This window comes from Oncorhynchus kisutch, linkage group LG21 (genome assembly GCF_002021735.2).
Source record: "Oncorhynchus kisutch isolate 150728-3 linkage group LG21, Okis_V2, whole genome shotgun sequence".
Classification (NCBI taxonomy): Eukaryota; Metazoa; Chordata; class Actinopteri; order Salmoniformes; family Salmonidae; genus Oncorhynchus; species Oncorhynchus kisutch.
The window spans coordinates 21,943,829-22,088,007 of record NC_034194.2 but is presented as its reverse complement, the minus strand read 5'-3'; the positions used below and the strand labels follow the sequence as shown (position 1 = coordinate 22,088,007).

General features: G+C 42.9%; 3 protein-coding genes and 1 long non-coding RNA gene across 10 annotated transcripts; all 4 read right to left on the bottom strand.

Moving 5' to 3' along the window:
• Positions 1–20,848: 20,848 nt before the first annotated feature.
• Positions 20,849–39,416, bottom strand: LOC109866714 (G patch domain-containing protein 2-like). Of its 2 annotated transcripts, none has more exons than XM_020455519.2 (10): positions 38,974–39,416; positions 37,545–37,788; positions 36,611–37,161; positions 36,285–36,349; positions 34,390–34,566; positions 34,024–34,147; positions 33,840–33,879; positions 33,623–33,687; positions 33,400–33,488; positions 20,849–23,303 (listed from the first exon to the last, which is right to left on the bottom strand). In XM_020455519.2, the coding sequence occupies exons 1-10, from the start codon at positions 39,021–39,023 to the stop codon at positions 23,134–23,136; spliced, it is 1,575 nt and encodes a 524-aa protein (XP_020311108.1). In that variant the 5' UTR covers positions 39,024–39,416; the 3' UTR covers positions 20,849–23,133. The 2 variants fall into 2 exon arrangements, with proteins under 2 accessions (XP_020311108.1, XP_020311109.1); XM_020455520.2 differs by having other exon boundaries at positions 36,614–37,161; positions 38,974–39,413.
• A 3,104-nt stretch (positions 39,417–42,520) lies between these two features.
• On the bottom strand, positions 42,521–70,620 carry LOC109866215 (centrosomal protein of 170 kDa protein B). 2 transcript variants are annotated; one of them, XM_031800691.1, is made up of 20 exons: positions 70,320–70,620; positions 68,649–68,786; positions 57,444–57,533; positions 56,124–56,202; positions 55,923–55,981; positions 55,664–55,775; positions 54,144–54,248; positions 53,446–53,973; positions 52,062–53,344; positions 51,532–51,720; positions 51,089–51,197; positions 49,250–50,998; positions 45,519–45,777; positions 45,201–45,372; positions 44,910–44,948; positions 44,183–44,320; positions 43,842–43,930; positions 43,625–43,718; positions 43,457–43,508; positions 42,521–43,258 (listed from the first exon to the last, which is right to left on the bottom strand). In XM_031800691.1, exons 2-20 carry the CDS (start codon positions 68,751–68,753, stop codon positions 43,002–43,004), a joined length of 5,508 nt encoding a protein of 1,835 aa, XP_031656551.1. In that variant the 5' UTR covers positions 68,754–68,786; positions 70,320–70,620; the 3' UTR covers positions 42,521–43,001. The 2 variants fall into 2 exon arrangements, with proteins under 2 accessions (XP_031656551.1, XP_020310357.1); XM_020454768.2 differs by lacking the exon at positions 44,910–44,948.
• Positions 70,621–72,701: 2,081 nt separating this feature from the next.
• Positions 72,702–134,925, bottom strand: LOC109866261 (RAC-alpha serine/threonine-protein kinase). Of its 5 annotated transcripts, XM_020454818.2 has the most exons (16): positions 134,718–134,923; positions 133,800–133,898; positions 133,144–133,293; positions 100,135–100,315; positions 78,515–78,643; positions 78,181–78,295; positions 77,757–77,883; positions 77,500–77,631; positions 77,339–77,404; positions 77,159–77,227; positions 76,732–76,857; positions 76,482–76,610; positions 76,104–76,318; positions 75,931–76,018; positions 75,725–75,827; positions 72,702–75,526 (listed from the first exon to the last, which is right to left on the bottom strand). In XM_020454818.2, exons 4-16 carry the CDS (start codon positions 100,178–100,180, stop codon positions 75,447–75,449), a joined length of 1,425 nt encoding a protein of 474 aa, XP_020310407.1. In that variant the 5' UTR covers positions 100,181–100,315; positions 133,144–133,293; positions 133,800–133,898; positions 134,718–134,923; the 3' UTR covers positions 72,702–75,446. The 5 variants fall into 5 exon arrangements, with proteins under 5 accessions (XP_020310407.1, XP_020310409.1, XP_020310410.1 ...); XM_020454820.2 differs by lacking the exon at positions 133,144–133,293; XM_020454821.2 differs by lacking the exon at positions 133,144–133,293 and having other exon boundaries at positions 133,805–133,898.
• Positions 134,926–140,737: 5,812 nt separating this feature from the next.
• LOC116356186 (uncharacterized) lies at positions 140,738–143,234 on the bottom strand. Its single transcript, XR_004204659.1, has 2 exons — positions 141,722–143,234; positions 140,738–141,613 (listed from the first exon to the last, which is right to left on the bottom strand). It is a non-coding gene; the product is annotated as an uncharacterized LOC116356186 (long non-coding RNA).
• Between the last annotated feature and the right edge of the window lie 945 nt (positions 143,235–144,179).

Sequence of the window (144,179 nt, the reverse complement as noted above, 5' to 3'; positions counted from 1 at the left end):
TTGCAACTGCACATGGGGACAAAGATCATACTTTTGGAGAAATGTAATCTGGTCTGATGAAACAAAGATGGAACTGATTGGCCATTATGACCATCGTTATGTTTGGAAGAAAAACGGAGATGCTTGCAAGCCGAAGAACACCATCCCAACCGTGAAGCATTGGGGTGGCAGCATCATGTTGTGGGGGTGCTTTGCTGAGGGACTGGTGCACTTCACAAAATAGATGGCATCATGAGGCAGGAAAAGGATGTGGGAATATTGAAGCAACATCAAGACATCAGTCAAGAAGCTTGCTCGCAAATGGGTCTTCCAAATGGACAATGACCCCAAGCATACTTCCAAAGTTGTGGCAAAATGGCTTAAGGACAACATAGTCAAGGTAGTGGAGTGGCCATCACAAAGCCCTGACCTCAATCCAATAGAACATTTGTGGGCAGAACTGAAAAAGAGTGTGTGAGCAAGGAGGCCTACAAACCTGACTCAGTTACACCAGCTCTGTTAGGAGGAATGGGCCAAAATTCACCCAACTTATTGTGGGAAGCTTGTGGAAGGCTACCCGAAACGTTTGACCCAAGTTAAACAATTTAAAGGTAATGCTACCAAATACTAATTGAGTGTATGTAAACTTCTGACCCACTGGGAATGTGAAGAAAGAAATAAAAGCTGAAATAAATCATTCTCTCTACTATTATTCTGATATTTCACATTCTTAAAATAAAGAGGTGATCCTAACTGGCTTAAGACAGGGAATTTTTACTTGGATTAAATGTCAGGAATTATTAAAAACTTCAAGTCTGTCTGTCTGTCTGTCTGTCTGTCTCTGTGTCTGTGTCTGTGTCTGTGTGTGTGTGTGTGTGTGTGTGTGTGTGTGTGTGTGTGTGTGTGTGTGTGTGTGTGTGTGTGTGTGTGTGTGTGTGTGGTAAGAGGGCAGTGGGTTCTGAAGGCTTTTGTCCTACTCTGATGATACATGATCCTAAAGGACATACATACCTCTAGGTTGTGTGTATATTTTGTGTGGCGTGTGTGTGCATGCATGTGTGTCACTAAGTGTCTGTGTCCTACTGTACAACAGGTGCCACAGCACTCCCCTAACCCCCCCAAATTATTATTACATAAACACGCATACACGCGCTCGTCAACTTCCTTAATTTAAAGCCCTGACTAACGGAAGTTTAGTAACTCAGTGATGCAAGCCTCTCTAGTTGTCTAACTCAAATATACCCTGGCAGTAAACCTGGATCTGATCATCTGTCAGTAACATATCCCTAATGTGACGCTCTGACCTCTCCCTGACTGACACACAAACACACACACACACACACACACACACACACACACACACACACACACACACACACACACACACACACACACACACACACACACACACACACACACACACACACACACACACACACACACACACACACACACACACACACACACAGTGTGACTCTGGGCAACTTGCCACTCCTGGCACACGAGCAGATAACACATTTATTTCAGAGTCACTTGTTTTCAACTGTATAGTTATGACTGAGGAATGTTTCTCAAAGAGGAGCAACAATACATAAAAGCTGAAAAGGGGGTGTTAGAATTGGAGCACATTAACTTGATATAAAATATAAGACCATCATCAACACATTTCTATGCCTACATGCTTACACCATACATCGAAGATACTCCACTAGTGTCTTTACAAGGCACGCAACTTCCTTTTCTTACTTTAGAACTCAGCACCATCCTCAGCCCGCAGCAACAGTTCCAGGCTGAGTCTTACATACAGTAATCTCTGAATACTGAATGGTGATCCACTTAACAGATTCTGCCTGCGATCAGTCGGTGGCTCACCCCACAAAGCAACTCAACTGGATTCATGTATCAGGCAAGCTCAGAGGTAAGAACTCACCCTACAAAGCCACTCAACTGGATTCATGTATTAGGCAAGCCAAGAGGTAAGAGTAAATAGAGGTATACAAAAACAAAAACACAAACAAACACATGCGCACAGATAGACACACAGCCAGAAACACAGAAAGAGAGAGAAGGTAATAGAGAAAGAAAGAAAGGAAAAGAAAGAGAAAAAGTAATAAAACATTAGCCACTAGTGATGTTCCCTCTTATTTTATCATACATGGTGATCAATGTGGGAGTAAAGGACCACTGAGGAGATGGTTTCATCCAATGCCTGTTTGCCTGAGGCTGATGATAGGTGCTTGTATGAGTGTACACATGCATATATACAAACTCACATTCAAAACGCACACATGTGCACACACGCGGACACACACATACATACACATATGTCCCCAGGCCTGGAGGGAAGCAAAAGTAATTACGCTACCCAAGAATAGTAAAGCCCCCTTTACTGGCTCAAATTTTGTTTGATACAATGCTATTTTACTGTAAACAAATTGACAAAAGACTTTCAGCAAGCTTGTAGGGGAGGACATTCAACAAGCACAGCACTTACATAAATGACTGATGATTGACAGAGAAATTGATGATAAAAAGATTTTGGGAGCTGTTTTGTTAGACTTCAATGCGGCTTTAGACATTATCGATCATAGTCTGCTGATGGAAAGACGTATGCATTATGGTTTTACACCCCCTGCTATATTGTGGATAAAGAGTTACCTGTCTAACAGAACACAGAGGGTGTTCTTTAACTTCACTAGGGTAGGGGGCAGCATTCGGAATTTTGGATGAAAAGAGTGCCCAAATGAAACTGCCTGCTACTCAGGCCCATAAGCTAGGATATCCATATAATTAGTAGATCTGGATAGACAACACACTAAAGTTTCCAAAACTGTTAAAATAATGTCTGTGAGTATAACAGAACTGATATGGCAGGCAAAAACCAGAGGAAAATCTAACCAGGAAGCATTATTATTTTAAAAGGCTGTTTTTCCATTGAAAGCCTATCCACCATACAAAGACTTAGGACCCAGTTCTATGGCTTCCTCAACATGTGACCAGTATTTAGGCATTGTTTCAGGATTCTACTCTGAAAAATGAGGGAGATACACCGCTTTCAATGAGAGGACAGTGGAAATTTCCATCCATGAACCAAGCACGTGATCGGGAGCACGCATTTCTTGTTTACCTTTTCCATTGACAAAGCTTTTGTCTGGTTGAAGTATTATTTATTATTTATGACAAAAACAACCTGAGGATTGATTTTACACATCATTTGACATGTTTCTATTAACTTTTATTGTACTTTTTTGACTTTTCGTCTTGGTTTTGAGAGCGCGCATTGTGCCTTTCTGAACTAAACGCACCAACAAATGGAGGTATTTGGACATAAAGATGAACTTTATCGAACAAAACGAACATTTGTTGTCTAACATGGAGACCTGCGAGTGGCACCAGATGAAGATCATCAAAGGTAAGTGATTAATTTTAATGCTATATATGACTTTTGTGACACTCTCCTTGGTTGGAAAATGGCTGTATGAGTTTCTGTGGCTAGGAGCTGACCTACCATAATCGCAAAGTGTGCTTTCGCTGTAAAGCCTTTTTGAAATCTGACACAGCGTTTGCATTAAGGAGAAGTTTATCTGTATTCGTATGTTTAACACTTGTACCTTTTATCAATGTTTATGAGTATTTCTGTTATTTGATGTGGCTCTCTGCACTTTCACCTGATGTTTGTTTGAGACAATGCAATTCTGAACATAAAACACCAATTTCAAATGAGGCTTTTGGACATAAAGATGAACTTTATCAAACAAAAAACACATGAAGTCCTGTGAGTGCCATCTGCTGAAGATCATCAAAGGTTAGTGATTCATTTAATTGTTATTTCTGACTTTGTGAGCCCTCTCCTTGGCTGGAAAATGGCTGTATGGTTTTCTGTGACTAGGTGCTGACCTAACATAATCGTTTGGTGTGCTTTCGCTGTAAAGTGGCTGGATTTACAAGAAGTTTATCTTTAAAATGGTGTAAAATGGTGTAAAATACTTGTATGTTTGAGGAATTTTAATTATGGGATTTCTGTTGTTTTGAATTTGGTGCCCTGCAATTTCACTGGCTGTTGTTGACACTATCATCCCACTTGTACCAGAGAGGTTAATGGACGCCTCTGCAACATAAACCCGGTAGAATTGGGAATTCCCCAGGGCAGCTGTCTAGGCCCCTTACTTTTTCAATCTTTACTAATGACATGCCACTGGCTAAAAAGTCAGTGTGGCTATGTATGCGGATGACTCAACACTACACAGAACAGCTACTACAGCGAGTGAAATCACTGCAAAACTTTACAAAGAGCTGCAGTTAGTTTCAGAATGGGTGGCAAGGAATAAATTAGTCCTAAATATTTCAAAAACTAAGAGCATTGTATTTGGGACAAATCATTCACTAAACCCTAAATCTCATCTGAATCTTATAATAAATCATGTGGAAATTGAGCAAGTTGAGGTGACTAAACTGCTTGGAGTAACCCTGGATTGAAACTGTCATGGTCAAAACATGTTGATGCAACAGTATTTCATAAAAGAATATATATTTCACCTTAATTTAACCAGGTAGGCTAGTTGAGAAGTTCTCATTTGCAACTCCGACCTGGCCAAGATAAAGCATAGCAATTTGACAAATACAACAACGCAGAGTTACACATGGAATAAACAAAACATAGTCAATAATACAGCAGAACAAAAGAAAACAAAAAGTGCAAATGAGGTAAGATAAGGGAGTTAAGGCAATAAATAGGCCATGGTGGCGAAGTAATTATAATATAGCAATTAAACACTGGAATGGTAGATGTGCAGAAGATTAATGTGCAAGTAGAGATACTGGGGTGCAAAGGAGCAAGATAAATAAATAAATACTGTATGGGGATGAGGTAGGTAGATAGATGGGCAATGTACAGGTGCAGTGATCTGTGAGCTGCTCTGACAGCTGGTGCTTAAAGCTAGTGAGGGAGATATGAGTCTCCAGCTTCAGAGATTTTTGCAGTTTGTTCCAGTCATTGGCAGCAGAGAACTGGAAGGAAAGATGACTAAAGGAGGAATTGGCTTTGGGGGTGACCAGTGAGATATACCTGCTGGAGCGCGTGCTACGAGTGGGTGCTGCTATGGTGACCAGTGAGCTGAGATAAGGTGGGGCTTTACCTAGCAGAGACTTGTAGATAACCTGTAGCCAGTGGGTTTGACGACAAGTATGAAGCGAGGGCGGCCAACCAACAAGAGCGTACAGGTCACAATGGTGGGTAGTGTATGGGGCTTTGGTGACAAAACGGATGGCACTGTGATAGACTGCATCCAGTTTGTTGAGTAGAGTGTTGGAGGCTATTTTATAGATGACATCACCGAATTCAAGGATCGATAGGATGGTCAGTTTTACGAGGGTATGTTTGGTAACATGAATGAAGGATGCTTTGTTGCGATAGAAGCCAGGAAGCCAATTCTAGATTTAATTTTGGATTGGAGATGCTTAATATGAGCCTGGAAGGAAAGTTTACAGTCTAACCAGACACCTAGGTATTTGTAGTTGTCCACATATTCAAAGTCAGAGTGGTCCAGAGTAGTGATGCTGGACGGGCGAGCAGTTGCGGGCAGTGATTGGTTGAACAGCATGCATTTAGTTTCCCCTGCGTTTAAGAGCAGTTGGAGGCCACGGAAGGAGAGTTGTATGGCATTCAAGCTCGTCTGGAGGTTAGTTAACACAGTGTCCAAAGAGGGGCCAGAAGTATACAGAATGGTGTCGTCTGCGTAGAGGTGTACCAGAGAATCACCAGCAGCAAGAGCAACATCATTGATGTATACAGAGAAGAGAGTCGGCCCGAGGATTGAACCCTGTTGCACCCCCATAGAGACAGCCAGAGGTCCGGACAACAGGCCCTCTGATTTGACACACTGAACTCTATCAGAGAAGTAGTTGGTAAACTAGGCGAGGCTGTCGGGTCTACCAATACAAAAGTGGTGATTGACAGAGTCGAAAGCCTTGGCCAGGTCGATGAATATGGCTGCACAGTAATGTCTCTTATCAATGGCGGTTATGATGTCGTTTAGGACCTTGAGCGTGGCTGAGGTGCACCCATGACCAACTCTGAAACCAGATTGTATAGTGGAGAAGGTACGGTGGGATTCGAAATGGTCGGTAATCTGTTTGTTAACTTTGCTTTCGAGGTCTGTAGCAGTTTGGGTCTAGAGTGTCACCCCCTTTGAAGAGGGGGATGATCGCGGCAGCTTTCCAATCTTTGGGAATCTCAGACGATATGAAAGAGAGGTTGAACAGGCTAGTAATAGGGGTTGCAACAATTTCGGCAGATGATTTTAGAAAGAGAGGGTCCAGATTGTCTAGCCCGGCTGATTTGTAGGGGTCCAGATTTAGCAGCTCTTTCAGGACATCAGCTATCTGGATTTGGGTACAGAACAAATGGTGGGGGCTTTGGCGGGTTGCTGTGGAGGGTGCCGGGCAGTTGACCGGGGTAGGGGTAGCCAGGTGGAAAGCATGGCCAGCCCATAGAGAAATGCTTATTGAAATTCTCAATTATAGTGGATTTATCGGTGGTGACATTGTTTTCTAGCCTCCTCCCAGATAGCTGGGAGGAGGTGCTCTTATTCTCCATGGACTTTACAGTGTCCCAGGATGCAAATTTCTGTTTAAAAAAGCTAGCCTTAGCTTTCCTAACTGCCTGTGTATATTTGTTCCTAACTTCCCTGAAAAGTTTCATATCACGGGGGCTATTCGATGCTAATGCAGAACGCCACAGGATGTTTTTGTGCTGGTCAAGGGCAGACAGGTCTGGAGTGAACCAAGGACTATATCTATTCCTGGTTCTACATTTTTTGAATGGGGCATGCTTATTTAAGCTAGTGAGGAAGGTACTTTTAAAGAATAGCAAGGCTATCATCTACTGATGGGATGAAGTCAATGTCATTCCAGGATACCCCGGCCAGCTCAATTGGAAAGGCCTGCTCGCAGAAGTGTTTTAGGGAGCGTTTGACAGTGATGAGGGGTGGTCGTTTGGTCGCAGACCCATTACGTATGCAGGCAATGAGGCAGTGATCGCTGAGATCTTGATTGAAAACAGCAGAGGTGTATTTGGAGGGTGAGTTAGTTAGGATGACATCTATGAGGGTGCCCGTGTTTACGGATTTGGAGTTGTACCTGGTAGGTTCATTGATAATTTGTGTGAGATTGAGGGCATCAAGCTTGGATTGTAGGATGGCCGGGGTGTTAAGCATGTCCCAGTTTAGGTAACCTAGTAGCACGAGCTCAGAAGATAGATGGGGGGGCAATCAATTCACATATGGTATCGAGGGCACAGCTGGGGGCAGAGGGAGGTCTATAGCAAGCGGCAACAGTGAGAGACTTGTTTCTGGAAAGGTGAATTTTTAGAAGTAGAAGCTTGAATTGTTTGGGTACAGACTTGAATAGTAATACAGAACTCTGCAGGCTATATTTGCAGTATATTGCAACACCACCCCCTTTGGCAGTTCTATCTTGACGGAAAATGTTATAGTTAGAGATGGAGATTTCACGGTTTTTGGTGGTTTTCCTAAGCTATGATTCAGACACGACTAAGACATCCGGGTTGGCAGAGTGTGCTAAAGCAGTGAGTAAAACAAACTTAGGGAGTAGGCTTCTAATGTTAACATGCATGAAACCAAGGCTTTTACGGTTACAGAAGTCAACAAATGAGAGCACCTGGGGAGTGGGAGTGGAGCTAGGCACTGCAGGACCTGGATTAACCTCTCCATCACCAGAAGAACAGAGGAGAAGTAGGATAAGGGTACGGCTAAATGCTATACGAACTGGCCGTCTAGCACGTTCGGAACAGAGAGTAAAAGTAGCAGGTTTCTGGGCACATTGGCATAGATTCAAGGCATAGTGTAAAGACAAAGGTAAGGTAGGATGTGAGTACATAGAAGTAAACCTAGGCATTGAGTAATGATGAGAGAGATATAGTCTCTAGAGACGTTTACACCAGGTGATGTTATCGCATATGTAGGAGTTGGAACGACATTAAGGCATATCGAGCAGGGCTAGAGGCTCTACAGTGAAATAAGACAATAATCACTAACCAGGACAGTAATGGACGAGGCAGATTGATATTAGAGAGAGGCATGCATAGTCAAGTGAACATATGGGTCCAGTGAGTGGTTGGGCTGACTGGGAACACGGCGATTCAGATAGTTAGCAGGCATATGCTAACAGTTAGTAGGCCGGGGCTAAACAAGCTAGCAGTTAGCAGACCGGGGCTGACAAGCTAGCAGTTAGCAGACCGAGTTAGCAAGCAAGTAGTTAGCAGGGGCTAGCAGTTAGCAGACCGGGGCAGGCAAGCTAGCAGTTAGTAGACCGGGGCTAGCAAGTTAGCCTTTGGGGGACGTCACGATGGGGGTAAGTCTGTTTTTGCCTCTTCGTGCGGTGACGTCGATAGACCAGTCATGTAGTTAGTAGGGTTCCAAGTAGCTCTAGGTAGCTATCAGGCCTAGCAGATTAGCAGAATGGGCCTTCAGCAGGTGTCGCGCCTGAGGGGCCTGTTGGAAACCTCGGGCAGATTATGTCAGTATTCCAGTCTTAGAGGATGTACCGGCAATAGAAGGGGTCCGGATATTGTAGCCCAGGAGTGAGCCGGGAGATGGTTCTAGCATTGGCTAGCCCCAGGCTAGTTGGTGCTAGCTCCGGGACGGAAACGTTAGCCAGGAGTAGTTAACCCTGGTTGCGGTTAGCTAGCTGTGATGATCCAGATGAAAAGGTTCAGAGTTTGTGGTAGGAATTCGGGGATATGGAGAGAAAAATAGGTCCGGTATGCTCTGGTTTGAAACGCGTTGTACGAACTGGCGAGAGCTTTCCGAGCTAAAGGTTAGCTGATGAACGCTAGCAGTGGTTAGCTGACTGATAGCTGGTTAGCTAGCTAAAAAAACAGTAGCTAAGCAGGGGAGAAGTCTGTCCACAATAAAGTGATGCTATGCCTTTTTAACAATACTATCAACAAGGCAGGTCCTACATGCTCTAGTTTTGTCGCTCCTGGACAGCCGTGTGGTCACTAGCCACAAAGAGGGACCTCAGAAAATTACAATTGGCTCAGAACAGGGCAGCATGACTGGCCCTTAATAAATGTTCCCGGAGAGCTAACATTAATAATATGCTTGTAAGTCTCTCATGGCTCAAAGTGGAGGAGAGATTGACTTCATCACTACTTGTTTTTGTAAGAAGTGTTGACATGCTGAATGCACCGAGGTGTCTGTTTAAACTACTAGCACACAGCTCGGACACCCATGTATACCCCACAAGACATGCCACAAGAGGTCTCTTCACAATCCCCAAGTCAAGAACAGACTATGGGAGACACACAGTACTACATAGAGCCATGGCTACATGGAACTCTATTCCACATCAGGTAACTGATGCAAGCACCATAATAAGACACGCAGTCTACACACACGTACACATGGATGTTGTATTGTAAATATGTGATATTGGAGTAGAGGCCTGAGGGAACACACTAAAGGTATTGGGTAAAGTGTTATGAAATGTAATGTCATGTAATATTTTAAACTGTATATAACTGTCTTAATTTTGCTGGACCCCAGGAAGAATATGGGGATCCATAATAAATACAAATTCAAATAGCAATGTAAATGGTCTCGGATGGTTGAGGGGCAGCTCACGGGGAACTGTGGGGGGGATCTTGGACGGTTGGTGGCCTGGCGGTTGGTAGCTTGGGCCGGTGGACGATAGGTTGCTGGTTCGGGTCCCCATTTTGACTTGGTGGGAGATCTGTCGACGTGTCCTTGGGCAGTGCGTTAATCCTGGTTGCGTCTGTGGGTCGCTCAAGATGGGAGTCTGTTAGATGACTGAATGTAATGTAAATGTTGAGTGGCTTCACCGCACGTAGATTGTATGTTTTAATATTCAATAATAAAAAATACTAAAATGGCTGGGTAGGTCCACATACTCCTTACGTTTTTGACGTCTAGATTAGAATAACTGTATCCAATTATATTTTCTATTTTCATTAGCTGGTCTTCTAATACAAAGGAAGGTGATGCAGGGGTGAACAACACAATATGTGTGTCTGTCTGTCTGTGGTTTTAGCTATCAAAGCGGTGGAAATGGACACTTCAGATTCAAATCTAAGTAGTCTGAGTCGTGTTCAGTGTCCTGAAGCAAACCCTCACCCCCTCTGACACTGTCTTTCATACGCACGACACACAGTATCATGTTTTGAAGCGACCCCTGCCAAACCAAACTGTAGCATGGACAAAATCGCTTTGCTAATCTGCTGTTTGATAAGCCCTAGACACAAGACTCCATGGAGTGGTTCTTATCACACGGGTAATGTGCCGCACGCGCATAACATTAAACACCTCACACACACATACAGTATGAGGAATAAAACACCTCACTCACACACACATATCGTATGAGGCCGAAAACACCTCACTCACACACACATATCGTATGAGGCATAAAACACCTCACGAACACACACACATATTTGCACATACTGTATATACGCACACACATACGCAAACAATATACAGTACATATGCACAGGCACACACACACGAAACAGGCCTCACCGGGCCACCACTATAACCATTAAAGGGCCCAGTCTTCCGCAGGAGAGATAAACAGCTATCGTAAAATAACAGAAAGGCAAAGGCTCTGCATTTGTATTCAGTGCTGCTATCCTATACAATCATAACCAAATCTCAACCTAATCACAAACGTAAATGTAACACATGAAAATAATCTTCACAGGGAAATTATCTTAAATAAACCATTTAGGAAGAATAATGTTTACATTGGAAGAAGTGTTTCTTGGCTATCGCCCCAACGGCTTAGCTGTAGCTGTTATTATCAATGAATTCTTTATACCCTGAGCCAAGTTATTGTGCTGTTTTGTTCGGTCGTAGACATTGGCTACTTCAAGTACAAAGCCATAAGCAATTGTAATAAGGAGGGGAGAGCTAAGATTAATTATTTTATCAGTTGAGTCATTGTTTGAGCTAGATTGACATTTTCCCTGGCACAAAGCAGTCGTCTTGGGATGGAATACAACAATAGTTAGACACACAAGAGCAGGGCCACACTGGCGTCTAGCTAGCCACTTAAGTTTAAGATCACAAGAAATGACTTTGTTCGCTTGCTCTAATGATAATAGCCTACCTACATAACTATACGTGACTGTTCCATTTTACTTAGTGATATCAAGTTACCCATGCATGTATTTTCATTTAATTTCTGAATAAAAACATATGAAACAAACCTGGCTACTGTTTTGTATTTGATGCCCTAAGTTTCATGTAGTTTTCATAGATCTTCACGAAAATGCATGTCAAGCATATTGAATACCTTGGCTTTTTCAAGGAAGATTAATTTAAAATAAAGATCAAATTTTCTCATGCTCGATAAGCTCTCTACTCTCTGCTATGTAGCCTACATTCCCAAAGCTTTGAACAATCTCAAGTGATACTGGATACTGAAATTCTACATCTTTTCACAAAGGACAGACCCGTAACACAACACAAAGCAGTCAGTGTTGACCATGGTATGGATTACTTCTGTTTTTCTCAAATGTGAGTGTGGGGGAAGCAAACCCCAGACCCCACCCCAGCAACCAAGCACCCCATACCCCTCCATAGGGACAGCTGTCAGACTGAGTTTCAAACCAAAAGCGTCACTCTCTGGTGTCCCCAACCCCCTACTGTCTCTCCTGACATCATCACTGCGAGACGCACTGAGCATAATCAACTCAGCTATTGTCTAACTCGGTGCAATCCATCAATTACAGAGACACATTGTGGGCAAACACTATTCTCACTGCACATATATTGTACAGACCATCTGACACAAGTTGTTTAAAGATGTTGAGATGAAGGGGGAGAACGAAGAGGTGTGGAGGAAGGGAGAAAGAGTAGGATAAAAGAGCTGGAGGGAGAAACTATATGGATGTGTCTTTGGATAGATAGACTGATAGATTGATAGATAGATGAATGTCTGGGTGAGCAGATTGCTCAAAATATTGACCAGTCATACATTGAATATTGATCAGGAAACAGGATGTATCAGCTATCAGAGCCTTGTTGCCGGTGGCTGATCCCTCCCTGTGTGGGAAACTGTAGTAGAACCTGACCATAGAACCTTCACTTAGTGTACTGGGTCAACCAACTACTCAATGGTTTTAAATGGTTTCCACTGCTCACATGACCATGTATGGTCTTGTTTGGAATACAGAAGGAAAATCACTATTGGGTGGCTACTGGAGTATAGCCAGCCCATTGCAGCTGTCCCTAAATATACTGAACAAAAATATTAACACAACATGTAAAGTGTTGGTCCAATGTTTCATGAGCTAAAGTAAAAGATCCCAGAATTGTTCTATACTCATAAAAAGCGTATTTCTCTCAAATGTTGTGCACAAATTTGTTTACATGTCTGTTAGTGAGCATTTCTCCTTTGCTAAGATAATCCATCCACCTGACAGGTGTGGCATATCTAGAAGCTGATTAAACAGCATGATCATTACACAAGTGCACCTTGTGCTGGGGACAATAAAGGCCTCTAAAATGTGAAGTTTTGTCACACAACACTATGCCACAGATGTCTCAAGTTTTGAGGGAGCATGCAATTGGCATGCTGACTGCAAGAATGTCCACCAGAGCTGTTGCCAGAAAATGTCATGTTAATTTCTCTACCATAAGCCGCCTCCAATGTCGTTTTAGAGAATTTGGCAGTACGTCCAACCCGCCTCACAACCGCAGACCACGTGTAACCACATCAGCCCAGGACCTCCACATCCGGCTTCTTCACCTGCGAGATCATCTGAGACCAGCCACCTGGACAGCTGAACAATTTCTGCACTAACTGTCAGAAACCGTCTCAGGGAAGCTCATCTACGTGCTCGTTGTCCTCACCAGGGTCTTGACCTGAATTCGGCGTTGCAACCAAATTCAGTGGGCGAATGGCCACTGGAGAAGTTGTGCTCTTCATGGATGAATCCCGGTTTCAACTGAACCAGCCAAATGGTATAGCGTCGTGTGGATGAGCAGTTTGTCCCATGGTGGCAGTGGGGTTATGGTATGGCCAGGCATAAGCTACGGACAACAAACACAATTGCATTTTATCGATGGAAGTTTGAATGCACATAGATACCACGATGAGATACTGAGGCCCATTGTCATACCATTCATCCACCACCATCACTTCATGATTCAGCATGATAATGCACGGCCCCATGTTGCAAGGATCTCCACTCAATTCCTGGAAGCTGAAAAGGTCCCAGTTCTTCCATGGCCTGCTTACTCACCAGACATGTCACTGATTGAGCATGTTTGGGATGCTCTGGATTGATGTGTAAAACAGCACGTTCCAGTTCCCACCAATATCCAGCAACTTTGCACAGCAATTGAAGAGGAGTGGGACAACATTCCACATGCCACAATCAACAGCCCGATCAACTCTATGCGAAGGAAATGTGTCACGCTGCATGAGGCAAATGGGGGTCACACCAGATACTGACTGGTTTTCTGATTTTTAATGGTACAGTGGGGGGGAAAGTATTTAGTCAAGCACCAATTATGCAAGTTCTCCCACTTAAAAAGATGAGAGAGGCCTGTAATTTTCATCATAGTACACTTCAACTATGACAGACAAAATGAGAAAAGAAATCCTGAAAATGACATTGTAGGATTTTTTATGAATTTATTTGCAAATGATGGTGGAAAATAAGTATTTGGTCAAAAAGTTTATCTCAATACTTTGTTTTATACCCTTTGTTGGCAATGACAGGTTTTCACACACTGTTGCTGGTATTTTGGCCCATTCCTCCATGCAGATCTCCTCTAGAGCAGTGATGTTTTGGGGCTGTTGCTGGGCAACATGGACTTTCAACTCCCTCCAAAGATGTTCTATGGGGTTGAGATCTGGAGACTGGCTAGGCCACTCCAGGACCTTGAAATGCTTCTTACGAAGCCACTCCTTCGTTGCCCAGGCGGTGTGTTTGGGATCATTGCCATGCTGAAAGACCCAGCCAGGTTTCATCTTCAATGCCCTTGCTGATGGAAGGAGGTTTTCACTCAAAATCTCACGATACATGGCCCCATTCATTCTTTCCTTTACACGGATCAGTCATACTGGTCCCTTTGCAGAAAAACAGCCCCAAAGCATGATGTTTCCACCCCCATGCTTCACAGTAGGTATGGTGTTCTTTGGATGCAACTCAGCATTCATTGTCCTCCAAACACGACGAGTTGAGTTTTTACCAAAAATTTATATTTTGGTTTCATCTGTCCATATGACATTCTCCCAATCTTCTTCTGGATCATCCAAATGCTCTCTAGCAAACTTCAGACGGGCCTGGATATGTACTGACTTAAGCAGGGGGACACGTCTGGCACTGCAGGATTTGAGTCCCTGGCGGCGTAGTGTGTTACTGATGGTAGACTTTGTTTCTTTGGTCCCAGCTCTCTGCAGGTCATTCACTAGGTCCCCCCGTGTGGTTCTGCGATTTTTGCTCACCGTTCTTGTGATTATTTTGACCCCACGGGGTGAGATCTTGTGTGGAGCCCCAGATTGAGGGAGATTATCAGTGGTATTGTATGTCTTCCATTTCCTAATAATTGCTCCCACAGTTGATTTCTTCAAACCAAGCTGCTTACCTATTGCAGATTCAGTCTTCCCAGCCTGGTGCAGGTCTACAATTTCGTTTCTGGTGTCCTTTGACAGCTCTTTGGTCTTGGCCATAGTGGAGTTTGGAGTGTGACTGTTTGAGGTTGTGGACAGGTGTCTTTTATACTGATAACAAGTTCAAACAGGTGCCTTTAATACAGGTAACGGGTGGAGGACAGAGGAGCCTCTTAAAGAAGAAGTTACAGGTCTGTGAGAGCCAGATATCTTGCTTGTTTGTAGGTGACCAAATACTTATTTTCCACCATAATTTGCAATAAATTCATTAAAAGTCCTACAGTGTGATTTTCTGGATTTTTTTTCTCATTTTGTCTGTCATAGTTGAAGTGTACCTATGATGAAAATTACAGGCCTCTCATCTTTTTAAGTGGGAGAACTTGCACAATTGGTGGCTGACTAATACTTTTTTTGTCCCACTGTATCTGTGATCAACAGGATGCATATCTGTATTCCTAGTCATGTGAAATCCATAGACTTGGGCTTAATTTACTGATTTCCTTATATGAACTGTAACTCAGTAAAATCTTTGAAATTGTTGCATGTTGTGTTGTTTATATTTTTGTTCAGTGTATTTTTTTGTCTTGATTGCCCCCTAGTGGAGTCCTAAAAAGCCATCTTAAAAACTTTGTTACTCTTTCCATTGGAGTAATCACTGATCTGAAGCTTTCACCTCTCCCTCTCTTCCTCCCTCTCCTTCTCTCTGTCAGTGTGTTTGTCAGGTAAGCCACCCACCTGTATGTTCAGGTGGTTATGTAACCAGACTTTACCCACTGGAGAAGATTACAGAAACAATGTCCTCTTAGCAAGGAGTTTAGGATTGACAAGTTCACTTCTCGCTCTTTATCTCTGTCTGCCTTTCTCTCATTTCTTTCTTTCTGTCTCTCTCCTTCCTGATTCTTCCCTTTCTCTCTTTTTCTTTGTATCTCTCTGTTTTGTTCTGTTCACCTCTCTACTCAAAAATAATAAACAGAGATATAGAGAAAAAAAGAGGGAGGGAGAAGATTCCCAAGGTTCCCCACACCTTATCTCGCTTTTCTTCCTTCTCTCATCCTCTTCTCTGGCATACACACTTGTGTCCCAAGCCGATCACAGGGCCCATCTCAGGTGTGAAGCTGCCAGGGTAGTGTTTACACAGGTGGAATACTTTTAGCCAGCACCTGACCCTCTCAGCATGATGTCTCTGATTCAGGCACCTGGTGACAACAGGAACCTTTCACACACACACACAGGAACCACAAACACAGGAACCACACACACACACACACTCTCTTAGGTTTTATTACATACAGTCGGGAGGAACTACTGCATATAAGAGCAACGTCAACTCAACATCATTACGACCAGGAAAACAACTTTCCCGAAGCGGATCCTTTGTTTTGCCCACCACCCAGGACAATGGATCGGATCCCAGCCAGCGAACCAAAACAACGACGCCGTAAAAGGGGCAGATGAAGCTGTCTTCTGGTCAGGCTCCGGAGACGGGCACATCACGCACTGCTCCTGAGCATACTACTTGCCAATGTCCAGTCTCTTGACAACAAGGTTGATGAAATCCGAGCAAGGGTAGCATTCCAGAGAGACATAACGGACTGTAACGTTCTTTGCTTCATGGAAACATGGCTCACTCGAGACACGCTATTGGAGTCGATACAGCCAGCTGTTTTTTTCACGCATCGCGCCGACAGAAACAAGCATCTTTCTGGTAAGAAGAGGGGCGGGGGGTATGCATTATGATTAACGAAACGTGGTGTGATCATAACAACATACAGGAACTCAAGTCCTTCTGTTCACCTGACTTAGAATTCCTCACAATCAAATGTCGACCGCATTATCTACCAAGATAATTATTTTCGATTATAATCACATCCGCATATATTCCCCCCAAGCAGACACATCGATGGCCCTGAACAAATTTTATTTGACTCTATGTAAACTGGAAACCACATATCCCGAGGCTGCATTCATTGTAGCTGGGGATTTTAACAAGGCCAATCTGAAAACAAGACTCCCTAAATTCTATCAGCATATCGATTTTGCTACCAGGGCTGGTAAAACCCTGCCCTCCATTTGGAAATGCTGAGCACGACTCCATTTTGTTGCTCCCTGCCTATAGACAAAGACTAAAACAGGAAGCTCCCGTGCTCAGGTCTGTTCAACGCTGGTCCGACCAATCTGATTCCACGCTTCAAGATTGCTTCGATCACGTGGATTGGGATATGTTCCGCATTGCATAAAAAAACAACATTGATGAATACGCTGATTCGGTGAGCGAGTTTATTAGCAAGTGCATCAGCAATGTCGTACCCACAGCAACTATTAAAACATTCCCAAACCAGAAACCATGGATTGATGGCAGCATTCGCGCGAACCACTGCTTTTAACCAGGGCACGGTGACTTTAAACATGACCGAATACAAACAGTGTAGCAATTCCCTCCGCAAGGCAATCAAACAAGCTAAGCGTCAGTATAGACAAAGTAGAGTCGCAATTCAACGGCTCAGACACAAGAGGTATGTGGCAGGGTCTACAGTCAATCACAGATTACAAAAAGAAAACCAGCCCCGTCGCGGACCAGGATGTCTTGCTCCCAGACAGACTAAACAACTTCTTTGCTCGATTTGAGGACAATACAGTGCCACTGACACGGCCCTCTACCAAAACCTGCGGACTCTCCTTCACTGCAGCTGACGTGAGTAAAACATTTAAACGTTTTAAACCTAGCAAGGCTGCAGGCCCAGACAGCATCCCCAGCCACGTCATAAGAGCATGCGCAGACCAGCTGGCTGGTGTGTTTACGGACATATTCAATCAATCCTTATCCCAGTCTGCTGTTCCCACATGCTTCAAGAGGGCCACCATTGTTCCTGTTCCCAAGAAAGCGAAGGTAACTGAGCTAAATTACTACTGCCCCGTAGCACTCACTTCCGTCATCATGAAGTGCTTTGAGAGACAAGTCAAGGACCATATCACCTCCACCCTACCTGACACCCTAGACCCACTCCAATTTTCTTTCCACCCCAATAGGTCCACAGACGACGCAATCGCAACCACACTGCACACTGCCCTAACCCATCTGGACAAGAGGAATACCTATGTGAGAATGCTGTTCATCGACCACAGCTCAGCATTTAACACCATAGTACCCTCCAAACTGATGTTGTAGGTAACAACATCTCCACCCAGCTGATCCTCAACACTGGGGCCCCACAAGGGTGCGTTCTGAGCCCTCTCCTGTACTCCCTGTTCACCCACGACTGCGTGGCCATGCACGCCTCCAACTCAATCAACAAGTTTGCAGACAACACTACAGTGGTAGGCTTGATTACCAACAACGACGAGACAGCCTACAGGGAGGAGGTGAGGGCCCTCAGAGTGTGGTGTCTGGAAAATAGCGCCAAGAAAACAAAGGAGATGATCGTGGACTTCAGGATACAGCAGAGGGAGCACCCACCTATCCACATCGACGGGACAGTAGTGGAGTGGGTAGTGGGTTTTAAGTTCCTCTGCGTACACATCAAACTGAATTGGTCCACCCACACAGACAGCGTGGTGAAGAAGGTGCAGCAGCGCCTCTTCAACCTCAGGAGGCTGAAGAAATTCGGCTTGTCACCAAAAGCACTGACAAACTTTTACAGATGCACAATCGAGAGCATCCTGTCGGGCTGTATCACCGCCTGGTATGGTAACTGCTCCACCCACAACCATAAGGCTCTCCAGAGGGTAGTGAGGTCTGTACAACGCATCACCGGGGGCAAACTACCTGCCCTCCAGGACACCTACACCACCCGAAGTCACAGGAAGGCCAAAAAGATCATCAAGGATAACAACCATCCGAGCCACTGCCTGTTCACCCCGCTATCATCCAGAAGGTGAGGTCAGTACAGGTGCATCAAAGCAGGGACTGAGAGACTGAAAAACAGATCTATCTCAAAACCATCAGACTGTTAAACAACCACCACTAACATTGAGTGGCTGCTGCCAACATACTGACTCAACTCCAGCCACTTTAATATTGGAAACATTTATGTAAAAAATGTATCACTAGCCACTTTAAACAATGCCACTTAATATAATATTTACATACCCTACATTACTCATCTCATATGTATATACTGTACTCGATACCATCTACTGCATCTTGCCTATGCCGTTCTGTACCATCACTCATTCATATATCTTTCTGTACATATTCTTCATCCCTTTACACTTGTGTGTGTATAAGGCAGTTGTTGTGAAATTGTTAGGTTAGATTACTCGTTGGGTATTACTGCATTGTCGGAACTAGAAGCACAAGCATTTCACTACACTTGCATTAACATCTGCTAACCATGTGTATGTGACAGATAAAATTTGATTTGATTTTGACACACACACAGTGATGTAGTGGTTCACAGAAAAGTTGGGTAAACTGTTGAGCCAAAAGTGGGTAAACTCTGTTTACTTGCGTTTACCCTCCACTACACCACTGCACGTGCACACACACACACACACACACACTAAAGGTCAGATTACCTGACCTATCACCCCACAGTTAAGGTCTCTCTCTACAGGTGATAAAGCTAACTGTCTGGCTGGTGTAATACTGGTGTATAGGAGCCAATTTCCTAATACTTCCTTCCACCTCGCTTCTGTTCCTCAGCTCTCTCGAGCCGCTACCCACTCTCCTTTTTCCACTTTCTTTCCCTCATTCTCTTTCTCTCTATCCCATGTTCTCCCTCTGCCTCCTCACTCTCCAATAACTCTCCATCTGTCTCTTTTATCTCCTCTCCCGTCCCTCCTCCGTCTCCTCCCTCTCACATACCTGTCCCTCTCCATCTCTATGACCTCTACCTCTCCCTCCCTCCCACCCCTCCTCCCGCTACCTCCCCCCCTCACTCCACTCCTCCCTCTACCTCCCCCCCTCACTCCCCTCCTCCCTCTACCTCCCCCTCCCTCCCCTCCGCCCTCTACCTCCATCCCCCTCCCTCTACCTCCCCCCCTCTCCCCCTCCCTCTACCTCTCCCCCTCTCTCTCTAACTCTCATATAAAGGTGGATAGATTGAGAAGAAGCCAGTTAGCCAGGCTAACACAGACCAGTGAGTCTCAGCTACGCCAGGAACACCAATCCAAATGTAATTTTCTGCAAGATTACACACGATAATGACTGGCTTTGGAGGACCGCCATAACTGATGGCTTCCAATTATAGATGTATAACTATCGATCTGTCAACACTAGAGGGAGGGAGGGAGGGAGGGAGGGAGGGAGGGAGGGAGGGAGGGAGGGAGGGAGGGAGGGAGGGAGGGAAGCTCTGTAAAGAAATGTTTACTTTGCGAGATGGGAAAAATAATAAAAATCTATTGGAAAAATTATATCACTGACAAACATGACCTTAGAATGCAGGCGGAAGATTGAGGAATGTTCTAATAGCTATTCTCAAAACAAAATGTGTAGCGACACACTGTTTTGAGAGAGGAGAGCAGAAAGCTGATAAAAAACAGTACGGTGGGTATACCGGAGTACAGGACAGATCTCTACCACCTGGACAAAGGTAACACACACACACACACACACACAAATCGAGCCCAAATGCCCTCTAGCCAATTGCCTTGGTCAAAATACATACATCCAAATACCCTCTAAATGCCCCCAGTCTAAATATCCCACAACAACCCCTCCATGTCCTAAAAACCCATCCAGCCCCTGCACCTGCTCAGTACTTACTCACTGGTTCCTCCAGAGTACTGCAGCCAGCTGCAGTCAGTCAGTCTCAAGGACAAATGCCTCAGCTCTACCCAGCTCTCTTCCTTCCTCTCCTCTCTGTGGCTCAGCGATGCAGCAGCAGCACAGACCTTTCTCTCCTCTACTCCGGACCAGGCAGCACAGAGTTCACTTACCCCACTCACAGGGGAGTCCTGAGTGTGTGTGATAGGGGGAGAGGATAGAGAGGAAGTAGAGGACACAGCTCTCCTGCATTCCCATAGACACGGGAATTGCTATAGCAGCCTTGCAGAGAGGGGGAGAGAGGGAGGGAAAGAGAGGCAATGGCATCACGTTTCAGTGAGGTTCTGTGTCAGCATGTGTTTGATGCAAGTGTAGATGTCAATAAAGATATGCAATTCATGAAGCTGTTTTTGGAAAACTGGTATTTTGATGTTTTCTGAGGGACGTTTTCTTTTTTTACTTGAGGTTTGTGTAAACCATATAAACAATAACAAACATGAATATTACTTCTAAACAGTGTTTATTGTTTCAGAGTTACACCACATTTACTTTGTTCCTTCCTGATTGAACTGACATGTAAAACAGTTTTGCACAGTTCTGCTAATAATTGTTAAAGACCAGACCATGGTAAGAGAAAATGATCTCACATCTACTCATAATACAAGGGGATTATTTCACACATTACATTGGCAACACTTTATTTTGCAATCCTATTTCAGTTGGTATTTACCAGGTAAATGGAAGAGACTAAAATAACTACAGGACTGTAAAGTAGCGCCCGTCGCTTTATAAAACGTCATTGCCTGTGTCCGAATACCTGTAATAGTTCAAAATAGTAGGCATTTTGGGTATGCACATTTTTAAAAGGTTTTATAGTGTGTGATTTTGTATTTCTTTAGTATGCTTTCAATGCCATGATGTCATACTCATTTAGTCTTTTCATCTAGTAGAATTTGCTGCACATGAGGAAGAGAATCGTCTTGCTTAGACAACAGCTCATAATCAGCTGAGGACGCGCTGTACTAAAATGACCAAACGGCGGGAATAAACGTAATTGCGCATTAGATGACACATTCTCAGTCGGATGAGACGAGTACAGCTGATATGTTGCTTACTGCATTCGTTTTTAATAAACAGTACGTTCTAAATACTATATAAAGTGGTATTCAAACTTTTTCAGCGGGGATACCATTATTTTCTCCAGCATTTCTGGCAAACCTCCTCCCACCCCAAATCTAATGAAACAACAAAATCTGTACATTTCGATTTTTACATCAACAAACAACCTTCAACTCTTTACATTTCCAGCTTTCTCATCAAAATGAATAGGAACCAATAAATACATTTACTCAAAAACTTTATACATTGTCCCATACAATCATTTCTTGTGCCCCTTCAACCCAAAGAAAATCTGGCGACTCCATTGCATTGGGGTCACGACCCCGACTTGGAATACCAGATGTAGTACAATTAGTACACAGTATGCAATTTAACTAAGTATTGGGCAAGCCAGATTTTGGACACAACCACTGTGAATCATTATTGGAAAGGAGGCATTTCCATGTGATGCAAGCAAGTACAGCGTGATTACTTTGGACTTTTGTTTGGCTTCTTTTTAATAAAATAGACACTATTCTGGAATCTTCAGGGATTGAACATTCTACTTTAGAACCATACCATGATTAATTTACCACACTCTTCCCTCAGGCATACCATCTACACATTCCAACATAACTGACCAATATTCCAAAGAAAGCCTATGATAGTTTAAATGTAATATATATTACATTTAAACTATTTTTTTTGTTTTTAAATTTGGTATAACACTAATGTAATGCAACTACAAGTAGTATACATTTAATTACCATGCACTACTTAGCTACCACTTCAGCCATCACCTTTTTGTACTAACCAGAGTAAGGACTAGCTACATAGGTTATACCACTATAGTTACCTTGGAATAATGCCAATGTAATGTGGCATTGCAAAAAATATTTAAAAGAAAATATAATTTCAACCACATGAACATCCATGAGTGATTTTGATGCTTACAATTATTTTAACCTGAAATATATTTTTTGTCATCCTGTGCAACATCACACAACCATTTGGCTCTGCCATACTTACAGAAAATGGAACGTTGATAGAAGAGAAATTGTATTCTTGTGAAACTGAACCATTTAGTGTGTAGTACACACAGTCCAACTATATAGCCTGGCTAGTTGCACATAATCAAACCCAACTACAATGCCTGGTTGTCTTCTCTTCATTCCTTCTATTTTCCCTGGTATGTTGGACTTCAAGTACAAATCAGAGTTTAAAAAAAATATTTTTATTTTATTTAACCTTAATTTAAATAGGCAAGTAGGTTAAGAACAAATTCTTATTTACAAGGACGGCCTACCCCGGTCAAACCCGGATGACGCTGGGTCAATTGTGCGCCGCCCTATGGGACTCCCACTCACGGCCGGATGTGATACAGCCTGGATTCGAACCAGGGACTGTAGTGACGCAGTGCCTTAGACCGCTGCGCCACTCAGGAGCCCTGATGGGAACCCTAACGCTCCATGCACTTCCTCTCTAACCAGGGTTGTGACTTTCCCCATCATAGGATGTTCGTCCTCTAAGTAAAACATTTGCATTTGTTCCTTCTTCCAGCTCTGATGCTCTAGCAGTCTTTCTTTCCCATGAAGTGTTGACCACCGTCCTCCCTGCTCTCAGTAGGGTCCATCTCCATCGAGGCCTGCTGGCCTGGCCTGTTCAGTTTGGGGCCTAAAGCGTGGGGCTCAGTTAAAACCCAGGCCCGCTCCCTTGGGTCTCTGTGTGGCCCGAACAGGCTCAGTGATGCCCCTGCCCTCCGGACCCAGGCCCATGCCAGGGCTCCAGCCCATACTCTGCAGCATCCGGTTCCCCATGTTGGTCTCTGGGATGGGCCCCGCACTCTCACCTACCACCCCTAGAGAAGGAGACATAAAAGAACAGGAACACAGAGTTACTACAGAGAAGAGGAGATGGAAACATAAAAGGAGAGAGCATGTTAGAGGTGGAGGGAGACATATGTGGAGAGTATTACACTTTACAGAGACTTTATGGACTTTATAGACCACATAGGGTGCCTTCAGAAAGTGTTCATACCCCTGGACTTATTCCACATTTTGTTACAGCCTGAATCCAAAATGGGTTAAATTCATTTTTTTTTTATCTCTCACCCATCTACACACAATACCACATAATAACAAAGTGAAAACATATTTTTATACATTATTGCAAATGTATTGAAAATTAAATACAGAAATATCTCAATACTTTGTAGAACCACCTTTGGCAGCAATTACCACTGTGAGTCTTTCTGGGTAAGTCTCTATGAGCTTTCCACACCTGGATTGTGCAACATTTGCCCATTATGCTTTTTAAAATAATTCAAGCACTGTCAACTTGGTTGTTGATCATTGCTACACAACCATTTTCAGGTTGTGTCATATATATTTTCAAGTAGATTTAAGTTAAAACTGTAACTCCACCAAGGGCATCTTGGTATCAACTCCAATGTAGATTTAGCCTGTTTCAGGTTATCCCTCTCCCTGTGTCTGGGGGAAAGCAGACTGAAGTAGGTTTTCCTCTAGGATTTTGCCTGTGCTTAGCTCCATTTTTATCCTGAAAAACTCCCCAGTCCTTAACGATTACAAGCATACCCATAACATGATGCAGCCTCCACTATGCTTGAAAATATGGAGAGTGGTACTCAGTAATGTGTTGTATTGGATTTGCCCCAAACATAACACTTTGTATTCAGGGAAATTACTTTAGTGCCTTGTTGCAAACAGGACGCATGTTTTGAAATATTTTATTCTGTACAGGCTTCCTTCTTTTTACTCAGTCATTTAGGTTAGCATTGTGGAACAACTACAATGTTGTTGATTAAACCATTAAACTATGTGACTGTTTCAAAGTCACTCTTGGCCTCATGTTGAAATCCCTGAGAGGCTTCCTTCCTCTTCGAAGGATGCCTGTATCTTTGTAGTGACTGGGTGTATTGATACACAATCCATAGTGTAATTAATAACTTCACCATTCTCAAAGAGATATTGAATGTCTGCTATTTCTTTCCATCTCTACCAATAGGTGCCCTTCTTAGTGAAGCATTGGAAAACCTCCCTGGTGGTTGAATCTGTGTTTGAAATTCACTGCTCGACTGAGGAACCATACAGATAATTGTATGTGTGGGGTACAGAGACGAGGTAGTCATTTAAAAATCATGTTAAACACTTGTTGCAGAGTGAGTCCATAACAAAGGGGTTGAATACTTATTCACTCTATATATTTCATCTTTTCATTTGTAATTAGTTTGTAAAACTTTAGGAAACAACAATTCCACATTATGGGGTATTTATTGTGTGTAAGCCAGTGACAACAAATCTCAATTGAATCCTTTTCCAATTTAGGCTGTAACACAACAAAACGAGGAAAAAGTCAAGGGCACTGTATATTGTTTGTAAAAAAAATTATAATAAATCAGGCAATGTTAAGGAACCCAATTCATACAGTCCCATTTTTACCACATTGTAGGAATAAGCCTTTTATACCGCCCGTGCACATGTTGGCAAGTTAAGGAGTGGGAGTAGGCATGGGTCGATGTGGGTGGAAGTCTATTTTAATAAATTAATTGCACATTCAGTGCAATCACAAACTATTCAGACCCCTTGACTTTTCCCACATTGCAGATTTATTCTAAAATGGATTAAATAATTTTTGCCCCTCACCAGTCCACCCACACAAAGCAAAAACAGGTTGTCATTTTTGGACATTTATAAAAAATGTGAAACTGAAAAATCAACTTTACATAAGTATTCAGTACTTTGTTGAAGCACCTTTGGCCACGATTACAGCCTCAAGTCTTTTTGGGTATGATGCTACAAGTGTGGCACAACTGTATTTGGGGAGTTTCTCACAGTCTTCTCTGCAGATCCTCTCGAGCTCTGTCAGGTTGGATGGGGAGAGTCGCTGCACAACTATTTTCAGGTCTCTCCAAAGATGTTAGATCGGGTTCAAGTCCGGGCTCTGGCTGGGCCACAAGGACATTCAGAGATTTCTCCTGAAGCCACTCTGTCTGGGCTGTGTGCTTAGGGTCGTTGTCCTGTTGGAAGGTGAACCTTCACCCCGGGCTCTGAGGTCCTGAGTACTATGGGGCAGGTTTTCATCCAGGATCTATCTGTACTTTGCTCTGCTCATATTCCCCCTCGATCCTGACTAGTCTCCCAGTCCCTGCCTTTCAAAAACATCCCCACATCCCCACATGATGCTGCTGTCACCACCATGATTCACCGTAGAGATGGTGCCAGGTTTCCTCCAGACGTGACACTCGGCATTCAGGCCAAAGAGCTCAATCTTGATTTCATCAGACCAGAGAATCTTGTTTCTCATGGTCAGAGTCCTTTAGGTGCCTTTTGGCAAACGCAGACTGTCATGACGCGGGCTGTCATGTGCCTTTTACTGGGCAGTGGCTTCTGTTTGGCTACTCTACCATAAAAGGCCTGATTGGTGGAGTGCTGCAGAGATTGTTGTCCTTCTGTAAGGTTCTTCCATCTCCGCAGAGGAACCCTGGAGCTCTGTCAGAGTGACCTTCGGCTCAGTTTGGCCGGGCGGCCAGCTCTAGGAAGAGTCTTGGTGGTTCCAGACATCTTCCATTTAAGAATGATGGAGGCCACGGTGTTCTTGGGGACCTTCAATGCTGTCAAAAAATGTTTTGCCACCCTTCCCCAGATACAGTGCCTTGCGAAAGTATTCGGCCCCCTTGAACTTTGCGACCTTTTGCCACATTTCAGGCTTCAAACAAAGATATAAAACTGTATTTTTTGTGAAGAATCAACAACAAGTGGGACACAATCATGAAGTGGAACGACATTTATTGGATATTTCAAACGTTTTTAACAAATCAAAAACTGAAAAATTGGGCGTGCAAAATTATTCAGCCCCTTTACTTTCAGTGCAGCAAACTCTCTCCAGAAGTTCAGTGAGGATCTCTGAATGATCCAATGTTGACCTAAATGACTAATGATGATAAATACAATCCACCTGTGTGTAATCAAGTCTCCGTATAAATGCACCTGCACTGTGATAGTCTCAGAGGTCCGTTAAAAGCGCAGAGAGCATCATGAAGAACAAGGAACACACCAGGCAGATCCGAGATACTGTTGTGAAGAAGTTTAAAGCCGGATTTGGATACAAAAAGATTTCCCAAGCTTTAAACATCCCAAGGAGCACTGTGCAAGCGATAATATTGAAATGGAAGGAGTATCAGACCACTGCAAATCTACCAAGACCTGGCCGTCCCTCTAAACTTTCAGCTCATACAAGGAGAAGACTCACCAGAGATGCAGCCAAGAGGCCCATGATCACTCTGGATGAACTGCAGAGATCTACAGCTGAGGTGGGAGACTCTGTCCATAGGACAACAATCAGTCGTATATTGCACAAATCTGGCCTTTATGGAAGAGTGGCAAGAAGAAAGCCATTTCTTAAAGATATCCATAAAAAGTGTCGTTTAAAGTTTGCCACAAGCCACCTGGGAGACACACCAAACATGTGGAAGAAGGTGCTCTGGTCAGATGAAACCAAAATTGAACTTTTTGGCAACAATGCAAAACGTTATGTTTGGCGTAAAAGCAACACAGCTCATCACCCTGAACACAACATCCCCACTGTCAAACATGGGGGTGGCAGCATCATCGTTTGGGCCTGCTTTTCTTCAGCAGGGACAGGGAAGATGGTTAAAATTGATGGGAAGATGGATGGAGCCAAATACAGGACCATTCTGGAAGAAAACCTGATGGAGTCTGTAAAAGACCTGAGACTGGGACGGAGATTTGTCTTCCAACAAGACAATGATCCAAAACATAAAGCAAAATCTACAATGGAACGGTTCAAAAATAAACATCCAGGTGTTAGAATGGCCAAGTCAAAGTCCAGACCTGAATCCAATCGAGAATCTGTGGAAAGAACTGAAAACTGCTGTTCACAAATGCTCTCCATCCAACCTCACTGAGCTCGAGCTGTTTTGCAAGGAGGAATGGGAAAAAATCTCAGTCTCTCGATGTGCAAAACTGATAGAGACATACCCCAAGCGACTTACAGCTGTAATCGCAGCAAAAGGTGGCGCAACAAAGTATTAACTTAAGGGGGCTGAATAATTTTGCACGCCCAATTTTTCAGTTTTTGATTTGTTAAAAAAGTTTGAAATATCCAACAAATGTCGTTCCATTTCATGATTGTGTCCCACTTGTTGTTGATTCTTCACAAAAAAAATACAGTTTTATATCTTTATGTTTGAAGCCTGAAATGTGGCAAAAGGTCACAAAGTTCAAGGGGGCCAAATACTTTCGCAAGGCACTGTATGTGCCTCGAGACAATCCTGTCTCAGAGCCCTACGGACAATTCCTTCAACCTCATGGCTTGGTTTTTGCTCTGACATGCACTGTCACCTGTGTGACCTCATATAGACAGGTGTGTGCCTTTCCAAATCATGTCCAATCAATTGAATTTACCATAGGTGGACTCCAATCAAGTTGTTGAAACATCTCAAGGATGATCAATGGAAACAGGATGCACCTGAGCTCAATTTAAAGTCTCATAGCAAAGGGTCTGAATACTTATGTAAATAAGGTATTTCTGTTTAATAAAATGTGCAAACATTTCTAAAAAGCAGATATTTTGAAACAGAGCCCAAGCCCATGTTTCATCTCTTTCCTACCCTCACTCCGCTTCGTTATGGAACAGGTGTAGGGTCTTACATTGAGAGTATATTCAACAGGATAACTATAGAAAATAATAGCATATTTATATTTTTAAAGAATGCAAGTCTTGTGTACATATTTCACAACCTCCACAGGCTTTTGGAGTTGCCTTTAGGCAATTAAGCCAAATAATAAGCCTACATTGGAATTAGGCTACAGTATTGCATGCTAAATGTTTCCTGATCAATATGATAGATGAGTAAACGAATAGACGAGCTGCCACCTCCACTTATTTGCCCAGCCAGTGAATAAACCAAATATACAGACGGAGATTCACTGAAACAAAATCACATTGATCGATTAAGACAAGTCACCGGCTTTTGGTCAGGAGTATATGGGATCCATATCATGCCAAATGTATTCACAAAGGTAAATCACCAATCCACAAATGTAAATCCCCAATCCACAAATGTAAATCACTGTAAGGTTCTGCATTTATTTTCTAAACCTTGGGTTCTTGAAAGTAGCCCTGTTTCTTTGTGTTCTTGAACGTAGCCCGGTCTTTCATTTTTGTTCATTGATTTCACCTGTGTTAGTTACTCACCTGGTCTCATCAGCTCCTTATTTAGTTCAGTTCATTCGGTTTGTGCCTTTGTGAGGTATTGTTCTTTTTGACTTTACTAAGCCTTTTTCTAGCTTGTTTGTGAGAACCAGTTATAGCCTTCAGTCCTAGTTTTTATTTACCTGCCTGTTTCTCAACCTGTGTATGACCATTGCCTACGACCACGATTCTTCCCTTCTGCGAAGGCGAAATAAACACCTGCCGCGCTCTGCGCGTGAATCTATACCTTTTTCTCCCTGAGTATTCACTACAATCCCCAATATATTGCATTATATTGGAAATGACCTGCATATCTGCAGTTATAAAAAGATTAATGCAATACATCGATTTACAAATACAAATCAAAAGGTGTTTGTTTGTGGATAGCGATTTACATTTGTGGAAAGTGATTTACATTTACATTTGTGGATTGGTGATTTATATTTGTGAATACATTCGGCATGACATGGATTCTATTAGAGTAGGCCTAGGCTACTGAACGATTGCGAGTGAAGAGCAAAATAATCTACTATAATCTACTACATAACATGCAGGCAAATTCTTCTGATTAGTGCTGATAAACGGTGCTGAAATAGTTGACCAAACGCAGTTAGGCTATTATAACAATAGGATGACTTTGGGAGTTTCACTAAGCAACAATTCTTTGCCTTCAAATACATTAGCCTACTTTATTCAATATTCCATCCAGTTGTGGTTAAGAAAACAGTGCTAAGGGCTATGTGAAGAGATGGGTGAAGTGACATGCCTCGCAATGTTTAGAACTGCTAGAAGGATGGTAACAGCCTAGTAGTAACTGGTGCTGCCTAGCAGCCATCAAGAGCTTAAGAGTGTAGTGCGTGCCAATGCCGCCTCAGCATTACGGCTACATTTCATACTAAGCCGCGGGCAGAACTTTACCGCAATCATGACTAGATCGGTTCGTGGAAATAAACATTTAGGCTTTGGATGGAAAAAAGTTGGCAGGATGCTAAAGTATGTTAGAGGGAGACATAAGAGGAGAGGGAAAGAGAGAACTTGAAGGAGACCGGAAGAGCGAGAGAAGAGTAGAGCAGATGATCTTGATGAAGGCTTATTGATTAGGCTCAATGGGCTGAAAAAGCTACAGTATTTAACCCCTGAACTCTACCTCTAACCCAATGAACCAGCTGAGGCCTGCTCTACAATGATTGTGTCACAAAATACATCTCGTCTCTTCTTTTTCCTTGACCTTTACGCACAGTGCCTTCAGAGAGTACTAAGTCCACATTTTGTTGTGTTATAGCCTGAATTCAAATTGGATTAAATAAATAAAATCTCACCATCTATACACAATACCCCATAATGACAAAGTGAGAACAATTTTTAAGCTAATTTATTGAAAATGAAATACAGAAATATCTCATTAACACAAATATTCACACCCCTTTGCTATGACACTCCAAATTGAGTTCAGGTGCATCCAATTTCCTTTGATAATCCTTGAGATGTCACTGCAACTTGACTGGAGTCCACCTGTGGCCAATTCAATTGTTTGGACATGATTTAGAAAGAAACACATCTGTCTATATAAGGTTCCACAGTTGACAGTGCATGTCAGAGGGAATTGTGGAGACGAAGATGGCAGAAGAAGTGGATGCTGAGTTGGAATTAAGCAGCGTGTCGAGTAAATCTGGTGAAGAGGAATGTTCTGAATGGACAACAGTAGTATTGAAAACTGGAACAAAAAGGAAATAGCCTGAAATTTAAGTAGAGGATACGCGTGTAAATGAATCGCTTCTTGTTGGGATGCGTTTGTGGAGTAAGGATGCGTTTGTGGAGTAAGGATGCGTTTGTGGAGTAAGGATGCGTTTGTGGAGTAAGGATGCGTTTGTGGAGTAAGGATGCGTTTGTGGAGTAAGGATGCGTTTGTGGAGTAAAGATGCGTTTGTGGAGTAAGGATGCGTTTGTGGAGTAAGGATGCGTTTGTGGAGTAAGGATGCGTTTGTGGAGTAAAGATGCGTTTGTGGAGTAAGGATGCATTTGTGGAGTAAAGATGCGTTTGTGGAGTAAAGATGCGTTTGTGGAGTAAGGATGCGTTTGTGGAGTAAGGATGCGTTTGTGGAGTAAGGATGCGTTTGTGGAGTAAGGATGCGTTTGTGGAGTAAGGATGCGTTTGTGGGAAACCCGATTGAGGTGTCAAATGGTGAGTCTGTCAGAGTGACCAGGAGGGCTCTTATTTTGATTAATAGTTTTTCTGAAGAGCAGAAGAAGATTCCAGTGGGCTTCAAAAGAATCCGGACAACAGAAATGTTGTGTTTTGAACTTCGGAGTAGAGCACCAGTCAAAGGAGTCATCTCAGCGGTGACGACAGGTGTTCAAGTTGAATAACTGAAGAGAATTCCTAGTGTGGTTGGTGCCCAGTGTCTGATCCGCTGGGTGAATGTCTGTAGGCCCTTCTTTTTGATAAAGAGCAAATACCTACGCATGTGAAGCTTGGTTATTGAAGCTATGGCGTAAGAGCTTTCGTCGCCAAACCACTGTAGTGTAAGAATTGTAAAGGATTTGGCCATGTTTCAAGTGTGTGCAGACGAACAGAGTATACTGAAGAAAGGTGTGTAAAAGGATAACAGTGTTGCAATTGTGGTGGGGATCATGATCTTGAGTTCCTGGAGTGCCCTGTAAGGATGAAGGAAATTGAGGTGGCTAAAGTTAGTCAATTAAATCTACAATGGAGGCGATAAAAATAATTGAGAAAACAAGTGGTGCTAGTGAAGAGATGGTAGTGGATACAACTCAGCCTGTAGTAAATGTTTACTGCCAGACATAATATACCCTGTGTGTTAAAGGTGGATTTTGTTGCATTCACTGCCAGTCAAACTGTACAGCACAAGCCTCAAAGAAGTCAAAGAAACTAGACATGATTGTGCCTATAGCAGAAATGTTTTTGGGACGCAAGGATTTTACATCGAAAGACTTGCAAGGGGTACTGGTGTTGGAAGACCCACCTCCCAGGTTCCCCTTGAGCCTGTGTTGGGATCAAATCTCTTATTTATTTTTAACAGAAAAGTTGTTTTATTTTTTGGGGGGGGTTGTTTTTTGGGAGGAATCCTGTTTCCATCCTGCATAGTAGGTAGCGGGATGCACATTAAATTGTGTGATCGCCAATATACCATAGAAGAAGTGCATGTCAGAGCAGAAACTATAACATGAAGTCCAAGGAACTGTCTGTAGATCTCCAAAATAGAATTGTGATGAGGCATATATCTGGGAAATGCTATACAATAATTTCTAGAGTGTTGAAAGTCTCTATCATTGGGAAATTTAAATAATATGGAACTACCCAGACTCTGGCTAGAGCTGGCCGTCTGACCAAACTGAGCAATCGGCAACAAGGACCTTGGTCAGGAAGGTGACCAAGAACCTAACGACCACCAAAACTGCAGAGTTCCTTGGCCGAGATGGGAGAACCTGCCAGAAGGACAACAGTCTCTACAGCACCTTCACCAAACTGGGCTTTATGGGACAGTGGCTAGACAGAAGTCACGCCTAAGAAAAAGGCACATGAAAGCACACCTGGAGTTTGCAAGAAGGCACATGAAAGACTGAGATCATAACGCAAAAGATTCTGTAGTCTGATGAGACAAATTAGATTCTGTGTCCTGAATGGAGAAAACCAGGCACAGCTCATCACCTGTCTAACGCCATCCCTACTGTGAAGCATGGTGGTGGCAGCATCATGCTATGGGATACTTTTCAGTGGTAGGGACTGGGAGACTGGTAAGGATAGAGGGAACAATGAATGCAGCCAAATACAGGCAAATCCTTGATGAGAATCTGATTCAGAACGCAAATGACCTTAGACTGGGGCGAAGATTTATGTTTCGACAGGACCATGACCCCAAGCATACAGCCAAAGCAACACTGGAATGGCTTCAGAACAAGAATGTGAAAGTCGTTGAGTGGCCCAGTCAAAGCCCAGAGTTGAATCCAATTGAAAATCTGTAGAAAGACTTACAAGATTGCTGTTCACCGCCGCTCCCCATCTAACTTAACAAAGCTTGAGAAAATCCCCAAATCCAGATGTCCGAAGCTGATACCGCCAAAGGTGTATCGACTCAGGGGTGTGAATACTTTATGTAAATGAGATTTCTGTATTTCATTTTCAATAAATTAGCAACATTTTCTAAAAACATGTTTTCACTTTGTCATTATGGGTTATTGTGTGTAGATTGGTGAGGGAAAAAAAATCTATAATCCATTTTGAATTCCGGCTGTGGAATAAGTCCAGGGGTATGAACACTTTCTGAAGGCCCTGTAACAATGAGAGGTGTGGGCAATAGAGCAGACTCCTGTTGCATGACTTCAAGTTGTAGCCATTGGTGTACACTCCTTTATATCCACTTCCTAGAACCAAGATGGGCACCTGACCAAGACGTATTAACCCTTTATATCCCCAGTCTCATTCCCTTTCCTGGTATTAACCTTTTCCACTCCCCCAAAACACACTAACAGAGGTGAAGGGGAGCAGGAACATTCTGTGATACACCACCGTGATTGGCTTAGGGTTCATCTTGTATCTCTCTGACTGCAGAGCCTGCCAGCTGACTGGTGTCCAGCCCAGGTTAGGGAGGAAGGGTGAAGGGGCCAAGAGCTAAAGCTGGTTAATGACCGGGGTTGGAGGGAGGGGGGGGGGGGGGGGTGTAAGTGAGTGAGTGCAGTAGTGTGTGTCAGAAAGAGTTTACCTGTGGGTGGAGGTAAGCCAAGGGGTGCTGCTTTGCGTCTCCTCTTGACTTCCCCCGTACACAGAGACCCCAGGTGACCACTCGTCTGTCTGTAGAACCACAACCAGAACATAGGAATCATTCATCCATGTGTTGGCAACATCCTGGAAACAATGTACCGTTGTGGATGGAACCACTGTATCATTTGTGAGATCATTTGTTGATTGGATTATTCCTAATGTACCTGCTGGCTGTTTTCACTGAGCAGCTCCTCCGATGCCCTCTGTCTGTCCGTGAGTCCCAGTGCATCTAGAGAGAGAGAGAGAGACAGAGAGAATATACTAACAGCTATTAGAAAATGTAAAATACGTCTATCTGGGCATTATCAGCCACAACTGTTTAACAGTCGGTACTGTTTTGAAAGTGCACCTAGGCGGTGAACTAACAGAGGCATTCCTTACTTGTCCGTGTTCTCGTCTAGACCCCGGACTAAACCACAGGCTGTGGACGACACATAGGTTTGTTTAGTTTATTTGCACACAGTCAAGTCAAATATAGAAAAAAACTGAATAAGGGAAAAAAAGAAACAAAGTGTAGACAAGTATTCTACAAGTCATGTGACTGAGGGTTGTAAGGTAGACTGACTCGTGTGAATGGGGGGGGTCCTGGTGGTGTCGTCCCAGCCGCTCGTTGAAGGCCTGTCCTGGGCTGCCCTGGGAATCGTGACCCTGGGGCCCACCATGCAGCCAGCTCAGCCTGGCCTGGAACCCTGCCACAGCAGAGACAGCACAGTGCACACATCATAGACTGGAATGGGAGAAACACTATGGCAGCTGTAGAGGCTACAAGACAAACCCTTTGCAGTAGCTGCCCCCTACTGGCCAAATGACTTTGGGTAACTCGTTCTACTATTGCGCAAAGAAAAACAGAGACAAGTGGGGGATCAGGAATCAAAATGGTACTGGGCTCAGAGATACAAACAAACAAACCGACAGGTCTGGGTCCAGCTACCTCTCTGTGCCCTGGGGCTCATGATGGGGAAGGATCCGGTGAGGATGCTGTTGAAGACCGGGTCAGCCAGGTCCAGTTCCTCCCCTGCCTCTCTCTCCCACCAGGGAATCACCCCCGCCACCCCACACGCTCCCCCCGGGTCCCCCTCATAGAACCAGTCACTCTGCTCATCATCAGCTGGGAGACGGGAAGAGGTTAGAAGTTAACGGTCAGGGTTTGGAAAATAGTTTTCATACAAAACATTTACTCAGATTTTGGAACAATCTTTTTCTAGACACACATTTTTATCCTTGTTGATAACAAATGCTATAAATGACATGGGACAGCAGGTGTTGAATATTTTGTTAAAGCCTAACTTAGATATGTTTCCGCTTATAATTTCGGACATTTGGAAGGCGATTTGTTAGTCAACTTGTAAATAATTAGGTACATGCAGCTTCTCTTATGGCATAACTTGGTCTAGAAAAATCAGTACTCACAAGAATAAATGTCATAAATGATAGAATTAATGCATTAATCATCTAGTTGACACATCCGATTCTCTCACAGACCAAGATGTTTAGGGATCAGGGAGAAAAGCTCTAACACAAGGTAATGATTCTTCCCACGCAAAATTTGCAAAGGACAGGTTGAAATTAAGGCTGTGAAAATTATCTGGATGTTTCAGATAAGATTTTAGTTAGTCTTGGATGCATAATTTTATGTGATTTAAATACTGTCTGCATTCATGAAAGTGTCAATCACAAAAGATTACACATTTGTACGCAGCCTCTACCCATCCCATTTGCATTCGCTCAACAGATGCTGAAAGAAAAAAAAATCATATTTCTCAATTCCTGTTCCTGAGACAAAATGTATGCTTGGTTTATCATTGCACTGCAAGAAATACTTCTTCACAAGTACATTTTATATTAGGCTACATGTGACAGGTTATAGGCATGAATTTAACCCATCTCAAGTTCAAAGGTGTGGTAAACCAGGTGGTGTCTTTAGATCCTCAAAGTTCTACAGCTACACCATTGAGAGCATCTTGACTGGCTGCATCACGTCTTATTATGGAAACCGCAAGGCACCCGACCGCAAGGTGCTACAGAGGGTGATGAGTATGGCCCCCTTTTCTATTTCTTTCTATCTTTAACTCTGCATAGGTAGAAAGGGACACGTAAATAAGCATTTCACTGTTAGTCTACACCTGTTATTAATAAGTGTTATTTGATCAAATGTTATTTGATCCAGTTCCTCTATACCAGGCGGTATCAGAGAACAAAGACTCCAGCCACCAAAGCCAAAGATCGTTCTCTCTGCTACCACACGGCAAGCGGTACCAGTGTACCAAGTCTGGAACCAACAGGACCCTGAACAGCTTCTACCCCTGATACATAAGACTGCTAAACAAGGCTGATAAATAGCTAATCAAATGGCTACCCAGACTACCTACATTGAACCTTGTTTGCACTAACTCTATGCACACACACTGGACACTACCCACACACACTAGACACTGACAACACACATGCATACTACATACTGAGGCCAAACTCACACACTTTCACACTCACCACATATACTGTTGCCATTGTCAATTATCTCTCCTGTTGTCTAGTCACTTTACCTCTACCTATATGTACATAGCTACCTCGTACCACTGCACATCGACTCGGTACTGCCGGTATATAGGCATGTTATTTTTTACTCATTATTGTTATTCACTGTGTAATTATTCCTTGTGTCACTATTTATATTTTTATCTTTAACTCTGCATTGTTGAAAAAGGACCCGTAAGCGTTTCACTTTTAGTCTACACCTGTTTTTTTACAAAGCATGTAACAATAAAAATGGTACTCCGACATTCCTGTAAATAACAAGATTTGGTGGCCAGCAAAATAGTTGGTTACCTTGCCTCCCCTCGTCATTGGTGTACAGTCCACCATCGCTACTGTTGCTGACACTGCTGGTCTCACTAACAGAGAGAGAAAGAGAGAGAGAAATGAGAAAATATGGGGTGTGAGGAGAGGTGATAGGAAAAGAAGAAGAGAACAATCTGAAATCAATTTCCATTGCCCATCATACAAGGAAAACTCTCAGGAAGATGAAGCTATGGGAAGAATAACCTAGCAAACAAGTCTCCTAAATACTGCTTTCCAACCAGGTGAGCATACCTGTGAATGTATAGGCCTATACCGAGGAGCAGGGAAACACAGCATACAAGAGAAACACTAACCACCTGTCACTCATGTCCTCGTCCGAGCCCTTCTGCTCCTCAAACTCCATCTTGTCCTTGGGCCCCGCCTGCCCCATAATGGCGTCCTCACTCTCCACCACCACCCCTTCATCAGTTGCCTCCAGCCCCAGCCTGTGGGCAGCCAGTTTCCTCTTCTTTACTCTGCTTTTCCCTCTTCCAACCCCACCACCACCACCAACGAGCTCCATCCCCGCCCTGCCCTCAGCCACGCTCACCCCAGGGATCCTGCACCCTGATTGGGGCTTGGGGACGGGTGGGGGTCCGAGCATGGGGGTGTTGCTACTGGAGGTCACCGGCTCCAGAGGGGGGTCCACGGCCATGCGTTTGACCTTGCGCCGTCGCCTCAAACTACGGGACCCCTCTGCACCCGGCACTCCTCCTAGGTCCTCCTGCCAGATGGGACGTTTGGCACGCCCTGTGTCGGGGTTCAGGGGTGTACGGCGCTTTGGCCCCAGCTGCTCATCAGAGTCGCTGTTATCACGGGCGTGGCTGTTGCTGCTGGCAATGCCGCCTGTGGTGGTGCGGTAGTCCTGAGAGGAAATTAGCGAGGAAGAGAAGGAGAGCAAGAGGAAAGACAAAAACGGTTAGCCAAAGAGACGTTCAGAAAGTCAAACATTTTACATACACTCTTATCCAGAACGACATTAGGGTTAAGTGCCTTGCTCAAGGGCACATCAGATTATTTTCACTTAGTTGGCTCGGGATTTGAACTAGCAACCTTTCATTTACTGGCCCAATACTCTTAACCACTAGGCTACCTAGCTTAGACAGTAAAATGGACAGTATCTGTTATCTTAAGGAATCTGCTTACTGTACTTTCCTGGGGGGAAAAAAGCAGTTACCAAAGGAACTATTCCTTTACAATAACAACAAGACCATTTCATTAAGGGCCTACCCGAGACCCCCTCCCCACCTTGTGTTCGTCCAGGCTGGACTCAGATCCCTCACTGAGGTGGCCAGTCTCCCAGGGTGGGTGAGGGTTGTCAGAGCGTCGCTTCCTCCCACGACGTTTCCGGGCCTGTCTCTTCAGCAGGCAGCCTACGGCCAGCGCGTGGTCCCCCCCATCCCCGAAGCCCCCCCGCGCCGCCTGCTCCGAGCTCTCCTCCAGCGCCGACACCAGGTCATGGACCAGCTCGTCCATCGCCCGGCTAAAGTGCCTGGTGAAGGAGAGAAAGGAGGTATGAGTGTGTCACAAACAGTGAAGAATTTAATTTGTGTGTGTGTTGTGAAGGCTCATGTCCTCATCCATAACCTCTTGCCACGCCTTTCCTCCCTGGCCACGCTCCACCACAACTGTCTCCACTCTGCTCATTAGCACCCATGTCTATTTAAGCAATAGTGTTCCCTCCAAACTTGCTTATTCCTGTTGGTGAATGTATGAGGTGGACATCCTATTTTTTTTCTTCCATGGTGTGTGTGGCTGTACTTTCCATTATTGGCACATTTGTAAATGTGTTAACATTAAGATCCTTGGAGTTTGTCAAAGTGTATATGCTGCTGCCATATTTTGTACAATTTCCTGCCAGTCCAGTATGTAAGATCCTCAGTTTGATACACTTCGGTTTATTCTGCTTTTTGCACTTGTCTGTCATGCTTGTATGTTAACGTGTTACCTCCCTCTTGTTTTTCCCTAGTAAACTATATTATCCTGCAACCCTTCCACATGTGCTCCTGCCTGTGTTCAATACAACCCTACTATCTGGATTCTTGCTTAATCTGCATTAAATTGTCAATGTGGCATTCTGAACTCTAAACCAGTCAACCTCTTTATACAATCCACTTTTTTGTGTACAGCCTAGTGTGTATCCTATTAAGTGTCAATGTGAAACTGTCCCACGAGACCAGGGCTGTATTCATTGTGCAGCAGAATCTTTCGTAACGAAAACCAGTTTCTATTGGGTAAATTTATGTTGTTGCCTCGTTCCGTTTGCTCTGATACTTAACTTTCGTTACAAGGCGTAATTAATACGCCCCTAGCATCTTATGATCTGTAATGGAAGCTGTTCCCATGTATGTGCCAGCTAGCTATTAGCTAAACTTGCATGCAAGACTTGTGCTAGACGGCCCAGGCACAATCCATGGAGATCTGGCCTCATTTTAAAAGCTAACGCGTTAGCTAGTATTGTTGGCTAAGTCGCAAAAGAAAAGCTAGTTAACTTTGATTAGCTAAATCTAGACCGAGAACGCAATTTGGGAAGTCAGACGTTAGTGCTCCATTTAGCTGACAATGTCAACATCTGATCTTTAGCTAGGTAACGTTAACCGATTAACGTTGGCACTGTCGTTTCATCAAAATACGTTAGGCAGGGGTGCTATGCTAGCCATGAATTAACATCACTTACCAGCTGGTTCCCGCTTTACCGATGGTCTTTAAATGAGCTTCACGGAACATTAAAGCCCCTCAAAGCCGGTTACTTTTAACCAAAAACAAAGGGAAGCCTTCTAAAGCTAGCTAATAAAGCTTGCTAGTACATATGCGAAAGCAGGCAACACAATTCATTCTGTGGTGTGGTTGGCTAACAAGTATCAACGTTAATTGCGCATTACTGCCACCTACTGTACTGGTGTCACTAACTTTGGTAGATTATATGATTCAGAAAATTAACCGCAGTGGGTCAATTTCCGCAACTAAACGCGTGGAAACTCAAGGCTCAACTTCTCTGCTGTTTTGGTGCCCTGGCTACCGTGACGAAAACCCACGCGATGATGCACAGATTTCGAAGTGTTGCACTTTGCTCCTCTCAATGGGTGCGTTTTGAGTGGAAATGCTGACGCAACCGACTGTGGACTCGTCTAAGGTGCATCTTCGGACACTAATAGGGTTTTCCAAAAGCTCAGATCAACATGGCAGTGTTGCCATTGTTTATAAATATCAAAATAATGTCTCCAACTCCCATATCACAGTCGAACTGAAATGATGTGTCTACATTGTACGATCAGTGAGAGCCTCAAACATCACGTTCATTTGTATATATCCGCTGTAGACATGAATCACGTCAAACTTGATTTCAGTGATGTCTTCAAACAGTAGCGTGAGAAGAAAAAAAGTGGTTGATTATAGAACCACGATGCAGGTGATGGCTGTAGGATGAAGTTGGTAAAGAGCAAGTGCAGAAACTTCATGACCATTAATCACAGTTTTTTGAAGTTCATGTAGGCACAAATTGGAAAATGTTCATCCCGTAATGCAACACACTTTGGAAGGTGGTGACCAACGACAGTCACCAACTTGAAAAAAGTGATCTGCTTGAACGCGCCCATTTTCGCCTGTGCTTGCTCCTGACAAGGAATTTCACTGTCTACTTTTAAGAGCACTTTTTTTCATCAATTGTACACAAGACACGATTGAAATTCGACTTCTGCTTTTACTCAACTCCTCTGAAAAACACATACATACACAGGTTGGAGCAGGGGGCTGCCATTGGGCACTAGTGGAGCAGTTGTTGTGGGAGGTTTAAGTGCCTTGCTCAAGGGCACAACGGCAGGCAGTGGCATCTAGGATTTGATACCAACAACCTTCCGGTTGCCAGTTTACTTACCACCTGATATTTTCCATCAAACCCAGGATTCGAACTGGCAACCCTCCGGCTGGAGGCTCGCCTTTAACTGTTAGGCTACCTATCGCCCCATGCTTTGTACACCTGAGGCAATATTAGACTATCAACTAATAACATTATTGACAAAATTGCTACATTTCTGTTTGGTTGGGAATCATTGGACAGCTATTGTCAAATACAGTAGCAGAGATTGAGACTTGTGGGACTGGCCCAAGACATCTGTAATCCACAGTGTGATGTGACGCCCATGACCCAAGAAGGGCAGGCATGGTTTAGTCTATTGGAACAGTTCTGTTGCAATGCTTCCCATCAGAACAAGAATAATCTAAGATTTGACCTTTTGTTCCCAAGTCCTTCCCAAAGTGTAGGCCTACCCACAATGCTAGTCTTGGAAAACCCAGACCAATAGCACTGTTGCATTCACTTTAAGCTGGAACATTAGACAAATTGCCTCCCAAAATGTACCGTCAACTAACAATGTGATGTAGTGTACTAGTGTAATTGTTCTGTATGTCATCAACTTTTTGTTGAATATAACATCTGGAATAAAATACATTTATGACTGAAATCAGTTTATTACAAATTATATGATGGTACAAATCAATGTTCATGATGATGAACAAACTGGTCCATGACATCTATAAATATATTCAGTACAACAAAAATAATTAAATAAATCTGGAAGAACATAACCGTTTAATTTAGAAACAACATTGTAGCCTTCAGTCTGACCATAACCTCAGTCATAGAAAAAAAAAACTTTTGACATATACCTGACAAATATTCACATAAAGTTTGGTTTGCACTTTGCAGTAATTTTTTAAAACAATTTTTAATACAGCTGATACTTGAGTTGCATGCATTGTAACAAAATGTATATTTAGAAGCAAGTAGCTCAATGCTGACATCACCCTTAGCAGCAGAAGTGACAATCAGCGCGATAGTCAGATGTCTGTTCTGGGTAGATGACAAATCCATACATTCTCAATGGCTTCAAGGTCAGTGAACACCATGGCACTAATGATTGTTAAAAAAAACTTTGCTTTTAGCATAGATATGGTCTGTTGTAGGCTTAAGTACTTGACAGAAATCAAACTGATAAGCACTACCCTAAAACAGCCTGCCCTTGAAAGTTAAAACATTGCGAAATCTACATTTCAGCCACAAGTCATTGTATTTACTGCTTAATTAAAGGTACTGCTTTATTTTCAGTTCCACCCATGTGTTATGAGGTGTATCTCAATGAAAAAGTGCACATTTGGTGAACTAGCCTGAACCCAACTAAACTACATAATTATGGTACACATGCACTTTCACAAAATATTTTTTTGTCAGTTCTTATTCTTTAACTTACATCTATACAGCATTCTTCGCACACATTCCCACCTATCCCAGCTGCCTTGGTAGACGGCGGGAATAAACTGTGACATTGGCTCAGCACACAACAGATACAGAACTTACAAGTGCTCTTAGTGCACACACACCAGGGGAGGACGGCTGATGATAACGGAACGGAGCAAATGGAATACCATTCCACTGATTCTGCTCCAGCCATTACCACTAGCCCGTCCTCCCCAATTAAGGTGCCACCAACCTCCTGTGACACACACACATACAGGGGACAATAAAGAACTGCTCCATTCTACCTTTTACAAAGCTAGCACACTACGATACAGTCAATTTGGGGCAATTTACTCATTTGAAGCATCTACGTTAATTAATCGCTTCACTCTTGAATCCTTAAGCGTTCTCTCCTTCAGACACACCAGAAGAAGCTACGTCAGTACCATACTATCGACTACCCTGACAGAAATATAGTGCCACTGCCAATAACATGAAATCACAACCATAAAGCTTCATCATTGATACAGCGTCATCCAAAGCTTGGTAGAGAATGACAAAATGGAGGACTTAAATAATACCTCATAGTTGTTTGACCTAAATTAACAAATTCATTCGTTCAAAATGACAGCATATGAAAATGTTTTGCCAAGTATGTTTTTCCCCTCCCTCTGATGCTGTTTATTGTATACTGTATTTGTTTGGAATCTCAAACATTCTGATACACTATCCTAACATTCTCTACACACAACATTCATATAGAACACATCTTCAGAATTTTCACGATCAGACAATCAAAAAAAAAAAAAGTAAGAGTGGTGGTCCGTTCATTCAGCAGTAGCTTTTTGCCAAGCAGTAAAATGTCCCAGTCGCTCAGGAACATTTCATGAATCATATTTTACAAGACAAGCACATAACTCTAATTCTGCCATAATATTGAAGCAGTCCAGCACATGTTCTCATGGACAACTAGTAGTGTTTTTTATTATGATTATCATCACTATGGTAACAAAGAATGGGCAAGGATGTAGCCTGTCTTATCTTGGTCATCTTGCCAAACCTAGCCTGGTTGCTGTCTGATCAGCTATAACATTCCACTCCTTGCCAGTCATATCATTTGCCAAATGACAGGAGTGGCTAAGAGCTGCATGTTAGCTGAAAAGACTGGTACCCAGACTAGGCCAAGCCTACAGTACTGGGCAACCACACATCGCACATAGTAGAGTAGAGTAGACAAGGCATATGGACATTATTTTGTCCACAATCCACTATTTAAAGCAAGCAACAAGTTACCACTTCTTTTACCCAGCTTTGCCTACTTTTACTTGAGCTTGTGCAATGTGGAAGAAGCAATTCTAAACAGCGGTACTCAGTTACACCTTTACCAGTCAAAACCAATGTACAGTATACTGTGTCATGATGGTTTTATATTATAACCATCAAGAGATGCTACAGAGCCCTGGGATCACTGATCAGGCCACAACGTTTGCCCCTTTGTGTCCTCGAGTGGACCTCTTGGTGCTTTCGTTGGTGTTGTGTTTGGAGGTGGTGGGGCTGGTAGAGGGGCTGGCCCCACGCTGTCTGTCTCCAGGCCCAGTGGGCTTACTTGGGGCTTTCTTCTGCCGTAAGGGGGACCTGGTGGCCTGTCCAGCAGAAGTAGCAGCAGCCACCGCTGCCACCTTAGGTTTCCCAATGCCAGCTCCACCAGGTTCCACAATGCTGTTGATCACTACAGAACCAAAGTAACATTCAGTGTTCTATTCAATTTCATTGGCCAACTGGATCATATGCTTTCAGCTTTATTTCCAGGTTCTGAATATGTTATGCAGACATGAGGCCGTTCAGGACAAGCAATTCAACATTACACTCCCAATCCATTTTAGGAAGATTATAACAAAACAAAAAACGAGCCATGTGTAACTCTTACTTTCTAGTTGTTTCTGTACTCTTCTCAGCTCGTTCAGGATGGAGGAGATTTCCTGTGAGAGTAGAATTAAAATGACGACAATTAAACATTTTCCCATATATGATGACCTCAGTTTTACACCAAAATGTCTACCAATGTAAGATGTGTGGCTGGCTACAAATGTTGTACCTTATTTGATGTTTTTAGGATGGGTACTTCGTTTTCAGCATTGATCTTCGCTTCAATCTCCTCCCAGGCCTCAGTCTTATTGTGGAATAAAACCCTGATGGAAAAAAAGAAAATATATAATCTAACTGAGCCAAGCAGAGATGAAATAATGGATTAGCACTTTTCTATTTAACAGAAACACAAGGTGAGAGCTCTGAGGTACATCAAGTTCCCTTACTTCATTTTCTCAGCCAGCTGTTCTGTGTTCTCCCGAATGGCCTGAGAGAGCTGAGAAACAGGGTTCAACATCAGATTGTCCAAAATCACCTGGAGGGAGAAAATGGCGGACGTCAAACACTCAAGTATTCCCAAAGTAGTTTCACCCTCCTAAATATACTTTAGTCTAATTCCCAGCAGACCAAAACTAACTGCAACAGATCCTTTTGTGTAGCCTGAGGGCCAGTTTGTTTATGCATGAGCCAGCTTTGCTATTTGTTATATTCCTAGGTTTCCAAATCATTGATAGGTAGTGAAAGTACTATTCTAAAAGGGACAAACAAGTGTTAACAGGAAAGTGACCTCTTCACGGTTCCACCGTGGCTTAGAGCTTGGGTCTTGGTCATTCATGTTAGGATCCAGGTCCATGACAGCGGTAGAACCTGGCGATAGTAGAACCTTCTGGTAGTTTAAGCTGGCTTCAGGGATATGTTGGACCAGCTGGAAAGAGAATAGAATCAGTGCATGGTCCGCCCTTTCTGAACAACTGACATGACCATGACTACTGAGGGAGTCAGTGCCTCAAGGCCTTCTACTGTACTTCAAGGGCACAGCGAGAATAAGAAGTAACAATATCTTTGTTTTACTGTCCTAGAGAAAAATCAACCAGTGACTAGTGCTTTGTGATCACATGCTCCATGGCAACATGCAGGGGTGAGAGCAGTTGAACTGTGAGCAGTGAATTTTAGTTTTGCTGGGATACAAGCCGGAACAAAGTTACATTAGTGAAACGTGAAAATGTGCCTGTTACAGTGAGAGTTGCAGTGAAAGTCTGTAGTGAGACAGTGGCAGGCAGGTTTTATGTTCCTGAAAAGCTGTCACCATAGAAGGTCCTTAGAAACATAGAACATCCCAGTGTCATAAAATATAAGAATCTGTAGCTTGACAATCCAACAAAATACCAGTGTTTGGATTAGTGATGGTAGCATGACTTGTGTGAGAGCACGGAGGTGAAGGGAAAGAAATAGAAACCGTTGCAGGACAGCGAGAGACAGAGAGAGAGACTGTCTAAAGTATCTGAGGTGTGCACCTGAGATGGGAGGACCCCTCGCAAAGATGTATATGGCCTCTGTACAGTAGAGAACAGAGACATGCTCATGAGAATCTAAGACATGATAAGGGATCCTTTGCACTTGTCACTGACCCTGTACAGAATATTGATGTAAAATATTTAGTGGCACATTGGTTAAAAAAAAAAAAATCCCATAGGCTGCAGTGCCATTGTATTATGCATTGGAACATTACAACAGGATGGAAATAATGTGAGGTACAGGCCAGAAGGGCATATTTGAAGTGCATTATGGGTAGTGGGCGGGCACACCTCTTCCCGGCTAGAGATGGGGATGGTGGAGGCGGGCCCGGGTGTGTTGGGTGCAGAGCTGGGGGAGGGGTTTGTGCCCATTCCAGAGGAACTCTGGGAGTCCCCGTCCCCCGCCACTTCATGGATCTCACGGGCCAGAATGGCAAGGTCCTTGGCCAAGTCCTGACTGAGCCTGGGAAGACACAAACACAAGTCACGACCATTTAAAAAATACATACGTACAGAATGCATGTTCCACAGCTTTCAATCATGAGGCTCGGTAAGTGGTATCAGGTGATACACAGTCAACCCATAGTTAGTGCCATTATGTCACCCTACTTTGCTATCTCGGCGCTGTGTGTGGTCCAGTTCTGGTAGTGGTCAGTCTCATTCTGGACTTCGTCCTCCTCAGTCTCCAGTGAGCCGGACTTGGACCGAGCGACTGCTGCTACTGCAGCCTTCTCCTTCTGAGCCCGGGGGGTCTGTGTGGCAGCAGACGTGTGGGAGGAGCGTTTGTGTTTGGGGGTTCCAGAGCTGGCCTCATATTCCTCCTCAGATGTGGAGGTATAGTCTGAACCTTTCTGCCTTCGACGGGAACCTACCAGAAAACAGCACGGTTCATTTGACCAACCTCATTGGTTCATTTGACCAACCTCATTAAATTACAGGATTATTCCTCCCAGAAAAAATAAAATAGTACACTCTAAATACATTCTCAGATAGGAAGATCGTAACAGTAGACTAGTCATTCACATTAACAACATTATTCATTACCAGACCCTTGGGATTACTCCACAATATTGATACTGATATATAAGTACGTAATACACCATCTACGGTGCATTCGAAAAGTATTCAGACCTTTTACTCAGTACTTTGTTGAAGCACTTTTGGCAGTGATTACAACTTTGACTCTTCTTGGATATGATGCTACAAGCTTGGCACACCTGTATTTGGGGAGTTTCTACCATTTCTTCTCTGTATATCCTCTCAAGCTCTGTCAGGTTGGATGGGGAGCGTCGCTGCACAGTTATTTTCAGATCACTCCAGAGATGTTCGATTGAGTTCAAGTTCAGGCTCTGGCTGGGCCACTCAAGAACAATCAGAGACTCGTCCTGAAGCCACTCCTTTGTTATCTTGGCTGTGTGCTTAGGGTCGTTGTCTTGTTGGAAGGTGAACCTTCACACCAGTCTGAGGACCTGAGTGCTCTGGAGCAGGTTTTCATCCAGGATCTCTCTGTGCATTGCTCTATTCATCTTTCCCTCGATCCTGACTCGTCTCCCAGTCCTTGCCACTGAAAAACATCCCCACAGCATGATGCTGCCACCACCATGCTTCACCGTAGGGATGATGGCAGGTTTCTTCCAGATGTGACCCTTGGCATTCTAGCCAAAGAGTTCAATTTGTTTTTATCAGACCAGAGAATCTTGTTTCTCATTGTCTCAGAGTCCTTTAGGTTCCTTTTGGCAAACTCCAAGCAGGCTGTTTTGCCTTTTACTGAGGAGTGGCTTCTGTCTGGCCGCTATGCCATACGGGCCTGATTGGTGGAGTGCTGCAGTGATGGTTGTCCTTCTGGAAGGTTCTGCCATCTTCACAGAGAACCTCTGGAGCTCTGTCAGAGTGACCCAACAGGTTCTTGGTCACCTCCCTGACCAAGGCCCTTTTCCCCCCGATTGCCCAGTTTGGCCAGGCGGCCAATTCTAGGAAGAGTCTTAGTGGTTCCAAACCTCATCCATTTAAGAATGATGGAGGCCACTGTGTTCTTGGGGACCTTTAATGCTGCAGAAATGTTTTGGTACCCTTCCCCAGATCTGTGAATCGACATAATCCTGTCTCGGAGCGACCACCCGGTTACTCAACACTGCACCTTAGAGGGTACTGCCCTGTATACATAACATGGAATCACTGGTCACTTTAATAATGTTTACATACTGCTTTACTCATCTATATACTGTATTTTATTCTACTGTATTTTAGTCAATGCCACTCCGACATTGCTCCTCCTAATATGTATATATTTTTTAAGACATTAAGACTTATGTGAATGAGATATTTCTGTTTTCTATTTGCAAAAAAAATTCACACACACAAAAATTATCAATGGAAATCAAATTGATCAACCCATGGAGGTCTGGATTTGGAGTCACACTCAAAATTAAAGTGGAAAACCACACTACAGGCTGATCCAACTTTGATGTAATGTCCTTAAAACAAGTCAAAATGAGGCTCAGTAGTGTGTGTGGCCTCCACGTGCCTGTATGACCTCCCTACAAAGCCTGGGCATGCTCCTGATGAGGTGGCGGATGGTCTCCTGAGGGACCTGGACTAAAGCATCCGCCAACTCCTGGACAGTCTGTGGTGCAACGTGGCATTGGTAGATGGAGTGAGACATGATGTTCCAGATGTGCTCAATTGGATTCATGTCTGGGGAACTGGTGGGCCAGTCCATAGGATCAATGCCTTCCTCTTGCAGGAACTGCTGACACACTCCAGCCACTTGAGGTCTAGCATTGTCTTGCATTAGGAGGAACCCAGGGCCAACAGCACCAGCATATGGTCTCACAAGGTGTCTGAGAATCTCATCTCGGTACCTAATGGCAGTCAGGCTACCTCTGGCGAGCACATGGAGGGCTGTGCGGCCCCCCAAAGAAATGCCACCCCACACCAGGACTGACCCACCGCCAAACCGGTCATGCTGGAGGATGTTGCAGGCCTCAGAACGTTCTCCAAGGCGTCTCCAGACTGTCACGTCTGTCACATGTGCTCAGTGTGAACCTGCTTTCATCTGTGAAGAGCACAGGGCGTCAGTGGCGAATTTGCCAATCTTGGTGTTCTCTGGCAAATGAAAAACGTCCTGCACGGTGTTGGGCTGAAAGCACAACCTCCACCTGTGGACGTCGGGCCCTCATACCACCCTCATGGAGTCTGTTTCTGACCGTTTGAGCAGACACATGCACATTTGTGGCCTGATGGAGGTCATTTTGCAGGGCTCTAGCAGTGCTCCTCCTGCTCCTCCTTGCACAAAGGCGGAGGTAGCGGTCCTGCTGCTGGGTTGTAGCCCTCCTACCGCCTCCTCCACGTCTCCTGATGTACTGGCTTGTCTTCTGGTAGCGCCTCCACGCTCTGGACACTATGCTGACAGACACAGAAAACCTTCTTGCCACAGCTCGCATTGATGTGCCATCCTGGATGAGCTGCACTACCTGAGCCACTTGTGTGGTTTGTAGACTCCGTCTCATGCTGCCACTAGAGTGAAAGCACCGCCAGCATTCAAGTGACCAAAACATCAGCCAGGAAGCATAGGAACTGAGAAGTGGTCTGTGGTTATCACCTGCAGAACCACTCCTTTATTGGGGGTGTCTTGCTAATAGCCTATAATTTCCACCTGTTGTCTATTCCATTTGCACAACAGCATGTGACATTTATTGTCAATCAGTGTTGCTTCCTAAGTGGACAGTTTGACTTCACAGAAGTGTGATTGACTTGGAGTTACATTGTGTTGTTTAAGTGTTCCCTTTATTTTTTTGAGCAGTGTATATATATATAAAAAAACAGTTTTTCACTTAGTCATTATCGGGTTTTGTGTGTAAATTGAAATATTTACCTATTTTAGGATAAGGCTATAAGTAACAAAATGTGGAATAATTGAAGTGGTCTGAATAGTTTCAGAATGCACTGTATGCATAATATGGGTCCAAATCTGTTTAACAATAATTTACATGCACATCAAAAAATAGCTGTGTGATGATGTACGGTCAGGAGCTATGTTTCTATGGAAACGGCAGCAGGCAGCAGAGGGCATCATCACACTGCTTCGTAGCGAATACACTGAGTTCCTACAGGACAAGCCACAATACAGCATACCCGCATGCATCTCACCAAGGACAATGAGTCACATTCACTATGAAGGGTGGAAAAGGTCACTTCAACTCAGTGTCAGGCTCTGTTTCAATAATCTGATGATAGAGTATATTACCTTTAAATCCTGATTTACAGTTCAGGATAAAAAATGTGTTCTCTGCAGTGCTTTGAGCAAGTTACTTGATGGGAACTGTGACTATAATACTCACAGGTTGTGCTGGAGTATTTCGCCCCGTTGGAGCGTGTGCGGGTGAGGAGCTGCTTCACGGGGGCTCCGACCCCTCTTGTGGCCCCCTGCTTGGCCCCTGTTTCACCCACTGATGTCTTCCTGATAGGCCCAGTTGATTCTGCACTCCTGTTGGAGAAGCCAGGCCGGGTTGTAGGGGTCGTGGTGGAGGACTCGTTGTCACTAGGCGTAGTGAAGGAGCCTGTTCTCTTCCTGGGCATGGCTAAGATGTCCAGTCTGGAGAGGAGCTTCTTCCCATCAGCAGACACCTTGCTGGAGGCACCAATGTGGTCTGAGTTCTGGGACCCCCGGTCTGTCTCAGTTCCCTCGTTGTCAGAAGTCTCTCCCAGACGTGCCCTGCGCAGCATGGATGCCCGGGTGGGCCTTGGTGCTGACAGGCTGTTGGAGCGGATCAGTGCCTGCTGTGCTGCACTCTTGGCGGTCTTCCCATTGTCCTCTTTCTGTAGGGGCGCTATGAGTTTCTTGTTACGGCTGGTGGGGCGGGGACCGGTGTCATGGTCAGAGGCAGTGTCAGGCCAGTGCTGACCAGAACCCTGCTGGCCCTCTGATAGGTCCAGGGAGCCACGGTTCCCCACGCTGCGCCGCATCTGGAAGCGCTTGGCCTGCTCGGCCTTGCTGCTGGAGTTATCACTGGCTGCCACGTGGCTGCGGCGTTTCTCTGACAGACGCTCGCGGGCCGTGGGCTGGCGGTGGCCCTTCCCCTGGACAGATTGACTGGAGGAAGATCTCTCCTTCTGGAAGCCACCGACGGTCATCCTCTTCTTAGGGCCTGTGGTGACAGGGGTGTTCTTGTTGCTGACCAGGCTGACGGTGCTGGCTGTATCCACATCTGATTCCCCAGACAGAGAGTCGTCCATGTGACTGGAGGAGCCTCCTCTCTTAGAGCTGCGTCCGGAGCCTGAGGAAGGGAACGTGACCTCCAGAGAGGAGAGAACAACATCTGCTTCTTCCCTGAGGAAGGGCTGTGGGTCCTGGGTCGTCTCTCTCTGCTCCATGTCCCTCAAGGTGGGGTGACTGGAGATGTGTGGGAGCCTCTTGATCTGGACATCATCACTGGGTCGCTCTTTGGTGAAACTCTCCTGCCTGACGAACGAGGAGGACCCCAGGATGTCTTTACTGGGGTCTTTAGAGTCTTTGTCCTGCTGGGAGTGGAGGTTGGGGGCTGAGTTGTTAGGCTTTACGCCCAACCTCCGGGGCTCGTGGCTGCTCAGGTGCCTGATGAGGATGGTGGTGGGGGAGGTTTTGGCAGGGGTGTCTCGCCCCCTCTCAGGCCCCTGAGAAAGAATAGGGCTTCGGGCCAGGTCCGGCTTGCCTGAGCTGCCATCCTCAGACCCAATGTAAAAGGAGGTGGACTTGGTAGACTGAGTCGGAGACAGCTTATCTTGACCCTTAGCGCCATTCTTCCTCCCCTGGCTCTTCCTGGTCCTCTCCAGCAAAGAGCCATCGTCAGAGCGGCTGGCGTCACTCAGGCTGTCTGGGTCTACATCGTCCTGGACACAAAGACTCTGGGTGTTGTCCTGATGCCGGGGCGCACCACTACTCCTCTCCAGGGTGGGTTCAGGACCTGGGTAGATCAGGATGCTGGGGTTGAGGCTCTCTGGCTTGTCTCTGTCTCCAGGTGGAACCTGGGGAAGCAGCCTCCTGGTCCTACAACTCTGGCTACCCTCTAACTCAGAGTTATCCACGCTGTGGCTAGGTATCAACTGCACATCTAGGAAAGAGAAACATTTTAATTCATGCTTTTCTTCTGTTTTCTCACATAAGTTCTGAGCAGAGCAGTCAGTGGTTGCAGATATCTCACCTCCCTCTGCAAATTCCCCTTGAGGTGGAGTAGAGCTGTCTGCCAGACTGGCCCAGCGAGAAACCCACTTAGGCCCCTCCTCCTGTGCTGCATTGTTAGCAGACTGCACCTGAAACAGTGGAGGAAACGATAAGGGGTTGCATTTTTACAACAAATGTTTTTTTTAAAATCTTGTCAGCTCGGGGATTTGAACTTGCAACCTTCCAGTTACTAGTCCAACGCTCTAACCACTAGGCTACCCTGCCGCCCCGCATACAACTACACAGAGCACAACGTTGAAGGATAACTATAATTTCAATCTCTTTCCATTGTAAGGAGAGGCACTGTGGAAGCCAAAGGGAGTATCAAGGCAGGACAAATAATTAACGTGCATAGGTTTGGGGTGGAACATGCAAATGTATTAGATCCCTTATTTCTCCAGTAGCGTAGGACGGTAATGTTACCTGGCTGGGGCCTGAGGGGGCCCCACTGAGGGTGGCTGGGTTAAAGCCATGCATAGAAACTGCTGCCATTTGATCCACAGTACTATCGTCACTAGGCCGGAGCATTGCCAGCTCGTCTTTGCCATCATTAATGATGGGTCTATACACTCCGGCACCACTGTACTCTGGTGAGTCGAGGACCCCAAACACCTGTCAGGGAGGGACAGAGCATGCATGAAGTGGGAGGAGAAGAGATTGGACAATGGGACTTTGCAAGGGGAAGATGGAAGGCTGGGTTGGGAGGAGGTACTGGGTAGGGGGAGGATGTTCAAAGCATGCGTCCGTCAAGGTATTGTCATCAAGGCATTATATGGTTTATTGTAGAATTATACCACTTGTTAGAATCATAGCATTTAATGTCAGAATCCAAAAAGCTACCATACAATAATTACACGCATGTGAAAAGATCCACCATAAACCCCAAAAAATAATGGTGGTGGCAGAGACTTTAAAAATGAAGAATGAGTACCCTCTGGCTACTACAATCTCACCTGGTCGATCATGTTGCGTGCCTCCTCCACCTCTTTGTCCTGGGACTCTGTTTCGATAGTGTATGTGCCGGCATCACTCAGACTGTCCTCTTCCTCGTTTCTCACCACCCTGGAGACTTTAGGGTCCACCCCACGCAACCCCAGACCCAGGGGCATCTGAGGGGGCAAGGAGTGGGCTGGGGAGGCAGCCTGGACAGGGCTGCGGGAGGGGGGGTGGGAGGTGGCTAGGACTGGGGAATGAGGGGCAGGAGTTGGAGAGTAGGAACGTGGCGCAGTGGGTTGCAAGGGGGTGGAGGGATAGGAGACGGAGGAAGGGGGGTCTAAGGGGGACGGAATGTGGGTGCGAGAGGGTGACATCACCATCACCGGGGGAGCGGACATAGGAGGGGGAGACGTCTTATCCCTGGTGGGAGACAAGGCTCTGTGGACTGTATCTTTCATCAGGAACTCTGCTGCAAACTCCTGGGCCAGCTTGGTCTTCTTCCCCACACTGCCAAACGGCTTGATGGTGATGCCAGAGGAGGTGCGAGAGGAAGGCCCAGAACCGGAGGAAGAGGAGGCACTGCCTCCACTCAGGGGCTCCTCCGTCTTCTCTCTCTTCAGGGAGCTAGACCTCTGGGACCCGCCGTGGCCCTGACTCTTCAGAGGAACAGTCACCTGTTGGGTGGGAGGGATGTGGCCATGCATGGAGTTTGGCCTCTCTCCACCCTTCCTCCGCTCCAGCTTGGCCTTGAGGGCGGAGTAAGAGTCTGCGTGGGCAGGATTGGCTGTGAAGGATTGCGAGCGTTTCTTGCGCGGGTTGTCGTCGAAGAACTCTATGATGAAGGCTTGCTGGGTGAGGGGCTCCTGGGGGCCGGGCTTAGAGGGACCCATGGTGGGGGAGCGAGCCTCAGGCGGGCTTTGAGACAGGGGCCTTTCAGGGGCCACAGGAGAAACTGGGGTCAGTTTGGGAGGGGAAAACTGAGGCTGAGGCTGAAGTAACCTTTGTGACGAAACTGACTGCTGCGACGGAACTGACAGGACTGTCTGGTGTGACTGGACTGACATAACTGACTGCTCAGACTGGATCAATTGGTGTGACTGGACTGTCTGCTGTGTCTGTTGTGACTTGACTAATTGGTATGACAGCACTGTCTGTTGTGACGGTTCCGAGAGCTCAGACAGGGAAAGCTTTGACTGGATCGAATGTTGCGACTGGACCCGGTGGTGTGACTTGCTTCGCTTCCCTTTCCCTAAGACCGGGTCCTCAGAATCACTCTGGGTCCCATCGTCATGGTGGTGTCCTAGAAACAGAACCATTCAAACCGCAAATAAGGGACAGGGAACAAATAACCAACCCCTTACAGATTTCTATAAAAGATTTATCTAAAAGTACCCCTCTGACCTTTGAGGCTTTTGATGTTGACGGCCTGGTCACTCTTGACACTGTAAACATCCTCACACGTGGGACGTCTCCTCATCATTCTGACATCACTGTGCACCAACCAATCTACCACCTTGCACTCAGCTGACATCACCTCAGTGGGTGTGGTGGCCAGAGTTTTCCCGGACGCTTGCTGCTGCTGCTTCCTCTGGCGCGAGGAGAACTTGGTCACGTGGTCCTTGATCTTGATCTTGCCTGGCGTGCAGTCATCAAACTCTATGGTGAAGGAGGCGTGGCTCTGCACCACAGGGGGACTGGGTGTGGTGGGGGTGGGAAGGGCTTGTGCAGAGGGCGTGTCTGTGTCCTTGGTGGGGATCTCATGGAGCTCTGCCCCCAGGGACTTGGGATGCAGCTGGAACTCCTTGGTAGGGATCTCAAAGTAGCTAGGCTCCCGGTGGTAGGGGAAGATGGACTTGCCCTGATTGTCTCTGTACTCTAACAGGGAGCCATTCACCTCTGGATCTAAGCCTGAACCTTCCTTTGGAATCTCTGGAAACAGATAAAGCACCAATTAGCACCAACAAGCAAATTAAAGGACAACCACAAACCATGTTTGTTCATCTCTATTCCCTAAAAAAGAACTGGAAACATTTTCACTTGAAATTTCCAAAGTTTGAAGAGTATTTGAGGGAAAGGACCTCTAGTAACATGGGACCGACCTGGGTGACCCTCCTCTGGCCTGTGCTGTCCTTTGCCGGCCGCATCCTCCTCCCCCCACCACGAGGGCTGGCCATATAATGGGGTGGGTCGGGAGGTTGGAGCCTCTGAACATGCACGGAAACACACAAACACGCACACACAGCCAAATGAGAGAGGAGTAATTTTCCGGAACTGCAGCAGTCATCCATCTACTATTGGTCCACTGGGAGTTTAGAGGAAGAATATTCAAGGTTTGTCTTTACCCCACTAGAATACATAAAATCACCAGACTGCAGGAAAATGATAGAATCCATCTCTAAGCTAAATACTATGGGAGCACTGGTAGCAAACCCAAATGAAGATAAAGTATGTTAGATATCACACCCTATGGATCTGTTCTTTCTTCAGTATCAGATTTATTTCACATACCCTATCATCATTCAACCCATGTTTCCACTCAGGGTTTCTTTTTATACCTTTTGATGCTAATCAAGACAAGTGCTAACATCAGACACGCATAAGGCGTGTTATTTATGACACAGTATTTCATCCAGTGTGTCCAACCCATCCAGTGGAAGTCCTTTAGGCAGTGTTTATTCAGGGTTTTATCTGAGCACAGAGGCTGCCGTAAACAAGGAGATTAACTCTGCGTTGATTTGAGTGTGGATTCAGCTGTATTCCAGTCATTTATATGTATGTCATCACAGCATCGCAGGGCAAGCAAAATGTTTTTCAGGGACAACACATCAGCAGGAGAGGGCACAACGCAGCCTATCCTGATAAAGCTGTTGAATCAGCGTCCACTAGTCAATAGGTAATGTTTATGGCTTCTTGGATGAAATGACCCCTCTGGCAGAGAACTTGACAGGGGTATGCCAGTGTGAATAACATAGAGTAACATAGAGCAAATATCAAGCAGGCCGTAAGTGCTGAACTGTGACTATGGGTGCTGCAGCTGTCACCATGGAGACGTTATGTGACCAAATGCAGCCACCAGAGGGGGAGAGGGTGGCAGAGAGAGGGATGGAGGGTGAGGGAGGGAGGGGGTGACAAAGAGGGGGAGGGGAACATGTTCTGACTGAAAGAGGTTGAGCTGACGCTGACATCATAGTCAAAGGACAGGGACGTTTTCATTTTCTTTAGAGGAGCAAAGCAAGGCTAAAATACTCATGATCCTCACACACCATACCATTCCAGGTATTAGTGAGTCACAATTGATAAGCAGAATGATCAAACCTATTCAATCTAGGATATTCTGCCAAGTTAAACAGCTGTGTCATTAAGCAGTGGCATGATGAAGCGAAAGCAAGCAAGGTCATGTTTAACGTAGCATGGTGACCCAATTCCCAGAGTTGTCCTGAGCTCAAAGATAATATCAAAGCATGTAGCTATCCAAACAGGTATATCAATATGAGCACTACATGTATCTAGACCCCCCCCCCTACCCCAGTAGGCGATGAGCTTTGTTGAGAGAGAAAAATATACAGAGGGAATATATGGAATACATTTAAACAGGTTTGAAGCCTTCACTAACACTTACCTTGAGACAGAGATTTCCTTTCTGTCTTCTCTAGCTTGGACTCCAGGTGCTCAGCCATCTTCCCCTCTGAGGCCTTCAGACCCATCTGCAGCTGGCTGGTGTATTTCTCATGCTGAAACAGTAGGAGGCACAACACAACTCAAGTTGCCAAAGAGAGTAAAGTGAATTGATGGTAGACTAGAACTGTCTGAAAAGCTAGTCCAGGTTAGGGTTTAGTGTTTTATTATAGTTGATGTTAGCATTAGCATAGAAAGCTGACCTTGAGTGCCTCCTCTGGGACTTTGTGTTGGCTCCTTTCTAGGATGTACACATGGGAATGTAAATACTAGGTTAAGGCAATAGCCAATCACATCACAGACAAACATTTCAATGAAATTCCAACGCTGATGTTTATATAGGTTATTATGCATAAATGGCACAAGAATTATGCATTTATGACATGCGTGAGGAAAAAGGATATCATATCCGAAGCGAATGACATCAGACAGTTTGAGGGTGATGTAGGTTTGATCTGGGATCCTCAGGTCATTCACAAAGGTCTAGAGGGGAACACAACATAGTTGGTTGTTACTGTAAACTGGAGATACTGGATGAAGAATGAAGACAACAGTCTCCATGAGGTACTGGGATAGACACTGTGCACCACTCACCTTCAACAATCAACACAAGAGCAAGAGTGTCAGTGGTATTTCAGTCCAGTACAGAAGAGTAACTGTATGGTTAAGGCCAGGGAAACATAGTGGCAAAGCCCACTGTACCACATAGAAAGAGAAAACAACTGGAGATGTAATGATGCATGATAGATATTTTTTATTGTCACATACACCAGATGGGTGCAGTGAAATAGGTTGTTTTACAGGGTCAGTCATAGTGGTACAGCACCCCTGGAGCAAATTCGGGGGGGAAGTGCCTTGCTCAAGGTCACATCAACACATTTTTCACCTTGTTGGCTCGGGTATTCAAACCAGCAACCTTTCGGTTACCCCAACGCTCTAACCACTAGGCAGCCTGCCGCCCCAGGTAGTTACAGACAATTAGATACAGGCCCTTAGCCTAACTGTAGCGCAGTGCTAGTTGGACATGATCGATCCAGTCCAGTGAAAGCTACTTGGAATGTTTCCGCCTACTACGGAGGGAAGTCTGCATCAGCAGCAAAACAAACGGCTCTCTGAAATATCTAACAGCTAGCCTCCCGCTCCGAACCAAATGTTTCCCATCTCACAGCACTATCTGGAGGCCTTTACCATTTAAAAGGAAAATATTTTCTTGACTGTTCAGTAAAATGGCCTCAGCAACACTTTTGGACCACAGTTGTCATGTTGCATGTATGTTTCCCATCTCACAGCACTATCTGGAGGCCTTTACCATGTAAAAGGAAAATATTTTCTTGACTGTTCAGTAAAATGGCCTCAGCAACACTTTTGGACCGCAGTTGTCATGTTGCAAGTAAAGACACAGCATTTACATTATTACTGCACAGTAGCCTACGTTTCAGCGGACAGAAAAGCAGAAACTATCTTCATAGGACAGAGCTTAACCCTGCTTCTTTTAGCTAGCATTAACTTACATATGTAAAAGAGATCAGTGCCATTAAGTGCTTGCTTAAGCTGGTTATCAACGATGCCAGGCTTAGAACTACTTAATAGAATACTGAAACATATAGGGCCTTTTTGATATAATTCTGTCTTTGTGTATAGTAAGAGAGGAGAGTCCTTGTACCAAAGACAGAAAGGAAAACCATTTCAACTTTTCCCTGCCCCTCCCTCCCGTTGATACTCACTCCATTGAGGCTGCCCAGGTCCTTGACCAGGTGCTCATTTGTAGCAGGGTTGTAGTTGATGACGGCGTGCTGCTTGTCCACACTTCGAGACTGAAAGAGATAAGAGAGAACCATGGATGGTTACTTAAAGAGTAGGTTTACTTCACCTGTGCCCTACAATTACAATCTGTTTTCAAATAATGCAATACTACATGAATAAGTACCATTATTACATATATAGGACAGTGACTGGAATTCCTCACAATTACTTCTGCAGTGATACAATTTGCAAGACTATTTTTAATGCTCAGCAATATCTCCATTACTCGTATGAAGTAAGCAACATGTCAATACTGTGTATGATACTCAATACTCTCATGCTTGGAAGTTTATGGGTACAGGTGCATATGTACAATAGTTATTCTGCACTTGAGATAATGATATCTCGTGGTATTTGGTGAATTGTATGAATGATGAGCAAAATATACTCTACATTCACATCCTCCTACTAACAATTGTGCCTGAACAGAACGTCCTCATAATGAAAACCGGTGATTACCAGCGACTGAGCTCTCTCGCTCCTATTTACCTACTCCAGCATGACACTTCAAACAGGGCCAGCCATACAGCGATCTCTCTCATCACAGGACTTTCTGTTGAAATTCATGTCTTTATTCATCCCTCCCTCCATCCCTCCATTATATGGACTCACATGCCAACTGAATGTGAACAAGAAAGGTCAGGCCCTAGGAGGTGCCTGGCTGTGCAGTGTGCCCTAATGCAATGGCAAGCTTTGTCTTGATGGTCACTCATAAAGTGCAGTGTTTCTCAATACATTTCCCACCAACAAACCAAGTTCATGAGTACAGTACTAAACAGTGGGCCAAGTCAGCTGATAAAGATATCCCTACTATGATGCGTGATAAGCCTAGACAGTGGAAGGAAAAGGGAAATGCTACAATGGGGTCTCTTCCAGGAAGTGAAATGGGTCAGAGACAAACTCAACCACCACATGACAGGAATCATTCTCCAGACAAGTATCCAGAGAGCTTCGGACAGTGACCTGAAGCATTCTGCCAAGCCAAGTTGCTGGGTTAGTTGCAAAAATCACTGTTAAACACATAGTGATGAAAGACTTAGTGACACTGAAGCCTGATACAATAGACAAAGGATGGTAGTCATGATCCACCTCAGATGGGGGCCCCATAAGACTGAACTAAATACTCTATGGCAGTCATGGCACTAAAATGGCTAAGGGTCCACAATAGCAGTCTCTTAAAACTGTATCACAACCGCCCGTGATTGGGAGTCCCATAGGGTGGCGCACAATTGGCCCAGCGTCGTCTGGGTTTGGCCGGTGTAGGCCGTCATTGTAAATAAGAATTTGTTCATAACTGACTTGCCTAGTTAAATAAAATAAAAATGAAATAAAACAGCTTTTTGAACACACATTGTATCTGATTTTAATGAATTATAAAATCATGACAAATAATCCAGTTAAATAAAATGGTGTAGCTGCACCAGTGTGTCATATATTCAAAACAGTGTTTTGAGCTACACAATAACATCATTGTTGCCAGATGTATGAGGTAGCTTTCACCTCTAAACAAAAAGGGGGGTGATGAATAGTGCTGGCCTCAGTCACAGACACTGCTGTGCCTCGGTAGGTAGGACAAAGGCCTATTATCTGTGGCCAACAATATGGAGGGGGTGTAAATTACACACAACATGGGGAAGAGAAGGCCTTTCTCTGCTACAGAGGGGTCCAGGAGGATGAGAAGACTTTAAGTGCAGGTATGGAGAAAGATGTGGATGGCAACAATTTTTCACAATACAAGCTGGGTTTAGATACAAAGAGCAGGTGAGGAAGCATTAGTCCTATAACACAATATACTGGGATAGCAACAGGCCCACCATTCGCTGTGTGAGGAAAAAGTCCACCTCAGCTGTTGCTATAGGCAACGGCTGGCCAGATCAGAGGAAGCTACAGGGCTGACAGCTCTGCATCGCCGGATCTAAAAACTGGTGCCACGGCAACTGCCAGGGACTATATATATATATATATATATATATATATATATATACAGATATATATATATACAGATATTTTATATATACTTTGTATCTAAACCCAGCTTGTATTGTGAAAAATGGTTGCCATCCATATCTTTATATACACTGCTCAAAAAAATTAAGGGAACACTAAAATAACACATCCTAGATCTGAATGAATGAAATATTCTTATTAAATCCTTTTTTCTTTACATAGTTGAATGTGCTGACAACAAAATCACACAAAAATTATCAATGGAAATCAAATTTATCAACCCATGGAGGTCTGGATTTGGAGTCACACTCAAAATCAAAGTGGAAAACCACACTACAGGCTGATCCAATGTTGATGTAATGTCCTTAAAACAAGTCAAAATGAGGCTCAGTAGTGTGTGGCCTCCACGTGCCTGTATGACCTCCCTACAACGCCTGGGCATGCTTCTGATGAGGTGGCGGATGGGCTCCTGAGGGATCTCCTCCCAGACCTGGACTAAAGCATCCGCCAACTCCTGGACAGTCTGTGGTGCAACGTGGCGTTGGTGGATGGAGCGAGACATGATGTTCCAGATGTGCTCAATTGGATTCAGGTCTGGGGAACGGGTGGGCCAGTCCATAGCATCAATGCCTTCCTCTTGCAGGAACTGCTGACACACTCCAGCCACATGAGGTCTAGCATTGTCTTGCAGTAGGAGGAACCCAGGGCCAACCACACCAGCATATGAGGTCTGAGGATATCATATCGGTACCTAATGGCAGTCAGGATACCTCTGGCGAGAACATGGAGGGCTGTGCGGCCCCCCAAAGAAATGCCACCCCACACCATGACTGACCCACCACCAAACCGGTCATGCTGGAGGATGTTGCAGGCAGCAGAACGTTCTCCACCGTGTCTCCAGACTGTCACGTCTGTCACATGTGCTCAGTGTGAACCTGCTTTCATCTGTGAAGAGCACAGGGCGCCAGTGGCGAATTTGCCAATCTTGGTGTTCTCTGGCAAATGCCAAACGTCCTGCACGCTGTTGGGCTGTAAGCACAACCCCCACCTGTGGACGTCGGACCATCACACCACCCTCATGGAGTCTGTTTCTGACCGTTTGAGCAGACACATGCACATTTGTGGCCTGCTGGAGGTCATTTTGCAGGGCTCTGGCAGTGCTCCTCCTTGCACAAAGGCGGAGGTAGTGGTCCTGCTGCTGGGTTGTTGCCCTCCTACGGCCTCCTCCATGTCTCCTGATGTACTGGCCTGTCTCCTGGTAGCGCCTCCATGCTCTGGACACTACGCTGACAGACACAGCAAACCTTCTTGCCACATCTCGCATTGATGTGCCATCCTGGATGTGCTGCACTACCTGAGCCACTTGTGTGGGTTGTAGACTCCGTCTCATGCTACCACTAGAGTGAAAGCACCGCCAGCATTCAAAAGTGACCTAAACATCAGCCAGGAAGCATAGGAACTGAGAAGTGGTCTGTGGTCCCCACCTGCAGAACCAGTCCTTTATTGGGGGTGTGTTGCTAAATGCCTATAATTTCCACCTGTTGTCTATTCCATTTGCACAACAGCATGTTACATTTATTGTCAATCAGTGTTGCTTCCTAAGTGGACAGTTTGATTTCACAGAAGTGTGATTGTCTTGGAGTTACATTGTGTTGTTTAAGTGTTCCCTTTATTTTTTTGAGCAGTGTATATATATATATATATATACACACAGTGGGGAGAACAAGTATTTGATACACTGCCGATTTTGCAGGTTTTCCTACTTACAAAGCATGTAGAGGTCTGTCATTTTTATCATAGGTACACTTCAACTGTGAGAGACAGAATCTAAAACAAAAATCCAGAAAATCACATTGTATGATTTTTAAGTAATTAATTTGCATTTTATTGCATGACATAAGTATTTGATACATCAAAAGCAGAACTTAATATTTGGTACAGAAACCTTTGTTTGCAATTACAGAGATCATACGTTTCCTGTAGTTCTTGACCAGGTTTGCACACACTGAAGCAGGGATTTTGGCCCACTCCTCCATACAGACCTTCTCCAGATCCTTCAGGTTTCGGGGCTGTCGCTGGGCAATACGGACTTTCAGCTCCCTCCAAAGATTTTCTATTGGGTTCAGGTCTGGAGACTGGCTAGGCCACTCCAGGACCTTGAGATGCTTCTTACGGAGCCACTCCTTAGTTGCAATGGCTGTGTGTTTTGGGTCGTTGTCATGCTGGAAGACCCAGCCACGACCCATCTTCAAAGCTCTTACTGAGGGAAGGAGTTTGTTGGCCAAGATCTCGTGATACATGGCCCCATCCATCCTCCCCTCAATACGGTGCAGTCGTCCTGTCCCCTTTGCAGAAAAGCATCCCCAAAGAATGATGTTTCCACCTCCATGCTTCACAGTTGGGATGGTGTTCTTGGGGTTGTACTCATCCTTCTTCTTCCTCCAAACACGGCGAGTGGAGTTTACACCAAAAATCTCTATTTTGGTCTCATCAGACCACATGACCTTCTCTCATTCCTCCTCTGGATCATCCAGATGGTCATTGGCAAACTTCAGACGGGCCTGGACATGCGCTTGCTTGAGCAGGGGGACCTTGCGTGCGTTGCAGGATTTTAATCCATGACGGCGTAGTGTGTTACTAATGGTTTTCTTTGAGACTGTGGTCCCAGCTCTCTTCAGGTCATTGACCAGGTCCTGCCGTGTAGTTCTGGGCTGATCCCTCACCTTCCTCATGATCATTGATGCCCCACGAGGTGAGATCTTGCATGGAGCCCCAGACAGAGTGATTGACCGTCATCTTGAACTTCTTCCATTTTCTAATAATTGCGCCAACAGTTGTTGCCTTCTCACCAAGCTGCTTGCCTATTGTCCTGTAGCCCATCCCAGCCTTGTGCAGGTCTACAATTTAACCCTGATGTCCTTACACAGCTCTCTGGTCTAGGCCATTGTGGAGAGGTTGGAGTCTGTTTGATTGAGTGTGTGGACAGGTGTCTTTTATACAGGTAACGAGTTCAAACAGGTGCAGATAATACAGGTAATGAGTGGAGAACAGGAGGGATTCTTAAAGAAAAACGAACAGGTCTGTGAGAGACGGAATTCTTACTGGTTGGTAGGTGATCAAAAACATTTGCAATAAAATGCAAATTAATTACTTAAAAATCACAATGTGATTTTCTGGACTTTTGTTTTAGATTCCGTTTCTCACAGTTGAAGTGTACCTATGATAAAAATGACAGACCTCTACATGCTTTGTAAGAAGGAAAACCTGAAAAATAGGCAGTGTATCAAATACTTGTTCTCCCCACTCTATATATATACACTGTGCTCTAATGGCCTCTTTTTCACTGCAGTTCTGGTTCAAGACAACTGGATGACTGGTTAATCTTTCTAAAGGTGTCTTTAGAAAGATTAACCAGAGTGTATCTTTTGTATTGAAATCCAGGGGTTGATTTTTGGAATATCCAGGGCTGAGGCTTTGACTGACAAAAGCCTGACACATATAATAGAAGCCAATAAAAAAAGTGTATATTTCAAAGTCCAGTCGTGTCTTTCACAGTACAGTTGTCTGAGCTATGGAGTGAAATGGGACATCAATCTGGCTATAAATAGCAGTATGTAAATAACACTGTTGCTGTTCCACCCACATATCAATAAGGTAGTGATCTCCAGCCGACAGACAGAGCACTAGCCCTAACCGGACGACAACCAATTTCGACATACAGTACACCAACTCATTAAACATCCCAACATAAGAGTCCTTTGTTGAGAGGCGTATGCTTCCTGATTTCTGTGATGCTTGATGTCCATTTCCCCTTCTTGCTGCCCCTTCCTACAGTATAATAGTCAATCAGATTGTTCTAAAAAAGGTTTTACCATAACACAGCCCATGCACCCATTATTTTAGAGTGCCTTCAGAAAGTATTCACACCCCTTATCTTTTTCAAAATTGTGTTTGGTTACAGCCTGAATTTAAAATTAAATTGAGTTTTTTTTAAATCACTGGCCTACACACAATACCCCATAATGTCAAAGTGGAATTATGGTTTTTGAAATGTATTAACATTTATTCAAAATGAAAAGCTGAAATGTCTTGAGTCAATAAGTATTCAACCCCTTTGTTATGGCAAATTTGAAATATGTTGAGGAGGTAAATTAGGCTTAAAGCTGCAATATGTAACTTTTTGGGCGACACTACCAAATTCACATAGACAAGTGAGTTATAGATCTGTCAGTCTCATTGAAAGCCAGTCTAGGAAGCTGTAGATCTGTTCCATTTACTATTTCTATGCTTCCTATTCTTAAGTTTTGTTTTTGCATCTTTTACTTTTGGTTTTGTACACCAGCTTAAAACAGCTGAAAATACTATATTTTAGGTTATTGAAAGGATTTAAAAAAATGTTTTAGATGGTACAATGATTTTCTACACTGTATTCTCTATTGTCTGTTTAGTCACATAAACTGAAATTAGGCGAACTATTCGAATTTGACCAATCAGGAAATGGCAGAGGTAGTTCTGCATATTGTAGCTTTAACAAGTCACATATGTTGCATGGACCCACACATACAATTAACGGTAAGGTCCCTTCGTCGAGCAGTGAATTTCAAAAAACAATTAACGGTAAGGTCCCTTCGTCGAGCAGTGAATTTCAAAAAACAGATTCAACCACAAAGGGAGGTTTTCCAATGCCTCACAATAATGGCACCTATTGGTAGATACATTATTTTTAAAGCAGACATGGAATATTTCTTTGAGCATGGTGAAGTTACTAATTAGACTTTGGATGCTGTATCAATAAACCCAGTCACAACAAAGATACAGGCGCCCATCCTAACTCAGTAACCGAAGAGGAAGGAAACCAACCGTTCAGAGATTTCACCATGAGGCCAATGGTGACTTTAAAATAGTTACAGAGATTAGTGGCTCTGATAGTTTTCTCCTATCCTTGTAGTTACTCCACAATACTGTACAGAATAAAAATATTCCAAAACATGCATCTAAATTAATACTGAAAAACATGTGGCTAAGAAATTAGCTTTTTGTCTTGAATAAAACTTGTTATGTTTGGGGCAAATCCAATACAACACATTACTGAGTACCACTTCATATTTTCAAGCATAGCGGTGGCTGCATCATGTTATGGTAATGCTTGTAATTGTTAAGGACTGGAGAGTTTCAGGATAAAAAATAAATGGAATGGAGCTAAGCACAAGAAAAATCCTAGAGGAATCATCACTGGGAGATTAATGCACCTTTCAGCAGGACAATAACCTGAAACACAAGGCCAAATCTACACTGTAAATGCTTACCAAGAAGACAGTGAATATTCCTGAGTGGCCAAGTTACAGTTTTGACTTAAATCTACTTGAAAACTATGGCAAGGCCTACAAATGGTTGTCTAGCGATGATCAACAAACAATATGACAGAGCTTGAAGAATTTTGAGAAGAATAATGGGCAAATGTTGCATTATCCAGGTGTGGAAAACTCTTAGAAACTCTCCAAGAAAGACTCAGAGCTGTAATCGCTGCCAAAGTTGTTTCTACAAAGTATTGACTCAGGGATGTAAATACAGTTGAAGTCGGAAGTTTACAAACACTTAGGTTGTAGTCATTAAAACTTGTTTTTCAACCATTCCACAAATTTCTTGTTAACAAACTATAGTTTCGGCAAGTCGGTTAGGACTTCTACTTTGTCCATGACACAAGTAATTTTTCCAACAATTGTTTACAGACAGATAATTTCACTTATAATTCACTGTATCACAATTCCAGTGGGTCAGAAGTTTACATACACTAAGTTGACAGTGCCCTTAACCAGCTTGGAAAATTACAGAAAATGATGTCATGGCTTTAGAAGCTTCTGATAGGCTAATTGACATCATTTGAGTCAATTGGAGGTGTACCTGTGGATGTATTACATGGCTTACCTTCAAACCCAGTGCCTCTTTACTTGACATCATGGGAAAATCAAAAGAAATCAGCCAAGACCTCAGAAGAAAATTGTAGACCTCCACACCTCCACAGTCTGGTCCATCCTTGGGAGCAATTTCCAAACGCCTGAAGGTACCACATTCATCTTTACAAATAATAGTACGCAAGTATATACACCATGGGACCAGGCAGCCGTCATACCGCTCAGGAAGGAGACGCGTTCTGTCTCCTAGAGATGAACGTACTTGGGTGCGAAAAGTGCAAATCAATCCCAGAACAACAGCAAAGGACCTTGTGAAGATGCTGGAGGAAACAGGTACAAAAGTATCTATATCCACAGTAAAACGAGTCCTATATCAACATAACCTGAAAGGCCGCTCAGCAAGGAAGAAGCCACTGCTCCAAAACCGCCATAAAAAAGCCAGACTACGGTTTGCAACTGCACATGGGGACAAAGATCATACTTTTTGGAGAAATGTCCTCTAGTCTGATGAAACAAAAATAGAACTGTTTGGCCATAATGACCATCGTTATGTTTGGAGGAAAAAGGGGGATGCTTGCAAGCTGAAGAACACCATCCCAACCCTGAAGCACGGGGGTGGCAGCATCATGTTGTGGGGGTGCTTTGCTGCAGGAGGGACTGGTGCACTTCACAAAATAGATGGCATCATGAGGGTGGAAAATTATGTTGATATATTGAAGCAACATCTCAAGACATCAGTCAGGAAGCTTGCTCGCAAATGGGTCTTCCAAATGGACAATGACCCCAAGCATACGTACAAAGTTGTGGCAAAATGGCTTAAGGACAACAAAGTCAAGGTATTGGAGTGACCATTACAAAGCCCTGACCTCAATCCCATAGAACATTTGTGGGCAGAACTGAAAAAGCGTGTGCGAGCAAGGAGGCCTACAAACTTGACTCAGTTACACCAGCTCTGTCAGGAGGAATGGGAGGAATTCACCAAACTTATTGTGGGAAGCTTGTGGAAGGCTACCCGAAATGTTTGACCCAAGTTAAACAATTTATAGGCAATGCTACCAAATACTAATTGAGTTTATGTAAACTTTTGACCCACTAGGAATGTGATGAAATAATTAAATGCTGAAATAAATCATTCTCTCTACTATTATTCTGATATTTAACATTCTTAAAATAAAGTGGTGATCCTACCTCACCTAAGACAGGGAATTTTTACAAGGATTAAATGTCAGGAATTTTGAAAAACTGAATTTAAATATATTTGGCTAAGGTGTATGTAAACTTCAGACTTCTACTGTACATATGTAAATGACATATTTCTGTATTTCATTTTCAATATATTTGCTAAAATTTCTAAAGACATGTTTTCACTTTGTTATTATGGAGTATTGTGAGTAGATGGGTGATATCAAAATAAATGTAATCCATTTTTAATTCAGGCTATAACACAACCTCTGCCTAGGTTCACTAAACATACCCAGTTGCCTGTTTACATTTCATTTTAATGAGAGTGTCATTCTGACTTTTGTAAATCACACATCTCAATATTCTACACTAACATTAGTAGGATATGTCACGCCTTGGTCTTAGTATTTTGTGTTTTCTTTAATTATTTGTTCAGGCCAGGGTGTGACATGGGTTATTGTATTGTCTTATTGGGGTTTTTGTAGGCATTGGGATTGTGGTTGATTAGGGGTGTGTCTAGTATAGGCTTGGCTGCCTGAGAGGTTCTCAATCAGAGTCAGGTGATTCTCGTTGTCTCGGATTGGGAACCGTATTTAGGTAGCCTGAGTTTCACTTTGTATTTCGTGGGTGATTGTTCCTGTCTCTGTGTAGTTTCACCAGATAGGCTGTAATTAGGTTTCACGTTCCGTTTGTATTTTTGTATTTATAAGTTATTTCATGTATCGTCATTATTTTCATTAAAGATCATGATTAACCACCACGCTGCATTTCGGTCCGACTCTCCTTCAAACGAAGAACGTCGTTACAGGGTATTACATCCAAATTACAACACAGTACATCATCAATACAGACACATATCATAGCATCATAATTAATACACAAATATAATGATATTATCATAAGGTACCTGATTACATTTAAATCAAGTATTTTTCTGCATATCTAAGCATACCTCTTGAGCTATCTGTATCCACCTGACTGGTGGTTGTTCATTTAAAGAAACTAAATATGCTTCTCTGCTAAAATCGGGTTCAAAGATTGAAAGGAATGTGAGTCTTATTTAGTACATTTAGTAATTACTTCCTTTTCTATAGTCTAGTAACCTTGCCAGATAGTTAGACAAACTACTCTAAATTGATTGATAGCCTGAAATGGCTTGGTAGCTAATTATGAGGTTGGGAGATTGGGAACCTATCTAGCTGGCTAGCTAAAGCCATCTTCATAAAATGGCTAGATGGCTAGTATCTAGCAGACAAACATTTTTGTTTTATTTATTTATCAAGAAGGAATGAATAGACTACATAGCTTGATATAATTAATGTACAAAAATACCTCCTGTGACTCCTGCCCATGACAGGCAGCTAAAATGTAAATGCTGTGTGTCACTCTACACTCTCTCTTCTCCTCCACTGACAACACTGCACGTACTAGAGTATCTAGCATCCTGCCTTACTAGGGAGAATAGGGGGGATACTCTTTGCCTGGTCCAGTCAGTGCCCCCTCCACAAAATACTGCAGACAGATCTTTTGATTAATAATTATGATAAAACATGGGCTTGAAAATTAAATGGATCGAGAAACACTGGTCTATGCTACTGCACTGTACAAACACAAACGCAGGTCAAAGATTGTTTTTCCTCCAGACAGCAAACTTTGACATGATGGGATAATAACTGAGCATGCATTCTGAAGGAGGATAGCTAGAGACATCTTCTGACTTTTGAGTAATTTGTTGTCTTTCATGCTACACAGAGGAAAGAGAGAGTGGCTAAGGAGGGCTGAAGAGGGTTGTCTGACTGGGTGGACTACTCACTGTTCAAAGGGCACAACTACCAGAAGCCTTATCTACTGCCCTGCTTTAATTCAGCCACAGACATCTCTGAATGATCTTAGTAGTCACCATGTTTTACACACAGAGCTCTCCTCTTCCTCATGAAGAAGAGGACCACAGAGAATACAATACCAGCAGACAATGTTGTCTCTAGTTATCTGTGCCTGAGGATAAAAGTATGCATTTGATTAGAGTAACATAAACATCAAGCCTTTAAGGAGGTCTTCAGTTGAGGGCAGGGTCACATCGCCTACCTGCAGCATGAATTCACAGTCCTCCCGGCCCACAAAGATCATCTCCCGTGGGAGGCGGTGGCGGGTGCCAGAGCTGCTGACCAGGAACCATGATGTCACGCTCATCTTTACAGGCCCCCTAGGGAACCCCTTTGCATCCTGGGACACACAGGGGACAAATAAAGTAAGTCTGAGTAGGACACAACGATGGCCATAACCGATGGGCCTATTTTTAAATGAGTAATAATTTGGGGGGGAGCATGATCAGTAACTACTGTCTGTGTGCCCTTTGAATTGGTTCAATGTCACCAACAGAAAACGGTACTGTAGCTAGGGCTGTGGTGAACGTAAGTCCACAGCCCCCTGGGTAGAAGTCAGATCTGATATGACACAGGGCGCTTTGGTACTGGTGCCAAGGGATGTGAAACTGAGAGGGGCCAAGATGCTACATGTTGTATCAAAAACACTCAAAACACACCCTTGACCAGGGATGGCCAGTCCTCTCCCGGAGAGCTACTGGGTGTTCAGGCTTTTGTTCCAGCCCTGTTCTAACACACCTGATTCCACTCATCAGCTGCTCATCAGGACCTTGATTAGCTGAACCAGGTGTGTTAGATCAGGGGTGTTAATAATGCTAGGAGGAGATCGCAATACCGCACAGCCATTTCACTGAGGAATAAATGGGTCTTTGATAGCAGCAAACAGCATCAGATGCCTTGTAAACTTAATGAGAGCCTACAGGATGTCCAGCAATGGACATATATGGTGTTGCTCTGACACCAAGACAAATATACTATAGGCCCTAAAAGACACCCAAAACCATATATACTGTATATATACAAAATAACAATGTAGGCCTATAAGTAAGCTATTATTAGTATGTTATAAGCTTTATCCTATTGACTAGCACATGTTAGGCCTATCTCAAATGGAAACAATAAAACATATTTGTAAGTAAATATATTATATTTAATATTTAATACTTAATTATTCATAAACACATTTGATTCATTATTCATACTGAGAATACGAATCCCATCCATTTTCACATTCCATTACAGGCCAGTGTCAGCAGGCTATAGGGTGCACGTGATTCAACACGTTCGTCTGTAGGCCCTACTTGAAACATACAGGCTAATTGAATCACCGTCCCGGTTACATTCAAGCTCAACCTAAATATGTTCTTGAGGCGACCCGTTTATCCAATACGAAGGACAGTGAAAATTCAATCCAAAGCATTTAATTTGAGAAATCAGATAGCGCAGCTGTGGTCCCGAATGCATCAGGGATCAGGGAGAAGCCGAGACGACTGGATGATAATGATGATGCTATGTCTGGTTTATATGCCTAGCCCTATTGCTATTTCACATAGGCTACTACGATACACTGTATTTCTTTTTACACATCCTATATAGGGCGCTATAGCATAATATAAGCAGAGGGTGCCACTGTCGGAAATGCCATGGACAGAATGCTTGGATACAATGTAACATAAAAAATGCGTGTTAAACGCCAATACTAGTCTGTAGCAGGCTGCTGGCCCATTCATTGAAGCACGGACGAGCTAGATCTTTCTCCTTTTAACCCCAAATATATCCGCGCAGACCACATCAAAGACAGGCCTTGGCTACTGGCATCATAAACCAACGTAATTCTCTACTACAGAAATCCTTGCCCAGTCATGCGACCTACCTACAATATTCCAGATGCTGCTCCACACCAGAAAGCAACAAACGATGTCACCACCAAATAGACAGCAACAGCCTTGGCGCAATCCCTTGACAGTTTGTGGTCAAATGTGGCTTGAAATCATTGTCGTAACGCGGGTCCAGGTGAATAACATGCGAACTTCGGGTGGGGATATTGATGCTGCTGTTATGGCATTTCTGTCTGTGACGGAGAGTCGCCAACCGTGGACCAGCGCCGCCAAGCTCTCGGCAGGTTGTTGACGCAACACCACCAGAGACGAATATCAAACGCTGCTTTAACGGATGGTGCACCTGCTGTAATGAAGGCCAAATACAGGAATTTAGCTATGTCTATATCTCAAATAAATATTATCAAGCGATGTCAAACGAAAATGTGTTGAGGATTCCTGTGAAAATAGCATTGCATATAGAAAAAATCTATATTTTAAAAAATTATTCAAGTGAGGGACATTGGTCACTTTCTGTGATGTCGTCAAGTCTTTTGTTTCCTTTATAATACATTAATATTGTAGTGTAGACTAACAGCACATTTGGAGATGCTGACATGATTTCAAATGTTGCACGTGTTATTATTACGGATATTGACTGCACGTAGGCTAAAAGGGTATGCTTTCTCATCCCATCCAAACTGTCAGGTTAGGCTAGGCTACATGTCTTTACCACGCCCTTTTGGGTGGCCTGTAAATCCACGCGCCCGTATTTATGTAGTAGCCAACAGTCGGCTATTCATTCGATGTGGTTGCTGAAAGCAAATCACAACTTTAGAAACTGTTCATAGTTATTTTTCCGCTGTAACCTCTAGCGCAAAAATCCGTAAGAACTACCAACATCAAAACAACATTAATTCGTGTTGTTTTGATGCCGCTGCACCCATTGTTGTTTTGATGCTGCACGCATTAATGTTGTTTTGATGCTGCACGCATTAATGTTGTTTTGATGTTGGTAGTTCATACGGCACTGGTCTAGTTGCTTAAAAAAAAAAACTTTTGATTATAATACTTATAGTTTTCACACTAAAATCATATTTACATAAATCCCAAAGCATTTCAGGGGCCATAGACGAATGGGAAAGAAATCTGGAATAAGCTAGAAAATACCATTCCATTTAATATAGAAACGCTAAAACGTGCAGACCGGTCTGGAATAGTGTGCTTGTATACAGCTTTTTGATACCATTTAAATACTTTTTGAACTAGAATTTTTTTAAATCTGCATAAAACTCCATAGGCTTGAATGAAAAGTATTTGAATTCACCACTTGAAACGTTAAAGCTACCAAGGATTGTTGCTATTTACATTTGTATAAAAGCCCCATGGACTTTAAAGGCCAAATTTGGATTCACCACTGATCTTGATCTATTTCAGCAGACTGACTCAACTTTTTCTACTTTATAACCCATAAAGCTTTCTGTATCCCCTTTCATTTCAATGGTGGAATGCAGGCTTCAACATTCTAAACTGAAACCATTGAGAATGTTCAAACAAAAACATTTTTGAGAGCTTAAAAACACATGGCTTATGATGATATAGTACTCACTCTTGCCAACTATACTAGTCCACTATAACTCCACACCTACAAACCACCCCAAAATAGGTCACTATAACACAGTCTATGAAAAACCCTTTTTACAGCCATAAATACTTAAAGACTAGCAAGCACACCACATTTACTTCAGTAAAAATCATTTTCTAGTTGGTGTAATTTCTGTTCATGGTCAGTTATAAATTGTGATTTCAATTGGTCTCCTGTAAAACTATGACGTCATGTATGATTTTAGATGCTTCATTTGGCAACATGTGCCAACACAGTCTAATGCCTAACCTTTCATGTGTGTTTTGTGATCATTTAGCTTTATCCAAGATGGGCCTATGTTTATCAGGAATAACTGCATAGAGTGAGTGAAACCTTCACCATTGGCTAAATACAATGAGACTGCATAGCCTTTTGAGCCAGACGATGGCGCACTATGCATGCCATATGGCTTTGCTGAAACAGAGCCTTCCTTGAGGAACTATTTGAAATGTTAATGCAAAACATCCTTCAGATCTATAAGATTTCTTTAGAAGGTAGGGGCTTGGGGTCAACTGAGAATTCAGCAAATGTCTAATATGTTGCTCCATCCAAATCAAGCTCCAGCACCCAGCTTGGCTCACAGCTGGACCCCAGCACACTGGACTGTCTCCCTGGACATCTGCTCCTTATTCTGGGCCATCTACACTTGGCTCTGGACCTCCATTGTCAGCCCAATACAGATATCCAGAGGATGGGCCAGCAAATGATGTGCTGGAAAATATTTTTTTAGGCTACTTGTATACAGAGTATCAAGTGGGAAGCTTAAGAGTTAATTGAAAGAATTGAAAATCACTTTGTCCCAAAAAGATCTTTATTTCTGAATTCCAATTAAAAATACCACACACAGTGAGGGAAAATGTTATTTGTTCACAAAAGCTGGTGCATTCAATTGTTCAGTTTCTCATCTACCAAGGGGGTAAAGGGAATTAAATAACTTAAATAGAAATAGTTTGAAAATGTTCTTAACACCTGTTGATAAGCTACAATTAGGTCAATGATTTAAAAAATATATATACAAAACTGTAATGTGACAAAATTAAATATGTTTTACATTAAATTGACAATTTATTTACCACTAATTATCAATTGTATTGTTTTGTAGAAATTTCAAACCATTTCCTCTAGAAACTATTTATATTCAGACTAAACTAAAGGCCTTAACATTTGACAAACCTAGAATCTGGTGGATCAGGACAAAGTCAATTATCCTCTTAATTCTTGAACAGTCAATCATTTTAAAGCTAAACGTAGATACCCTCACTTGGATTCAATTAGGACCATTGAGACGCATTGAATTGTTGCCCTCACAGACCTGTCCGCACAATCTCGTGCACACACAAAAATACATACAAAATAAATGGTCATCCTTCCTCGATTGTGGTCAGTCACAGCCTGTTTGGTGTGTTTCACTTGCAACAGTACCGGTCTATGTACAGTAGCAGTCTGTCTGAAAGGTACTGTAACAGTCACTGAGATGTTGCTAAAAGCATTGCGGAGAAAACACCCAATAACCGGAAAGGATCGCAAAACAATAGAAAAAGAAAATGTACTCAAACAATCACAGAATAGGCTACCTGTTGAGAACTAACAGCAAAAGGGTCATTTTGTTGGCAGAACATTCACACAATTAATTTTGTACACTCAATCCCAAGGTTTGAATCAGTACATGCCTTTCAGATGATATTATCCAGGCTTCAGTCAGTGCTACTCCGATAAGGGTCAGGGCAAAACAAAGCAGAGGGTAAGGTTGTAAGTCTCTCAAACTAAACAAGACTTTGGTCACAGTTCTAGCTAAGACAGATATTAATTTCAAACCATTTATTTTGTTTCAGCATTGCCCTCACGAGGACGCCAGTGACAGTTATGTCTGCCCCTCCTTTCCCCTCACTATGGCACTGTGTTATTGCACAAACTCTCCACCAAGCTAACAGTCTTCAGAATATTTTCCAGAACTGGATCATTGATGAGAGTTTTGTTATACATTGTCCGGACTGTGACTGTTCTCAATAATAGATAATATTTGTGGAGAAACTGCTTGGTTGGTAAATAGTTTTTTAATTTTTAATTTTTAACTCTACAGGCAGGTGAGCTTCAGACTCTTCCGTAGTTTAAGCTATGCATGTGTACGCATTCAATGGCATGCTGGTAGAAAAAGACATCGGTTTTCAGCTAGCATGATTTTCTGCTAGATATAAAAAGTGAGTTATATTACATCTCATTTCAATGTACTTTGAAGTATACGTCTACAGCTTTGATAGAAAAATATAAACCAAGGACCAACTCAACATTTGTTCACGGGGTAAATGGAGTGACCTTTCTAGAAAAAATAAGTGTGTGTGTGCATGCATGCATGTTACACACACCTAGTCATTTCACCATAAAATGTATCAGAAAAATACCTCCCCTACTGTGGTTGCAGCAGCAACTCTACAGGAATAAACAAGATTGCTATTCACATGATTTCTCATGAAAACATCTATTTCACTAAACATTAATGTAGCCAATACACCCATCAAAAATGCCCTTTATGATCACCACATCATTTTGTGAATTCCACTCTGTGCTTCACCACTTTACAGATGGTGTGATCCAGTAGAGCCAACTGTCCTCTCGATACATTGTACTGTAGTCACTAAGGACAACTTAGGCAAGGTGGTGAGGCCAGTAACACTGAAGAAAAGGAGACGGCTCATTCCATAGACTCCATTTCAGCTCTATAGCATTTACTTCTACTAGAAGGTGTGTGTGTTGGAGAGGGTCAACATTTGAGAGGTGAGAGACTGCAGGGTTATGCTCAGAAGGCACGAAATGGGAGAAGGCAACAGGAGGTGCTACGGTAACTTGTTCAATAAGAACACATTTTCATTTTCTATTTCAAAACTTGTTGCTTCGTGGTGTCCTACTGAACACAACCCAGGTGTGGAGCTTTAGTGTTACCTCTCGCAAACGTGTAAAACCTGGGAGTCAGAGCACAATGGCAGTGGTGGCTAGTAGATGGAGATGGGAAGGACTATTTCTACAGATCACGCTGATGTTTCCCTTTGCTCCATCAAAATATAAAGACAATCATTGGAGAAATATATAGTGTACCGTTTAAAAAGCTAGTTTTCAGAGAACGCTTATGAATGTGCTTCTCTTTTGAGGCTAGCGGCATACGTATCATTGACAGGAACATCATGCTGCCATGAAGAATTAAGTAGGTCAGTCACCACCACTGTGTCCAAGTGTGTTGCTTTTGGCAGGCAACAGAAACCTCCCCTTAAGCACAAGTACGGTATTTGAAACACTGGTGACACCAAGGTTGACTCGCAATAGTTTATAGTGGCCTTTTTCTCATTGTCCATCTGAAGAGGAGACCAGGATAAGAAGCCACGCTAGACAATTGAGATGTGCCCCAACAATTACAGCAAAATAATAAAAGTGAAAAGAGGTCATAGATGGCCTGTGAGGATGTGTTCTGGTCAGAGGTATGTGTGGGGTCAGGGTGAGAGGGGTATGGTCCATAAGAGAGTGAGGAGAGGGAGTCTAGGTTTTTGGTTCAGGCTGTCCCACTGGCAGAGTAGGAGAACTGAGGGAAGTGGGGTCTCCTGTCACTGTCGAAAGACTCCATGCTGTCATCTGGGAAGGAAAGAGAGAAAGTTAAGAGCACAAATCATTAAAAAGTAACATTCATTTTTCAAAGCAAAAAAACTAAACAAGGTCAAATTGTGGATCATCTAGTAGTATGAACGCTGCTAAGTCAACTAAGGGGAGTTGATGTCCCATAAATCCATAAAATCTTTAAGCAACGTTTTGTTGAGTTGGGAGGGAGGGTACCTTGTCCTGGAGGAGTGATGGTGATGGTCTGCCCGGTGAACTCCACGTCAAAATAGCGGGTGTCTGTTTCCGAGGTGACCTGGGGCTTGAATGGCGGGACCAGCTGAGAGGAAAGGGGAGGAGTCATGAGTGGGCACCTGCCTGTCATAACACTTGCCATCACCATGAGAACGATGACAACACATAGAAAGCTTAGGATACGATACCTTCTTCTCGTACACATCTTGCCACTCGATCCCAGCAAAGAACTTGTGCTGCATTATCTCCTTGGCGTCATCAGGCCCTCCACCTAACCTAAAGAGAGGAACACACACAAAGTCAGTGTGTACACACACACACACACACACACACACACACACACACACACACACACCCTTACCTCTGCTTGGGGTCCTTCTTGAGCAGGCCAGAGAGCAGGGACTTTCCCTCGGGGCCCAGGGTTCTAGGAAAGCGGATCTCCTCCATCAGGATCAGCTCAAACAGCTTCTCATGGTCCTGGTTGTAGAAGGGCAGCCGACCGCACATCATCTCATACATGACCACACCCAGACCCCACCAGTCCACAGCACGGCCGTAGTCATTGTCCTCCAGCACCTGTGTGTTGGAAAGGGGAGGTAGAACATGAGCGTCATGTACAGGTGGGTGGTAGATCCTTTGGAAGGGCTTTCTAACCTCATCCCTATGTCTATGGTAGTGGTCCTGATTCACTGATAGTTTTCGATCAGTTGAAGGAAAGGGTTGATGGGTAGGTGTTTACCTCAGGGGCCAGATACTCTGGTGTCCCACAGAAGGTCTTCATGGTGGCCCCGTCCTTGATGCCCTCCTTACACAGGCCAAAGTCTGTGATCTTTATGTGGCCGTCTTTGTCCAGCATCAGGTTTTCCAGCTACAGTAGAGAGGGTTTCACAAGGTGAGTTCGAGAACAGGGAGGTTCCTTCTTGAACTTGATCAATAAAAACACATTTGTATTTTCCATTGCGAAATGTTTTCACGACTCCCTAAGTCACCTTCAGGTCCCTGTAAACCACGTTCTTCTCCAAGTGGAGGTAGTCCAGCGCGGACACTATCTCCGCTCCGTAGAACCGGGCCCTCTCCTCGGAGAACACACGGTCTCGTGATAGGTGGAAGAACAGCTGGGTTGAAAGAGATGGTTATTGTGGCAATCCAATTTACAGTCACATAAATACGAACCATTTCCCCCAACCTTACCGGTATTAAGTTCACCATCATATGATCGTCTACCATGTAAGATCGTCATTGAAAATAAGAATTTGTTCTTAACCGACTTGCCTAGTTAAATACAGTTATTTTTTTATTTTTTTTAAGACAAGGAATCCTGTCCACTCTATTCATTACAGTCCATCTGCAATGTTCTGAGTATTTCACCTCACCGATAAGGCCTTTACATCAGGTCAAATGTAACAAAGTACTCACCTCTCCTCCATTGGCGTACTCCATGACGAAACACAAGCGGTCGTGCGTCTGGAAGGAGTACTTCAGACCCTTTATGGAGCGGATGAAGGAAGAGCACAATTAGGTTACCGATTTATATTAGTATAACAGTAAACAGAGGGAACAGAGTTTCTGTTGCACACCAATGGAATGGTCTCTCACCGTTAAGAAGGGGTGTTTGGAGTTCTGCAGTACTCTGTTTTCAGTGAGAGTGTGTGCTACTTCATCCTAGAGAAGACTAAGGAGATGAGCTTGATCCAAGAAAAGGAAATACCAGTATACACAGACTAGGCGCACGCACACACACACACTCGTCTACTCACTTTTGCCACAATCACTTCTTTCTTGAGGATTTTCATAGCGTAGTATTTTCCGGTTGCCTTTTCCTTCACCAGGATAACCTTCCCAAAAGTGCCTTTTCCCAAGAGTTTGAGGTATTCAAAGTCGTGCATAGTCTAGGAGACAAAGTGTTAAAAACAAAGAGTTGGATAAACTGTATTTTGCCATATCAAAAACCCTGCCACTGGTATTTGCCTTACAGCAACACAAATGCTGAGAACAGAGGGTTAGGTGTACGCACCACTTTGAGTTTGGGCTTGGTGAGGTACATCTCCATGTCCATGGGGTCTGGTGAGGAGTCCATCCTCTCCTCCTCCTGTTTCTGCAGCCCATCAGCCACCTCCTGGATGGCCTTTGTCCACTGCTCCCTGAGGACGGAGGGAACCAGAGGTAGGATGACTACGTGTGTGTGTGACATGTTTATTTTTGTGGGGACCAGAAGTCCCCACAAGAATAGTAAACAACAATTTGAGCAACTGGGGACATTGTTAGTCCCCATAAGGTCAAATGTTATTTCTAAGGTTAGAATTAGTCTTAGGGTTAGTTTTAAGGTTAGGAGCTAGGGTTAGGGTAAGAGTACAGGTTAGGTTTGGAGAAAATAGGATTTATAGGACTGAATTGTGTCCCCCCACAAGGTTAGCTGTACAAGACTGTGTGTAACCTACCTATCCTCTGGGCTCTCCACATGGAAGGTGCGTTCTATGACAGTGGTCCACTGTAGGCAGCGGATGATGAATGTGTTGGGCTTGGGTCGCTCAGTCTTCATCAGCTGACATTCTGCTGGTCATAAGGAAAAACAGAGGGAGAGAGCGGGAACGAGAGCGAGATATGTCATGTGGTGAACCATCAGGGATGCATAGAATGTAGTACAGGGCAAGAACAAAAATGTGCAACCTCTGAGGTACTTCAGGACCTGAGTGGAGATGTACTGCTCAATTTGTGTGTTAAATATTGTGATTAGGGGGGGGGGGGGGGGGGGGGGTCAGAGGGTTGACTTACGTGCTACTGAGAAGTTATTGAGTGGCGTCTCCAGTTGGTCGACGTCTTGCGGTCGCTCCTTGTACCCGATGAACGTACCGTCTCTCTTCAGCAAGAAATACCTGGGCCTCCAGGTCTTTATGTACTCTCCTGAGAGGAAGCGAGAGAACCATATCCTTCAGCCAATTGCATGTATTACATCAGAAAGGAGACTACTCAACCTGTCAGTGAAATCCTAACCCAGTCTGAAGAGCCATAAGAGCACTGAGCTATCGCTAACCCTAGGGGGAGCTGGTAATGATAGCATGTTGGAGTGTGTGAGAGCATTTGACCTGGTGGTTTCGACGAAAACAGAACTTCCCCTCAAGGGCCATTTCTATTTTTTGTATCTCCTCTTTGCACTGCGTGTATCTGTTGTACTGCCTCCCTGTACTGTGCCTTTAAGACAGGCAGCTAGTAAACAGGGTCTCCGATATGTTTTTCATTTATTTTTATAACCGCGACTACGGGTACTTCTGGTAATCAACAACCATATTCTAGAAAACAGGAAGTGACACACTAACAGCACAGAGAGAAAAACGACACCCTAATCAAGTGTAGTGAGTGCTGCTGCTGCTGACTCATCTGTTAATGCTCAATAAGGGCGATAAAATGATTGGAATCTTCGAAAAACAGTTTCATTTCACACGCACACTTCATGCCTAGAGACTAAAGCAGATGAGTGTGTGATGCTCCTAGGGCAAAGTGACCTAAGGAACAAGCTGTTGCCTTATAAAAGACAATCCATACCTATTAAGTGTTGTTGCATGGTGCCTGTCCAGACTCATTTACCAATGCCACTCATCTGAAACCCATATCTTTGCAAACACATAGGCCTAGGGTTAAACTTGCGGTAATTTATGGCAACTTGGTCATTTTAACTTTTTTTCTTTCTAATTGTAGTCTTAATAGATTTCTTTTTTTATATCTGTGTCAATATTGTCCATAGGTCTCAAGAGAAAAGGCCTAAAAGCATCTAAATCAACAATGGCATTACTTTCAAATGTACTTTTTTCAACATTTTGGTGCCAAAACATTTAAAGTAAATTAAGTGTGAAAAAAAGGCTATTTCATGCAGAAATCCACACACACACACACCTCACACCTCAACAAAACTAAGGAGATGATTGTGGACTTCAGGAAACAGCAGAGGGAACACCCCCCTATCCACATCGATGGAACAGTAGTGGAGAGGGTAGCAAGTTTTAAGTTCCTCGGCATACACATCACAGACAAACTGAATTGGTCCACTCACACATACAGCATCGTGAAGAAGGCGCAGCAGCGCAGCAGCAACCTCAGGAGGCTGAAGAAATTAGGCTCGTCACCAAAAGCACTCAAACTTCTACAGATGCACAATCGAGAGCATCCTGGCGGGCTGTATCACCGCCTGGTATGGCAACTGCACCGCCCTCAACCGTAAGGCTCTCCAGAGGGTAGTGAGGTCTGCACAACGCAGTGAACAGTGAAAAAAATAAAAATAACGAGGTATAACTAATGAGAAAAATAGCATGGCTATATACAGGCTATATACAGGGAGTATTTGTACCCGAATCGATGTGCAGCAATGTGAGGTAAACGAGGTAGCTTTATAAATATACAATGATTTCGGAAAGTATTTAGACCTTAAACTTTCCACATTTTGTTACATTATAGCCTTTTCTAGAATTTATTAAATAAATGTTTTTATCTACACACAATACCCCATAATGACAAAGTGAACAGGTCTTTAGAATGTTGATAAAAATAAAAACAGAAATACCTTGATGGCCACCATTGTTCCTGTTCCCAAGAAAGCTAAGGTAACTGAGCTAAACGACTATCGCCCCGTAGCACTCACTTCAGTCATCATGAAGTGCTTTGAGAGACTAGTCAAGGATCGTATCACTTCCATCCTACCTTACATCCTAGACCCACTCAAATTTGCTTACCGCCCCAATAGATCCACAGGCGACGCAATCAAACTGCACACTGCCCTAACCCATCTGGACAAGAGGAATACCTATGTAAGAATGCTGTTCATCAATTACAGCTCAGCATTTAACACCATAGTACCCTCCAAACTCGTCATTAAGCTCGAGACCCTGGGTCTCGACCCAGCCCTGTGCAACTGGGTACTGGACTTTCCGACGGGCCGCCCCAGGTGGTGAGGGTAGGAAACATCTCCCCCCCGCTGATCCTCAACACTGGGGCCTCACAAGGATGTGTTCTCAGCCATCTCCTGTACTCCTTGTTCACCCATGACTGCATGGCCATGCACGCCTCCAACTCAATCATCAAGTTTGCAGAAAACACTACAGTGGTAGGCGTGATTACCAACAACGACGAGACGGCCTACAGGGAGGAGGTGAGGGCCCTCGGAGTGTGGTGTCAGGAAAATAACCTCACACTCAATGTCAACAAAACAAAGGAGATGATCGTGGACTTCAGGATACAGCAGACGGAGCACTCACCTATCCACATCGACGGGACAGTAGTGGAGTGGGTAGTGGGTTTTAAGTTCCTCTGCGTACACATCAAACTGAATTGGTCCACCCACACAGACAGCGTGGTGAAGAAGGCGCAGCAGCGCCTCTTCAACCTCAGGAGGCTGGAGAAATTTGTCTTGTCACCAAAAGCACTGACAAACTTTTACAGATGCACAATCGAGAGCATCCTGTCGGGCTGTATCACCGCCTGGTATGGCAACTGCTCCACCCACAACCATAAGGCTCTCCAGAGGGTAGTGAGGTCTGTACAACGCATCACCGGGGGCAAACTACCTGCCCTCCAGGACACCTACACCACCCGATGTCACAGGAAGGCCAAAAAGATCATCAAGAACAACAACCACCCGAGCCACTGCCTGTTCACCCCGCTATCATCTAGAAGGCGAGGTCAGTACAGGTGCATCAAAGCTGGGACCGAGAGATTAAAAACAGCTTCTATCTCAAGGCCATCAGACTGTTAAACAGCCATGACTAACATTGAGTGGCTGCTGCCAACACACTGACTCAAATCTCTACCCACTTTAATAATAAAAAATGTGATGTAATAAATGTATCATTAGTCACTTTAAACAATACCAATGCCACTAAACAATACAATGCCACTATACCCTACATTACTCATCTCATATGTATATAATGTACTCTATACTACCTACTGCATCGTGCCTATGTCGTTCGGCGATCGCTCATCCATAGATTTATATGTACATATTCATTCCTTTACACTTCTGTGTATAAGGTAGTTGTTGTGAAATTGTTAGATTACCTGTTAGATATTACTGCACGGTCGGAACTAGAAGCACAAGCATTTCACTACACTCGCATTAACGTCTGCTAATCATGTATATGTGACCAATAAGAATTGATGTCAAAAACCAAGCCATGAGGTCAAATTTGGGGAAGGGTACAAAGAAAATATCTGCAGCAATGAAGGTCCAAGAACACAGCGGCATCCATCATTCTTAAATGGAAGTTTGGAACCCCCTCCCCCCAAGAGACTCTTCCTAGAACTGGCCGCCCGGGACAAACAGAGCAATCGGGGGAGAAGGGCCTTGGTCAAGGAGATGAACAAGAACCCAGATGGTCACTCAGACAGAGCTCCAGAGTTCTTCTGTGGAGATGGGAGAACCTTCCAGAAGGACAACCATCTCTGCAGCACTCCACCAATCAGGCCAGACGGAAGCCACTCCTCAGCAAAAGGTACATGACTGCCTGCTTGGAGTTTGCCAAAAAGGCACCTAAAAGGACTGACCATGAGAAACAAGATTCTCTGTTCAGATGAAACCAAGGTTGAACTCTTTGGCCTGAATGCCAAGCGTCATGTCTGGAAGAAACGTGGAATCATCCCTACAGTGAAGCATGGTGGTAGCAACATCACACGGTGCGGATGTTTTTCAGCAGTAGGGACAGTGAGACTAGTCAGGATCGAGGGAAAGCTGAACGGAGCAAAGTAGAGTGAGATCCTTGATGAAAACCTGCTCCAGAACACTCAGGACCTCAGACTGGGGTGAAGGTTCACCTTCCAACAGGACAACGATTCTAAGCACACAGGCAAGACAACACAGGAGTGGCTTAGGGACAAGTCTCTGAATATCCTTGCGTGGCCCAGCCAGAGCCTGGACTTGAACCCGACCAAACATTTCTGGAGAGACCTGAAAATAGCTGTGCAGCGACACTCCCCATCCAACCTGACAGAGCTTGAGAGGATCTGCAGAGAATAATGTGAGAAACTCCCCAAATACAGGTGTGCCAAGTTTGTAGCGTCATATCCAAGAAGACCAGGCTGTAATCGTAGCCAAAGGTGCTTCAACAAAGTACTAAGGGTCTGAATATAAGTTTTTATTTTCTAATACATTTGCAAAAATTTATACAAATCGTAGATTGATGTGGGGGGGGGGGGACAATTTAATAAATTTTCCAGTTAAGGCTGTAACAAAATATTGAAAAAGGGGTCTGAGTACTTTCCGAATGCACTGTATGCATTTAAAAAAAAAATGTACTACCCCTTTTTCCCTCCCAATTTCATGGTTTCCAATTGGCGGTTAGTCTTGTCCCATCGCTGCAACTCCCATACGGACTCGGGAGAGGCGAATGTCGAGAGCCATGCATCCTCCGGAACACAACCCAACCAAGTCACACTGCTTCTTGACAATGCCCACTTAACCCGGAAGCTAGCCGCACCAATGTGTCGGAGGAAACACCGTACACCTGGCGACCATGTCAACGTGCATGCGCCTGGACCGCCACAGAAGTCGCTAGAGCGCGATGAAACAAGGACATCCCTGCCGGCCAAACCCTCCCCTAACCCGGACAACGCTAGGCCAATTGTGCACCGCCCCATGGGTCTCCCGGTCGCGGCCGACTGCGTCAAGGCCTGGACTTGAACCAGGATCTCTAGTGGCACGACTAACAACTGCGATGCAGTGCCTTAGACTGCTGCGCCACTCAGAACGTCTACTGTAGGTAAGTGACTAGGAAACAGGTTAGATAAGACAGTAGCAGCAGCGTATGTGGGGAGTTTGAGTGTGTGTAAGGCATCAGTATGCACGTGGTGGTTTCAGAAGAAGGCCCCAAAAAAATGGTCAGACGCCAGCCACAGTACTTTTGCTCTGCTACCGCACGGCAAGCGGTACTAGTGCACCAAGTCTGGAACCAACAGGACCCTGAACAGCTTCTACCCCCAAGCTATAAGACTGCTAAACAAGGCTGCTAATTAGAAAATCAAAATGGCTAACCAAACTACATGCATTGACCTTTTTTTAAACAAACTTTTTCACTGAGAATGCGCACACAGATTATTACTGACACCCTAACACACTGCTGACACCCTAACACACTGCTGCTACGGTCTTATCTACCCTGTTGCCTAGTCACTTTACCCCCTACCAAATGTACATAGCTACTACCTCAATGAACTTGTACCCCTGCACATCGACTCGTTACTGGTACTCCTTGTATATAACAATGTTATATTTTTACATGTTATTGTTATTCACCGCAAGGTGCTACAGAGGGTGATGAGTATGGCCCCCTTTTCTATCTTTAACTCTGCATAGTTGGAAAAGGACACGTAAGCATTTCACTGTTTGTGAACAGGTGGAGACTAAGCATGCAACAAATAACATTTTATTTGAATGGTATTCACTGAGTTGGTTTATATTTAGGATCATGTTTTACAGATGTCATCTTATTTGATTATTTAATATATATTTTACATGTTGAGACCTTTGTATTAAGGTACTGAACATTGTCAAAAATGAGTTAGTCACATAACTGATCTTTAGATGGTTCTTCAGGTCTGTGAACTTAGTTTATTTGAAAAGTAAATTTGTGGGAAAAAATGTACTGGAAAGTTAGAACCTTTTAGTGCCAAGTTCAAATGGGTTTATCTGTAATCCAATCACAAGCCTGAACAAATACAGATGGACCAATCAGCATATCTTTGCCATCTCCCTCCAAGTATGGTCTAGACTAGTCTTGCCAGCAATAATGACATGCAAGCAAAAAAAATAATTAAATCAGAAAATAATTGTTCGGTAATGACAGTAATTCATCTGATTATCATAATACATTTCCTAATGTATTTGAGGTGTTCTGACTCAGTCTTGTTAAGAGTTATTATATCATTTATGTATGTATTCAAATAGCTAGTCTTCTTAAAAACAGAACATGTCTAATTCAGAAGTGTCAGAAAGAACTTTAAGGCTGAACCCAGATTGACATTTCAGAGCTATAAGGTTCTCTGTGATTGCACCAGTAAAAAAGAAAAGAAAACATTTTAAAAAGGGAGCGACAGCGAGGATTTTGATACTCTGCACTTTAGGTACCTTTAAAAAAAAGTGGACCTTAATGGGTTATGAAAAAATAATATAGTTCTGAGATGTGAAAATGTTGATGCTCAATATCTCAGAAATATGCTTCGCACAGATGGCACGATAAGGGTCTAAGATCACGATCAAGCAACGAACAGCAAAATCACTAGCCTATCTGCCCCATAGTAGAAAAGTTAACCTATTCTACTGGTCAGCTTGTCGAGAAAGAAATAACCTATTCCAAACACACAGACAGTTGTGAGGGGGATGAATGATGCAACAGATCAGAAACTGTTGCTTAAAATGCTGACAAACTATTATGTATTTACATTATAAGAGCAGCAATGCGCACAAGTCAATAGGCTACGCATGCATGTTTGTTCCATAACGCTTCGAACACACCGACAGTATTTTGCGCAAAATAGTACACACCATAATCTGAATATGTGTGCAACAAAAGTTCAACATTCACTTTCTACAACAATTTCTGTCAAGCAAACTACACATACAGTTTGACGCATACGTTCGAGAAATCCAAAGTATGCACCACACCGAACGCACTGCAACTGCCTCTGCAACGCAAACGCAGTGTTTCATTTGAAATTAATGGAATTCTGGTGTACCAAAATACAACGACGCTGTCGGTGTTCACAGCATAATGCAATTAGCAGTAAAACACAGTCCTCAAAAGCTCCCCGCACATGCTAACAGTTTAATGTGAAATACTTGAATTTCGAAAGAAGGGAGATCTAATATGCTACAACTCGCATGGGTGGATAATATGACTAAGATTGTGCTACTGGACAATGAAATACAGTTTATATAAAATATTTGCCTCTACGGAGACGGTCTGATTTTGGCTAGGCTACTTTGAAACAAGGTAAGACATGCCTCATATGTAGTAAAACTTGAAGCATGTTTTTAAAATGCATACTGCCTTGCGCTGATGAAGCCTGCCTTCTGTTGCCTATGCATTTGCTATTTGAGATGCTGTAGCAGCAACTCTCGCGCTGTCTGACAGTTTCCACTCTAAAAGGCTCTTTATGCGGTACGCATGTGATAAAATACTAAACGAATATACTGTACACGAGCCAATTTCATTTGATAAAATTATGCGTGTGGCATGGACATGGATGGTTTCACACAGCTGCAGGTGCACATGATGCTCCTAGGGCAAAGAGTAAGCTAATTAACAAGCTGTTGCCTTATAGAGTGGTTAGCTGACAATATCACGAATCTGATGCCCACGCTTCTATGGGGCAGACAGTGTTGACAACAAATTTTCAGGCTAAGTTGCTAGAGGCAGGTTGATGTTGCTAAAGGTTGATAAATGACGTTGATGTCATTGCGTAAAAACGTTTAAAAAACTGTCATTACGTATAATACACAATAACGTTACTCAATTATTATTTATTTTTTTCACCTTTATTTAACCAGGTAGGCACTCCCACTCTTTTCAGTACTTCTGGCTGTACAATTTTGTTTGAAACTTGTTGATTGATGTTGTAAGTTCTGTTCAAGATCAAACATTCGTTACCAACTATATTCATTGGGTTTGGCTCGTCGAACCCGTGCTACTGCTGCTGCAGTCTCCTGCTGCTGGCCTCCTGCTGCTGGCCTCACTCATAATGCATTTTTTGCAAGTCAGGCACGTGTTTGTGTCATTTAAAGAAAAAATGCGTGCATGTTAGCATGAGTCACTTTTCAAAAGTTCAAATACATTTTTTTAAGTATCTACATTTGTTGCTAGGTGCAACAAAAAGTTGCCAGGGTAGTCTGAAAAGTTGCCAAATCTAGCAACAAAATGGCTAAATTGGCATCACTGGGGGCAGAAGTCTGTGTGTTGTGTTTCTGAACAGCTAGCAACAATGACATGCTGCTGCCATGTGGGGAATAGGTGGCTTATTTCAGCTCGTATCTTTTTAACTGATGTCATATCGATGCTAATATGGCTAAAATTCGCTAGCTAACCAACAACTGTGAGACATTGTGCAAATGTAATATTTTCAATAAACACTGTCGACGAAATATAGTTTACACGTTGTCAACAATTCAAGCCATCCCAGTCTGTTTTGCCTCAGTTGCGCACGTGTCATTTTATTTGCTTAATAACAACCAACCTGTCTATAAAGACAATCCATCTCTATATATTCATTGTTGTATGGTTCCCGTCTAGACTCACAAACACCTAGGCCTAAACTTCAGGTAATTTACCAAAACATTCGGTAATTAACTGGTAATTTATATTTGAACCTTTATAAAAATGTATTCATTTGTTTACATATGATGATTCAAGAGACAATTTAAAAAGCATCGAATCAACAATAGCATTATTTTCAATGAACGCTTCCAACTATTTACTTTAACCACAACTGCCACCAGTTTGGCACCAAAGCATTTACAATGACATTTTTTTTAACCAAGTGCATTTCATGCTGAAACCCTCATATTAAACAGCAATGCTATTCACTAAGTTGATGGTTTATATTTAGGATAATGTTTTACAGCTTTGTCATTCTATTTTTAAAATCTTATTTGATATATTTATTTTACATGTGATAAGGCCACAGAGGGCCAGAGATAGACAAGTACCCAAAAGGCCACTAAATGGCATGATAAAATTACAGTTAGCAGTAATATACTCTACCTTTGCAACACTACATAAATCTGCCTCCACCCTAGTGGCAGATCAATGCATTCGAGGTTAAAGGACAGAGACACAGTAAACAATTGAGATTAAAACTAATAATGAATAAATCATTTATAGCTACCCAAGCAGGCAGGAAGCCAGTGGCTAAGCCCGGTGGTACAGTGACAGGGCAGATAAGAGATGCCATTGCAGCCTGGGTTAGGAGGAGGATGTGGTTTCAAAAGGAACTGTGTGTGGCTTATAATAAGAATCCACTTCCTCCCCCCGCCCGTCTGGTTGTCTTAGGTAGTCTCTTCTAAAAGAGGAGTCGAACACGTGTAAACTATAGCGTTGTATGCATGTAGATAGCTACAAGTACCTTTATTGGCAAAGCAAATCAATCATCTATGTATGCATAGTGTGCTTACACTTTGTTAATATCACTCTGAAAATAGTATTGCATGAAAATTGCTTGTGAGCAGAATGAATGTGGGTAGACCCGCACACTTCCTGTCTAGACTAAGACAAGTGGGTCAAAACAGCAGTCAGATGTCTCTGGTCTTTTCCATTCAAACACAAGCACAGGCAACAGTGGTCCAGTAGTCTTCTGGTCAGTGGTCCCATTTGCAAGCATCTATGAGCCTTATGTTAGGCCTTGTTAACACACGATGGCACAGTAATCAAATGTACACGTACAGCACTAACTCAGCACACATTTCTCATCCACATGAAAGTGTTGAGAGGAGCCAACACCACAAGTATGTCTCAGCCTTACAACCACTCCTCAAGATTCCTCAACTCACTCCACAGTGTGTTCAACCACACTGGGTCTGAGGTTTTTGGTAAGGAAGGTACTGGATGGCCTGGCTGACAACCATGGCCACCCTCCCCCAACTAACTGCCAATCTCTACAGACAGATCCTGGTGTATCCATCTCTGTAACATTCACAAATGGAATGCTTTGATCAGGCAAGAGTGGCACACCATCGCAAGCCACACAGCTGCAGGCTAAAGGGTGTGGTCTGCTGCCTACAACATGGGTGTTGCTACTTCGACTAGCCGTGAGGTTAGTCCCATGTCAGGGACAAACCAGCTGCTAGGATAAGCTGGGATATAAGAAACAGTCTTTCCAGTGGTGATTTGAGTCACATCCAAACCATCTTGTTTCTCCTTCATCTTGTATGACTCATTTGATTGGAATCAGAGGACTCCTAGGGTGGATGCGTTCCAGGGAATCCAGATGTTTTTCCCCGAGTAGGCTTTTCCAGTGGGTGACTAACTCCTTGGCTCAGGCCCATGCTGTGTTTCAACGTGAAAAGAATCACAGGGAGGTCATCCAAGCAGCCATCCGTGGCTTTGATTATCCCTGGAATAGTGGGAAAGTCCACGCTCTCGCTGCTGTGATGGAACCAATCCCATAAGAGAACACCTTTGAATGCCATCCAGTACATCTTGTGTACTTAAATTGACTCACACTAAAATACAGCCCTATTTAATGGACCCAAGATACTTGACATAAAACCATGTCATTCAGGCAAAATTTATACACCTCATTTTCAGCACATACAAATCAGCTCAGCATGTTGTCAACCATACAGAGGAGACATGACTGGTATGCTTGGCCTGTTTAAATTAGGTGGCTGCCATTCAGTGCTTTAATGAGCATAACCCTCAGTGTTTCCCCTATATTGATTTTGCAGCGCCAGGCTGCCGCTGCTAAGACGTGGGCACCATTCCCCCAAAAATGATCCAGTAAGAGTCAAAAGTTTCGACACACCTACTCATTCAAGGGTTTTTATTTTTACTATTTTCTACATTGTATGATAGTGAAGACAAACTATGAAATAACACATGTAGTAACCATAAAAAAAAGGTAAAATCAAAATATCTGCCTTGACAGCTTTGCACTCTTGCCGTTCTCTCAACCAGCTTAACCTGGAATGTTTTTCCAACAGTTGAAGGAGTTCCCACATATGCTGAGGTCTTGTTGGCTGCTTTTTCTTCACTCCGTGGTCCAACTCATCCCAAACCATCTCAATTGGGTTGAGGTCGGGGGATTGTGGAAGCCAGGTCATCTTATGCAGCACTCCATCACTCTCCTTCTTGGTCAAATAGCCCTTACACAGCCTGGAGGTGTGTTGGGTCATTGTCCTGTTGAAAAACAAATTAGTGGGACTAAACCAGATGTGATGGTGTATCACTGCAGAATGCTGTGGTAACCATTCTTAATAAAATCAGACAGTGTCACCAGCAAAGCACCCCCGACACCATCACACATGCAGAGGTCCGTTCACCTACTCTGCGGTTGGAACCAAAAATCTCAAATTTGGACACAGACCAAAAGGACAGATTTCCACCGGTCTAATGTCCATTGCTTGCGTTTCTTGGCCCAAAACAGGTCTTCTTATTGGTGTCCTTTAGTAGTGGTTTCTTTGCAGCAATTCTACCATGGAAGCCTGATTCACACAGTCTCCTCTAAACAGTTGATGTATCTAACTTGAACTCGGAAGTATTTATTTGGGCTGCAGTTTACTACTGCAGAGGATAAGCTCATTAGAGGTACCTCTGGGTCTTCCTTTCCTGTAGCGGTCTTCATGAGAGCCGGTTACATCATAGTGCTTGATGGTTTTCAACTGCACTTGAAGAAACTGTCAAAGTTGTTGAAATGTTCCGGATTTACCGACCTTCATGTCTTAAAGTAATGTTTCTCTTTGCTTATTTGAGCCGTTCTTGCAATAATATGGACTTGGTCTTTTACCAAATAGTGATAACTTCTGTATTCCAACCCTACCATGTCACTACACAACTGATTGGTTCAAATACAAGAAGGAAAGAAATCCCACAAATTCACACCTGTTAATTGAAATGCATTCCAGGTGACTAACTCATGAAGCTGGTTGAGAGAATGTGTTACTACATGATTCCATGTGTTATTTCATAGTTGTGATGTCTTCACTATTGTACAATGTAGAAAATAATACAAATAAAGAAAAACCCTGAAACTTTTGACTGGTACTGTATCATTTAAAAAAATATATGTTCAAGAGATGGGAAAAGATTCAGTGTAAACTGAAAGGACTAAAACCAGATAAAGTATATAGAAAAGATAATGTAGCTATCCAATTATAAGATCATCTTTGAGAACTAACAACCAAAATTTAAAAAAGTAGCCAGTCGGGGAGAATAAAATTCCAAATATCATTGATTTTGCTATAATGTTTGAGTCACATAAGAACACTGCATAAGCCATGGCAAAATATGTAGAATTGCAGGAAACGACACTTATCAAAAATATGAGGTGTTAGTCCCATGTTTCAGGAGATTAAATAAAATATCCCAATATGTAAAGCTAATCTCTCATTTGTTGCACAATTATTATATATTTTTTTACATCCCTTTTTTTGAGCATTTCTACTTTTCCAGGATAATCCAGCCACCTGACAGGTGTGGCATATCAAAAAGCTGATTAAACATGATCATTACAAAGGTGCAGCTTGTGCTGGGGACAACGAAAGAGCACTATAAAATGTACCGTTTTGTCACAACAGAATGCCACAGATGCCTCAAGTTCAGGGAGAGTGCAATTGGCATGCTGACTGGAGGCATGTCCACCATATCTGTTGCCAGATAATTTAATGTTGGTTTATGGTAGAGAAATTGCCGTTTTAGAGAATTCAGCAGTACGTCCAACCAGCCTCGCAACCGCTGAAAACGTGTATGGCGGCGGTGGGGTTATGGTATGGGCAGGCATAAGCTACAGACAAAACACAATTGCATTTTATCAATGACAATTTGAATGCAGACATATACAGTGACAAGTTCCTGAGGCCCATTGTCGTGCCATTCATCCACCTCATGTTTCAGCATGATAATGCATAGCCCCATGCCACAAGGTTCTTTACACAATTCCTGGAAGCTGAAAATGTACCAGTTCTTCCATGGCCTGCATACTCAGACATGTCACCCATTGAGCATGTTTGGGATGCTTGGGACCGGCATGCACGACAGCATGTTCCAGTTCCCGTTAATATCTAGCAACTTTGCACAGCCATTGAAGAGGAGTGGGACAACATTCCATAATCAACAGCCTGATTAGCTCTATGCGATGGAGGTGTTATGCTGCATGGGGCAAATGGTGGCCACAGCAGATACTGACTGGTTTTCTGATCCATGTCTAGGGCTGTGGCGGTCATGAAATTGTCAGCCGGTGATTGTCAAGAAAATAACTGCTGATCTCACAGTAAATCGACAGTTAATTAGCATAAAACATATTTAGCATCTCCTGGCTTTCACACATAGCCTACAAGCCAATGATGCAGACCTTTTGGAATATCTACATTTTAAAAAGTCTAATAAATCCATGTAATATAGCCTACACCATCACAATAAATTCATTATTTAATTTAGACAGGTCTAAACAAACATGATATGAAGAAAATGTAGTCTATTTCAGAAGAAATAGATAGCATACTTTGAGTGGTCCATATGTTAGGCCCGGATATGGCTATGCCATATGACTGTGAGCTACACTAGTTTATTTTAACAGACAAGTTTTGCTTGGAATTCCATGGCATTATTTTGAAAAAAAAGTGCGCACATATGTTTTATGAACTGTAACTAAGTAAAATCTTGTTGAGTTTCTATTTTTGTACAGTATAGCTTTAACTGTACAACTTTCTCTCCACCTCATGCCAAAATGTGTAGAATTAAGGCTGTGCCCTACAACAAAAATTCTGTCTCGAATAGTCTTTTCTTTCGACCAATCGATTGGTCACTTTTCTCAATATAGACACATCCTATGTGTTTTAATCAAATCAACTAAACTCAGCAACAAAAGAAACGTCCTCTCACTGTCAACTGTGTTTATTGTCAGCAAACTTAACGTGTAAATCTTTGTATGAACATGAACATAAAATTTAACAGACAAACTGAACAAGTAAAATTTAACAGACAAACTGAACAAGTTCCACAGACATGTGACTAACAAAAATTGAATAATGTGTCCCTGAACAAAGGTGGGCAGGGGGGGGGGGTCAAAATCAAAAGAAACAGTATCTGGCCACCAGCTGCATTAAGTACTGCAGTGCATCTCCTCCTCATGGACTGCACCAGATTTGCCAGTTCTTGCTGTGAGATGTTACCCCACTCTTCCACCAAGGCACCTGCAAGTTCCCGGACATTTCTGGGGGGCATGGCCCTAGCTCTCAACCTCCGATTCAACAGGTCCCAGACGTGCTCAATGGGATTGAGATCCGGACTCGTCGCTGGCCACGGCAGAACACTGACATTGCTGTCTTGCAGGAAATCACAGACATAATTAGCAGCATGGCTGGTGGCATTGTCGTGCTGGAGGGTCATGTCAGCATGAGCCTGCAGGAAGGGTACCACATGAGGATGTCTTCCCTGTAACACACAGCGTTGAGATTGCAGGGAATGACAACAAACTCAGTCCAATGGTGCTGTGACACTGCCCCAGACCATGACGGACCCTCCACTTCCAAACCGATCCCGCTCATTCCTTCGACGATTAACACGAATCAGACCATCACCCACCGGTGAGACAAAACCGTGACTAGTCAGTGAAGAGCACATTTTGCCAGTCCTGTCTGGTCCAGCTACGGTGGGTTTGTGCCCATAGGTGATGTTGTTGCCGGTGATGTCTGGTGAGGACCTGTCTTACAACAGGCCTACAAGCCCTCAGTCCAGCCTCTCGTGGACAGTCTGAGCACTGGAGGGACAGATTGTGCGTTCCTGGTGTAACTCGGGCAGTTTTATTGCCATCCTGTACCTGTCCCGCAGGTGTGATGTTCAGATCCTGTGCAGGTGTTGTTACACGTGGTCTGCCACTGCGAGGACAATCAGCTGTCCGTCCTGTCACCCTGTAGCGCTTAGGCGTCTCACAGTACGGACATTGCAATTTATTGCCCTGGCCACATCTGCAGTCATCATGCCTTCTTGCAGCATGCCTAAGGCATGTTCTCGCAGATGAGCAGGGACCCTGGGCATCTTTTTGGTGTTTTTCAGAGTCAGTAGAAAGGCCTCTTCAGTGTCCTAAGTTATCATAACTGTGACCTTAACTTCACTAGGGTAGGGGGAAGCATTCCAAATTTGATGAAAAGCGTGCCCAAATTAAACTGCCTGCTACTCAGGTCCAGAAGCTAGGATATGCATATAATTAGTAGATTTGGATAGAAAACACTAAAGTTTCCAAAACTGTTAAAATAATGTCTGAGTATAACAGAACTGATATGGCAGGTGAAAACCTGAGGAAAATCCAACCAGGAAGTGGGAAATCTGAGGTTTGTAGTTTTTCAAGTGATTGCCTATCCAATATACTGTGTCTATGGGGTCAGATTGCACTTCCTAAGGCTTCCACTAGATGTCAACAGTCTTTAGAACGTTTCAGGCTTCTACTGTGAAGGGGGAGCGAATAAGAACTGTTTGAATTGGGGGTCTAGCAGAAAGCCTTTAGTTTAGTCACGCACAAGCTCCGTTCCTTTTCATTTCTAAAGACAGGAATTGTCTGGTTGGAATATTATTGAAGATTCATCACAAAAACATCCTAAAGGTTGATTCTATACATCGTTTGACATGTTTCTATGAACTGTAATGGAACTATTTTGACTTTTCGTCTGGATTTAGTGCCCGCGCATTGTGCATTTGGATTACAGGACTAAACGCAAACAAAAAGGAGGTATTTGGACATAAAGAAGAACTTTATCGAACAAAACAAACATTTGTCTAACATGGAGACCTGGGAGTGCCATCATATGAAGATCAAAGTTAAGTGATTAATTTTAATGCAATTTTTGACTTGTGACACCTCTCCTTGGCTGGAAAATGGCTGTATGGTTTGTGGCTAGGCGCTGACCTAACATAATCGCAAAGTGTGCTTTTGCCGTAAAGTGTGGCTCTGCACTTTCACCAAATGGTTGTTTGAGACAATCCATTTCTGAACATAACGCATCAATTTCAAATGAGGTATTTGGACAAAGATTTACTTTATCGAACAAAACACACATTTGTTTTCTAACATGGAGTCCTGAGTGCTATCTGATGAAGATCAAAAGTTAGTGATTAATTTAAAATCGCTATTTCTGACTTTTGTGAGCCCTCTCCTTGGCTGGAAAATGTCTGTATGGTTCTGTGACTAGGCGCTGACCTAACATAATCGCATGTGCTTTCGCAGTAAAGCCTTTTTGAAATTGGACACTGTAGTTGAATTTACAAGAAGTTTATCTTTAAAATGGTGTATAATACTTGTATGTTTGATGAATTTTAATTATGAGATTTGTTTTGAATTTGGCGCCCTGCAATTTCACTGGCTGTTGTCGAGGTGGGACGCTAACGTCCCACTTGTACCAGAGAGGTTAAATGCCTACCGTCTAAGCTGTTAGTGTCTTATCAACAGTTCCACAGGTGCATGTTTATTAATTGTTTATGGTTCATCGAACAAGCATGGGAATCAGTGTTTAAACCCTTTGCAATGAAGATCTGTAAAGTTATTTGGATTTTTACAAATTATCTTTGAAAGACAGGGTCCTGAAAAAGGGAAGTGTCTTTTTTGCTGAGTTTATACGCACTGAGCTTGTCTGATCCTTTAAGCAAACTGTTTTATTAAGTAATTAAGACAAATTACTAGATGGAGTCTAACCGCAATTGATTTGGTTGCACTGGATCTGGCTCATACTTGCTGCGCAAAAAAAAAAAAAAAAAACATTGAGTGACTGACTAGCACCTGTCGTCTCCCTCTCCTCCCTGCTGCAGCGACCACTACAGCAACATAATTACAGCCAAGTCTGACTGAAAAGTTCTTACCGAAATCCCTCATTTGTTCAGAAAAAAAGATCTATTTCCTCAACCCTTGCTCTCTTTGCTGACACATGTAAACTCTGGCCAGCGTAACACGACAGCAAAATGGATTGAGAGGACGTGACAAATAAACTTGAACGGGGGAATGTTTACTGGTTGCTCAGGAGGTAAAGGGGAAGTCAGATGTGTGGAATGAATGGCTAGTTGTGGAAAATACTCTGTTCTTGATCACCAGTAAGGGGCAAGCGCTGCGCGCATATTATGTGTGCCGAACAGGTGCTGTTAGATTACAATATAAGTTCTGACCATTTGGACAAAGTATGTTTTTTTGGGTAAAGCCTTTATTACAGCAAAGACTAAAAACAGTCACATTCATTCGTTAAGAAAATTAGAGAAATGAACGATTTAGGCCTATTTATTGTTTACACTAATTAGTCAACCATCCCTTTTATTTAATTAAAACTAAAATGCTTTACTGCATTTCAAATCATAAATGACTCATTTGCTGTGTGATGACATTAACGAATAAATGATTGATACAGTAGCCTATTTAAGAATTGAAATATAGGCCGAAGTTAGTTACGGTATTAAGACTAAACAGGATGCGCTCTTAAGCATACAGCTCAATGGTGGTTATACAAGGCTGCTATACTAAGCCTACCAATGATAATGACATTACTTATTATAATGATAATAATAACAATAAGGAGATCAAGGAAAAAGTGGCATTATTATTATATATATATATAATTTGACCATTTGGAACAGTGTAGACACTAAATTAAAAATAATACCAGAGGCTGGTCTAACGAAAAAAAAAGTGTGAAGCCTTTATTTCAGCATATCAAAACAGCAGAATTTGTGTACTTGGTTACAAGAGTGGTTGTTGTGGTTACATGAGGCCTGGTACTCATGGAATCAGTAGACTGCTAAACACTCAAACAGGCAACAGAAGCAGGTTGTCATTTCTGTAGATATGATTTATAAAGCCAAGTACATTTAATAAACAGCTACGCTATTGATTTAAAGACCTAATTAAGTTGGGGTTTCCCATCTCTCTCCTCACTTTTACTCAACAATTAAGGCAAGGGCTGTTGTCTCATCTAACTCTGCTGCTGCCTCCGCCCCATTGTTCTCAACACCGATATGCTGGTTAACTTCGCTATTATGCACATGGCAACATGGTCTATGAAAAGGCGCCAATTCAACAGCGCACTGATGCGTTTTAGAACCGCAGACAGCAACCACCTAGGCCGTCATTGAAAATAAGAATGTGTTCTTAACTGACTTGCCTAGTTAAATAAAAGGTATTAAAAAATGTACGTTTACATTTTTTTATTTTGTATTTTTGTAATTTTTTTTAAATCGCTCATAAATACCGATTTCCGATTGTTATGAAAACTTGAAATCGGCCCTAATTAAAATCGTCCATTCAAATTAATCAGTCGACCTCTAATCAGTACACTCAGACATGCAAGAATCGGACAGGTGTCTTGTACACCATGATTATTAATTTTATTGCTACTGCTCGACTAAAGAAATCTCGATCGACCAACAGCCTATCGACCAAACAATTCACCAAATCGACAAAAATTGGTCAGGCCTAGTAGAGTTGCAAGTAATTCGCTTTAAAACAGCTACATTTAGTCTCTGCGGCCAAGAGGGCCACTAAAAACTTTCAGTTGGAGGCCATGCTATTGGACACACCCACTACCCCTCCCCCTACGCTTCCTTTGCCACCACTGTTGAAAAAAATCCTAGGGGAAACGCTGCTAAACTACATTTGTTGTAGGATGTTTGAGTGACAGGTGGGCAAAATCCACCCTGAGCAGAAAATGCCTGACAGAACCACTCTGCAGCCTTCATAGTTTCCTGTGGGTGATGTCACCATGGTCACATCAAGAGAGAAAACATCTCCAAATCCCTTGTGGACAAAACAGGCTCCCCGCCACATTAAGCGGCGCAAATCCAGCGCTGGCTGCCTTCCTTTTGATCAGGGCCCAGAGCCATTCTGGGTGGGGTCTGTCTGCATAGCTGAACTGGGATGACCCCCAAACTCCTAGCCCACGGTGCTACTGTCCAACTGTCTGACTGGCCAAGGCTGGAGGGAGGGAGGGGGTGGGACTCTCCAGTAAAAACCCAATGGCCTTGCAAACTCCGACCGTCCAGCTTCCACAGTTTGTGTAGTAGGAATCTTGCTGCTGCCATCCTCAGCCGCACCCTAAGCCCTGCTCCATTGCGCCGCCTGGTTTTTCCTAAAAGTTGGCCTCTGGTTGAGTTGGGTGTTGTACACAACCCATATAACACCATTTGCTAGAAAATACCATATTGGAGAGTCCGTAAAATATATTATATCCAGTATAGGCTATCATAGAAGATTTCATGTGTGAAAACCAACGTTTTTCAATGTTGCAATCTGGTCGTCCCCGTGGCTAAAGCTATGTTGAGGCTTAACGGCGTAAACCATATGTTATGATATACCGGTATTGATGCAGGGACTGGTTTGGGTTTTTACTTTACCTTCTATACCGGTATTTGAATGTTTGGTTTGTTGAATGTGATACGCCATATGTAAATGTCAATTTTTATAGTTTACTTAGCTACTTGAGTCATCTCTCTCTGTGCCACACAGACCTAGCCACGCCCCTTGTCACTCAAGGAGTGCATTTGACGTTCCTCAACCACGAGACACTTGCATTCAGTCTGCATGGTCAATGCAGAACATGCAACAATGTTGATGACAACGATGCCGTTTTCACTTTGCGTCTTAATATAAATCCACTAGCGTTCCACAAATGACATTATTAGTTCATATTTCTTACATCAGCAAACAGCTAGTATGAATTTTCTTAGCAAGTTGCCCTAAATCTTGTGAGATGCTAATAGCTAGCTAGCTAATAAATGTACTGAGTTAGAGCAAACGCAGCTAGCTAATACAGCCTGATAATACCAGTGATGGCATAGACCTAAAATCAGCTTGTTGTTTGTGCAACAGTATCTTCTAAATCAAAGAGGAATATGTTAGATACATGAAGTAGCTAAGAGAAAACATGCAATGTAGCCAACCAACGCTTATAGGGTCCCCTAGGAAACACTTTAGTTCCTACCCTGTCACATTAACTCCTCCCTAGCATTTTAATTCATTGTCATCTCAAACACTGTATTCAATGTACCCACTATTACATTCTAACTATAGAATTAGACTAGTCATTCTATTTTCATGATTCCAACAGTTTTGCTCTAATTAGCAAGTCAAATCGCAATTGCAACATTTGGTTAAAAATAAGTCCTAGATGATTTGTCCATATCATGCAGCCCTACGTGGCAGTATGGAAATTCTCAATTGAGCAGTGGTGTAAAGTACTTAAGTAAAAATACTTTGAAGTACTACTTAAAATTGTTTTTTTGGTATCTGTACTTTAATTTGGATTACTTTTACTTCACTACATTCCTAAAGAAAATACTTTACTTTTTACTCCACGCATTTTCCCTGACACCCAAATGTACTAGTTACATTTTGAATGCTTAACAGGACAGGAAAATGATCAAATTCACGCACTTATCAAAAGAACATCCCTGGTCATCTACTGCCTCTGATCTGGAGGACTCACTAAACACAAATGCTTTGTTTGTAAATTGTTGGAGTGTGCCCCTGGCCTTCTGTAAATAAATGTAAAAAATGGTTTGCTTAAGGAATTTGAAATTACTTCTACCTTTGATACTTCAGTATATTTAAAACCAAATTCTTCTACTCAAGTAGTATTTTACTGGGTTACTAACTTTTACTTGAGTAATTTTCTTTTAACGTATCTTTACTTTTATTCAAGTATGACAGTTGGGTACTGGGTACTTGGGTACTCTTTCCACCACCGCAATTGAGTGCAGGAAGTGCAGAAATGTGTTTTGTTTGAAGTTGAATTGAACAGTATAAAACAATCAGAATGGAGAAAGACTTACTGAAATCACTGAGAATGGATGTGTTGCCACCCTGGCATCAGTCACTACTCAAAGCTAAATGTACAACTTGTATTATTGAAAGAAAATTAAATAAATTGCAACCAACCATCCAATTTCTTTTAAATATCGTGATAATATTTTGGCCATATCGCCCAGCCCTAGCGTACGCTGACAACAGTTAGTTAATAGAGTGGGGGGGGTGTCTATCTGGGGGGTGTCTATTTCTTTGTTTATAGAACACGGAAAGGGTCAAAGGAGAAGCAGGTGCGAGTGGAAAGCACACACCAATTCCAGACGGAACCGGAAAATATGCACATGGAATGGCCTGGGTCACAGCAGAGACCCAGAGTTCAATCTGCACAAAGACTAATCCAAAACAAGAGACAGGTTGAAAAACACAGCTTTAAAGTTAAATGGATGTGTGTGCCCCCCCCCCAGAAATCGGCAAATGTTTTACACATAAAACATTTCTCATCAGCTTTTACAAATGCACTGATATAACCTCTACTAGTGTGTACACTAACAGGTTTGTTATGAGGATGTATTCACAGGCCTTAGGTGTCAGGAACCACATTTTTATGGACCATAAACATTCATAGGGGCCATAAACATTCTTATAGACAGTAAACATTGCATCACTTGCATTGTAGACCTGGTTATCGATGAATGGAGCTGAAACAGGAAGCAATCTCAGAAATGTGTGACGCAGGGAAAACTTTATATGCACTTTTATCTGAAGAGACAACAGGTTGGCTAATTGAAAAGCATGCAAATATAACCAGAAAAAGCAACAAAATCTACACTTATTTCAAAGCAGGACAGAGGCAACATACATGTTAGATTGTGTGTGATTTCCAAAGCCTTAGGTATGAGGGTGGTGGAGATCGAGGGTATAGGTATTACCTCGTTTGTGAAGCCATCCCTCCTTCACAATGACTACTTCACCCATGGTGGCCCGTGGAAGAATGGGGGGAGAGGTTCTGTCCGCTAAGGTGGTCCCACAGAAGGAGGCGTCACTCTCGTCCCCTTCACTCAAATCAGGAGCGGTCTAGTGCTGGGGAAGGTTTCAGCCAGCACTGTTTACCTATTGGGAGGTTAAAAGACAGACGGATAAGGAAGAAATGCATCCTAGTTCAAATCCAGCAAATTACACATTCTTAAGTGCTGCAAATATTAACAAAGGTAGAGTGAGAGCAACATTTAGAGACAAAGAAACAAGAATGACTAAATGTAAATCAGTGCTTACTGCGCAAAAACACCAAGTTACTTACTATACAAAGCACCGTTAACAAAATGTTAACAATGTTAATATAATTACAGTTTTACTACACATAAACGGCAAATGAAATGTTACATGTTCCTATTTCTGTCTTGTAGCATCCTCCTGAACAAGCCTCTGGTATTTGTTAGTACAAGACCCTTACTGTAACTGAAAGCACAGGGACATAGAACTATGCAGACCCTTTAGCAGCTGTCAAATCATTCTACTCTGTTATGGCTAACCCCACTTATCTCTCCATATATCTCAACACTGGAAATATTGCTTCATTATCATCCCCTGGATATGTATTTTGTGCAATGCCACATGTATCACGTAATGGAATTATAATCAAGATGGTTCCCAGGTTAGGTCAGGTAGTTAGCCCCAGGTGTATGAGTGAAATTTCAGCTTTATTTTGGTAGGCCTAATAATTATACTATTGTACTGTAACTACACTATGATCACAATACCATGATTCATATTAGTGTAAAAAAATATGTTTTCATATAAATTGTAAAAATATCCGTTAGCAAGCATTGAGGGGCTCTATTTGTGCTAATCCTTTGTTTCTGGAAATCATGCCCCTGACTGCAACCCAATGATATTAAAATAAATTGCACCACTGTTTATCGGGGTGAAATGAAAAGGCATGAAAATAGCTTATTGAATGCACGGACAGAAGATCTGCATTATAGAGGGGGTAATGCGGGTTCACATTCTGATACTGTATTGTCTTCAGACAGCAGGTGTTGTCTAGCACAGCATATGCCAAGTGCATTCTAGTGATATATCAATACAGTTACATTTAAATCGGGATATTATTCAATATTCCGATATATATTAATATTATATTAGTAATTTCCATTAATAGCTTGTTTTCCCCATCACTTTAAACTACAATATGTACACTACCGTTCAAATGTTTGGGGTCACTCAAACATATCCTCGTTTTTGAAAAAAATTCAATGATGCTGGAGTGCTTGACACCATCTGTCAAGCATGGTGGAAGCAATGTGATGGTCTGGGGGTGCTTTGGTGGTGGTAAACTGGGAGATTTGTACAGGGTAAACGGGATCTTTAAGGAGGAAGGCTATCACTCCATTTCGCAACGCCATACCTAGTGGACAGCGCTTAATTGGAGCCAATATCCTCCTCCAACAGGACAATGACCCAAAGCACAGCTCCAAACTATGCAATAACTATTTAGTGAAGAAGTAGTCATCTGTTATTCTGTCTATAATGGAGTGGCCAGCACAGTCACCGGCTGTCAACCCTATTGAGCTGTTGTGGGAGCTTCCCGTGCTTAAGTTTAGCATCTTTTACTTTGTTTTGTACACCAGCTTTAAACAGCTGAAAATAAACATATTTCACAGTGGTTTAGATGGTACAATGATCCTCTACACTATACGTGCTTGTTCTGTCAAACTAGTTGAATTTTAGTAACCAGGAAATGGCAGAGCGATTCATGCATAGTACATCTTTAAATAGGGAGACAATTTGTTTTCTGCACTTATTTCCGTGACTGATGAAAAAAATAAAAAAATAAATCATGGCTCTCTCATCCATCTGCAGCAGACACATGGTGAGGAATATGTTTGGAACATCAAACCACAATATAATGAGAAATGCCATACATATCGTATTGACACCTAAGTATGGTGATAATATATTGGGAGGTCTCTGGCAATACATTCCAGATGTACATTTTCTGCACGTCTTTGAAGATAATAAATAACATGTGGTTCCTGAGACAGAGATGTCATCCAATGACTTCCAAGTTCCCTCCCCACTGCACTACATTGCACACTCCATCTAGCAGCTACGAACAGTCTTTACTTCGCACCTTCATTTTTTTGACCTACCTATCAAGTATCATTTCACCTGGAGTAAAAAGAACAGGTTCCAACAGTGAACTGCTCAGAAGGCCAAAACAAAGACCGGACATTTTTAAACATGCATGCTCCTTTGTCGACCATAGCCCACCAGATTATTTGTTTGAGTAAATAACGAGCTGCCAGATACAGGTAACTGCCAAAATAAATGAAAAACATGGAGTAAACGAGGGATGCAAAATACTCTACATGACCAATAAGTTTGTGGACACCTGCTAGTCGAACATCTCATTCCAGAATTATGGGCATTAATATGGAGTTGGTCCCCCCCTTTCCTGCTTTAACAGCCTCTACTCTTCTGGGAAGGCGTTCCACTAGATGTTGGACCATTGCTGCGGGGACTTGTCCATTCAGCCACAAGAGAATTAGTGAGGTCGGGCACTGATGTTGGGCGATTAGGCCTGGCTCGTAGTCAGCGTTCCAATTCATCTCAAAGGTGTTCGATGGGTTTGAGGTCTAGGCTCTGTTGTGCAAGCCAGTCAAGTTCTTCCACACCAATCGCTTCAAAGCATTTCTGTATGGACCTCGCTTTGTGCACAAGGGCATTGTCACGCTGAAACAGGAAAGGGCCTTCCCAAAACTGTGGCTGAAATAGCCAAATCCACTAATTTGAAGAGGTGTGTGTGCATACACACAAAAGTTTGTTTTTATTGAGGAACAGAGAAAGTACAAGTAAAAGAACAAAAAGGATCTGGCAGTTACATCACACATCATTTTTGTAGCCATTTCCTAGTGAAATCCTTTTTACTGGCTGCCAGTAGGACCTTCAAGAGGTACTTCTCTATTGTGTAAGTTCAGGTATTTCACCCAAGTACAAAGAAATTCATGTTTGTTCTGTCAAATCCCATTATTTTGCCAATGTTTAATCTTATTTCTCCCCAGTAAGTTTTGATTGCAGAGCAGGACCAAAAGATGAGTGATCCACCCTTGATAGCCCACATTCTCGCCAAGAACGGTGTAGGGAGCCAGCCTGTTTTGATTTCAGTTTAGGCGTTATGAAGAAATAACATTCTTCCAACAGAATTCTCTCCATGTTGAGTCTCTAATATGTTCAATCATGTTTCAGTTATTTCATTGTCAAGTTCCTCCTCCCATTTCTTTTTAATATAGTTTGTAGAATATTTCTTTGAGGATTGAATACCCAAGTAAAGGTTGTTTTTTACTCCAAGTTGTATGCATTAGTGAATACTTGGATTCATTTGAGGTGCTCAAGGTACGGTTACACATTTTGGGGAATATTCAGTTGTGGAAACTTTCCGTGGGAATTAACAGAAATATGCAAATTAATACAATTTAAATGTAATGTTTTGTGCATTGATATATTTACCATAGCATATGGAGACAGAATCATAAACCTTTCACCTTATCATAAGTAGACAATTGCAAATGATTAAATCCTTCCAATAGAAATGAAACAATTTAGTTACGAATAGAACTTTAATTTAGAGAGTTGACTCATCACATGATTTCACTGAACAACAAAAGGGAAAAATGAATAATGTCCAATGACCCATCGCATCACCCAAAAACATCATCAACATACATCTGTAAAACTATAGTTTCAAGACTAAAGCTTTGGTTGTCTTCCTCTCAGGCTTCCATGTCTTCTCCCTGGACCTCAATGTCCAGCTCTTGAACATCAGACTTAAGACTCATCTTCACTATCACTTTTCAACCTTGATGGCTTGTTTTCAGGCTCAAAAACCCAAAAATGTGTAGGTCAGCCTGTTGCATACTTTGGTGTGTGTTCCCAAACAAGGACCAGTTGCGCTCTGAGGCAGCTGATGTTGGGATTTGGAGGATGAGGCAACTGGGGAAAGAGCCTCATACAGGCAGTTAACCCACTGTTCCTAGGCAGTCATTGAAAATAAGAATTTATTCTTAACTGACTTGCGTAGTTAAATAAAAAAAAGGTTAAAAAAATATATAAAAAATATCCATAAAGTCCCTTCCACCAGGTGGCTGATGAGATATGTTGGCACGACTGCAATATTGCATCTCCATCCCAAAGCCCTTGCTTGGAAGTGTACTTCGCCAGACTGCCAAGAAACTTTCCCTCATCCAGGCCAAGGTGGCGAGACACGGTAGTGATGACACCATTGGCCTTGTTGATCTCTGCACCAGACAGGATGCTCTTATCAGCAGACTTGGGGTCCAACATGTACACTGCGGGGTGCATGGGCTTCAGGCAGAAGTCTTCATGCTTTTTGATGCATTTCAGAAATGCAGTTTCCTCTGCTTGGAGCAACCGTGAAGTGGGCAGGGCAGTATGGATTTCTTCTCTTACATCTGCAAGCAGAGTCAACATCAGACAGGATGGCATTGTCTCCCTCAATCCATGTAATGGCTACTGCTATTGGTTTCAGGAGTTTGACTGCTTACTACTCTCTCCCAAAATACATATCCAGGAGGATCCTCTTTAAAAAAATATATTTTTTACCCCCTTCTCCCCAATTTCGTGGTAGTAGTAACTACTATCTTGTCTCATCGCTACAACTCCCGTACAGGCTCGGGAGAGACGAAGGTTGAAAGTCATGTGTCCTCCGATACACAACCCAACCAAGCCGCACTGCTTCTTAACACAGCGCGCATCAAACCTGCTTGCAGATGTAAGAGAAGAAATCCATACTGCCCTGCCCACTTCGGTTGCTCCAATGCGTGCTGTGTTAAGAAGCAGTGCGGCTTGGTTGGGTTGTGTATCGGAGGGTTGTGTATCCCTGGTTGAGGGGTGGCGATGTAGTTAATTACAAAATGAGTCGATAAAGCATGTCTGGTTGGAGGAGTGTATGCTGGGCGAAGAACATTCAGAAATCTATTTCTCTTCAGAAATACACGTCGCCTGTGAGCAGAGGTGAACCAGTTGCATACACAGCTTGAACAAAACATTCATTAGCATTTCTCTGATTACGTTCTTCCATTGAGTCAAGAAAAACTGATTCCAGGATGACCATGAGCTGTTGCTACCATTAAGGTGTCCGATTCATCATTTTTCACCTCAAATAGAAGTACGGGGTCTTTTGTCAGAGGTTGCTTGTTGTGAGCGCTGAGGTAACTTAATGCACTTGGCCAGACGATTCTGCATCTTTGAAGAATGCAACACATATGATTTGGCACAGTATTTGCAAATGTACACAGCTTTTCCTTTTACATTAGCCGCAGTGAAATGTCTCCATACATCAGATTGTGCCTGTGGTATTTTCCTGTAAAGATTAGGGGAAAACTGTTTAAAAAAGTTAATACAATTTCATGTACAGATACATAGTCAAGCAATTTAATCTAACTCCTTTGTAAGATAAATGTTTTAAAATTAATCATGTAAGGAAACGGGTGAATTAACACTCAGCTAGCTCAAGCAAAATAAAACCCACACGTTAGCAAAAACTAACTAGCAGAAATTGTTAACAAGTTAGAAATAATTTAAACACAAAATGTCCTAAAATATATATTCACCCCACCCAGTATTGTTATCAAAACTTACCAGAAGGCATGTAGTCGTGTGGGCCCAATAACATAAGTGGGCAAAATCTTGAGAATGAGCTGTATATGTGATGGATGAGTGCACTGTGCATGCAGCGGGTTGCAATTCCATTGAATTAGGGATATTTTAACCAAGATATGCCACAAGAACGGCCTTGTGTGTATCCCATAAAAATAAAAAAAGTCTGCCTATTTTGTATGAAAGCAGTTTGATCCCCAATCAATCAATTCTGGGATTACGTCTTCCATTCTTTTGGCTATTATTGATGAATATAGTTAATAAACCGTGTTAAGAATTGCAATTGGTCTATAGGAACTGCATTCCTTCTTACCTTTACCCTCTTTTGGGATTACAGATATGATGGCTTCTCTCCAAGATGGTGGAAAACCCTCCCCTCCCACAAAGTTCAGTTAAAAACAGGCCTTAAGTAGGTGTTAGTTGTTCTCTGAAGGCTTTGAACCATTCAAAAAAAAAAGGGAAGCCATCAGTGCCTGGAGACTTGTTTACTTTTAGATATTGCTTTAATAATTTCTTCAGTAGTTACTTCCAAAGTTAATCATAATTTTGCTCTGCCCCAACTGAGAGAGTTTTTTTTATTCTCCATTGTCTGTGCATCTGCGTTCTCTGGTTGCTTGTACAGATGTGTAATAGGATTCAAAAGCATTCTGTATTTCATCCAATTTACATGTAATCTTTGTTTTGGGGTCTTATTTTGAAAATGGTATTCCGTGCTTGTTTCCTGAGTCTCCATGCTAGTAATTTCGTTGCCTTTGAGCCTGCTTCATAATACCATTTCAGGAATCTGAGCTTTTTCTCTTCTTCACTATAAATCTGGTCAATTTCTTGTTTTACCCTTGAATCTCTCGTAATGAGGGTCTTTGTAATGACTGGGGCCATTCTAAGTTTAATGTTTCCTGTAAATTCAGCGGTTTGTGCTTTAATCTTTTTCTTCAGAGATGTGGCTATGATCTTTCCTCTAATAACCGCCATAGCTGCATCCTACAATGTAGCAGGAGATACTTCACCGTTATCATTATTCTCCAGATAGACGTTCAATCCGTTCTTTACCGATTCCTTGAATGCTGGATCTCACAGCATGCTTGTATTAAACCTCCATAGAGTAACTCAAAATTAACTGAATTTGGGATCAAGATTGCAACTCCCCTTCCCATTTTGTAAGAAAAAAGTATTCCTATATCCCATTTTCTTGAGTTTCTCGTGTTCAGGTGGTTAAGTGCGTTTCTCGTGTTCAGGTGGTTAAGTGCGTTTCTCGTGTTCAGGTGGTTAAGTGCGTTTCTCGTGTTCAGGTGGTTAAGTGCGTTTCTCGTGTTCAGGTGGTTAAGTGCGTTTCTCGTGTTCAGGTGGTTAAGTGCATTTCCTGTCAGAATAGTATGTCACCTCTCTCCCGTTTCATCTTTGCTATTACATTACTTCTCTTGATGTCACTCCCCAGTCTGTTTACATTGAGACTTATGACCTTCTCTTGATGTCACTCCCCAGTCTGTTTACATTGAGACGTATGACCTTCTCTTGATGTCACTCCCCAGTCTGTTTACATTGAGACGTATGACCTTCTCTTGATGTCACTCCCCAGTCTGTTTACATTGAGACGTATGACCTTCTCTTGATGTCACTCCCCAGTCTGTTTACATTGAGACTTATGACCTTCTCTTGATGTCACTCCCCAGTCTGTTTACATTGAGACTTATGACCTTCTCTTGATGTCACTCCCCAGTCTGTTTACATTGAGACTTATGACCTTCTCTTGATGTCACTCCCCAGTCTGTTTACATTGAGACTTATGACCTTCTCTTGATGTCACTCCCCAGTCTGTTTACATTGAGACGTATGACCTTCTCTTGATGTCACTCCCCAGTCTGTTTACATTGAGACTTATGACCTTCTCTTGATGTCACTCCCCAGTCTGTTTACATTGAGACTTATGACCTTCTCTTGATGTCACTCCCCAGTCTGTTTACATTGAGACTTATGACCTTCTCTTGATGTCACTCCCCAGTCTGTTTACATTGAGACGTATGACCTTCTCTTGATGTCACTCCCCAGTCTGTTTACATTGAGACTTATGACCTTCTCTTGATGTCACTCCCCAGTCTGTTTACATTGAGACTTATGACCTTCTCTTGATGTCACTCCCCAGTGTTTACATTGAGACTTATGACCTTCTCTTGATGTCACTCCCCAGTCTGTTTACATTGAGACTTATGACCTTCTCTTGATGTCACTCCCCAGTCTGTTTACATTGAGACTTATGACCTTCTCTTGATGTCACTCCCCAGTCTGTTTACATTGAGACTTATGACCTTCTCTTGATGTCACTCCCCAGTCTGTTTACATTGAGACTTATGACCTTCTCTTGATGTCACTCCCCAGTCTGTTTACATTGAGACTTATGACCTTCTCTTGATGTCACTCCCCAGTCTGTTTACATTGAGACTTATGACCTTCTCTTGATGTCACTCCCCAGTCTGTTTACATTGAGACTTATGACCTTCTCTTGATGTCACTCCCCAGTCTGTTTACATTGAGACTTATGACCTTCTCTTGATGTCACTCCCCAGTCTGTTTACATTGAGACTTATGACCTTCTCTTGATGTCACTCCCCAGTCTGTTTACATTGAGACTTATGACCTTCTCTTGATGTCACTCCCCAGTCTGTTTACATTGAGACTTATGACCTTCTCTTGATGTCACTCCCCAGTCTGTTTACATTGAGACTTATGACCTTCTCTTGATGTCACTCCCCAGTCTGTTTACATTGAGACTTATGACCTTCTCTTGATGTCACTCCCCAGTCTGTTTACATTGAGACTTATGACCTTATATTCCCAATGATGCATTGATATAAATAAAACCCTGTGCACCATAACAGCCTGCTTAGCATGAGCCTAAAAATTAACGATAAATCAAGAACGAAAATGTAAATGTAAACCAAAGTGGGGAAATACTATGGTATTTGGACTCCCATGTCAGAGGACTGTCTCTTGCCTCTGGGGTTTGAGGGGATGAGCCTGTCCGCAGGTGGTACCCCTTGCTCAAATATAAAAATGTGTAATGCAGTTGCAAACAGGACCCGTTAGAACCGAAAATATTTTGTAATTCACCGACGTGTATAAGCGACAAGTATATACAGTGGGGCAAAAAAGTATTTAGTCAGCCACCAATTGTGCAAGTTCCCCCACTTAAAGTTGAGGCCTGTAATTTAAGTGGGAGAACTTGCACAATTGGTGGCTGACTAAATACTTTTTTGCCCCACTGTAGGTCATGCGTATCATGAATCCTCCCCTTGATATGCCCTTCTGTCACCCCGTTGTCAATGTGTCATTAATCATGAGATAGACATGTTAATGTGATCATACATAAATTTGTCCTTCAAGAAAACACTTTTGGCTACTTACCCTTGCTCAGCATTAAGGGGAAAAAAACTAATGGGGAAACATTTTACCTAGTGACGCACCGATATAACATTTGACTGATAACGATATTCTATATTTTCCTTGACAAAAATACCAACATTGAACATTTTTGCAGCCTTAAGCATTCTAGTACAGTTAAATAGTTACACACACGGACGCAGCGGTCTAAGGCACTGCATCTCAGCGCAAGAGGCATCACTACAGTCCCTGGTTCCAATCCAGGCTGTATCACATCTGGCTGTGATTGGAGTCCCATAGTGCGGCGCACAATTGGCCCAGCAGCATCCGGGCCATCAATGTAAATAAGAATTTGTTCTTAACTGACTTCCCTACTTAAAAAGGTCACACTCACAAAAAAGGTTTGGCATTTACATATGTCCCCACTTTGAGTATGTTTTACTGATAACCTATTTCTTTCACTTACTTGCTGTGCTGTTTCATTGTTCATTCTCAACCAGGATTTCTATGGAATGCCGTTTGGGTCTTTGCGTGTCAATAGATACACGTCAAATAAGCTTGTGGATCAATCAGTACCTGAATATGACTGCACGGCAAAATAATGTAAAGGCTTTAATCGTTTTACGTAGTTATTACACATTGATTACACTATCACTCATATGTCACAACAATTCATCGATACATATGCTGTGATGCTGGTAAAGTTGTCTCACGCAACTACAGTGCTGGTCATAAAGAAAAAGCTAGCTTCCTCATGGATGCAAACAATGTTCTTCCCAAAAAAACATAGCAAAACGACAATCTGTTTCAGTTGCTCTAGTTAGCTAGCTATATAGCTAGGTGTCATCATCTAAAATAAACCTAATTTATAAGACAGTTCTTATTTGATTAATGGTGGTCGGACCCATCTATTTTGAAGATGCCACAATACGGATTAGGCACAAGTGGACTTTGCTGTTAGCCTTCAAAATAAAAGTATGCCATACATATATTTATATTCATTTACATCACTGTCAGTCATTGACAGTGATGCAAATTAATACAAATAGTAGAATTACCATACTTTTATTGTAATGCTAACCGCAAAGTCCACTATTGTGCCTAATCCTCATTGTGGCTAGCTTCACAACACAACCGGGCCCAGCCTCACTAGCCAGATGAAGCTAGCTGGCTACTTATAACGTTAGCAACTGGGTAAATTAGCTGGCTAGCTATTTATTTTTATGAACCGATCAACAAGTGGCAATCTAGCTAATACTTACAAGATTCCTAAATTATTTTTATCAATGATGAAAATGACTACGGTCATTGTTTTCAGGCTGGTTGTATTGGTGCTCGACCAGTCGGCAAAAGTCAACATCCCCCACAACATAGAACAGTTGATTGTCGAGGGCGATGAATTCAATCATCTTGGCTTTAAAGGATTTCACTTTTGAGTTGGCTCGCTGACATTTTCTTACTCTTTCAAACGACTGCTCGACTTGGTGACTGCTCGATCCACAGACATTGTGGGCGTCATTATGTTATGTAGCACGGTAGCTTTGACATCAGTTTTTAATAGGCGTTAACCTCTTAAAGGATAGGGGGCAGCATTTCCACTTTTGGATAAATAGCGTGCACAATTTCAACTTCCTGCTACTCATGCCAGGAATATATTATATGCATATGATTAGTAGGTGTGGATAGAAAACACAAGTTTAAAACTGGTTCAATCATGTCTGTGACTATAACAGAACTTATGTAGCAGGCAAAACCCAGAGGAAAAACTGTTCAGATTTATTATTTGTTTCCTCTGACCGTTCCAAGTTGTCTTTATCAAATTTCCCTTGGCAGCGACCATTTCAGTTCCTACGACTTCCACAGTATGTCACCAGTCTTTGGAATTGGGTTGAAGTTAATCATTGGTGAAACGAAGAAGAGGCACATCCTGGAACAACGTTACAGTGTCGATAGTTACGCAAGAGGGAAAATGGTGCATGTTTTGTTTACTTTCTCTATTGAATACAGATTGCCCCGTCTACAATTTGATTGATTATTAACATTTAAAAATACCTAAAGTTGTATTACAAAAGTAGTTTGAAATATTTTGGCAAAGTTTATAGGCAACTTTTGAAATGTTTTGTAGTGACGTTGTGTTTTGGAAAGCTGTTTTTTCCCCCGGATCAAACCTGCTTTATAAATGGACATTTTTGGGTAAACATGGACGGAATTAATTGGAAAAAAGGACCAATTGTGATGTTTCTGGGACATATTGGAGTGCCAACAAAGAAGCTCGTCAAAGGTAATGCATGTTTTATATTTTATTTCAGCGTTTTGTGTAGCGTCGGCTACGCTAATTCGTTCAGGGGGTTCATGCTATCAGATAATAGCTTCATGCTTTCGCCGATTTTTTTTATTTTTTAAATCTGGCATGTTGGCTGGAGTCACAACGAGTGTAGCTTTAATTGAGTACCCTGCATGTGTGATTTAATGAAAGTTTGAGTTTTATCGCGTTTTATTTGAATTTGGCGCTATGCATTTCCCGAGGCTATTGGCCACTTGAGACGCTAGCGTCTCCCCTATCCATAAGAGGTTATTAAACCAGACATCTGGGCCAACAACGATGTTGGCATTTTATAGCTAATGTCGGCCAATTCCGATATTTTCACCGATATAACCGTGCATCCCTAATTTCTCCTATTGCAATATCAACAGTAACAACCCAATATGTCTCAACAGCTCGCGTTAACTATTAAGTCTGTTAAAGCCGATTCAGTGTCTTCCATCTTCTTGTTGGAAATGCCTGAGTCTCTCGAATGTGAACATCTTCTCACCGAGGTGATTTCCCGCTTTCCTTGACACTGCTTGCCGGAAATGATCCATGGGAGGGCCTGCTCGAGTATTTCCGCCGTTGAAGATGCCTTTCTCCTTGCGGTATACTCCACTGGGATGCCCCTCGACTACAGGTCCTCAGCCGCCTCGTCCGCACGCTCGTATGTAACCGGGCCATTATCCAGAAATACGCGCAATTTTGCCAGGAATGGTATTTGGAAGCGAAATACTGCTAAGTGCTTTCTTGATGGGGGTGTATTCCTTCCTTTTCAGTATCTCTCCCGCGTAGTCATGATTAAAGAACCGTAATACTATGGATCTTAATTTTGTTTGTCGAGTCTGGTTAATGTCCTTCTTGAACCCTGTTATTTTTGTATATCTTCTCGAAGTTCCTCTCGTAAGCCTGTGAGCGCCTCGCGCAATTCCTCTATCACTTCACGAAATGAGGGTTATTTTGCTGCGGCTAGCTTATTTGCGCTAGCATTAGCCATCTTTCGTTGACGATTATATCTTCTGCGGTCTTGTTACGGGCTATTGTTGCTCCACAACCTTTTCCTATTTTCCACCTTTTCCATTTTGTGTATGTTATTATAATGCTTAGAGCTGTACGAAAAACCCAACCGATGTGCTGTACGAAAAACTAGGCAGACATTTTCTAAACTGTGTCACCGTAAGTCCTCCTTTGACATATATTTAAAGCAGGTGCTTCCACACAGGTGTGATTCTTGAATTAACATCATTCTAAGGATAATTTATAAAAATGCCCAGTTGCCCATTATTTTGGCTACCTTGGCTAGAAGCTGTTCAATGTTGGAATGGTATGGGCATAACCCAACAGAATGGTATGGTTATATAAAAAGGTTACAAAAAATGTGAATGCGCTGATTGGCCAGCTCATTCTCCTCAAAACCGCTGATCCTCACAGGGAGATGACATGTTCTGAGGAAATAGCAACCAGTCTGTTTGAGGTGGGGTTAAGGTGTCAACATTATCTGGGTGTGACTTAACATAATATGAATTTAAGAGATTCACTGGGCAGTTACTTTAACACAAAAAGGTGCATGTAATCTCCCCTCAGTAGAATATTAAGAAAGTCTACTCTGGCCCTGGGATGGCCTTTGATCTGTGCAGGACAAAGGGTCAAGTGGTTGTCTGAATGTAATGTCTCCCTGGAAAGTAAGTTTGGTTCACCAGGGAGGTAGTACAGTGCGCCCAGAGGTGAAAAAACATGGCATTTTTGTCTGCATTGAGGCAAGCAGGAAGTCACTGACCTTGCAGTGACCTTTGTTGCTTGGTAGCACATGGAGCCCCAGTGTTAAAACACTCATGCTACACAGCAGAGGAAGAAGGCTGACAGGACTACCTAGAGATTTAGGTGAGGGAGCCAGGAAGGGGGGAGAATGCAAGTTGTTTTTCATTGCTTAGACTTGGTGGGAAGCTGTCCATTAACATAAACACCACGCTAAAAAGGTCTTGCAGCCCTGTAATGTCATCCAAAAATGTATTTTCCAAACTATAGCACACAATATCTTACATAAAGCAGGTTTTTAAAATGGACTAAAGAGTTGTCTGCTTCGAGGTTTTCGCAAAGGAAAACAATATTGCAATACTGGTATCACAGACCTAGGTATACGTTAGAGCTGTAAATTGCCAGGGACCTCACGATATGAACGATACGCATTGCAATTCTCAATTCCATAATATGATTTTATTGTGATTCGATGATCTAATACAAAGCTCACCATAATGTGACCCATTTCAACAAACTAGGCTTACGGCGCACGTCACAGGAAAGGTATGACGTTTTCACTTGTATGCATTTTTTTGCAGAAATTCCTTCTGGAACATGTGAACTTCCATGTACCTTTCTAACAAACTTGCATGCCATCTATAAATAAATAAAAGTTAAATTACGAGCCTAGTTGGTTTAGCAAAGGAAAAATACAAACCTTCCCGCTAACCATGATTGTCTGAGAATGAGTGGGCTAGACATGCCGAGAGAGGTTAGATTTGTCTGCCATGTAGCATGCTTCTATCTATAACATGTGCTGCTCAGTATGTGTGGATAATCTTACCAACCGTGGCTTTTGAAAATGATCATGAAGAACTGAAAAAGTTGCGCTACTACTCAACATTGCTTCCCTGAAGTTAATAGCACTGTCGCAAAGCTCTGTACATTCTGGAGGATGATGGTGCCATACTGACTGACTCTGAAAATGAATCAGACAATAAGGAAACCCCTGATTTAGGTTTAAAAAAAAAAAATCATTTAACCAGACATTGTAGTCTTCCGGTGACAATGGAGGGAAGAAAAGATGTCATCACAGAAGAATGCCAGGTGGAAGCAGAGAGATGATTGCCAAATGTGGAGAGTCCAAAAACACAGAAAGAAGGTTGTTGTATAACACCCATCTCCAGATTACATCTTCTAACTAAAGGCAACGTTTACAGATAAGGGTCAAGCTACATTTTCCGATATTGTATGTTTCTAATTTTGTCAGAAAGTCATTTTCATTGCAAGTTAAAGTATACTGTTAGCTAGCTGGCTCGCTAGCTAACGTCACGTGTATAATCTGAGTAATATTATTTGGATCTCAGAAAATCCATTTGTATTGTTAGATATAGCCTAATGTTAGCTAGCTAACATTGAACATAGTTGGTTATCTTTAGCTACCTCCAGATTCATGCACGGTAGTATTGCCACATTCAAAACTGGGAACTCCGTTAAATCATGACATCAGTGATCTTGGAGGTTGGAAAGTCAGAGCTCCAGAAAGTGGCCCGAGTTCGATGACAGTTCGATCTTTCCAAGGAACTTTTTTTTTTTTTTAGTTCCCAGTTGTTTTGAACGCATTAAGAGTTAAGATTATAGCTACATTTTTAAAAAAAAACATTTTTTTATAGAAGACTCCACTATTCAAAACCATTTCACTGTACTGTTTACACCTATATACTGTGCAAGTGACAAATAAACTTCGATTTTATTTGATATAGTGTGTTTACCAGAGACAGTAATAAGAACACGACCTGCACCAAAGTCAGATTAGGATATAGGCCAAGGACTCGTTTGTATTTACCACATTTTGATACTACTTACATCACTTTTAGTCTTGAAATCTTTGGTCGTTCACTACACAGTTTAAATAATGCAAAAACAAAGTGTTGGAGAAGAAAGTAAAAGTGCAATATCTGCCATGTAAGAAAGCTAATGTTTAAGTTCCTTGCTCAGAACATATGAAAGCTGGTGGTTCCTTTTAACATGAGTCTTAAATATTCCCAGGTAAGAAGTTTTAGGTTGTAGTTATTATAGGAATAATAGGACTATTTCTCTCTATACCATTTGTATTTCATATACCTTCAACTATTGGATGTTCTTATAGGCACTTTAGTATTGCCAGCCTAATCTCGGGAGTTGATAGGCTTGAATTCATAAACAGCAGAGCTGCTGGCAAAACGCACGAAAGTGCTGTTTGAATGAATGCTTATGAGCCTGCTGGTGCCTACCATCGCTCAGTCAGACTGCTCTATCAAATCATAGACTTAATTATAACATAATAACACAGCAATACGAGCCTTAGGTCATTAATATGGTTGAATCCAGAAACTATCACCTCGAAAACAAGACATTTATTTGTTCAGTGAAATACGGAACCGTTACGCATTTTATCTAACGGGTGGCATCCATCAATCTAAATATTCCTGTTAAATTGCACAACCTTCAATATTAAGTCATAATTACGTAAAATTCTGGCAAATTAGTTCACAATGAGCCAGGCAGCCCAAACTGTTGCATATACCTTGACTCTGCATACAATGAACACAAGAGAAGTGACAATTTCACCTGGTTAATATTGCCTACTAACCTGGATTTCTTTAGCTAAATATGCAGGTTTCAAAATATATACTTCTGTGTATTGATTTTAAGAAAGGCATTGATGTTTAGGTACACGTTGGAGCAACGACAGTCCTTTTTTACTGCATCGATTATATGCAACGCAGGACACGCTAGATAAACGAGTAATCTCAACCATGTGTAGTTACAACTAGTGATTATGATTAAGTTTAATGCTAGCTAGCAACTTGTCTTGGCTTCTTACTGCATTCGTGTAACAGGCGGACTCCTCATGAGGCAGGTGGTTAGAGTGTTTCACTAGTTGCAAGATTGAATCCGAGCTGACAAGGTAAAAATCTGTCATTCGTGAAAAAAATGTAAAGAAAATAATGCAAAATCAGCATCCAAAATTACCTTTAAAAAACAAAATTACATGCTTTAATATAAAAAAATATTTAACGTTTTTTTTTCTTCTTTTTTTTCGGGCCATTCCGATTAAATCGGTCGACCTCTAATCCCGATATGAAGCTATCAATTTTCACTCATGTCAAATTTTCCCCCCAGAATGGGATGTACAGTACAATGAATCTCAGACAGACCTATAGGCAGATCATAGGAATTGCCTTGAAATTATCCGGTGATAACTTCAAAAGGAACCTGGGGGGCTACAGTGAGGGCACTATTGACTGGGACTAGCCAATGAGAACAGAGGCAGTAAAAGGTAGACCAAGTCCAAGGGGGGAAAAAAAAAAATCTGCGGAATACACCCTTTCCGTCCCCTGCCCCCCTCCCTTATGTCTGGCTCTTTGGAATGCACTGAAAGAGAACAGTGTTCCTGTGAACTAAATGATTGGTTCCAAATCGGTAATGGAACTTCTGCAATTGAAATGGCTACAATGGGCAATCATAGTAGTCACAAACCACAGATTGGTTCACAAGTTTGGACAGCACAGTAGAGTATAGTTCAGTACACAGTAGAGCATACTACATTTGAGTACACTAATGTACTGTACTCTATTCTACTGTCCAAATTACTCATCCATAATTACACATTTTTGTATAGTACAGGCATCCATGAAGAAATTCGATTATCGCAATTCACTAATTGTAGTTCAATAACCAAAATTGACAATCTGTCATTGTTTCCGCAGACGTCATTCAATCCTAATTCGGAGCAGATATTTTGGAAACCGTGAAGGAGATTTTACAGAAATTCTGTTACCAAACTGAGCATCTGCACAGTTCTCCCAGTTAATATATTTTTGTAAATGTTTCAGTATAAATTAAAAGTAGTCCTTGTGCATAGAGTTGCATGGTTTGTTAAACTTTGAAATCAATGTTTTGTTTGGCACACATTTTAAGTGACAAGAGGTTAGCGCAATTTCGTTATTGTGTAAGAATGTATTTATTATTATATATTTTTTTTTAAATACTCACCTGTGGACACCAAGCAAGCTAACGCATGCAGTCCCACACATGGGACCACAAACATATGCAGTAAACACATCCTTTTCTCACAATAACACCTGTAGGTTGATACAAATGGTCATGTCAAGCGAACAGGCACACACAAAACCCAGTGCTAGCACACCAAATCACACACAATGGCTCATACTTGCAACACACACCCCTTGGAATCTCACACGGACAACCCCTCCTGGTTCAGGCACACTGCTACCAACCAGAGCATTCCTCCCTCTCGAAGCTCGCCCACCCACTGCTGCTGGAAGAAAATGGACTGGGCCCGTGGCCAACACACTCGCTCCCTCAAAAATAAAACACAAATAAAAACTTGCTTACTCAAAACACACAACAGCACTGAAATGAACCCAATTCCCTCACAGCTGGTCACGTGGCCAAGCCAGAGAGGGAGGGGAGGAGAGAAGGATGAAGTGTATGTGAGAGAGGAAGACTTATCTCCCTCTCTCTGTATCATGGTGGAGGGGAAAGGAGGTGTAGAGGAAAGAGGCCCCTTAAGTATGCCACCACCCCTCCCGCCAGCCAGGTTCAACATTTGTGCCCTCGCTCATGGTGAAGTGTGCACAACACACCCCAGTGTCAGGCAACCTAGAAAAGCTGCTGCAGAGAAGAGGGAGTGTATAAAAAGACAGCAGGAAAAGAGGGTGGTTAGAGGATGGCCTCTAACCACCCTCTTTTGGTCATGTGGTCATGCCTTAGCATCACCTAACATGTTGCTTGCTGCAGAGAGCACTAGCAGGGTTTTATGATGACTATGGTTCAATGGGTTCATCCCAGTGGCGGCACAGCGCTCGTGTGCCCTTCAAAGTACAGGTAGTGTTGACCATTTGAAAGGGACGTTAGCAGGCATTGTGTCGACATTGAGGGATTCTGATGACAGGGTGGTCAACGACTTGAGTCAATGTGACAAAAGCATTTCAGTTTGTTTTCACTATTTGATCATATATGGGTAAATCCATTTGAATTCACTTTGACAGCATCCCTTTTGATTTAAAGCGTTCCATACATGTTTGCCCATGGCAGTGGTCAGAAAGTGCATACCCCACCCTAGATATGTTCTGTGCACGCTATATCCATACTTCCCGTTCTTAAGTTTCATTTTTGCGTCATTTACTTTCAGCGTTGTACACCAGCTTCAAAATATTTTTGGTTATGAAAAGATCATTCACAGCAGTTTAGATACAACGATTCTCTACACCAGCCTTTTTTGCACCACGGACTGGTCTCAGACAATATTTTCCTGGACAGGCCGTCGAGGGGAGGTCACGATACGGACCAGGACATCGATTAGGCCTATAAGTTTATAGACGCTTTTTCATAACATTTTAGTTCAAGTAGGTCTAACGTGATGATATAAAATCAAAGTGCATATTTCATATTTTCTCTTAATGACCATTTAATAAAAACACTAACTCACCATGTCGCTGAATCAGTGGGAGCCATGAACTTGTTTCCCAGCAACAAGACGGTCCCATCTAGGGGTGATTGGACATAAGGGACAGAGTGGCACTGTCTCCTGTCTACTCTAATTTTGTTTTGGTTGCAGTCACTGTGGAAAACCGCAGAGATAGGATGTTGGAAATATAAGCAACTTTCAGTACTTTTGTGACTCAGGATATTCTGCCTTGATTTTAATCCAGAAGGTCGGCAGAGATGAGGTTCTCAAACATACCTAAGGTTACCGTCATTGACAACCTCAAGGAGTTGATCTTCTTCCTGCACAGACATGGACGATTCACCTGGGCATTGACAAATGGGTCGTAGATCCATCCCTTCACACTTCGTGGGTCTTTGGCGGTTGGGAAGTAACGCTCTAACTCCATTGACAGCAAAGCTAGGTGATCGCGCACCAGCTGGGAGAAAAACAGCCCCGTCTCAGTCTCCCCCAAAATCCCAGCTAATGTTTAGAACATGACCAATATGCTCCTGTCCACTCACCGTCCCCACAGTTCCAGTTTAGCTTTGAATGCAGCCACTTTATTTGCCAACTTAAAGATCGTTGTCATTCTCCCCTGAAGCAACAGATGGAGTTCATTGAGCAGGTTGAATACGTCACACAGGTAAGCGAGTTTTGCAACCCAATCAGTCATTGAAATGTGCTGCCAGTGGTGACCTTTTTCTTAAAGAAATCTCTGCAGCGGTCTCGTAGCTCACTCTGGCAAGCCATCTCCCCCTGGATAGCCATCTGACTTCTGTGTATAAGAGGGGTTTGTGCTCTGCGTCCATTTCTTCACAAAGCCGCCCAAACAGACATGAGTTAAGGGCATGTGCTTTGACGTGATTGATAACTAACATGATTCAATACAACGTTCAAGTCAGGTGACATTTTTCGGCTAGCCAGCATTTCTCTGAATGACAATGCGCAGACTCACATTTAGGCACAACCTCTAACCCGGGTAGTGAAATCAGACAGCCGTCCAGTCATGGCAGCAGCCCCATCCATGCATACGCCAACACATGACCATAACATGTAATCATCCAAAGACTTGAATAGTTCTGCGGCCGTTTTATTCGGCAGGGACAACACACACACACACACACGTCATCCTGAAATATATATCGCACATAAACAAGCAGTATTGCCTTGCTGTCGACGTCAGTAGTTTCGTCAACCTGGATTGCATACCACAGTGACTCGTTAAGCCTCTAACAATTATGCCTCAACGTCCTCCGCTATTTCATCAATTCACCTAGTGACGGTGGTAGGCGAAAGAGGAACCTGTGCCATCTTTTTAGCTGCAGCCTCTAAGAGTTCACAGCAAATGTCCTTGGCAGCAGGTAGAATCAACTCCTCACCAATAGTGAAAGGCTTCTTGGTCTTAGCAATACGGCTAGCCTGTAAGTATAACGCTCTCAGTTTGTTGATGCGGTGGCTTTCAAGACTTGCTGCTGTCCAAGTTTTCACTCAAATTTCAACAGGTTTGTCTTTAAGTGCAGGGTGCTTGGATTCAATGTGCCGAAGCAGTTAAGGGCGTCATTGCCCATCTCCACATACTACGCACGCACCGGGGGCTTGGAGCATGCGAGTCACCTTTAGCAATAAAACCATATTTTAGGTAGGACTCATTTTGAGGCTCTTTTTTTGCAGTCTCGGGCTCTGCATTTTAGCTCCCTTACCCCTTCTGAAGAAGCTCTCCAGTGACGTTAGTTTTTATTCATGTCAGCGAACATAGCTAGGCAGTACAAAGTTGGTGGGCAACACAGCTCACGCAGACCGTGATGAACTCGCAGTGCGAGGATTACTCAAATTCAAAATCTATAAACTGTCGTGGGCGTGAGATATTAAAGTGGTGAGAAAAGGACCAACAGACCACACCAAGTTCAATGTTATTACTGCACAAATACAATTTATAGGCTTTGTATTTATTTTATTAATAATCCTTTCCGTGCAGCCAGGTAGCGAATGTGCTGCGGACTGGTACTGGCCCGGTGGTTGGGGACCGCTGCTTTACACTAGATCTGCTTGTTTTGTCACAAACTGAAATAGGCAAACTACTAGAATTTTAGCAACTGGGAAAGAAGTGGAGCTAATTCTGCATAGTGCATCTTAGGTCTAAGCACTTAAATTGCAATATCTACTATGATAATATATACACAATTATTTTAAGACTGTCAAATTCATAATTTAGCCATTTGATTTAGAATTTTAGGACCCCTGTACATATACAAAAATATCTATAAATAATTTGATGAAACATTGAATTTGGCCTTTATAGCTATAGCCCATAGAAACACATTTAATAACATTAAATTGCAACACTGTCCAAATGTTTCCTAAGGAACAAGGTTTTGAAGTGTCTGTCCTAAAGTGCCTTTACAATATACGCATACCCATCACCTTACTCCATTGTGTTACAGCCCGACTTCAAAATGGATTAAATACAGTGCCTTGCAAAAGTATTCAGCCCCCTTGAACTTTGTGACCTTTTCCACATTTCAGGCTTCAAACATAAAGATATAAAACTATTTTTTTGTGAAGAATCAACAAGTGGGACACAATCATGAAGTGGAACGAAATCGAGTTGATCGGTACTGATTTGGTGGAGGACAAAATCTTCTCGGTGAGAGAGCTGATGAAAAGGGTGCTACGGGTAGAGAACATCCTGTAGACGTGCAACTAAGGGAGTTAGAACTAAAGGCAAAGGTGGCGCAACAAAATGTTTTGCTTGAACAGAAATTATAGCTTGAGTACAAGGAAAGAGAATGTGAGGAGAGATTGGAACAGAAATTAGAGTTGGAGCACAGGGAAACAAGATGCCTGTGCAGCCAAACAAGAAAGTGCAGCCAGACATGAACATGCCGTTTGAGTAAGAGAGAGATCCAGTAACACTGAATCCTGCACCCTCAGTTTGATCTTGGTCGGAAATGCCGGCTTGTACCGCCTTTTAACGAAAGAGGTGGATGTATATTTTACTCTGAGCGGATTCCCACATCCCTAAAGGGGCAGTGAGATATTTAGTCACTGCTCCTCCAAAGTGAGTAGGTGTTGTGTGAGAAGACCTCTTCGAAGTCAGGATGTCTGCAAAAGAGTTCAGACAACTGCTGTAATGCATTTTAACTTCTAATTACTACCACAGAGGATTGCCCATCAAATGTCAATTTAATTTGTCATCTTTATTCTATTATCAATATTTCTATGATTTCAATAGATTTCCTATGGAAGAATGGCAGTTACATTAAAACAGATATCCCATTAAAATCAACACTGATGTATGGACCTCCAACCATCTTTGTGGTACCCACCCTGTATTTAAGAGCATGCATCTCAACCGATGGGGGGCATAACACAAAAACCTTTGATTATGTTAAAAATAGAGTGATAGACATCATATAATATGACAAAAAATGAACAAAGAGTTTACTCGTTATTAGATACGTTAAAAGGTACATAAAAATACATTTAAAAAATACAATATTTGACAATGGATTATTTTCCCACAGTAGCTAATGGCTTTCTATGGATTTACACTACTATTCAATTCCTCATTTTAATATTGGATCCCACAGGCAGCCAATATCACTTTTGGTTTGGCCCGGTCCTCAGAGGCTGTGGTTTGTGAAGGGAAAAAAAGTTGCGCAAGGCTTAAGGAAAAAGGAGCAATAGTTTCTCTCTCCTTTAACAACTCTTAATTATGTGAGATCAAATGTGACTGTACTTTGTTACAAGTTAACATGGTAAATTCAGTAGAAAATAAGAATAATATAGAAAATTATATTTTTCTAATAGAGAAGGTTTCTATTGCGAAGTGAGGAGATTTGCATCTAGTGTGTGAGTGCCATTTCTCAAACAGTGATAATTAGTAACGATTAAATTGGGCTCAATGTTGAGAGATCTAAGACCACTATTATAAACTTTGAAACAACTGGTTTCTAGTAGGCTACAGAATTGGAGTAGGGACGTTTCTCAACCGTCGGCAGTAGGCTCAAACAAGCCGGTTCCTCTACACAGTCAGAGGCCTGTCAGACTGACCAGCTGACTATCCTCCTTACTTCTGTTAAGAAAATACATTTGAATGTCAAAATTGTGCAGGGAAAGCACTTATGTTGATGCAACATATAATCACCAACAATCAAGAATACCTCCAGAACCACTTTCATATTTCAATTGAGAAAATGTGTTCCCAGATGATGAAAGGGCGCCTTGCCTGAAATGACTGATTAGGTCATGATTAGCACAAATACAGATAACACCATGCTTAAGCCTATTTATTTATCGTCACTATGCTGTATCAGTTGGGCTACAGGTGATAATGCGAAATAACACAACCAGCCTGATAATATGGAGCAATATTTTATTAGTCAAAATTTGAAGGGACATGTATATTTTAAATGGTCTTTTTTACTTTTTATTAATTAGAGTAGAAAAGTCAACAGGGTTGCACTCAGTAGTGACAAACTTGGACCAATAGTTTAAAGTAATACTGAAATTGATATTTCAGTTGTTAGGCTATATTGACCAAATTATCAGGAAGGTTTTGGATGCATTTTCCATTCAGAATGACCAGAAACAAATTTACCAGCCATTTCTTAAAACATTTTATATCCTGGGTGGGGGCATGCCACCCGATCCCCCTGAAAGTGATTTGACCCCGGAACCCATTGACCCTGACACCCCCAATATGCAACACAAAGTTACACCCTTGCCTGTTAGCTTTTAAATGATATCAATCTCAACGGTTTATACTTTCCAGTGGAGAAAGTACAGTCAGGTATGCAAAATGGGTCATTTCCTGGGCACTTCTACAATGGGCAAGTACTGCATGTAAAGGAAGGTCTCATTCAAATCAAAAAGGAGTGCTGTCAAAAAGTTACTGAATTCAAAAGGATTTACCCTTATACCACTCACACAAAGCAAGAGGTACCAGTGCACCAAGTCTAGAACCCTGAACAGCATCGATCCAAGCCATAAGACTGCTAACTAGCTAATCAAACGGCTACCCGCTGCTGCTACTACTATATCTATCCTGTTGCCTACTCACTTTAACCCTACCGATATGTACATAGCTACCTCAATTACCTCACACCCTGCACAGCAACTCGGTACTGGTACTCCATCTATATAGCAATGTTATTTTTACACCTCGCCACCATTTTTTCCCCCTTATTTCTCTAACTCTGCATTGTAGAAAAATGACCAGTATTTAAGCATTTCACTGTTAGTCTATACTGTTTAAAAAGACTGACAAATAAAAATGTATTTGACACAGCCAGGCCAGAATCTGCAGATGGTAGATGCTGTGGCTGATCCGGTGTGTACAGCACAAAGGCTGAGAGGACTTTTGAGTGGCATCACCCTTAGTCCTAACAAGTCATACATGTAGCAGCTGTTTCTGCCAGGTACAGTTCCTAACAGGTAGAGTTCCCTAGGTACTGTCATGATGTTGGCCTGGGGGGGGGGGGGGGGGGGGGGGGGGGGGGGGTAGGTTTATGAAGGTCATAAATACCTCTTCCCCCTTTTTCCTCTCTCTACCCTACCGAAGTTACATTCGCAAAACCCTTGGTTAAAATATAGATTCTGGGAACGACAGAAGGTGGGGGGGAAATGAACTATATTCTGGTAATCCGACCAATGGAACATATGCGGTGGTACTTAATGAATATGATGTCAGTTCGGTTGTCATCTGAAACATTCAATGATAAGATGACAACTCTACAGGGGAAAGTCTACAGAGTTATCGGATTCACATGGAATTGTTCAATTTAAATGTTTGAATATGAAATTATTCATGAGATTAAATGTGATTTTAGCTTCTAAAATGTGAGATTTGAGTTTTCATAAGACAGGGCTCTGCTCAATCAGTGGCCCGCCCCAGTGAAGGGACATGGGCTATAAAACTTTTCAAACACGCCCTCCTCTCCCTTCCTATATAAGAACTTGACGACAATATAACCTCCTGTTCCGAGGACGACATTCCTATGTCAGAATGGTTCAGATAATAATTACAGAACAAAGCCAACATCAGCGTGAGCTTTGGTTGCGAATGGTATGAACTTTGAACTTTTATTCACTACAGAAGTGATACCTCCTAGCCGTTGAGTTAGCAACAGCAGCTGCAAACGAGGGTTAGGAAGGAACAGACAGAGTATCCCATCTATCACACAACAACGTTACTACAACGTACCCAATTGACCACCAGACACATTCTGCAAAGGACTCAGTTTGGCAACACGGCCTTCCATCTACCACCAACCTACCGAAGCGCAGCTCAAAGTAAATATTTATTGCATTTTCCTTTTCCAAATGGGAGGTAATTTAGAATGCATACAATACTGTATTTACAAAAGCACAGCTTCTTCCTTCTTCCCGCTCATTCACTCAAACCCAGCCCTTTTCTTTTGTGTAACCAGCTGTCATATCGGTTCCGCCCGCTAGGGACGTTTTCCTTTGATGTAATTTGTAATCAAGTTATGATTTAATTGTGTAATTAGTTAGGTATTTAGTAAATAAACCCAATTTTGTATTGCTGATTCAACTTGTTAGCCAGGGTTCGTGCAGATAACCAAGAATTTACAACTTTCAGATGAGACTGAATTAAGGTGACGATTAATATTGACTGCTATTGATGTAAAATATTACTATGTCTTAAAGAGTTTATTCGGAAGATAACAGCTCTATAAATATTATTTTGTGGTGCCCGACTCTAGTTAATTACATTTACATGATTAGCTTAATCAGGTAATACTAATTACGGAGATATTATTTTATAGAATAGCATGTCATATCACTTAATCCGGCATAGCCAAAGACACGACAGTACATTCCACCAAATGGGTGAAATTATGCAAGTTACAGTCAGCCAAGTTGCCCATATTAGAACTACTATTTTGGTTAACGTTCTGTTCCATTACCAGCCAGGCGTTCACTGACCATGCATGTTGATGATCCTTTACCATCTATTACCCAGTGTTGTGTTAAGAGTATAAACGTTTCCGCCATTCGTGTGGTTTCAAATTATGTCAGACATAAAAATAAAACAGAATCATTCATCAGATTCAATGGATACAAAAACATAGCAAAAGTCAATTATGTAATGAGTGTGAAGGTAATTCCCGAGTAGTTTGAAAGAGGCTGTCAATATCATTTGTTAAATTGTTCACATTCAGCAGGCTCTCAAATCTTTGCATTAATCACTAATGTTCAGAACAGGCTGAGCGAAAGGGAACAATGAGTGTGAGGGGCTATAGATGGAGCATTTACAGGACCGAAATATAAAAAACATTTCCAGAGCCATCCCTTGATTTGTAATGACTCCAGACAGGGGGGCTCACCTCTGAATTATAGCTTTTAGAGCGTGTTTGTTTTATGTTAATTAACTAAGCCACCACCATCCCCCCTGGTTTCAAATGGACCACCTTAACGAGCGTGAAGATTATGGCTGGGAATTGCCATGGACCTCGCAAAACGATTTCACAATACATAACTGCCGATACGATATGCTTTGAGATTCTCAATGTATTGCGATTCGATACGGATTTTATTACGATTTGATGTTGCAAACATATTGCTCACCATCTGGTCTCTCTGAAGCAGACAAAGTTTCAATCAGTCAGGCAAAAGTGCTGAAAACATGTTGGCTCACTTTAAATAGAAGCTAGAGGATCAGAAATAAGAGTTGAGACTAGTGGTAGCTAACAACAATTAAAAAAGACAAATATTACACATAATTATATAGAGGCATGCAGAAGCCAACTCAAGCTCTGTACTACATCACCATGCACCTCCCAGATTTTGTAACAAATGCGGTGGGCTCTGTATAGCCCCGTATTGGCATGATGGTTTGATGGTAGGTGGGGGCGGTACATCCTGTATAAACAAACTCACTTCCCTGACAACAGCTCTGCACTGCTCCGTGAAGCGCAAGAAGTATGAACACCCCAACTTCTGCGGAGACCATTCTTACCCTGACTTCTGCTGAAGCCATATCACCGTAAATGCTGCATGGCCAATGCAGACGTTGGATTGACCATGTGCCCCCGATGCACTTTTCTCCGGAATGCACCCTCTCCAAATTTGTGCACATTCATTGTGTGAATTGTTTACATTTGTTCGTTAAGTGTAGATCAAGTTCCCCATTACAGATATCAACATTAGTACATTTACCATTAATTCCTATTCTACAATGTTTGTTACGGTTATTTTAATGCATTCAATATTATATTATAGTCTTCATGTTCTCATTGTCGGAGTGGACACTTGTGAGAAACAAGTTTATATAATTCCATTGACAAGTTCAGTCAATTGAGTCATTATCTTTTGTTTGGAGCACTCCTGTTAGTGTTGAGTAAGGACACCCAAGTCATAGACTGCTACCGCCCGGAAAAACAGTACTAGAGCGCCAAGTCTAGAACCAAAAGGCTCCTTTATCCCAGAGAGGTTATGTCCCGTCTGGCCAAACGCCAGGGAAAATGCAGAACGCCAAATTCAAATAAAATTACTATAAAAAATTCTAACTTTCAATTAAATCCAATGCAAGATAGCAAATTAAAGCTACACTTGTTGTGAATCCAGGCAACATGTCAGATTTCTAAAATATTTTTTTTTATCTGAGGATAGCACCTCCGTAAACAGAGAGAAAAGCACAAAATGCACAAAATGCAGATAAAAATATAATTCATGCCTTACCTTTGACGAGCTTCTTTTGTTGGCACTCCAATATGTCCCATAAACATCATAAATGGTCCTTTTGTTCGATTAATTCCGTCAATATATATCCAAAAAGTCCATTTGGCGGGTTAGATGCAGAAAAACAAGGGTTCCAACTTGCGCAATGTGACTACCAAAACACCAAAACATTTCAAAACTACTTTTGTAATACAACTTTAGGTATTTAACGTAAATAAGTGATAAAATTGAAGACGGGATGATCTGTGTTCAATACAGGAGGAAAACAAACTGTAGCTAGCTTTCTGGTCACGCGCCTCTAACAGTATACTTGAAGGGACCCTCGTTCTGAACAGGGCTACTTCTTCATTACACAAAGGAAAAACCTCAATTTCTAAAGACTGTTGACATCCAGTGGAAGAGGTAGGAACTGCAAGAAGATCCCTTAGAAATCTGGATTCCCAATGAAACCCCATTGAAAAGTCTGAACGGTTTGTCCTCGGGGTTTCACCTGCTAAATTAGTTCTGTTATCCTCACAGACATGATTCAAGTTAACCCCATGGTCTGTCGGCAGTTGTCGAGCAGGCGTTTCAAAACCATGACAGAGGGTATCACATCTGCTGCAGGTGATGAGCTTATTTCTTGAGCCTGTTTGAGTGGAGCTAGGAGTGTGTTCATGTTTTCAGTGAGTCTCCACAAGTTTATAATGACTGTTGCAGGTAACTCAGTCAGCTGCGTATATGCCAAGCACCCGTTTTTTGTTCCAGCAGGCACTCCATGTAAAAAGTACTGTCCCATCTGGTGGAAACATCTTGCTTAAGCCTTTTCGTTTTCACGCCAACCTGCTTCTGTGTTGCTTGCAGGCAGCTGTATGTGTTTAAAATGACCCACTATCTTCCTACCGGTTGCCACTATGCTGTGTTGTGCCAAAACAACTTAGTTCACAGCCAGTTGCAGCGTGTGTGACATGCATGGCAAACTGGCGACTCCCAAAGACTCATCTTACGTGCAATATCACGTAGCACAGCATGTACTTCGTTCTTGGGGATTTTCCAAGTTTCAAACATGTTCTCAAATGCTATTGAAATGGCAGCAGCGGTATAAGAACTAGCACATTCTTGAGCATGCAAGACAGCTTTCCTCAGTACGAAATCCTCATCGACCCACTGTGCTGTCAGATTCAGCACGCTCATGGGGCTAACATCACTAGTCCAAATGTCAGTCGTGAAGCTAATAGCAGTGACGCCCATAGCAAGTAGCTCATGGTTGTGCGTTTCAACAATACTGTGTAACTCCGGTAGGGCAATATCTGAAAAATAACACATACTTGCTAGTGTGTACCGGGGCTTGAGGTGCTCGACCAGTCGGCGAAATCCAACATCATCCATGACAGAGAAGGGTTGATTGTCAAGGGCAATGAATTCCATTATGTTGGCGTGAATGGATTTCACCTTTGAGTTGTCTCACTGAAATTCTTACTCTTTCAAATGACTGCTCGACTTGAACTGGTTTAGTTGTTGGAAGTGTGCGCTTCGTTTTTCTGCTTTTGTTCTAAGTAGTCCCTGAACGTCTGGAGGTGAAGCACTTTCAAATGAGTATTAAGGTTTGTGGTAATGAAAGATTTAACTTTCTCCCCTCAGGAACTAATAGCATCAAATGCTGCATATGACCTTTTTGTTAGCTTCCTTTGAAACTTCAAAATAGAATGACACAGTAGGCTGTGTTAGGAATGCTGTGTTGCACATGTAGCGCTGTATTTTTTGTGGCGTCATTACGTCATCTACCTACGTTACACAGGTATGCAAGTCAGCTTTGACAGTGTTAAACTACACGTAGAGCCGATGCCGGCATTTTTAGCTAATATCGTCCGATTCCGATATACTTACCGATAGTGTGTATCCCTAGTTTGAACTAAACTCAGCAAATAATGAAACGTCCTTTTCAGGACCCTGTCTTTCAAAGAATTCGTAAAAATCCAAATAACTTCATAGATCGTTGTAAAAAAAGTTTCGCTGTTTCCCATGCTTTTTCAATTAATCATAAACAAATAATGAACATGCACATGTGGAACGGTCATTAACCTCTCTAGGGTAGGGGGCAGCAGTCGGAATTTTGGATGAAAAGCACGCCCAAATTAAACAGCCTGCCACTCGGGCCCAGAAGATATGATATGCATATAACTGGTAGATGTGGATAGAAAACACAAATGTTTCCAAAACTGTTAAAATAGTGTGAGTATAACAGAACTGATTTAGCAGGCGAACACCTGAGAAAAATCCATTCAGGAAGTAGTTATTCTTTTGGTTTTGTAGTTCTATTCAATGCCATTACAGTATCCATTGACTTAGGACTCCATTTGCAGTTACTATGCCTTCCACTAAATGTCAACAGTCTTTAGAAATAGTTTCAGGCTTGTATTCTTATAAATGAGGGAGTAAGACCAGTCTGAACGAGTGGACCCTAACGTGACGCAGAGTTTTTTTTCAGGCGCATGTGCATTTCTTGTTTACCTTGTATATTGACGACGTTATTGTCCTGTTGAAATATTATAGATCATTTAGGCTAAAAAACAACCTGCTTGAATATAAATATCGTTTGACATGTTTCTATGAACTTTACGGGTACAATTTGTGTGATTGTTTTGACTGAGTTTTAGCCTGTGGATTACTGAAGAAAACACTAAGAGGTTTTTGGATATAAAGAGACTTCATCGTACAAAATGAACATTTATTGAGTAAATTAATGTTTTCTGATTGCCACCATATGAAGATCAAAAGGTAAGGGATTAATTTTCTCTATTTCTGAGTTTTGTAACGCTTCTGCTTGGCTGGTTACTGTTTGTAATAATTTGTCAACTGGGCTGTGTTTTGGGCTAGGTATGCTTTCGCCAAAAAGCATTTTATAAATATGACACTGGTTGGTTTAACAAGAAATAATGATCATTTCTGTAATTGAATTTGGCGCTCGGCAACCTCACTGGATGTTGGCCAGATGGGACGCTAGCGTCCCACATACCCTAGAGAGGTTAAGACACTAACAGCATAGATGGTAGGCAATTAAGGTCACAGTTATGATAACTTAGGACACTAAAGAAAGGCCTTTCTACGGACTCTGAAAAACCACCAAAAGAAAGATGCCCAGGGTCCCTGCTCATCTGCGTGAACGTGCCTTAGGCATGCTGGGAGGAGGCATGAGGCCTACAGATGTGGCTAGGGCAATACATTGCAATGTCCGTGCTGCGAGACGCCTAAGACGGCGCTACAGGGAGACAGGACGGACAGCTGATCGTCCTTGCAGTGGCAGACCACGTGTAACACCTGCACAGGATCGGTACATTTCGAACATCACACCTGCGGGACAGTTACAAGATGGCAATAACAACTGCCCGAGTTACACCAGGAACGCACAATCCCTCCATCAGTGCTCAGACTGTCCACAATAGGCTGAGAGAGGCTAGACTGAGGGATTGTGGGCCTGTTGTAAGGGATTGTGGGCCTGTTGTAAGGCAGGTCCTCACCAGACATCACTAGCAACAACGTCACCTATGGGCACAAACCCACCATCGCTGGACCAGACCGGACTGGCAAAAAGTAGTCTTCACTGACGAGTCGCGGTTGTGTCTCACCAGGGGTGATGGTCGGATTCGCGGTTATCGTCGAAGGAATGTGCGTTACACGGAGATCTGTACTCTGGAGCGGGATCGATTTGGAGGTGGAGTGTCTGTCATGGTGTGGGGCGGTGTGTCACCGCATCATTGGACTGAGCTTGTCATTGCAGGCAATCTCAACGCTGTGCGCTACAGGGAAGACATCCTCCTCCCTCATGTGGTACCCTTCCTGCAGGCTCATCCTGACATGACCCTCAAGCATGACAATGCCACCAGCCATACTGCTCATTCTGTTCGTGATTTCATGCAGGACAGAAATGTCAGTGTTCTGCCATGGCCAGTGAATAGCCCAGATCTCAATCCCATTGAGCACATCTGGGACCTGTTGGATCGGAGGGTGAGAGCTTGGGCCATTCCCCCCAGAAATGTCTGGGAACTTGCAGGTGCCTTGGTGGAAGAGTGAGGTAGCATCTCACGGCAAGAACTGGCAAATCTGGTGCAGTCCGTGAGGAGATGCACTGCAGTACATAATGCAGCTGGTGGCCACACCAGATACTGACTTACTTTTGAATTAATCTGAGTTTGGCAGATGCCAGGAGAACGCTACCTGCTCAAATGCATAGTGCCAACTGTAAAGTTAGATGGAGGAATAGCTGTGCCACTAGAGATCCTGGATCTAATCCAGGCTCTGTCGCAGCCGACCGTGACCTGAAAACCCATGGGGCGGCGCACAATTGGTTCAGCATCGTCTGGGTTAGGCTGGCAGGGATATTCTTGTCCTTTCACGCACTAGCGACTCCTGTGGCGGGCCGGGCACAATGCACGCTGACACGGTCACCAGATGTACAGTGTTTCCTTTGACACATTGGTACGGCTGGCTTACAGGTTAAGCAGGCATTGTGTCAAGAAGTAGTGCGGCTCAGCTGGGTTGTTTTGGAGGACGCACGGCTCTTGACCTTCGCCTCTCTCTCGAGTCCGTACGGGAGTTGCAGCAATGGGACAAGACTAACTGCCAATTGGAAACCATGAAATTGGGGAGAAATAAAAAGGGTTAAAAATGTTTTCATAATAATGGTTTGTCAAGATCAGTGTGGAACAACTTGACTGGCCTGTACAGAGCCCCGACCTCAATCCTATCAAACACCTTTGGGATGTATTGGAATGCAGACTGCGAGCCAGGCCTAATCACCCAACATCAGTGCCCGACCTCATTAATGCTTGTGGCTGAATGGAAGCAAATCCCCGCAGCAACGTTCCAACATCTAGTGGAAAGCCTTCCCAGAAGAGTGTAGGCTATTATAGCAGCAAAAAAGGAGGGGGGGGGGAGAGACAACTCCATATTAATGCCCATGATTTTGATATGAGATGTTCGAGGAGCAGGTGCCCACATAGTGTGTATTTTCCAAATGGCATGTCATGACAAAGCTGTGATGTCAAGTTCAACATCATGAAAAACACTAATGCAGTATGATGGGTAATTTATAGCTCTCCAAAACCCAAGGGAGCTTACAGCCATCTCCCTTTTAGGGTTCTCAGATGAAGGTATGGACCACAGGTGGCTCCTAGAGAACTATAATCTCGATGCTCTGTTTTAACGTTTAGAAACGTTAATAATCCTCGCTTGCAATATGGTTTTGGAAACCTTTGGAACTTAAGATTCTTTCTCGCTGGTATGAAAGTTTCAAATACAAAATATATATTTACTGTATGCAATTTAGCAAAGTTTCACCTGAATGTAACAACCTCCAGCCGAGGTAAGACATGAGCTGTGTTTGAATACCTATACACACACTACATGAGTATATACACTACATAATATTTGTTCATTTTAGTATACCTTCTTCAGTTGAGCGTACTAGCGCTGCGCCTGTCTACCAGAAGTTGGTGTTGCCATGTAACCTCTTGCTAACTCGTTAGTATAACAAATTACTAGATAGACATTTTACACCTTCTGTTGTGTTCTTAAATTCAATCTAGAGTGCACTCTGGGCGTTCGTAAATTCAGAGTTTTCAGATTGTCCATTTGAAAATTCAGAGAGTTCACCATTTTACTCACCATAGCAGGGCTGGTAAGGCTGTTTTCCTGTTATCCAAAGCGTTGGTGACAAACTGCTGCTGGAACTATTTAATTACGCTTTTTTGGCCATGTTTACTGACACCGGCACCCGAATGTCCAATGAACACCCACAACGACTATTCCACTTAGCTTAGAATGACAAGAAAAATCAAGTCAATAAACGTTGGGTAGTTAGGGAGCATACAGTTAATATACTCCCTGGCAAGTTTGATGTAGTAGCCAACTAACGTTAGGATGGTAGCTGGCTAACATACATACTAAGGATTGCGTAGCTAACAAATTGTCAGCCAACATAACATGTAAAGTAAATTATTTGCAAAGTCAATACTTTATTATATTGCCCAACATTTTCTTAACATTTGTCATAATTCGTAAAAGCAATGCATTTGTATCAGCTCTTGCTGGACTTTCACCATTTTCTTCAAATATTAAAAATACTTTTTTAAGAATTGCATTATGGGCCCTAAAAGCACAGAAATAGTGTCCACTGTTTGTATACTTCGTGTATTGGCGAACGTAGGACATCCGGGAACTTTTGGCATACCAACACTATGACCAATAAGCATACTATATACTCAATTTACGTCACAAATAGTATGGTTAGTATGAGTATTCTAACACCACTATGCTCTCACCTTACATGCTCATTTGGGCAGCGTCGGCGCATTTCCCTCACAAGGTTAAAGGAGACGTCAAGAATAAGGGCTCGGTGGTTGCTTTTCGTGAAATTAATTCTGTAATAAAATATTCATATTTGAATACAATGTTTACGCCAATCTTTCAGGGCATATACAGTATTAGTATGCGGATACAATATTTTCACACTAAAGAAAAAAAGTAAATACCATTGTTACATTAGGATTACAGTTGAACCAGAATCTGGGTTTACGGTAAACGTTACTATACACCCACATCTGGTTCAAGTATCACACGTGTTAGACTACTGAAGAAAAAAAATGCGCAGGTTCCTCTATGGTTCGGAAACAATGTAGAAATAATTCAAAGGAACAACCACCAAGTCACTCTTATTTCAGGTTTTTGGCGTTAATAAAATTCTTCAACAAACAACCGTTTCAACTAAATTAAGACAATAAATAGGCTGAGCTTCACAAGAGCACAACAGTGCGAGGGTGGGGGGGTATTTGTGGACTAAAACACCGCGGATTTACTACAGTCCTTGCTGTTGCCAAATGAAACCAAGCGGCATGCAACCAATTTACTCATAACAATTCATGACAGAGTATCCGTACAGATTAGTTTTTTCCCCCCCAACACCCTGCGCGACAGCAAAATAAAAAAGATTTTACAGCAATTATTTGTTACTCTTCGGGCATATGTAATACCCTGAGTTACAGTGGAAATGGGCAATGCGTCACAACTAACTATATGTTACAGACAGTAGGCATAACAATATGATATTTTGGCTCGTTTTTTGACAGTTCAAGGCCTAGCAGAGCAGATTGGGTGAAGATATCCGCATCCACACTGACTACAATGCGAACTACTACTATTTCTGGCATGACTGAAACAAAATATTTTAAACAGAACTTTACCTTGACCAATTCGAACGTTATTATGGGTCATTGTTCGGACTCTTTGACAACTTATCAGCATATTTTTCCATGCGTATTATTAGTTAATGTATCCTCATGCACTCAAAGCCGTTCTCCCATTAAACCAACCGAGCCTTATGTCCTCATAACATCCGAATCCCCCCTGGGTCCTAAAAGCCGACCTAGATCTTATACCGTAACCCATAAAGAAGGATAGAAGCCTCTAGTTACCAAAAGGCTATTTTAGCATTGGCAGCGCCATTGAGGGCTTCCACCATTTTAATGTAGTCAACTGGGTGGGATTTCCGATTTCATTGGCTGATCCCTCCCGGTGACCCTATTGGAGTCATGTCCAACCGGGGCATAAGGAGGGATCAGCCAATCCTGAAGAAGAAAACTGACTACTTCAAATTGGAGATTGCCTCAATGGCGCAGCGCATGCTGTCACAGACACTATAGTGGCACATATACAAAGATTAGTTCTCTATCTATCTCTATGCCGTAACCTCATTTGGCTTTTCCCCGTTTTAGAGTTCAGTGTGTGCATTGCAGTTATATCAAGGAATGTGCAATTGTCACTCAAGATGCAAAATGCCACGTTTTATGGAACTGTGTTGAACGTTATTTACGGGATGATTATGATGACAATTGAGAATCACACATTTTATTTGCCTATAATTTAATATTCAACTTAAAATGCAAGTGCATCTTTTTACAGTTTACAGTAGGCAGAAGCAAATTCATTTGTATCTACCAAATGTACTTATGACGCCATATTCTATCAATGATATTCTTCATTATTGATATAATGATCAGTAGCCTAATACCCACTATGAGTCTATTTAATACCCGACAATGAGTCTGATTGATGCGTAAAAATGTCTAGATACCCATGAACATCAGCTGCGTTCGAACACTCATACGAACCGTACTATTTGTGACGTAAATTGAGTATATAGTATGCCTATAGGTCATAGCATGGATATAGATAGTATACCAAAGGTTCTCCGATGTCGTACTAAATTCGTCAAAATACGAAGTACACAAGCAGTGGACACTATTTCCGTGCTTTTAGGGCCCATAATGCAATTCCTCATAAAATGGGCGTGGCTCCACATCGTTTTCAGATTGGAAGAAAATGCAATACAAATGCATTGCTTTAACTAATTATGACAAATGTTAGGAAAATGTTTAGCAATATAATAAAGTAATGACATTTCAAATAAGTTACCTTACATGTTATGTTGGTTAGCTACGCTATCCTTACGAACCACATAGCATATCATTACAGCAGTATGTACCGGTATGTAAGCTAATTACCGTCCTAATGTTAGTTGGCTACTACATCTAACTTGCCAGGCTGTATATTAACTATATGCTTCCTAACTAACTACCCAACGTTTATTGGCTTGATTATTCATGGCATTTTTAGCTAAGTGCTATAGTCGTTCTGCGTTCTCAATGGGCATTGTTAATTCTGGCTATCTACTCCGATTTCAGAGCACTCTTATCTCATCTGTGTGCCGGATCGCAGAATAACTGATGCATTTACAAACGCTCAACACCCATTGAATATGGCTGGTGTGAATAAACGTTGCCCCAAAAAAACGTAATTAAATTGTTGCCAGCAGCACACTTAGTCACCAATGATCTGTATGACATGAAAACAGCCTAACCAGCTCTGCTAGGGCGAGTAAAATGGTCAGAGAGGTGTTCTCTCATTTGTGTCTGGAAGTAGCTAGCTAACGTTAGCCAGTTCGCTTGGGTGCTTGACCGCCATTGTGAGTTCAGAACGCTTGGATTAACCCTACTCCTTGGCCAGAGTGTCCAGTGTGTGCACTCCGAGAGTGAAACGCTCTGAATTTACAAATGAACAATCTGACAATGCTCTGGATTTATGAAAGCCCAGAGCGCACTCAGACACTCCAGATTGAAATCATGAAACACCCGAATTCGTAAAATGTCTAGCTAGTCATTTGTTAAGCTAACAAGCTAACAAGAGGTTGCTTAGCAACAGCATCAACTTCTGGTAGACAGGTGAAGCGCTAGTACGCTCAACTGAAAGGATACCTTCTTCTACGATGAGGTTCGGCGGAGGTTGGCATCCAATAAATGTTGCATTACCGCTACCTACTAGACTGGAATATAACTCCCTTATATAAATACTATACTCCACTATTTAAATCTATTTAGTCCTATTTCAGGCAAACAGCCTGAAAGCATGGGACATCACCACCTTCTGATGTCAAGTCTTGCACACCCAAATACCTCTCTGCAGCTACCACAAAAACTATTTTCTGTGACTTACGTTCCATCCCTGTAGTACAGTTGATAACCATTACTATAAATGCCAAAAATCCAATATTACTGAAACATATATCACTTGTTGGTTTATCCCTCTGTACTGGTACAAATCTACTACTCACACCACTCCTCTCAGGAACCCTCCCCTTGACCCATCTTCCTCTACTTTCTTCACTGCCTCAGCATATGACCACTTCTGCACTACTCTAACCCTGGAAACCTCAAACTGTCTCTCTCGCACTGGACATTTCTGATCCCCAGCCCATGGGCACACCTACAATTAACACATACCACTACTTTCCCCAAAGCTACCTATTCCTTTCTCTCATGCCTTCGGCACACTTCTCACACCTAGGAACCTTCCTCCTACACACTGCTGCCACATGCCCATAAGCTTGACAACTGTAACAACGTAATGTAGTCGTCACAAAAGCTTGTACAGGAAAACTTATATATCCTATATAAGGTCGGGCAAAGAATCAACATCAAAACTCAAAAGAACAGACAATGACTCTTCTGTTTCTCCACTCACACCACCCTGTCTACGTCACACCAAGCGATGAGCATCACAAACACTGGGAATCTTCCTCTTCAGTTGATCAGCTTTCACATTTACCGCTACCCCAGTAATCACTCCTTTCAATGGTGCCCTTTTCTTGAGAGCAAAACAATTTTAAAAAACAAATCTCTTGCCACCATTCGTTTAATATGGAGCATCTGCTCCCTCTGACCAGCAGAAACAAATAATTATCACAAGACCACTTCTGGTTACCCTCACTGATTCCACAACACCCAACTCTGTTTTCGCCCTGAAACCTCAAATGGATCAGCCAAAAGGCAAGGGTCCACTTTTTCCCAAAACTTCACTCCTACTGTCAGACTTATCTTTATCCTGATCCTCGGTGCAAGTATCGGGCTCCGAGAACTTCACCACAGCTACCACCTTCGATACTTTGCCCTCGTTCACTTCCATTTCGACCCCTGTCTTCAACTGACTCTGCTTACACTTTCTACCATTCTTCTTTAACAAACCATATCCTTTTTCCCCACCATTTTTAACCGACTCAAGCTCACCCTCTTCCTCCCTCTCTCTCTTAGACCTCCTCTGCCTCTCTTTTTCCCATCCGGCTATCTGGGCCCCCCCCCCCCCCCAGGATTCGGGACCGCTGCGCCTCCCGTATTCCAAGTATAACTCTCCTTATGATAATACTGTACTTCTCCTTACATACATCTTGTTCTTGCCTTGTCAAGGATGCCATTTAACTGACTGTCACAATCAACGTACAATCAGCACAAACCCCTCGGGATGTAGCGCTCAACAATGCATCCCACTTGTAAAGCAACTGGTTCGTCTTGATGTTCTTCTTTATCAATAGCTACCACAACGCGGATTCCTCTATTTCCCCTGAAAGGATACCGTTTGTTTACAGTATACTAAAATGAACTAATAGAATATAGTATTTACACATTAAGTATGTAGTATACAGTATGTTAGTATGGGTATTCAAACACAGCTATAGTCTTGAGTTATGTCAGGTAATTACTTACAATATGCATTATAGCAAACAATTAGCTCTTCTTTCTTGATTGTAAAGAGACAGCAATGCAAGCAGGGGCGTCATTTCAGCTAAACCTAGGGTATAGCAAAGTGACTCAGAATTTTTATCAAGTTGAAGCTCATTCACTGCATTTTTACTTCATTTAAAAACTCTAAAATGCCATTTAAAGAATAGCAAAAAAAACATCCAAAATTGACTTCAGCCATTATCACCTTGGCTGCTGTAACTTCCTTCACCCCAGTCGATAGTGGACTTTACATTCTACAAACACGTCAGAGAGTAATTAGCTGCTACTCACTAGCTCAGTACCGGGATCAAAAACTCTAGTTTAGTTTGATGTCAAGTCAAACAGCAGTTATCTAGCCATCTATCTCCTCCACAGTTTTGAGAGAAGAGTTGTGTTGTTCTCTGCAGAGCTGTGTGGATGCCCAGTCCATAGTCCTAAAGCCAGTCAGCTGGGTTGCTTCCATAGCCACGGGAAGTAGGGGTGCTGGAGCACCCCCTGAAAAATCTGAAAATACCCTTATGAAAAAAGAATGCAGTTAGAGTGCAGTATATATCACATTAAGGTAAGACCCAAATGCAGGCAGCATCGAAGTAACAACAGTTTATTAATCCAACAGGGGCAGGCAAAAGACAGGTCAAGGGCAGCAGGGGTCAGTAATCCAGATAGGTGGGGCAAAGGTACAGGACAGCAGGCAGGGTCAAGGCAGGCAGAAAAGGTCAAAACTGGGAAAACTAGAAACCAGGAACGATCGAGAGACAGGAACAGAGGGAAACCGGTGGTAGGCTTGACGAAACAAGACGAACTGGCAACAGACGAACAGAGAACACAGGTAATATTATTGCGTCCAAAATACCACAGTCGACTGCAGTTACGAAACTTTTACTGCAGTTTCAGAACCGCAAACTTTTTTTGTAAGGGTTAATAATAAAAAAAATCACAGCACCCCCACCCCCAAACATCTTCCCGTGGCTATGGTTGCTGCATTAGCCTTTTAATAGGGATATAAATTATTTTAGTAGTCTAATTTTAATTGTTCGTGTTGAGCTAGGGTATGCCATACCCAATCGTCACCCCTGAGCACAAGACCCATATCAACAGAGTGGTTCCTTAGGACACTGTTACCAAGATATCATGTCAGTGTGCCAAAGAGTGTCCCGGGCTCAAATAGGCCTCATCAGCCATCTGCACACTCACGATAACCCAGACTCATCCCAAAAAAGTATGTCATGGTGTGTGTGTGTGTGCCTACTAATAAGGTATTTGCCACATTGACAACACTTCAACACAGTTTCGATAAAAAGCCTCTATGATGGTGTAGGTTTGGTGGTTAATTTTTCCCCACACAGAGGAAATCCCCTCAGAGCCCCAGCCGGTAAACAAGAAGTCAGTGCAGAGTGGGTCTGCCAGCAGGACAAAAGGCATCCATTCAGCTGGCTCAACTATGAGAAACACACACAGCCGGGCTTCATGAGCTATTTGTTATTGGAAAACTACTAAGACACTTTTTAGTGTTCTGTGAAACTGCTTTGGTTTATTGACCTTATTTGGAGTAGCCTAATTATCTTGCTGTCAAAGCCTATAACTAGGCTACTGCTGTCAAAGGGACATTTCAAACTGATCAAAATGTGTTTTCAGTTTAGCTAATGATGTTTTCTCAGGCATTTAACTGTGGCCAGGGAAAGGACTATTTTGTTTTGTCAAATTCTTCTAAATTGTTATCAAAGGTGACCCCTGCATCAAACAATTGTAATGTTTAACATGTTTTGTGATTTTTTTTGCAACAGGACATGGGCAAAACACAACATTTTGTACTTTCAAATCACACATGCAAATTGAGGAAAGTCCTGATTGACAGATGAAAAAGAAATTGAGGATAAAAATGTTGACTTTGGAAAAGAGTAGAAAGGCAGAGAAAGTTGGACCAAGAGTTTCTTTTTAGACATATTTGGTACACACACACACACACACGCACACGCACACGCACACGCACACTGCATCAGTCTGGCCATACAGTTAATAATAATTAGCAGACACTTTTATCCAATGCAACTTACCGCCATGTGTGCATACTGTAGCAGGCTCAAGGGTGTGGGGTTTCCAAATCACCAAGTTTCCAAGTTCAATACCAAAACATGCACCAGTAGCACAAATCGAATGCAAAAGGGGGAGTTTATTAAGGATATCGGTACACGGGGAAAGAAGGGGGAATTCACCAATTGCCTCAAAGTCCACAAGCCATTCTCGTTGTCCGTTACGTTTTCCGGGGGTAATCCTCACACTCGGGTCCTGAGCCAATCCGGTCCGGTACACAAGAGGGAGTAGTCCAACAGTCCAGTTCACAACGGGTAATCACATCGATATTGTTCTCGCTTCTCCCACTCTTCATAACGCTCTTGGTTCTCTCCTACTCTGCCCCTTTGTGCAGGCTGCTTCCTCCTTTATCCCCAAGCATTGCCTGGCTTAACAAACATCCTTGCCTCGTTGGGACAGGAAGACCATATAAGGCTTGGGGATGGAGCCAGCGGGATATCTCCCCTCAATAACAAATCCACTCACCTCTCCCGAGAGCATCCCTCCTGGAGAGGGCATCAGCATTTCCATGGGCTGCACCTGATCTGTGGACGACAGAAAGCAAAGGGCTGTAAGGATAGGAACCATCGGGTGACCCGGGCGTTACTGTCCTTATTCCTTGACATCCAAACCAGTGGTGCATGGTCTGTTACGAGGGTGAAGTGCCGTCACAATAAGTATTACTTCAGCGTTTCCAGCGCCCACTTCATCACAAGACATTCTTTCTCCACCGTAGAATATTTTTGATTCCACGGCAACAGCTTCTGGCTAATGTACATGACTGGGTGTTCCTCACCTTCTTGTATCTGTGATAGGACGGCACCCACCCCTGTTTCGGATGCATCGGTCTGTACCACCAGTGGCTTGGAGAAGTCCGGTGTCACCAGCATGGGTCCAGAACACAGTGCTCCCTTTAGGTCCTGGAAGGCTTCCTATGTCTCCTCGGGCCACGTCACCTAGGTGGGCAGACGGCTCCTGGTCAGATCTGTCAGGGGGCTGGCTAGGGAGGCAAAGTGGGGAATAAATCTACGGTAGTAACTAGTCAACTCCACAAATGTGGGTACCTGCTTCTTGGTGAGGGGGTGGGGACAGTCCCGAATCACCTCCACTTTCTTCACCTGGGGTTTGACACATCCCCTCCTGATCATGTACCCTAGGTACTCCGCCCTCCACAGGGCGAGCCGACATTTTGGGGGGTTTGCTGTTAGCCCCACATCCCGTAAGGCCTGCACTACTGCGCTCACCCATGGATCACAATATTTTGTCGATGTCTGCCACCACGAACATCCGATGGGGTCGGAGAACCCGGTCCATCAACCTCTGGAAGCTGGCCGGGGTCCCGTGCAGTACCAAAGGGAAGCTTCTTGTAATGGAACAGACCGTCCCGGGTGGCGAAAGCAGTTTTCTCCCGTGCCTCGTGACCTAAGGCCACCTGCCAATAATCCTTTGTCAGGTCGAGCGTGCTGATAAATCAGGCGGCCCCTAGCCGTTCGATGAATTCATCAAATACGGGACATGGGGTAGGAGTCGATTATTGAGATTTCCTTTACTTATCTAAAATCATTACAGAATCGGAGCTGTACCACTCACTATTCGACTCTTCGATTAGATCAGCTTCCAACATCGTTTTTACCTCTGTCCTGACAGCCTCTCTCCTTGAGTAGGGTCTCAACTTCACCTTTTTCCTGGGTTCGGTGATGATGCGGTGCTGTACCAAATTGTTGTGTCCTGGTTCACTGAAGAACACATCCTGGTTTCGGCTGACCAACTCCCTCAACTCCTGCTTCTGGGTTTGGCTCTGCTGCTCCCCAATTGTCACCGCCAACGGCTCGGTCTCTTTGTTAGCCTTCTTCGGCGAAATAGAGTAGAGTATATCACGTCCATTCCAATTCTTTAGCTGGTTCACATGGTAAATCTGGGTCAGATGCCTACGTCCCGGCTGTCTAACCCTATAGTTAACTTCACCCACCGTCTCAATGACTTCGTATGTTCCGTTCCACTAGGCAAAAACTTAAAAATGGGTTATTCTCATTAGCTTGCATAGATCCTTCATGATTCTTGACATGAACGGGGATGCCCTGGTCGGTCAATATCTCATCGGGAATGCCTACTTCGGGAGAACAGCATAACCAACTCACATGCGATTCCCTTGGTGGCCATCATGGTGCATAGGGAAATGGCTTCCGGGTACCTGGTGGCATAATCCAAAATCAACCGAATGTATTGGTGCCCTCTGTTACTCTTGGGTAGATGTCCCACCAGGTCCATTGCAATCTTGCTGAAAGGAACTGAAATAATGGGTAGGGGAATTAAGGGACTGCAAAAATGGGTTTTCGGAGCCACCTGCTGTCACTCCGGGCAACTGCGGCAGTGTTCCTCCACTGCTTTCTTCACTCATGGCCAGTAAAAGTGTACCTTATACCTGTCTAGGGACTTTTCCACACCTAGGTGAGCTGCAAGAAGGTGGGAGTGCGACAACTGCAGGATAGATGGTACAAAGGGACGGGGCACCAACAACAACTCCAGATATTCGTCATTCTTCTTCACAACCTGATATAGCAACTTGTTCTTTATAGAGAAAAGTCTCTGCCCCTTTGTGCAGGCTGCTTCCTCCTTTATCCCCAAGCACTCCCTGGCTTAACAAACCACAGCCTTGTCTCGTTGGGGCAGGAAGACCATATAAGGCTTGGGTTGGAGCCAGCGGGCTGTAAGATATCTCCCCTCAATAACCACTCCCCTCACCTCTTCCTGCCGTCTGCCACAATACATTTTTGTATGGGTAGCCCCAGTGGGAATCAAACCCACAACCATTAACATTGTAAGCGCCGTGCCTCATATGACCACAGTTGGCTTTGCAATACCAACACATTGGGTGAACATCTAAACATCTAAACCAGCAAATCTAAACCAGTGAATTTACTTTTTAAATTGTTAATACTTTTTAATCTATTTTTGTTGCTAAATGGTGTACGAATGTTGAGGGTTATCAGGAAGCTTATCTGTAGCTTGTTCATATCAATACCTCTTTACTTTGTGACACCGAGAGTTTGGCTTTTATTGTACTAATGTAGTCTAAACTAAAGTCAAAAACAGGAATGGATTAATGAGCAAGCATTTCACTGTATATTATACTGCATATTGACGCCCCCCCTTTCTCTTTCTCGCTCCTTCTCTCTTATCCGGTAAGATCTCAACCCCCCCCCCCCCCCCCCCCCCCCCCCCCCCCCCCCCCCCCCCCCCAAGCAAAGGTTAGATTGACAAAGCATCTGGCATGCACCTTCCTTTCGTCTAACGTGTTTTTCTTACAATTGCACACACCCAGTAAAAAAATAGAGCTCTTAAATCTAATTCATGAGAAGATAAGCGTTTACAACCGTTTACAACCGTTTTCACTCGGGTCTTTGTGATGATACATTTAGTGATGCAAGCTGTTGTTTTCTTTAAAAAAGAAATACAATACTGTTCTGCCCAAGACCTTTTAAAAGAGAGTTACAGTACTGTATTGCCCAAGACCTTTTAAAA

Coding starts and splice junctions, on each gene's coding strand:
- LOC109866261 (XM_020454818.2), bottom strand. CDS start 100,180: ATGGGTGAAGTAGTCATTGTGAAGGAGGGATGGCTTCACAAACGAG. Junction 77,228..77,338: donor CCAAACACCCCTTCTTAACG/GTGAGAGACCAT, acceptor CGCTCCATAAAG/GGTCTGAAGTACTCCTTCCA. Junction 75,527..75,724: donor CATCACTCCTCCAGGACAAG/GTACCCTCCCTC, acceptor TTTCCTTCCCAG/ATGACAGCATGGAGTCTTTC.
- LOC109866215 (XM_031800691.1), bottom strand. CDS start 68,753: ATGAGCGTGACATCATGGTTCCTGGTCAGCAGCTCTGGCACCCGCCAC. Junction 44,949..45,200: donor CCATCTCTAGCCGGGAAGAG/GTGTGCCCGCCC, acceptor TCTACTGTACAG/AGGCCATATACATCTTTGCG. Junction 44,321..44,909: donor GAGGGGTCCTCCCATCTCAG/GTGCACACCTCA, acceptor TTCTCTTTCCAG/CTGGTCCAACATATCCCTGA.
- LOC109866714 (XM_020455519.2), bottom strand. CDS start 39,023: ATGTTCCGTGAAGCTCATTTAAAGACCATCGGTAAAGCGGGAACCAGC. Junction 36,350..36,610: donor GAGGACATGAGTGACAGGTG/GTTAGTGTTTCT, acceptor TCTCTCTGTTAG/TGAGACCAGCAGTGTCAGCA. Junction 34,567..36,284: donor CAATGACGAGGGGAGGCAAG/GTAACCAACTAT, acceptor CCCGTCTCCCAG/CTGATGATGAGCAGAGTGAC.